Below are 144,179 nucleotides of genomic sequence, written 5' to 3'. Positions count from 1 at the left end.
TTGGGATTCCGGGGTCCCGGAACAAAATTCTCCGGAAATCACATAGAAAGTTCTTCGGTCAGATAAAGCGGCCACGCAAAGTTTGAGCACCAACGGAAGACATTTGGGGTGCGGTGTGCAAAAACCAAAGATTCGCCGAAACTCCTGATTATCGTGAAAATGTGTTAAAGCTCGTTATTTGAGGCTGAAATCGAACAAAGTTAAATCCTCGAAATGAGCTCGGACGCGTGATTGAAAAATAGGAGAAAAAAAACAGTGGTCCCGCATGACCTTCCGAACTACCGATATTGAAAGGTATAATACACGGTTTTTCGGGATTCCGTGGTCCCGGAATAAAATTCTCCTGAAATCACATAGAAAGTTCCTCGGGTCAGATAAAGAGGCCACGCAAAGTTTGAGCACCAACGGAAGATATTTGAGGTGCGGTGTGCGAGTAGAAATCGATTCGCCAAAACTCTGATTATCGTGAAAATGTGTTAAAGCTCGTTATTTGAGGCCGAAATCGAACAAAGTTTATTCCCGAAATGAGCTCGGACGCGTGATTAATAAACAGGAGAAAAAAAAAGTTGTCCCGCACGACCTTCCGAACGGCTGAAATTGAAGTGTATAATACACGGTTTTTCGGGATTTCTGTCCTAACAAAATTCTCTGGAAATCGAATAGAAAGTTCCTCGGGTCAGATAAAGCGGCCACGCAAAATTTGAGCACCAACGGAAGACGTTTGGGGGTGTGCGGTGTGCCGTAAACCAAAGATTCGCCGAAACTCCTGATTATCGTGAAAATGTGTTAAAACTCGTGATTTGAGGCTCAAATCGAACAGTTAATTCTCGAAATGAGCTCGACGCGTGATTGAAAAAAGAAGAAAAAGAAACAGGTCCCGCACGACCTTCCGAACGGCCGATATTGAAGTGTATAATACACGGTTTTTCGGATTCCGTGGTCCCGGAACAAAATTCTCCGGAAATCACATAAAACGTTGCTTGGGTCAGATAAAGCAGCCACGCAAAGTTTGAGCACCAACGGAAGACATTTGGCGGTGCCGTGTGCGTAAAACCAAAGATTCGCCGAAACCCTGATTATCCCGAAAAATGTGTTAAAGCTCGTTATTTGATGTCTGAAATCGGACAGTTAATTCCTCGAAATGAGCTCGGACGCGTGATTGAAAAACAGGAGAAAAAGAAACAGGTCCCACGACCTTCCGAACGATCGAAATTAAAGTGTATAATACACGGTTTTTCGGGATTTCGGGGTCCCGAACAAAATTCTCCGGAAATCACATAGAAAGTTCCTCGGGTCGATAAAGCGGCCACGCAAAGTTTGAGCACCAACGGAAGACATTTGGGGGTGCCTGTGTTTTAAAACCAAAGATTCGCCGAAACTCTGATTATCGTGAAAATGTGTTAAAACTCGTTATTTGAGGTCGAAATCGAACAGGTTGATTCCTGAAATGAGCTCGGACGCGTGATTGAAAAACGGGAGAAAAAGAAACAGTGGTCCCGCACGACCTTCCGAACGGCCGATATTGAAGTGTATAATACACGGTTTTTGCCGGATTCCGTGGTCCCGAACAAAATTCTCCGAAATCACATAAAAAGTTCCGGGTCGATAAAGCGGCCACGCAAAGTTTGAGCACCAACGGAAGACATTTGGGGGTGCCGGTGTGCGTAAAACCAAAGATTCGCCGAAACTCCTGATTATCCCGAAAAATGTGTTAAAGCTCGTTATTTGAGGTCTGAAATCGAAACAGTTAATTCTTGAAATGAGCTCGGACGCGTGATTGAAAAACAGGAAGAAAAATAAACAGAGTCCCAGACGACCTTTTGAACGGTCGAAATTGAAGTGTATAATACACGGTTTTTCGGGATTCCGTGGTCCCGAACAAAATTCTCCTAAATCACATAGAAAGTTATCGGGTCGATAAAGCGGCCACGCACGCTTGAGCACCAACGGAAGACATTTGGGGGTGCGGTGTGCCACAAACCAAGATTCGCCGAAACTCCTGATTATCCCGAAATCGTGTTAAAGCTCGTTATTTGAGGTCGAAATCGAACAGTTAATTCCTGAAATGAGCTCGGACGCGTGATTGAAAAACAGGAGAAAAAGAAACAGTGGTCCCGCACGACCTTCCGAACGGCCGATATTGAAGTATATAATACACGGTTTTTCGGGATTTCGTGGTCCCGGAACAAAATTCTCCGGAAATCACATAAAATGTTCCTCGGGTCAGATAAAGCGGCCACGCAAAGTTTGAGCACCAACGGAAGACATTTGGGGTGCGGTGTGCGAGAAATCGCATTCGTCGAAACTCTGATTATCGTGAAAATGTGTTAAAGCTCGTTATTTGAGGCTGAAATCGAACAGGTTACTTCCTGAAATGAGCTCGGACGCGTGATTGAAAAACAGGGAGAAAAAGAAATAGGGTCCGGTACGACTTTCCGAACGGCTGAAATTGAAGTGTATAATACACGGTTTTTCGGGATTCCGGGGTCACGTAACAAAATTCTCCGGAAATCACATAGAAAGTTCCTCGGGTCAGATAAAGCGGCCACGCAAAGTTTGAGCACCAACGGAAGACATTTGGGGGTGCCGGTGTGCTAGAAACCAGCATTCGCCGAAACTCGATTATCGTGAAAATGTGTTAAAGCTCGTTATTTGAGATCGAAATCGAACAGTTAATTCCTCGAAATGAGCTCGGACGCGTGATTGAAAAACAGGAGAAAAAGAAACAAATTGTCCCACGACCTTCCGAACGGCTCAAATTGAAGTGTATAATACACGGTTTTTCGGGATTTCGGGGTCCCGCAACAAAATTTTCCGGAAATCACATAGAAAGTTCCTCGGGTCAGATAAAGCGGCCACGCAAAGTTTGAGCACCAACGGAAGACGTTTGGGGGTACCTGTGTGCCGTAAACCAAAGATTCGAAACTCTGATTATCGTGAAAATGTGTTAAAACTCGTTATTTGAGGTCAAAATCGAACAGGTTGATTCCTGAAATGAGCTCGGACGCGTGATTGAAAAACAAGGAGAAAAAGATACAAGTCGTCCGCACGACCTTCCGAACTACGATATTGAAGTGTATAATACACGGTTTTGCCAGATTCCGTGGTCCCGAACAAAATTCTCCGGAAATCACATAAAAAGTTCCTCGGGTTAGATAAAGCGGCCACGCAAAGTTTGAGCACCAACGGAAGACATTTGGGGGTGCCTGTGTGTAAACCAAAGATTCGCCGAAACTCCTGATTATCCCGAAAAATGTGTTAAAGCTCGTTATTAGAGGTCGAAATCGAACAGTTAATTTTTGAAATGAGCTCGGACGCGTGATTGAAAAACAGGGAGAAAAGAAACAAAGTTGTCCGCATTTACGACCTTCCGAACTACGAAATCAAGTGTATAATACACGATTTTTCGGGATTTCGGGGTCCCGAACAAAATTCTCCGGAAATCACATAGAAAGTTCTTCTGGGTCGATAAAGCGGCCACGCAAAGTTTCAAAGACCAACGGAAGACATTTGGGGGTGCGGTGTGCAGCGTAAACCAAAGATTCGCCGAAACCCTGATTATCGTGAAAATGTGTTAAAGCTCGTTATTTGAGGCCGAAATCGAACAGGTTAATTCTGAAATGAGCTCGGACGCGTGATTAAAAAAAAAGAGAGAAAAAGAAACAGGTCCCGCACGACCTTCCGAACGGCCGATATTGAAGTGTATAATACACGGTTTTTCGGGATTCCGTGGTCCCGAACAAAATTCTCCGGAAATCACATAAAAAGTTCTCGGGTCTAATAAACCGGCCACGCAAAGTTTGAGCACCAACGGAAGACATTTGGGGGTGCGGTGTGCAAAGAGAAATCGCATTCGCCGAAACTCCTGATTATCGTGAAAATGTGTTAAAGCTCGTTATTTGAGGCTGAAATCGAACAAAGTTAATTTCTCAAATGAGCTCGGACGCGTGATTGAAAAACAGGGAGAAAAAGAAATGGTCCGACGACCTTACCTTCCGAACGGCCGAAATTGAAGTGTATAATACACGGTTTTTTGGGATTTCGGGGTCCGGAACAAAATTCTCCGAAATCACATAGAAAGTTCCTCGGGTCAGATAAAGCGGCCACGCAAAGTTTGAGCACCAACGGAAGACATTTGGGGGTACCGGTGTGCCGTAAACCAAAGATTCGCCGAAACTCCTGATTATCGTGAAAAATGTGTTAAAACTCGTTATTTGAGGTCGAAATCGAACAGGTTGATTCCCGAAATGAGCTCGGACGCGTGATTGAAAAACAAGGAGAAAAAGAAGCGTGGTCCCGCACGACCTTCCGAACGGCCGATATTGAAGTGTATAATACACGGTTTTTCGGGATTCCGTGGTCCCGGAACAAAATTCTCCGGAAATCACATAAAAAGTTCCTCGGGTCAGATAAAGCGGCCACGCAAAGTTTGAGCACCAACGGAAGACATTTGGGGGTGCGGTGTGTGCACAAAACCAAGATTCGCCGAAACCCTGATTATCCCGAAAAATGTGTAAAAGCTCGTTATTTGAGGTCGAAATCGAACAGTTAATTTTTGAAATGAGCTCGGACGCGTGATTGAAAAACAGGGAGAAAAAGAAACAAGTGTCCAGACGACCTTCCGAACGGCCGAAATTGAAGTGTATAATACACGATTTTTCGGGATTTCAGGGTCCCGGACAAAATTCTCCGGAAATCACATAGAAAGTTCCTCGGGTCAGATAAAGCGGCCACGCAAAGTTTGAGCACCACCGAAGACGTTTGGGGTGCCGGTGTGCCGAGACCAAAGATTCGTCGAAACTCTGATTATCGTGAAAAATGTGTTAAAGCTCGTTATTTGAGGTGAAATCGAATGTGTTACTTCCTGAAATGAGCTCGGACGCGTGATTGAAAAAAACAGGGAGAAAAAGAAATAGGTCCAGACGACTTTCCGAACGGCCGAAATTGAAGTGTATAATACACGGTTTTTCGGGATTCCGGTCACGTAACAAAATTCTCCGGAAATCACATAGAAAGTTCTCGGGTCAGATAAAGTGGCCACGCAAAGTTTGAGCACCAACGGAAGACATTTGGGGGTGCGGTGTGCTAGAAACCAAGATTCGCCGAAACTCGATTATCGTGAAAATGTGTTAAAGCTCGTTATTTGAGGCCGAAATCGAACAGTTAATTTTTGAAATGAGCTCGGACGCGTGATTGAAAAACAGGGAGAAAAAGAAAAAAGTGTCCCAGACGACCTTCCGAACTAATTTAAATCAAGTGTATAATACACGATTTTTCGGGATTTCGGGTCCCGGAACAAAATTCTCCTAAATCACATAGAAAGTTCCTCGGTCGATAAAGCGGCCACGCAAAGTTTGAGCACCAACGGAAGACGTTTGGGGTGCCGGTGTGCAGCGTAAAACCAAGATTCGCCGAAACTCTGATTATCGTGAAAATGTGTTAAAGCTCGTTATTTGAGGCTGAAATCGAACAGTTGTTAATTCCCGAAATGAGCTCGGACGCGTGATTGAAAAACAGGAAGAAAAAGAAACAGTGGTCCGGACGACCTTTTGAACGGTCGAAATTGAAGTGTATAATAAATACACGGCTTTTTCGGGATTCCGGTCTCGAACAAAATTCTTAAATCACATAGAAAGTTCTTCCGGTCGATAAAGCGGCCACACAAATTTTCAAAGACCAACGGAAGACATTTGGGGTGCCGGTGCAGCGTAAACCAAAGATTCGCTAACTCCTGATTATCGTGAAAATGTGTTAAAGCTCGTTTTTGAGGTCGAAATCGAACAGTTAATTTCGAAATGAGCTCGGACGCGTGATTGAAAAACAGGAGAAAAAGAAAAAAGTGTCCCACGACCTTCCGAACGGCCGAAATTGAAGTGTATAATACACGGTTTTTTGGGATTTCGGGGTCCCGGAACAAAATTCTCCGAAATCACATAGAAAGTTCCTCGGGTCGATAAAGCGGCCACGCAAAGTTTGAGCACCAACGGAAGACATTTGGGGGTACCGGTGTGCGTAAAACCAAAGATTCGCCGAAACTCTGATTATCGTGAAAAATGTGTTAAAACTCGTTATTTGAGGTCGAAATCGAACAGGTTGATTCCCGAAATGAGCTCGGACGCGTGATTGAAAAACAAGGAGAAAAAGAAGCAGTGGTCCCGCACGACCTTCCGAACGGCCGATATTGAAGTGTATAATACACGGTTTTTCGGGATTCCGTGGTCCCGAACAAAATTCTCCGGAAATCACATAAAAAGTTCCTCGGGTTAGATAAAGCGGCCACGCAAAGTTTGAGCACCAACGGAAGACATTTGGGGGTGCCGGTGTGCGTAAACCAACATTCGCCGAAACTCCTGATTATCCCGAAAACCGTGTTAAAGCTCGTTATTTGAGGTCGAAATCGAACAAAGTTAATTTTTGAAATGAGCTCGGACGCGTGATTGAAAAACAGGGAGAAAAAGAAACAAAGTGTCCAGCATTTACCTTCCGAACTACGAAATTGAAGTGTATAATACACGATTTTTCGATTTCGGGTCCCGAACAAAATTCTCCTGAAATCACATAGAAAGTTCCTCGGGTCGATAAAGCGGCCACGCAAAGTTTGAGCACCAACAGAAGACGTTTGGGGTGTGCCGGTGTGCGTAAACCAAAGATTCGCCGAAACTCCTGATTATCGTGAAAATGTGTTAAAGCTCGTTATTTGAGGCTGAAATCGAACAAAGTTAATTTCTCGAAATGAGCTCTGACGCGTGATTGAAAAATAGGGGAAAAAGAAAGTTGTCCCAGACGACCTTCCGAACGGCCGAAATTGAAGTGTATAATACACGGTTTTTCGGGATTTCGGGTCCCTAACAAAATTCTCCTAAATCACATAGAAAGTTCCTCGGGTCGATAAAGCGGCCACGCAAAGTTTGAGCACCAACGGAAGACATTTGGGGGTACCTGTGTGCGTAAATCAAGATTCGCTAAACTCCTGATTATCGTGAAAATGTGTTAAAGCTCGTTATTTGAGGCTCAAATCGAACAAAGTTAATTCTCGAAATGAGCTCTGACGAGTGATTGAAAAATAGGAGAAAAAGAAATAGTGTCCAGACGACTTTTCGAACTACTGAAATTGAAGTGTATAAAACACGGTTTTTTCGGGATTTTGGGGTCCCGAACCAAATTCTCCGGAAATCACATATCAAGTTCCTCGGGTCAGATAAAGCGGCCACGCAAATTTTGAGCACCAACGGAAGACATTTGGGGTGCTTGGTGAGAAATCAAAGATTCGCCGAAACTCGATTATCGTGAAAATGCGTTAAAACTCGTTATTTGAGGTCGAAATCAAACAGTTAATTCTCGAAATGAGCTCGACGCGTGATTGAAAAACAGGAGAAAAAGTAAATGTTGTCCGACGACCTTCCGAACGGCCGAAATTGAAGTGTATAATACACGGTTTTTCGGGATTTCGGGGTCCCGGAACAAAATTCTCCGGAAATAACATAGAAATTTTTTTTCGGTCGATAAAGCGGCCACGCAAAGTTTGAGCACCAACGGAAGACGTTTGGGGTGCCGGTGTGCGTAAAACCAAAGATTCGCCGAAACTCGATTATCGTGAAAATGTGTTAAAACTCGTTATTTGAGGTTGAAATCGAACAGTTAATTATCGAAATGAGCTCGGACGCGTGATTGAAAAAACAGGAGAAAAAAAAGTGGTCCCATACGACCTTCCGAACGATCAAATTAAAGTGTATAATACACGGTTTTTCGGGATTCCGGGATCCCGAACAAAATTCTCCGGAAATCACATAGAAAGTTCCTCGGGTCGATAAAGCGGCCACGCAAAGTTTGAGCACCAACGGAAGACATTTGGGGGTGCCTGTGTGCGTAAACCAAAGATTCGCCGAAACCTGATTATCGTGAAAATGTGTTAAAACTCGTTATTTGAGGTCGAAATCGAACAGGTTGATTCCTAAATGAGCTCGGACGCGTGATTGAAAAACAGGGAGAAAAAGAAACAGTGGTCCCGCACGACCTTCCGAACGGCCGATATTGAAGTGTATAATACACGGTTTTTCGGGATTCCGTGGTCCCGAACAAAATTCTCCGGAAATCACATAAAAAGTTCCTCGGGTCGATAAAGCGGCCACGCAAAGTTTGAGCACCAACGGAAGACATTTGGCGGTGCCGGTGTGTAAAACCAAAGATTCGCCGAAACCCTGATTATCCTGAAAAATGTGTTAAAGCTCGTTATTTGATGCTGAAATCGGACAGGTTAATTCCTGAAATGAGCTCGGACGCGTGATTGAAAAACAGGGAGAAAAAGAAACAGTGGTCCAGACGACCTTCCGAACGATCGAAATTAAAGTGTATAATACACGTTTTGCCGGGATTTCGGGGTCCCGAACAAAATTCTCCTAAATCACATAGAAAGTTATCGGGTCGATAAAGCGGCCACGCACTGTTTGAGCACCAACGGAAGACATTTGGGGGTGCCGGTGTGCCACAAACCAAAGATTCGCCGAAACCCTGATTATCCCGAAAAATGTGTTAAAGCTCGTTATTTGAGGTGAAATCGAACAGGTTAATTCCCGAAATGAGCTCGGACGAGTGATTGAAAAATAGGGAGAAAAAGAAATAGTGTCCAGACGACTTTCCGAACTAACTGAAATTGAAGTGTATAAAACACGGTTTTCTGGGATTTCGGGGTCCCGGAACCAAATTCTCCGGAAATCACATATCAAGTTCCGGGTCGATAAAGCGGCCACGCAAATTTTGAGCACCAACGGAAGACATTTGGGGGTGCTTGGTAAAAGAGAGAAATCGATTCGCCGAAACTCGATTATCGTGAAAATGCGTTAAAACTCGTTATTTGAGGCTGAAATCAAACAGGTTAATTCTCGAAATGAGCTCGGACGCGTGATTGAAAAACAGGAGAAAAAGTAACAATGTCCTGCACGACCTTCCGAACGGCCGAAATTGAAGTGTATAATACACGGTTTTTCTGGATTTCGGGGTCCCTGAACAAAATTCTCCGGAAATAACATAGAAATTTTTCGGTCGATAAAGCGGCCACGCAAAGTTTGAGCACCAACGGAAGACGTTTGGGGGTGCCGGTGTGCCGTAAAACCAAAGATTCGCCGAAACTCGATTATCGTGAAAATGTGTTAAAACTCGTTATTTGAGGTGAAATCGAACAAAGTTAATTATCGAAATGAGCTCGGACGCGTGATTGAAAAAAACAAGGAGAAAAAAAAAAAGGTCCCATTTACGACCTTCCGAACGATCGAAATTAAAGTGTATAATATACACGCTTTTTCGGGATTTCGGGATCCCTAACAAAATTCTCTCGGAAATCACATAGAAAGTTCCTCGGTCGATAAAGCGGCCACGCAAAGTTTGAGCACCAACGGAAGACGTTTGGGGGTGCCTGTGTGCGTAAACCAAAGATTCGCCGAAACTCCTGATTATCGTGAAAATGTGTTAAAACTCGTTATTTGAGGTGAAATCGAAACAGTTAATTCCTGAAATGAGCTCGGACGCGTGATTGAAAAACAGGGAGAAAAAGAAACAGTGGTCCCGCACGACCTTCCGAACGGCCGATATTGAAGTGTATAATACACGGTTTTTCGGGATTCCGTGGTCCCTGAACAAAATTCTCCGGAAATCACATAGAAAGTTCCTCGGGTCGATAAAGCAGCCACGCAAAGTTTGAGCACCAACGGAAGACATTTGGCGGTGCCGGTGTGCGTAAACCAAAGATTCGCCGAAACTCCTGATTATCCCGAAAAATGTGTTAAAGCTCGTTATTTGATGTCTGAAATCGGACAGTTAATTCCCGAAATGAGGTCGGACGCGTGATTGAAAAACAGGGAGAAAAAGAAACAGTGGTCCGCAGACGACCTTCCGAACGATCGAAATTAAAGTGTATAATACACGTTTTTCGGGATTTCGGGGTCCCGAACAAAATTCTCCGGAAATCACATAGAAAGTTATCGGGTCAGATAAAGCGGCCACGCACTGTTTGAGCACCAACGGAAGACATTTGGGGGTGCCGATGTGCCACAAACCAAAGATTCGCCGAAACCTGATTATCCCGAAAAATGTGTTAAAGCTCGTTATTTGAGGTCGAAATCGAACAGGTTAATTCCCGAAATGAGCTCGGACGCGTGATTGAAAAACAGGAAGAAAAAGAAACAGTGGTCCCGCACGACCTTCCGAACGGCCGATATTGAAGTATATAATACACGGTTTTTCGGGATTTCGGGGTCCTGGAACAAAATTCTCCTAAATCACATAAAATGTTCCTCGGGTCGATAAAGCGCCACGCAAAGTTTGAGCACCAACGGAAGACATTTGGGGGTGCGGTGTGCGAGAAATCGCATTCGTCGAAACCCTGATTATCGTGAAAATGTGTTAAAGCTCGTTATTTGAGGCTGAAATCGAACAGTTACTTCCGAAATGAGCTCGGACGCGTGATTGAAAAACAGGAGAAAAAGAAATAGGGTCCAGACGACTTTCCGAACGGCTGAAATTGAAGTGTATAATACACGGTTTTTCGGGATTCCGGGGTCACGTAACAAAATTCTCCGGAAATCACATAGAAAGTTCCTCGGGTCAGATAAAGCGGCCACGCAAAGTTTGAGCACCAACGGAAGACATTTGGGGGTGCCGGTGTGCTAGAAACCAGCATTCGCCGAAACTCAGATTATCGTGAAAAATGTGTTAAAGCTCGTTATTTGAGACTGAAATCGAACAGGTTAATTCCTGAAATGAGCTCGGACGCGTGATTGAAAAACAGGGAGAAAAAGAAACAGTGTCCGGTACGACCTTCCGAACGGCTCAAATTGAAGTGTATAATACACGGTTTTTCGGGATTTCGGGGTCCCGCAACAAAATTTTCCGGAAATCACATAGAAAGTTCCTCGGGTCAGATAAAGCGGCCACGCAAAGTTTGAGCACCAACGGAAGACGTTTGGGGGTACCGGTGTGCGTACAAAACCAAAGATTCGCCGAAACTCCTGATTATCGTGAAAATGTGTTAAAACTCGTTATTTGAGGTCGAAATTGAACAGTTAATTCCTCGAAATGAGCTCGGACGCGTGATTGAAAAACAAGGAGAAAAAGATACAAAGTGGTCCCGCACGACCTTCCGAACGGCCGATATTAAAGTGTATAATACACGGTTGCCAGATTCCGTGGTCCCGAACAAAATTCTCCGGAAATCACATAAAAAGTTCCTCGGGTTAGATAAAGCGGCCACGCAAAGTTTGAGCACCAACGGAAGACATTTGGGGGTGCGGTGTGTGCCAAAAACCAAAGATTCGCCGAAACTCCTGATTATCCCGAAAAATGTGTTAAAGCTCGTTATTTGAGGTCGAAATCGAACAGGTTAATTCTTGAAATGAGCTCGGACGCGTGATTGAAAAACAGGAGAAAAAGAAAGTTGTCCGGCATTTACCTTCCGAACGGTCAAATCAAGTGTATAATACACGATTTTTCGGGATTTCGGGGTCCCGAACAAAATTCTCCGGAAATCACATAGAAAGTTCCTCGGGTCGATAAAGCGGCCACGCAAAGTTTGAGCACCAACAGAAGACGTTTGGGGGTGCGGTGTGCACAAACCAAAGATTCGCCGAAACCCTGATTATCGTGAAAATGTGTTAAAGCTCGTTTTTTGAGGTCGAAATCGAACAGTGTTAATTCCTCGAAATGAGCTCTGACGCGTGATTGAAACAGGAGAAAAAGAAACAGGTCCGTACGACCTTTTGAACTCTAAATTGAAGTGTATAATAAATACACGGCTTTTTGGATTCCTGAGTCCCGAACAAAATTCTCCTGAAATCACATAGAAAGTTCTTCGGTCGATAAAGCGCCACGCAAAGTTTCAAGACCAACGGAAGACATTTGGGGGTGCTTGTGCTTAAATCAAAGATTCGCCGAAACTCCTGATTATCGTGAAAATGTGTTAAAGCTCGTTATTTGAGGCCGAAATCGAACAGTTAATTCCCGAAATGAGCTCGGGCGCGTGATTAAAAAAAACAGAGAGAAAAAGAAACAGTGGTCCCGCACGACCTTCCGAACGGCCGATATTGAAGTGTATAATACACGGTTTTTCGGGATTCCGGAGTCCCGGAACAAAATTCTCCTGAAATCACATAAAAAGTTCCTCGGGTCGAATAAACCGCCACGCAAAGTTTGAGCACCAACGGAAGACATTTGGGGGTGCGGTGTGCGAGAAATCGCATTCGCCGAAACCCTGATTATCGTGAAAATGTGTTAAAGCTCGTTATTTGAGGCCGAAATCGAACAAGTTGTTAATTTGAAATGAGCTCGGACGCGTGATTGAAAAACAGGAGAAAAAGAAACAGTTGTCCCAGACGACCTTCCGAACGGCCGAAATTGAAGTGTATAATACACGGTTTTCGGGATTCTGGGGTCCCGGAACAAAATTCTCCGGAAATCACATAGAAAGTTCCTCGGGTCGATAAAGCGGCCACGCAAAGTTTGAGCACCAACGGAAGACATTTGGGGGTACCGGTGTGCCAAAACCAAAGATTCGCCGAAACTCCTGATTATCGTGAAAATGTGTTAAAACTCGTTATTTGAGGTCGAAATCGAACAAAGTTAATTCCTGAAATGAGCTCGGACGCGTGATTGAAAAACAAGGAGAAAAAGAAGGTGGTCCCGCACGACCTTCCGAACGGCCGATATTGAAGTGTATAATACACGGTTTTTCGGGATTCCGGGGTCCCGAACAAAATTCTCCGGAAATCACATAAAAAGTTCCTCGGGTTAGATAAAGCGGCCACGCAAAGTTTGAGCACCAACGGAAGACATTTGGGGTGCGGTGTGCTTAAACCAAAGATTCGCCGAAACTCCTGATTATCCCGAAAATGTGTTAAAGCTCGTTATTTGAGGCTGAAATCGAACAGGTTAATTTTTGAAATGAGCTCGGACGCGTGATTGAAAAACAGGGAGAAAAAGAAACAGTGTCCGGTACGACCTTCCGAACGGCTGAAATTGAAGTGTATAATACACGATTTTTCGGGATTTCGGGGTCCCGGAACAAAATTCTCCGGAAATCACATAGAAAGTTCCTCGGGTCAGATAAAGCGGCCACGCAAAGTTTGAGCACCAAACGAAGACGTTTGGGGGTGCCGGTGTGCCGTAAACCAAAGATTCGCCGAAACCTGATTATCGTGAAAATGTGTTAAAGCTCGTTATTTGAGGTCGAAATCAAACAGTTAATTCCTGAAATGAGCTCGGACGCGTGATTGAAAAACAAAGAGAAAAAGAAACAAAGTTGTCCCGCACGACCTTCCGAACGGTCGAAATTGAAGTGTATAATACACTGTTTTTCTGGATTTCGGGTCCCGAACAAAATTCTCCTAAATAACATAGAAATTTTTTCGGGTCGATAAAGCGGCCACGCAAAGTTTGAGCACCAACGGAAGACATTTGGGGTGCCGGTGTGCCAAACCAAGATTCGCCGAAACTCGATTATCGTGAAAATGTGTTAAAACTCGTTATTTGAGGTCGAAATCGAAATGTGTTAATTATTCGAAATGAGCTCGGACGCGTGATTGAAAAAAGGAGAAAAAAAAACAGTGGTCCCCACGACCTTCCGAACGGATGATATGAAGTGTATAATACACGTTTTTCGGGATTCCGTGGTCCCGAACAAAATTATCCGGAAATCACATAAAAAGTTCCTCGGGTCAGATAAAGCGCCCACGCAAAGTTTAAGCACCAACGGAAGATATTTGGGGTGTGTGCCACAAACCAAAGATCCGCCGAAACTCCTGATTATCCGAAAAATGTGTTAAAGCTCGTTATTTGATGTCGAAATCGGATTCCGAAAAAGTTAATTCTGAAATGAGCTCGGACGCGTGATTGAAAAACAGGGAAAAAAGAAACAGTGGTCCGACGACCTTCCGAACGGCCGAAATTAAAGTGTATAATACACGGTTTTCGGATTTCGGGGTCCTGGAACAAAATTCTCCGAAAATCACATAGAAAGTTCCTCGGGTCGATAAAGCGGCCACGCAAAGTTTGAGCACCAACGGAAGACATTTGGGGTGTCTCAGGTGCCACAAACCAAAGATTCGCCGAAACTCCTGATTATCGTGAAAATGTGTTAAAGCTCGTTATTTGAGGCCGAAATCGAACAAGTTGATTCCTGAAATGAGCTCGGACGCGTGATTGAAAAACAGGGAGAAAAATAAACAGGTCCCAGACGACCTTTTGAACTACCAAATTGAAGTGTATAATACACGGTTTGCCGGATTCCGGTCCCGAACAAAATTCTCGGAAATTACATAGAAAGTTATCGGGTCGATAAAGCGGTCACGCAAAGTTTGAGCACCAACGGAAGACATTTGGGGGTGACGGTGTGCCACAAACCAAAGATTCACTAAACTCCTGATTATCCCGAAAAATGTGTTAAAGCTCGTTATTTGAGGTCGAAATCGAAACAAAGTTATTTCCCGAAATGAGCTCGACGCGTGATTGAAAAAAACAGGAGAAAAAGAAACAGTGGTCCCGCACGACCTTCCGAACGGCCGATATTGAAGTATATAATACTGGTTTTTGGATTTCGTGGTCCCTAACAAAATTCTCCGGAAATCACATAAAAGTTCCTCGGGTCGATAAAGCGGCCACGCAAAGTTTGAGCACCAACGGAAGACATTTGGGGGGGTGCCGGTGCGTAGAAATCAAAGCATTCGTCGAAACTTGGATTATCGTGAAAATGTGTTAAAGCTCGTTATTTGAGGTTGAAATCGAACAAAGTTAATTCCGAAATGAGCTCTTGAAATGACGCGTGATTGAAAAACAGGAGAAAAAGAAACAGGTCCGCATTTACCTTCCGAACGGTGAAATTGAAGTGTATAATACACGGCCTTTCGGGATTTGGGGGTCCCTGAACAAAATTATCCTGAAATCACATAGAAAGTTCTTCGGTCGATAAAGCGGCCACGCAAAGTTTGAGCACCAACGGAAGACATTGGGGGTACCGGTGTGCAAACCAAAGATTCGCCGAAACTCCTGATTATCGTGAAAATGTGTTAAAACTCGTTATTTGAGGCTGAAATCGAACAAAGTTAATTCCTCGAAATGAGCTCTGACGCGTGATTGAAAAACAAGGAGAAAAAGAAGGTGGTCCCGCACGACCTTCCGGATGGCAAATTGAAGTCGGGACCCACCTGCACTGAGGGCCTGGACAAAATTCTCCAATCACATAGAAAGGCCGGGTCATGGGTCTCATTTTTGAGCACCCAATGGGTATGGGGGGTATGGGTCTTAAGAAAATATTTTCTGACATAATGAAAAATATTTAAAGTAAAGTTATTCCGGGTCTAAGTTATGAGACCCATTGACCCTTAGACCCTTTATTAAAGAAAAACAAAATCAAAATTACAACTTTTTCAATTCATATCGTCCGATCAGAGAAACCCAACTAAAGTCTCTTTCTCTTCCCTCATCCCATAAAGTGATAAAACCCAACCAAACTCTTCCGACAATACCACCACTCCACCACTGACACAAGAAAACCACCACCACAAAGACGATACGCGATCGACAACCACCTCTCTAATAGCCGAGATCGACAACCACCATTAACGGCAGATTAATAAACTCATAATGTTAAAGTAGTATGAATTTTTTTTTTAATATTATAGACCCCATACGGGATTAATCTTGTTACTAAAATCACATAGAAACTCTGTCAGGCACGCAAAGACAACGGAAGACATTTGGGGTGCACCCAAACCCTTACCCATTATGGTCCGGTACGGGTCCTCAAATTTTAGACCTCGCGGTCTGGGTCGGCACGGTCCAAAGGGAAAATCTCGGTCGGGTCCGGGTCTAGGCGGACCCTACCTGCACCCTACCCATTGCCATCCCTATGCACGACCTTCCGAACTACTGAAATCGAAGTGTATAATACACGGCCGGGATTCCGTGGTCCCGAACAAAATTCTCCTAAATCACTTAAAAAGTTCCTCGGTTAGATAAAGCGGCCACGCAAAGTTTGAGCACCAACGGAAGACATTTGGGGGTGCGGTGTGTTACAAACCAAAGATTCGCCGAAACCCTGATTATCCCGAAAAATGTGTTAAAGCTCGTTATTTGAGGCGAAATCGAACAGGTTGATTTTTGAAATGAGCTCGGACGCGTGATTGAAAAACAGGGAGAAAAAGAAACAGGTCCAGACGACCTTCCGAACTCGAAATTGAAGTGTATAATACACGATTTTTCTGGATTTCGGGTCCCTAACAAAATTCTCCGGAAATCACATAGAAAGTTCCTCGGGTCGATAAAGCGGACACGCAAAGTTTGAGCACCAACAGGAAGACGTTTGGGGGTGCCGTGTGCACAAACCAAGATTCGCCGAAACTCCTGATTATCGTGAAAATGTGTTAAAGCTCGTTATTTGAGGCTGAAATCGAACAGTTGATTCCTGAAATGAGCTCGGACGCGTGATTGAAAAACAGGAGAAAAAGAAACAGGTCCGGCACGACCTTTGAACGGCCGAAATTGAAGTGTATAATAATACACGGCTTTTTGCCGGATTCCGGGTCCCGGAACAAAATTCTCCTAAATCACATAGAAAGTTCTTCTCGGTCGATAAAGCGCCACGCAAAGTTTGAGCACCAACGGAAGACATTTGGGGGTGCCGGTGTGCCACAAACCAAGATTCGCCGAAACTCGGATTATCGTGGAAAATGTGTTAAAGCTCGTTATTTGAGGTTGAAAATCAAACAGTTGATTCTCGAAATGAGCACGGACGCGTGATTGAAAAACAGGGAGAAAAAGAAAAAAGTGGTCCGACGACCTTCCGAACCCAAATTGAAGTGTATAATATAATACACGGTTTGCCGGATTTCGGGTCCCTGAACAAAATTCTCCGGAAATAACATAGAAATTTTTTTCGGTCGATAAAGCGCCACGCAAAGTTTGAGCACCAACGGAAGACATTTGGGGGTGCCGGTGTGCCACAAACCAAAGATTCGTCGAAACTCGATTATCGTGAAAATGTGTTAAAACTCGTTATTTGAGGTTGAAATCGAACAGTTGATTTCAAAAATGAGCTCGACGCGTGATTGAAAAACAGGAAAAAAAAAAAGTGGTCCCGCACGACCTTCCGAACGGATGAAATTGAAGTGTATAATACACTTGCCGGATTCCGTGGTCCCGAACAAAATTCTCCGGAAATCACATAAAAAGTTCCTCGGTCGATAAAGCGCCACGCAAAGTTTGAGCACTAACGGAAGACATTTGGGGGTGCCGGTGTGCCACAAACCAAAGATCCGCCGAAACTGATTATCCCGAAAATGTGTTAAAGCTCGTTATTTGAGGTAAATCGAACAGGTTGATTCTTGAAATGAGCTCGGACGCGTGATTGAAAAACAGGAAGAAAAAGAAAAAGGTGGTCCTGCACGACCTTCCGAACTATTTAAATTGAAGTGTATAATACACGATTTTTTGGGATTTTCGGGGTCCCGAACAAAATTCTCCGGAAATCACATAGAAAGTTTCTCGGTCAGATAAAGCGGCCACGCAAAGTTTGAGCACCAACGAAGACATTTGGGGGTGCCGGTGTGCCAAAACCAAAGATTCGCCGAAACTCCTGATTATCGTGGAAAATGTGTTAAAGCTCGTTATTTGAGGTCAAATCGAACAAAGTTAATTCCCGAAATGAGTTCGGACGCGTGATTGAAAAACAGGGAGAAAAAGAAACAGGTCCATTTACGACCTTTGAACTGAAATTGAAGTGTAATAAATACACTTGCCGGATTCCGTGGTCCCTGAACAAAATTCTCCGGAAATCACATAGAAAGTTCCTCGGGTCGATAAAGCGGCCACGCAAAGTTTGAGCACCAACGGAAGACATTTGGGGTGCCGGTGTGCTTACAAACAAAGATTCGCCGAAACGCTGATTATCGTGAAAATGTGTTAAAGCTCGTTATTTGAGGCCGAAATCGAACAGTTGAAATAATGATTCTTGAAATGAGCTCGACGCGTGATTGAAAAAAGAGAGAAAAAGAAACAGAGTCCTCGCACGACCTTCCGAACGGCCGATATTGAAGTGTATAATACACGATTTTTCGGGATTCCGTGGTCCCGGAACAAAATTCTCCGGAAATCACATAAAAAGTTCCTCGGGTCGAATAAAGCGGCCACGCAAAGTTTGAGCACCAACGGAAGACATTTGGGGGTGCGGTGTGCCTACAAACCAAAGATTCGCCGAAACTCCTGATTATCGTGAAAATGTGTTAAAGCTCGTTATTTGAGGCCGAAATCGAACAGTTTGATTCCTGAAATGAGCTCGGACGCGTGATTGAAAAACAGGGAGAAAAAGAAACAGGTCCGATTTACCTTCCGAACGGCCGAAATTGAAGTGTATAATACGGTTTTTCGGGATTTCGGGGTCCCGGAACAAAATTCTCCTAAAATCACATAGAAAGTTCCTCGGGTCAGATAAAGCGCCACGCAAAGTTTGAGCACCAACGGAAGACATTTGGGGTGCCGTGTGCACACAAATCAAAGATTCGCCGAAACTCCTGATTATCGTGAAAATGTGTTAAAGATCGTTATTTGAGGTCAAATCGAACAAAGTTGATTCCGAAATGAGCTCGACGCGTGATTGAAAAAAATAGGAGAAAAAGAAACAGGTCCCAGACGACCTTCCGAACGGCCGAAATTGAAGTGTATAAAACACTGCTTTTCTGGGATTTCGGGTCCCGAACAAAATTCTCCGGAAATCACATATAGAAAGTTCTTCGGTCGATAAAGCGGCCACGCAAATTTTGAGCACCAACGGAAGACATTTGGGGGTGCCGGTGAGCCACAAACCAAAGATTCGCCGAAACTCTGATTATCGTGAAAATGTGTTAAAGCTCGTTATTTGAGGCTGAAATCAAACAAAGTTGATTCCCGAAATGAAGTTGACGAAATGATTGAACGCGTGATTGAAAAAAGAGAAAAAGAAACAGGTCCGCACGACCTTCCGAACTACCGAAATTGAAGTGTATAATACACTGCCGGATTCTGGTCCCTGAACAAAATTCTCCGGAAATCACATAGAAAGTTTTTCGGTGAGATAAAGCGGCCACGCAAAGTTTGAGCACCAACGGAAGACATTTGGGGTGCCGATGTGCTGCCAAAACCAAAGATTCGCCGAAACTCTGATTATCGTGAAAATGTGTTAAAACTCGTTATTTGAGGCTGAAATCGAACAAATCGTTAATTGATTCGAAATGAGCTCGGACGCGTGATTGAAAAAAAACAGGAAAAAAAAATAGGGTCCCGCACGACCTTCCGAACGGATGAATTGAAGTGTATAATACACTTGGTTTTTCGGATTCCTGGTCCCGAACAAAATTCTCCTAAAAATCATAGAAAGTTCCTGGTCGATAAAGCGGCCACGCAAAGTTTGAGCACCAACGGAAGACATTTGGGGGTGCTACAAAGTGTGCAAACAAAAGATCCGCCGAAACTGATTATCGTGAAAATGTGTTAAAGCGTTATTCGTTATTTGAGGTCGAAATCGAACAAAGTTGATTCTTGAAATGAGCTCGGACGCGTGATTGAAAAAACAGAGAAAAAGAAACAGTGGTCCAGACGACCTTCCGAACGGCCAAATTGAAGTGTATAATACACGGTTTTTCGGGATTCCGGTCCCGGAACAAAATTCTCCGGAAATCACATAGAAAGTTCCTCGGTCAGATAAAGCGGCCACGCAAAGTTTGAGCACCAACGGAAGACATTTGAGGTGCGGTGTGCACAAAGAAAAGATTCGCCTAAACTCCTGATTATCGTGAAAATGTGTTAAAGCTCGTTATTTGAGGCCGAAATCGAACAAAGTTGATTCCTCGAAATGAGCTCGGACGACGCTGTGATTGAAAAACAGGAGAAAAAGAAACAGTGGTCCAGACGACCTTCCGAACGGCCGAAATTGAAGTGTATAATACACTTTTTCTGGATTTCGGGTCCCTGAACAAAATTCTCCGGAAATCACATAGAAAGTTCTCGGGTCAGATAAAGCGGCCACGCAAAGTTTGAGCACCAACGGAAGACATTTGGGGGTGCCGGTGTGCCACAAACCAAAGATTCGCCGAAACCTGATTATCGTGAAAATGTGTTAAAACTCGTTATTTGAGGTTGAAATCGAACAAGTTGATTCCTCGAAATGAGCTCGTGAAAAATGACGCGTGATTGAAAAAATGGAGAAAAAGAAACATGGTCCAGACGACCTTTGAACGGCCGAAATTGAAGTGTATAATACATGGTTTTTGCCGGATTCCGGTCCCTGAACAAAATTCTCCTAAATCACATAGAAAGTTTTCTGGTCGATAAAGCGGCCACGCAAAGTTTGAGCACCAACGGAAGACATTTGGGGTGCCGGTGTGCCACAAACCAAAGATTCGCCGAAACCCTGATTATCGAAAATGTGTTGAAAATGTGTTAAAGCTCGTTATTTGAGGTGAAATCGAACAAGTTGATTCCTCAAATGAGCTCGGACGCGTGATTGAAAAATAGGGAGAAAAAGAAACAGTGGTCCCGCACGACCTTCCGAACTACCAAATTGAAGTGTATAATACACGGTTTTGCTGGGATTCCGTGGTCCCGAACAAAATTCTCCTGGAAATCACATAGAAAGTTCCGGTCGATAAAGCGGCCACGCAAAGTTTGAGCACCAACGGAAGACATTTGGGGTGCCTGTGCAGACAAACCAAAGATTTCAAAACCTGATTATCGTGGAAAATGTGTTAAAGCTCGTTATTTGAGGTCAAATCGAAACAAAGTTGATTCCCGAAATGAGCTGGACGCGTGATTGAAAAACAGGAGAAAAAGAAAAGGTCCTGCACGACCTTCCGAACTACCGAAATTGAAGTGTATAATACACTTTTTCGGATTTCGGGGTCCCGGAACAAAATTCTCCGAAATCACATAGAAAGTTCCTCGGTCGATAAAGCGCCACGCAAAGTTTGAGCACCAACGGAAGACATTTGGGGTGCCGGTGTGCCTACAAACCAAAGATTCGCCGAAACTCCTGATTATCGTGAAAATGTGTTAAAAACTCGTTATTTGAGGCCGAAATCGAACAGTTGATTCTCGAAATGAGCTCGGACGCGTGATTGAAAAACAGGGAGAAAAAAAGAAACAGGTCCGCATTTACCTTCCGAACTACGAAATTGAAGTGTATAATACACGATTTTTCTGGATTTCCGGTCCCGAACAAAATTCTCCGGAAATCACATAGAAAGTTCCTCGGTCAGATAAAGCGCCCACGCAAAGTTTGAGCACCAACGGAAGACATTTGGGGGTGCCTGTGCACAAACCAAAGATTCGCCGAAACTCTGATTATCGTGAAAATGTGTTAAACTCGTTATTTGAGGTCGAAATCGAACAGTTGATATCGAAAATGAAATCGGACGCGTGATTGAAAAACAGGAGAAAAAAACAGGTCCCGCACGACCTTCCGAACGGATGAAATTGAAGTGTATAATACACAGTTTTTCGGGATTCCGTGGTCCCGGAACAAAATTCTCCGAAATCACATAGAAAGTTCCTCGGGTCGATAAAGCGGCCACGCAAAGTTTGAGCACCAACGGAAGACATTTGGGGGTGCCGGTGTGCTACAAACCAAAGATTCGCCGAAACCTGATTATCGTGAAAATGTGTTAAAGCTCGTTATTTGAGGCTGAAATCGAACAAAGTTGAGTTACCTGAAATGAGCTCTGACGCGTGATTGAAAAACAAAGGAGAAAAAGAAACAGTGGTCCCGCACGACCTTCCGAACTACGAAATTGAAGTGTATATAATACACGGTTTTGCCGGGATTCGGGGTCCCGAACAAAATTCTCCGGAAATCACATAGAAAGTTCCTCGGGTCGATAAAGCGCCACGCAAAGTTTGAGCACCAACGGAAGACATTTGGGTGCGCCGGTGTGCCACAAACCAAGATTCGCCTAAACCTGATTATCGTGAAAATGTGTTAAAGCTCGTTATTTGAGGCCGAAAAACAAAGTTATGTTGATTCCTGAAATGAGCTCGGACGAGTGATTGAAAAAAACAGGAGAAAAAGAAACAGTGGTCCCACGACCTTCCGAACGGTCGAAATTGAAGTGTATAATACACGCTTTTTCGGATTCCGGTCCCGAAACAAAATTCTCCCGGAAATCACATAGAAAGTTCCTCGGGTCGATAAAGCGCCACGCAAAGTTTGAGCACCAACGGAAGACATTTGGGGTGCCGTGTGCCACAAACCAAAGATTCACCGAAACCTGATTATCGTGAAAATGTGTTAAAGCTCGTTATTTGAGGCTGAAATCGAACAAGTTGATTCTCGAAATGAGCTCGACGCGTGATTGAAAAACAGGAGAAAAAGAAACAGGTCCAGACGACCTTTGAACGGCCGAAATTGAAGTGTATAATACGGCTTTTCCGGGATTCCGGGTCCCGAACAAAATTTTCCTGAAATCACATAGAAAGTTCCTGGTCGATAAAGCGCCACGCAAAGTTTGAGCACCAACGGAAGACATTTGGGGGTGCCAGTGCTACAAACCAAAGATTCGCCTAAACCTGATTATCGTGAAAATGTGTTAAAGCTCGTTATTTATTTGAGGATTGAAATCGAACAAAGTTGATTCCTGAAATGAGCTCGGACGCGTGATTGAAAAACAGGGAGAAAAAGAAACAGGTCCCAGACGACCTTCCGAACGGCCGAAATTGAAGTGTATAATACACGATTTTTCGGGATTCGGGGTCCCGGAACAAAATTCTCCGGAAATCACATAGAAAGTTTCTGGGTCGATAAAGCGGCCACGCAAAGTTTGAGCACCAACGGAAGACATTTGGGGGTGCCGTGTGTGCCACAAACCAAAGATTCGCCGAAACTCCTGATTATCGTGAAAATGTGTTAAAGCTCGTTATTTGAGGCTGAAATCGAACAAGTTGATCAAACATGTTGATTCCGAAATGAGCTCGGACGCGTGATTGAAAAACAGGGAGAAAAAGAAACATGGTCCCAGACGACCTTCCGAACTACCGAAATTGAAGTGTATAATACACGGTTTTTCTGGGATTCCGGGTCCCGAACAAAATTCTCCGGAAATCACATAGAAAGTTTTCGGGTCAGATAAAGCGGCCACGCAAAGTTTGAGCACCAACGGAAGACATTTGGGGTGCTGTGCAGCACAAACAAAGATTCGCCAAAACCTGATTATCGTGAAAATGTGTTAAAGCTCGTTATTTGAGGTTGAAATCAAACTCAAATCGAACAAAGTTGATTCCCGAAATGAGCTCGGACGCGTGATTGAAAAACAGAGAGAAAAAGAAACAGTGGTCCCGCACGACCTTCCGAACGGCCATCAAATTGAAGTGTATAATACACGATTTTTTCGGGATTCCGTGGTCCTGAACAAAATTCTCCGGAAATCACATAGAAAGTTCCTCGGGTCGATAAAGCGCCACGCAAAGTTTGAGCACCAACGGAAGACATTTGGGGGTGCTGTGTGCTACAAACCAAAGATTCGCCGAAACTCCTGATTATCGTGAAAATGTGTTAAAGCTCGTTATTTGAGGCCGAAATCGAACAAAGTTGTTCCGAAATTTGATTCCTGAAATGAGCTCGGACGCGTGATTGAAAAAAACGGAGAAAAAGAAACAGGTCCTGCACGACCTTCCGAACGGCCGAAATTGAAGTGTATAATACACGGTTTTTGGGATTCCGGGTCCCGGAACAAAATTCTCCGGAAATCACATAGAAAGTTCCTCGGGTCGATAAAGCGGCCACGCAAAGTTTGAGCACCAACGGAAGACATTTGGGGTGCTGTGTGCACAAACCAAAGATTCCGAAACTCCTGATTATCGTGAAAATGTGTTAAAGCTCGTTATTTGAGGCCTGAAATCGAACAGGTTGATTCCTCAAATCAAAAGGTTGATTCCCGAAATGAGCTCGGACGCGTGATTGAAAAACAGGAAGAAAAAGAAACAGGTCCGCATACGACCTTCCGAACGGTCGAAATTGAAGTGTATAATACACGGTTTGCGGGATTCGGGGTCCCGAACAAAATTCTCCGGAAATCACATAGAAAGTTCCTCGGGTCGATAAAGCGGCCACGCAAAGTTTGAGCACCAACGGAAGACATTTGGGGGTGCCTTTGTGCCACAAACCAAAGATTCGCCGAAACTCTGATTATCGTGTGAAAATGTGTTAAAGCTCGTTATTTGAGGTCGAAATCGAAATCAAACGAAGTTGATTCCTGAAATGAGCTCGGACGCGTGATTGAAAAACAGGAGAAAAAGAAACAGGTCCTAGACGACCTTCCGAACGGTCGAAATTGAAGTGTATAATACACTGTTTTTTGGATTCCGGGTCCCGAACAAAATTCTCCGGAAATCACATATAAAGTTCCTCGGGTCGGATAAAGCGGCCACGCAAAGTTTGAGCACCAACGGAAGACATTTGGGGGGTGCCGTGTGCACAAAACCAAAGATTCGCCAAACTCCTGATTATCGTGAAAATGTGTTAAAGCTCGTTATTTGAGGCTGAAATCGAACAGTTGATTCCTGAAATCGAATGATTCCTCGAAATGAGCTCGACGCGTGATTGAAAAAACAGGAGAAAAAGAAACAGGTCCTGACGACCTTCCGAACGGATGAAATTGAAGTGTATAATACACTTGGTTTTTCTGGGATTCCGGTCCCGGAACAAAATTCTCCGGAAATCACATAGAAAGTTCCTCGGGTCGATAAAGCGGCCACGCAAAGTTTGAGCACCAACGGAAGACATTTGGGGTGCCTTGTGCCACAAACCAAAGATTCGCTAAACTCCTGATTATCGTGAAAATGTGTTAAAGCTCGTTATTTGAGGCTGAAATCGAACAAAGTTGATTCCTGAAATGAGTTGATTCCTAAAATGACGCGTGATTGAAAAAAACAGGAGAAAAAGAAACAGTGGTCCAAAGCACGACCTTCCGAACGGTCAAATTGAAGTGTATAATACACGGTTTTTCGGATTCCGGTCCCTAACAAAATTCTCCGGAAATCACATAGAAAGTTCCTCGGTCAGATAAAGCGCCCACGCAAAGTTTGAGCACCAACGGAAGACATTTGGGGTGTGCCAGTGTGCCACAAACCAAAGATTCGCCGAAACCTGATTATCGTGAAAATGTGTTAAAGCTCGTTATTTGAGGCTGAAATCGAACAAATTGATTCCTGAAATCGAACAGGTTGATTCCTGAAATGAGCTCGGACGCGTGATTGAAAAACAGGAGAAAAAGAAACAGTGGTCCGCACGACGACCTTCCGAACGGCCGAAATTGAAGTGTATAATACACGGTTTTTTGGGATTCCGGGTCCCGGAACAAAATTCTCCGGAAATCACATAGAAAGTTCCGGGTCAGATAAAGCGGCCACGCAAAGTTTGAGCACCAACGGAAGACATTTGGGGTGCCGGTGTGCCACAAACCAAAGATTCGCCGAAACCTGATTATCGTGAAAATGTGTTAAAGCTCGTTATTTGAGGCTGAAATCGAACAAAGTTGATTCTCGAAATGAGCTCTGACGCGTGATTGAAAAACAGGAGAAAAAGAAACAGGTCCCAGACGACCTTCCGAACGGCCGAAATTGAAGTGTATAATACACTGTTTTTCGGATTCCGGTCCCGAACAAAATTCTCCGGAAATCACATAGAAAGTTCCTCGGTCAGATAAAGCGGCCACGCAAAGTTTGAGCACCAACGGAAGACATTTGGGGGTGCTTGTGTGCGCCACAAACCAAAGATTCGCCGAAACTCCTGATTATCGTGAAAATGTGTTAAAGCTCGTTATTTGAGGCCGAAATCGAACAGTTGATTCCAAATCGAACAGTTGATTCCTCGAAATGAGCTCGGACGCGATTGAAAAAAAAACAGGAGAAAAAGAAACAGTGGTCCCATTTACGACCTTCCGAACTACGAAATTGAAGTGTATAATACACTGCCGGATTCCGGTCCCCGAACAAAATTCTCCTGAAATCACATAGAAAGTTCCTCGGGTCGATAAAGCGGCCACGCAAAGTTTGAGCACCAACGGAAGACATTTGGGGGTGCCTGTGTGCTACAAACAAAGATTCGCCAAACTCCTGATTATCGTGAAAATGTGTTAAAGCTCGTTATTTGAGGCCGAAATCGAACAAAGTTGATTCTGAAATCGAAAGTTGATTCCTCGAAATGAGCTCGGACGCGTGATTGAAAAACAGGGAGAAAAAGAAACAGGTCCGCTACGACCTTCCGAACGGGTGAAATTGAAGTGTATAATACACGGTTTTTCTGGGATTCCGGTCCGAACAAAATTCTCCGAAATCACATAGAAAGTTCCTGGTCGATAAAGCGGCCACGCAAAGTTTGAGCACCAACGGAAGACATTTGGGGGTGCCTGTGCCACAAACCAAAGATTCGCCGAAACTCCTGATTATCGTGAAAATGTGTTAAAGCTCGTTATTTGAGGTCGAAATCGAAATGTGTTGATTCCGAAATGAGTTGATTCTCAAATGACGACGTGATTGAAAAAAAGGAGAAAAAGAAACAGGTCCAGACGACCTTCCGAACTACCAAATTGAAGTGTATAATACACGGTTTGCGGGATTCCGGTCCCGAACAAAATTCTCCGGAAATCACATAGAAAGTTCTCGGGTCAGATAAAGCGCCACGCAAAGTTTGAGCACCAACGGAAGACATTTGGGGGTGCCGGTGTGCCACAAACCAAAATTCGCCGAAACTCGGATTATCGTGAAAAATATGTTAAAGCTCGTTATTTGAGGTCAAATCGAAAATCGAACAAAGTTGATTCCTCAAATGAGCTCGGACGCGTGATTGAAAAAAAGGGAGAAAAAGAAACAGGTCCGCACGACCTTCCGAACGGATCAAATTGAAGTGTATAATACACTGCCGGATTCCGGTCCCTGAACAAAATTCTCCGGAAATCACATAGAAAGTTCCCGGGTCAGATAAAGCGGCCACGCAAAGTTTGAGCACCAACGGAAGACATTTGGGGTGCCGGTGTGCCACAAACCAAAGATTCGCCGAAACTCCTGATTATCGTGAAAATGTGTTAAAGCTCGTTATTTGAGGCTGAAATCGAACAGTTGATTCTGAAATGAAATGAGAAATGAGCTCGGACGCGTGATTGAAAAACAGAGAGAAAAAAAAGTGGTCCAGACGACCTTCCGAACGGTCAAATTGAAGTGTATAATACACGGTTTGCCGGATTCCGGTCCCGAACAAAATTCTCCGGAAATCACATAGAAAGTTCCTGGTCGATAAAGCGCCACGCAAAGTTTGAGCACCAACGGAAGACATTTGGGGTGCCGGTGTGCAAAGCTACAAACCAAAGATTCGCCGAAACTCCGATTATCGTGAAAATGTGTTAAAGCTCGTTATTTGAGGTCGAAATCGAAATCGAAAAGGTTGATTCCCGAAATGAGCTCGACGCGTGATTGAAAAACAGGAGAAAAAGAAAAAGGTCCAGCATTTACCTTCCGAACGGCTGAAATTGAAGTGTATAATACACGTTTTTCTGGGATTCCGGTCCTGAACAAAATTCTCCTGAAATCACAGAAAGTTCCTCGGTCGATAAAGCGCCACGCAAAGTTTGAGCACCAACGGAAGACATTTGGGGTGCCGTGTGCCACAAACCAAAGATTCACCGAAACTCCTGATTATCGTGAAAAAATGTGTTAAAGCTCGTTATTTGAGGCTGAAATCGAAAGTTGATGAAATCGAAAAGTTGATTCCTGAAATGAGCTCGGACGCGTGATTGAAAAACAGGAGAAAAAGAAACAGGTAAAGACGACCTTCCGAACTCTGAAATTGAAGTGTATAATACACTGTTTTGCCGGATTCCGGTCCCTGAACAAAATTCTCCGGAAATCACATAGAAAGTTCCTCGGGTCGATAAAGCGGCCACGCAAAGTTTGAGCACCAACGGAAGACATTTGGGGGTGCCGGTGTGCCACAAACCAAAATTCGCCGAAACTCCTGATTATCGTGAAAATGTGTTAAAGCTCGTTATTTGAGGCTGAAATGAATTGATCAAATCGAAAGTTGATTCCGAAATGAGCTCGGACGCGTGATTGAAAAAAACAGGAGAAAAAGAAAGTGGTCCGAGACGACCTTCCGAACTACGAAATTGAAGTGTATAATATAATACACGGTTTTTGCCGGATTCCGGTCCCGAACAAAATTCTCCTAAATCACATAGAAAGTTCCTCGGGTCGATAAAGCGGCCACGCAAAGTTTGAGCACCAACGGAAGACATTTGGGGGTGCCTGTGTGCCACAAACCAAAGATTCGCCAAAACCTGATTATCGTGAAAATGTGTTAAAGCTCGTTATTTGAGGTCAAATCAAATCCTGAAATCGAAAAAGTTGATTCCCTGAAATGAGCTGGACGACGATTGATTGAAAAACAGGAGAAAAAAGAAACAGTGGTCCGCACGACCTTCCGAACGGCCGAAATTGAAGTGTATAATACACGGTTTTGCCGGGATTTCGGTCCCGGAACAAAATTCTCCGGAAATCACATAGAAAGTTCCTCGGGTCGATAAAGCGGCCACGCAAAGTTTGAGCACCAACGGAAGACATTTGGGGTGCCGTGTGTGTGCACAAACCAAAGATTCGCCGAAACTCCTGATTATCGTGGAAAATGTGTTAAAGCTCGTTATTATTTGAGTTGATTCGAAATCGAACAATGTGTTGATTCCGAAATGAGCTCGGACGCGTGATTGAAAAAAACAGGAGAAAAAGAAAGTGGTCCAGACATTTACCTTCCGAACGGTTGAAATTGAAGTGTATAATACACGGTTTGCCGGATTCCGGTCCCGAACAAAAATTCTCCGGAAATCACATAGAAAGTTCCTCGGTCGATAAAGCGCCACGCAAAGTTTGAGCACCAACGGAAGACATTTGGGGGTGCCGGTGTGCCACAAACCAAAGATTCGCCGAAAACCTGATTATCGTGGAAAATGTGTTAAAGCTCGTTATTTGAGGTTGAAATCGAACAAAGTTGATTTCGAAATCGAAATGATTCCTGAAATGAGCTCTTGACGCGATTGATTGAAAAAGGAGAAAAAGAAACAGTGGTCCAGACGACCTTCCGAACTACTGAAATTGAAGTGTATAATACACGTTTTTCTGGGATTCCGGGTCCCGAACAAAATTCTCCTGGAAATCACATAGAAAGTTCCGGTCGATAAAGCGCCACGCAAAGTTTGAGCACCAACGGAAGACATTTGGGGGTGTGTGCAGCACAAACCAAAGATTCGCCGAAACTCCTGATTATCGTGAAAATGTGTTAAAGCTCGTTATTTGAGGTCGAAATCGAAAGTTGAACAAAGAACAGTTGATTCCCGAAATGAAAGTTGATTCCGAAATGAGCTCGACGCGTGATTGAAAAACAGGAGAAAAAGAAACAGTGGTCCCCAGACGACCTTCCGAACGGTCGAAATTGAAGTGTATAATACACGGTTTTTCGGATTCCGGTCCCTAACAAAATTCTCCGGAAATCACATAGAAAGTTCCTCGGTCAGATAAAGCGGCCACGCAAAGTTTGAGCACCAACGGAAGACATTTGGGGGTGCCGTGTGCCACAAACCAAAGATTCGCCGAAACTCCTGATTATCGTGAAAATGTGTTAAAGCTCGTTATTTGAGGTCAAATCGAATTGATTTTGAAATCGAAAGTTGATTCCTGAAATGAGCTCGACGCGTGATTGAAAAACAGGGAGAAAAAGAAACAGTGGTCGGACGATTTTCCGAACGGCCAAAATTGAAGTGTATAATACACGCTTTTTTGGGATTCCGGTCCCGAACAAAATTCTCCGAAATCACATAGAAAGTTCCTCGGTCGATAAAGCGGCCACGCAAAGTTTGAGCACCAACGGAAGACATTTGGGGTGCCGTGTGCCACAAACCAAAGATTCGCCGAAACTCCTGATTATCGTGAAAATGTGTTAAAGCTCGTTATTTGAGGGTGAAATCGAAGTTGATTCGAAAAGAAACAGTTGATTCCCGAAATGAGCTCGGACGCGTGATTGAAAAAAAGGGAGAAAAAGAAACAGGTCCGGTCATAGACCTTCCGAACTAACGAAATTGAAGTGTATAATACACGGTTTTTCGGATTCCTGGTCCCTGAACAAAATTCTCCGGAAATCACATAGAAAGTTCCTCGGGTCGATAAAGGCCACGCAAAGTTTGAGCACCAACGGAAGACATTTGGGGTGCCTTGCATGTGCCACAAACCAAAGATTCGCCAAAACCCTGATTATCGTGGAAAATGTGTTAAAGCTCGTTATTTGAGGTCTAAAAAATCGAACAAATGAAAATCGAAAAGTTGATTCCGAAAATGAGCTCGGACGCGTGATTGAAAAACAGGGAGAAAAAGAAACAGTGGTCCGCAGACGACCTTCCGAACGGAAATTGAAGTGTATAATATAATACACGGTTTTTCTGGGATTCCGGTCCCTGAACAAAATTCTCCGGAAATCACATAGAAAGTTCCTCGGGTCAGATAAAGCGCCACGCAAAGTTTGAGCACCAACGGAAGACATTTGGGGTGCCGTGTGCCACAAACCAAAGATTCGCCGAAACTCTGATTATCGTGAAAATGTGTTAAAGCTCGTTATTTGAGGTCGAATCGAACAGTTGTTGAAATCGAACAGTTGATTCTCAAATGAGCTCGGACGCGTGATTGAAAAAAACAGGAGAAAAAGAAACAGTGGTCCAGACGACCTTCCGAACGGCCGAAATTGAAGTGTATAATAATACTGCTTTTTCGGATTCCGGTCCCGAACAAAATTCTCCGGAAATCACATAGAAAGTTCCTCGGGTCGATAAAGCGGCCACGCAAAGTTTGAGCACCAACGGAAGACATTTGGGGTGCTGGTGTGCCACAAACCAAAGATTCGCCGAAACTCCTGATTATCGTGAAAATGTGTTAAAGCTCGTTATTTGAGGCTGAAATCGAAAGTTGATTCTCAAATCGAAACAAAGTTGATTCCCGAAATGAGCGGACGCGTGATTGAAAAACAGGAGAAAAAGAAATTGGTCCCAGACGACCTTCCGAATACAAAACAATCGAAATTGAAGTGTATAATACACGGTTTTTCGGATTCCGGTCCCGAACAAAATTCTCCTGAAATCACATAGAAAGTTCCGGGTCGATAAAGCGGCCACGCAAAGTTTGAGCACCAACGGAAGACATTTGGGGGTGCCTTTGTGCCACAAACCAAAGATTCGCCGAAACTCCTGATTATCGTGAAAATGTGTTAAAGCTCGTTATTTGAGGCCGAAATCGAACAAGTTGATTCCTGAAATCGAACAGTTGATTCCTGAAATGAGCTCGGACGCGTGATTGAAAAAAACGGAGAAAAAGAAACAGTGGTCCCGACGACCTTCCGAACGGCCGAAATTGAAGTGTATAATACACTGCCGGGATTCCGGTCCCTGAACAAAATTCTCCGGAAATCACATAGAAAGTTCCGGGTCAGATAAAGCGGCCACGCAAAGTTTGAGCACCAACGGAAGACATTGGGGGGGTGCTGTGTGCTACAAACCAAAGATTCGCCGAAACCCTGATTATCGTGAAAATGTGTTAAAGCTCGTTATTTGAGGTCGAAATTGAGTTGATTCTCAAATCGAAGGTTGATTCCTGAAATGAGCTCGGACGCGTGATTGAAAAAAAGGGAGAAAAAGAAACAGGTCCGGAGACGACCTTCCGAACGGTTTAAATTGAAGTGTATAATACACACGTTTTTCGGATTCCGGTCCCTGAACAAAATTCTCCGGAAATCACATAGAAAGTTCCTCGGGTCGATAAAGCGGCCACGCAAAGTTTGAGCACCAACGGAAGACATTTGGGGTGCCGTGTGCCACAAACCAAAGATTCGCCGAAACTCCTGATTATCGTGAAAATGTGTTAAAGCTCGTTATTTGAGGTCAAAGTTGATTCGAAATCGAAAAAGTTGATTCCTCGAAATGAGCTCGGACGCGTGATTGAAAAAACAGGAGAAAAAGAAACAGGTCCAGACGACCTTCCGAACGGCCGAAATTGAAGTGTATAATACACGGTTTTTCTGGGATTCCGGTCCCGAACAAAATTCTCCGGAAATCACATAGAAAAGTTCGGGTCGATAAAGCGCCACGCAAAGTTTGAGCACCAACGGAAGACATTTGGGGGTGCCGGTGTGCCACAAACCAAAGATTCGCCAAACTCCTGATTATCGTGAAAATGTGTTAAAGCTCGTTATTTGAGGTGAAATCGAAACAGTTGATTCGAAATCGAACAAAGTTGATTCCCGAAATGAGCTCGGACGCGTGATTGAAAAACAGGAAGAAAAAGAAACAGGTCCCAGACGACCTTCCGAACTACCGAAATTGAAGTGTATAATACACTGTTTTTCGGGATTCCGGTCCCGAACAAAATTCTCCTAAATCACATAGAAAGTTCCTCGGTCGATAAAGCGGCCACGCAAAGTTTGAGCACCAACGGAAGACATTTGGGGGTGCTTGTGTGCCACAAACCAAAGATTCGCCGAAACTCCTGATTATCGTGAAAATTAAAGTGTTATTTAAAGTCGTTATTTGAGTTGTCAAATCGAACAAAGTTGATTCTCGAAATGAGCTCGGACGCGTGATTGAAAAACAGGGAGAAAAAGAAACAGTGGTCCAGACGACCTTCCGAACGGCCTGAAATTGAAGTGTATAATACACTGTTTTTCGGATTCCGGTCCCTGAACAAAATTCTCCTGAAATCACATAGAAAGTTCCTCGGGTCGATAAAGCGGCCACGCAAAGTTTGAGCACCAACGGAAGACATTTGGGGGTGCCGGTGTGCCACAAACCAAAGATTCGCCGAAACCCTGATTATCGTGGAAAATGTGTTAAAGCTCGTTATTTGAGGTTGAAATCGAACAAAGTTGATTCCCGAAATCGAACAAAGTTGATTCCCTCGGACGCGTGATTGAAAAACAGGAGAAAAAGAAACAGTGGTCCGACGACCTTCCGAACGGCCGAAATTGAAGTGTATAATACACTTTTTTCGGATTCCGGTCCTGAACAAAATTCTCCGGAAATCACATAGAAAGTTCCTCGGTCAGATAAAGCGGCCACGCAAAGTTTGAGCACCAACGGAAGACATTTGGGGTGCCGTGTGCCACAAACCAAAGATTCCGAAACTCCTGATTATCGTGAAAATGTGTTAAAGCTCGTTATTTGATTGATTCTGAAATCGAAAAAGTTGATTCTCGAAATGAGCTCTGACGCGTGATTGAAAAACAGGAGAAAAAGAAACAGGTCCAGATTTACCTTCCGAACTACGAAATTGAAGTGTATAATACACTGTTTTTCGGGATTCCGGTCCTGAACAAAATTCTCCGAAATCACATAGAAAGTTCCTCGGGTCGATAAAGCGGCCACGCAAAGTTTGAGCACCAACGGAAGACATTTGGGGGTGCCGGTGTGCCACAAACCAAAATTCGCCGAAACTCCTGATTATCGTGAAAATGTGTTAAAGCTCGTTATTTGAGGTCGAAATCGAAAACAAAGTTGATCGAAATCGAACAGTTGATTCCCGAAATGAGCTCGACGCGTGATTGAAAAACAGGAGAAAAAGAAACAGGTCCAGACGACCTTCCGAACTACTGAAATTGAAGTGTATAATACACTGCTTTGCCTGGGATTCCGGTCCCTGAACAAAATTCTCCGGAAATCACATAGAAAGTTCCGGGTCAGATAAAGCGGCACGCAAAGTTTGAGCACCAACGGAAGACATTTGGGGTGCTGGTGTGCCACAAACCAAAGATTCGCCGAAACTCCTGATTATCGTGAAAATGTGTTAAAGCTCGTTATTTGAGGCTCAAATCGAACAAAGTTGATTCCTGAAATCGAACAAAGTGTTGATTCCTCGAAATGAGCTCGACGCGTGATTGAAAAAACAGGAGAAAAAGAAACAGTGGTCCCAGACGACCTTCCGAACTACCAAATTGAAGTGTATAATACACGGTTTTTGGGATTCCGGTCCCTGAACAAAATTCTCCGAAATCACATAGAAAGTTCCTCGGTCGATAAAGCGGCCACGCAAAGTTTGAGCACCAACGGAAGACATTTGGGGTGCGGTGTGCCACAAACAAAGATTCGCCAAACCCTGATTATCGTGAAAATGTGTTAAAGCTCGTTATTTGAGGTCTGAAGTTGATTCTGAAATCGAACAGGTTGATTCCTGAAATGAGCTCTGACGCGATTGATTGAAAAAACAGGAGAAAAAGAAACAGGTCCCAGACGACCTTCCGAACTACCGAAATTGAAGTGTGTATAATACACTGCCGGATTCCGGTCCCGAACAAAATTCTCCGAAATCACATAGAAAGTTCCTCGGGTCGATAAAGCGGCCACGCAAAGTTTGAGCACCAACGGAAGACATTTGGGGTGCGTGTGCTACAAACCAAAGATTCGCCGAAACCCTGATTATCGTGAAAATGTGTTAAAGCTCGTTATTTTAAATCGAAATCGAAATCGAAGGTTGATTCCTCGAAATGAGCTCGACGCGTGATTGAAAAAACAGGAGAAAAAGAAACAGGTCCCGCATTTACCTTCCGAACTCAAATTGAAGTGTATAATAATACTTTTTTTCGGATTCCGGTCCCGAACAAAATTCTCCGGAAATCACATAGAAAAGTTCCTCGGGTCAGATAAAGCGGCCACGCAAAGTTTGAGCACCAACGGAAGACATTTGGGGGTGCCTGTGTGCACAAACCAAAGATTCGCTAAAACCTGATTATCGTGAAAATGTGTTAAAGCTCGTTATTTGATCGAAATTGAGTTGATTCTGAAATCGAACAGTTGATTCCTGAAATGAGCTCGGACGCGTGATTGAAAAAGTGGGAGAAAAAGAAACAGGTCCAGACGACCTTCCGAACGGCCGAAATTGAAGTGTATAATACACGGTTTGCTGGATTCCGGTCCTGAACAAAATTCTCCGGAAATCACATAGAAAGTTCCTCGGTCGTCGATAAAGCGGCCACGCAAAGTTTGAGCACCAACGGAAGACATTTGGGGGTGCCGGTGTGCCACAAACCAAAGATTCGCCGAAAACCTGATTATCGTGAAAATGTGTTAAAGCTCGTTATTTGAGGCTGAAATCGAACAGTTGATTCCTGAAATCGAAAGTTGATTCTCGAAATGAGCTCGGACGCGTGATTGAAAAACAGGAAGAAAAAGAAACAGGTCCAGACGACCTTCCGAACGGTCAAATTGAAGTGTATAATACACGGTTTTTCGGGATTCCGGTCCCGGAACAAAATTCTCCGGAAATCACATAGAAAGTTCCTCGGGTCGATAAAGCGCCACGCAAAGTTTGAGCACCAACGGAAGACATTTGGGGGTGCCGGTGTGCCACAAACCAAAGATTCGCGAAACTCCTGATTATCGTGAAAATGTGTTAAAGCTCGTTATTTGAGGTCAAATCGAAAGTTGATTCCTCAAATCGAAATGAGATTCCTGAAATGAGCGACGTTGATTGAAAAACAGGAGAAAAAGAAACAGTGGTCCAGACATTTACCTTCCGAACTTGAAATTGAAGTGTATAATACACACGGTTTTGCCGGATTCCGGTCCCGAACAAAATTCTCGGAAATCACATAGAAAGTTCCTCGGTCGATAAAGCGCCACGCAAAGTTTGAGCACCAACCGGAAGACATTTGGGGTGCCGGTGTGCACAAACCAAAGATTCGCCTAAAACTCCTGATTATCGTGAAAATGTGTTAAAGCTCGTTATTTGAGGCTGAAATCGAATTGAAAAGTTGATTCATGGAGAAATCGAAAGTTGATTCCTGAAATGAGCTCGGACGCTGATTGAAAAAAGGAGAAAAAGAAACAGGTCCCGCAAACCAAAACTTCCGAAACGGAAAATTGAAGTGTATAATACACTCAAATGAGTTTTTCCGGATTCCGGTCCCTGAACAAAATTCTCCCGGAAATCACATAGAAAGTTCCTCGGTCGATAAAGCGCCACGCAAAGTTTGAGCACCAACGGAAGACATTTGGGGTGTGCCGGTGTGCCACAAACCAAAGATTCGCCTAAACCCTGATTATCGTGAAAATGTGTTAAAGCTCGTTATTTGAGGCTGAAATCGAAAGTTGATTCTGAAATCGAAAGCTGTTGATTCCTGAAAAATGAGCTCGGACGTGATTGAAAAAAAAGGAGAAAAAGAAAAGGTCCAGATTTACCTTCCGAACGGCCAAATTGAAGTGTATAATACACGGTTTTGCCGGGATTCCGGTCCCGAACAAAATTCTCCGGAAATCACATAGAAAGTTCCTCGGTCGATAAAGCCACGCAAAGTTTGAGCACCAACGGAAGACATTTGGGGGTGCTTGTGTGCCACAAACCAAAGATTCGCCTAAACTCCTGATTATCGTGAAAATGTGTTAAAGCTCGTTATTTGAGGCTGAAATCGAAGTGTTGATTCCTGAAATCGAAAGTTGATTCCTGAAATGAGCTCGGACGCGTGATTGAAAAAAACGGAGAAAAAGAAACAAGGTCCAGACGACCTTCCGAACGAAATTGAAGTGTATAATACACGGCTTTTTGCCGGATTCTGGTCCTGAACAAAATTCTCCGGAAATCACATAGAAAGTTCCGGGTCGATAAAGCGCCACGCAAAGTTTGAGCACCAACGAAGACATTTGGGGGTGCCGGTGTGCACAAAACCAAGAAGATTCGCCGAAACTCCTGATTATCGTGAAAATGTGTTAAAGTCGTTATTTGAGGCAAATGAACAAAGTTGATTCCTGAAATCGAACAAAGTTGATTCCTGAAATGAGCTCGGACGCGTGATTGAAAAACAGGAGAAAAAGAAAGTGGTCCCAGACGACCTTCCGAACTAACTGAAATTGAAGTGTATAATACACACTTTTGCCGGATTCCGGTCCCTGAACAAAATTCTCCTAAATCACATAGAAAGTTCCTCGGGTCGATAAAGCGCCACGCAAAGTTTGAGCACCAACGGAAGACATTTGGGGTGGTTATTTGTGCCACAAACCAAAGATTCGCCTAAACCTGATTATCGTGAAAATGTGTTAAAGCTCGTTATTTGAGGTCAAAATCGAAAAGTTGATTCCTGAAATCGATTGATTGATTCGAAATGAGCTCGACGCGTGATTGAAAAAAGGAGAAAAAGAAACAGGTCCCAGACGACCTTCCGAACGGTCAAATTGAAGTGTATAATAATACACTTGGTTTTTGGGATTCGGTCCCTGAACAAAATTCTCCTAAATCACATAGAAAGTTCCTCGGGTCGATAAAGCGCCACGCAAAGTTTGAGCACCAACGGAAGACATTTGGGGGTGCAAGTGTGCCACAAACCAAAGATTCACTAAACTCCTGATTATCGTGAAAATGTGTTAAAGCTCGTTATTTGAGGTCGAAATATTTGATTTCTGAAATCGAAACAGTTGATTCCTGAAATGAGCTCGACGCGTGATTGAAAAAAAAAGGAGAAAAAGAAACAGGTCCCAGACGACATTTACCTTCCGAACTAACTCAAATTGAAGTGTATAATACACGTTTTTCTGGATTCCGGTCCCGAACAAAATTCTCCGAAATCACATAGAAAGTTCCTGGTCGATAAAGCGGCCACGCAAAGTTTGAGCACCAACGGAAGACATTTGGGGTGCCGTGTGCCACAAACCAAAGATTCGCCGAAACCTGATTATCGTGAAAATGTGTTAAAGCTCGTTATTTGAGGCTGAAATCGAATGAATTGATTCCTGAAATCGAAAAAGTTGATTCCTCGAAATGAGCTCGACGCGATTGATTGAAAAACAGGAGAAAAAGAAACAGGTCCCGCACGACCTTTCCGAATCTGAAATTGAAGTGTATAATACACTGTTTTTCGGGATTCCGGTGTCCCCGAACAAAATTCTCCGGAAATCACATAGAAAGTTCCTGGTCGATAAAGCGCCACGCAAAGTTTGAGCACCAACGGAAGACATTTGGGGGTGCTGTGTGCTACAAACCAAAGATTCGCCGAAACTCCTGATTATCGTGAAAATGTGTTAAAGCTCGTTATTTGAGGCTGAAATCGAAATGTTGATTCGAAATCGAACAAAGGTTGATTCCCGAAATGAGCTCGACGCGTGATTGAAAAAAACAGGAGAAAAAGAAACAGGTCCGCAGACGACCTTCCGAACTACGAAATTGAAGTGTATAATACACTGCTTTTTCGGATTCTGGTCCCGAACAAAATTCTCCCGGAAATCACATAGAAAGTTCCCTCGGGTCGATAAAGCGGCCACGCAAAGTTTGAGCACCAACGGAAGACATTTGGGGTGCCGGTGTGCCACAAACCAAAGATTCGCCGAAACTCCTGATTATCGTGAAAATGTGTTAAAGCTCGTTATTTGAGGCTGAAATCGAAATCGAAAGTTGATTCCTCGAAATGAGCTCGACGCGTGATTGAAAAACAGGAGAAAAAGAAACAGGTCCGCATTTACCTTCCGAACGGCCGAAATTGAAGTGTATAATACACTGTTTTTCTGGGATTCCGGTCCCGAACAAAATTCTCCGGAAATCACATAGAAAGTTCCTCGGGTCGATAAAAAGGCCACGCAAAGTTTGAGCACCAACGGAAGACATTTGGGGTGTGCCGGTGTGCTACAAACCAAAGATTCGCCGAAACCTGATTATCGTGAAAATGTGTTAAAGCTCGTTATTTGAGGTCAAATCGAAAGTTGATTCGAAATCGAAAAGGTTGATTCCTGAAGAATGAGCTCTGACGCGTGATTGAAAAACAGGAGAAAAAGAAACAGGTCCCAGACGACCTTCCGAACGGCCAAATTGAAGTGTATAATACACGCTTTTTCGGATTCCGGTCCCGAACAAAATTCTCCGAAATCACATAGAAAGTTCCTCGGTCGATAAAGCGCCACGCAAAGTTTGAGCACCAACGGAAGACATTTGGGGGTGCCGGTGTGTGCCACAAACCAAAGATTCGCCGAAACTCCTGATTATCGTGAAAATGTGTTAAAGCTCGTTATTTATTTGAGTTGATTCAAATCGAAAAGTTGATTCCTGAAATGAGCTCTGACGCGTGATTGAAAAAACAGGAGAAAAAGAAACAGGTCCGAGACGACCTTCCGAACGGCCGAAATTGAAGTGTATAATACACTTGTTTTTCTGGATTCCGGTCCCGAACAAAATTCTCCTAAATCACATAGAAAGTTCCTCGGTCGATAAAAAGCGCCACGCAAAGTTTGAGCACCAACGGAAGACATTTCGGGGTGCCTGTGCACAAACCAAAGATTCCGAAACTCCTGATTATCGTGAAAATGTGTTAAAGCTCGTTATTTGAGGTCGAAATCGAAACAAAGTTGATTCCTGAAATCCTCAAACAAAGTTGATTCCTGAAATGAGCTCGACGCGTGATTGAAAAAAACAGGAGAAAAAGAAACAGGTCCCATTTACGACCTTCCGAACGGCCGAAATTGAAGTGTATAATACACTGTTTTTCGGGATTCCGGTGTCCCGGAACAAAATTCTCCGGAAATCACATAGAAAGTTCCGGGTCAGATAAAGCGGCCACGCAAAGTTTGAGCACCAACGGAAGACATTTGGGGGGGTGTGTGTGCACAAACCAAAGATTCACTAAACTCCTGATTATCGTGAAAATGTGTTAAAGCTCGTTATTTGATTTGAATCGAAAGTTGATTCCTGAAATCGAAAAAGTTGATTCCCAAAAATGAGCTCGGACGCGTGATTGAAAAAAACAGGAAAAAAGAAGTGGTCCCAGACGACCTTCCGAACGGCCGAAATTGAAGTGTATAATACACTGTTTTTCGGGATTCCGGGTCCCGGACAAAATTCTCCGGAAATCACATAGAAAGTTCCTCGGGTCGATAAAGCGCCACGCAAAGTTTGAGCACCAACGGAAGACATTTGGGGGTGCCGTGTGCACAAACCAAAGATTCGCCGAAACTCCTGATTATCGTGAAAATGTGTTAAAGCTCGTTATTTGAGGCTCAAATCGAACAACAGTTGATTCCTGAAAAATGAAAGTTGATTCCTCGAAATGAGCTCGGACGCGTGATTGAAAACAGGAGAAAAAGAAACAGGTCCCAGACGACCTTCCGAACTACTGAAATTGAAGTGTATATAATACACTGCTTTTTCTGGATTCCGGTCCTGAACAAAATTCTCCGGAAATCACATAGAAAGTTCCTCGGTCAGATAAAGCGCCCACGCAAAGTTTGAGCACCAACGGAAGACATTTGGGGGTGCCCTGTGTGCACAAACCAAAGATTCGCAAAACTCCTGATTATCGTGAAAATGTGTTAAAGCTCGTTATTTGAGGTGAGTTGATTTGAAATCGAACAAAGTTGATTCCTGAAATGAGCCTGACGCGTGATTGAAAAAAGGAGAAAAAGAAACAGGTCCTGACGACCTTCCGAACTCGAAATTGAAGTGTATAATACGGTTTTGCCGGATTCCGGTCCCTGAACAAAATTCTCCTGAAATCACATAGAAAGTTCCTCGGTCGATAAAGCGCCACGCAAAGTTTGAGCACCAACGGAAGACATTTGGGGGTGCCGGTGTGCCACAAACCAAAATTCGCCGAAACTCCTGATTATCGTGAAAATGTGTTAAAGCTCGTTATTTGAGGCTGAAATCGAAAGTTGATTCCTCGAAATCGAAAAAGTTGATTCTCGAAATGAGCTCTGACGCGTGATTGAAAAACAGGAGAAAAAGAAACAGGTCCAGACGACGACCTTCCGAACGTCAAATTGAAGTGTATAATACACACTTTTCGGGATTCCGGTCCCGAACAAAATTCTCCGGAAATCACATAGAAAGTTCCTCGGGTCGATAAAGCGGCCACGCAAAGTTTGAGCACCAACGGAAGACATTTGGGGGTGCCGTGTGCCACAAACCAAAGATTCGCCGAAACTCCTGATTATCGTGAAAATGTGTTAAAGCTCGTTATTTGAGAAATCGAAAAGTTGATTTCGAAATCGAACAAAGTTGATTCCTGAAATGAGCTCGGACGCGTGATTGAAAAACAGGGAGAAAAAGAAACAGTGGTCAGACGACCTTCCGAACGGCCAAAATTGAAGTGTATAATACATTGCCGGATTCCGGTCCCTGAACAAAATTCTCCGGAAATCACATAGAAAGTTCCTCGGGTCAGATAAAGCGCCACGCAAAGTTTGAGCACCAACGGAAGACATTTGGGGGTGCTGTGTGCACAAACCAAAGATTCGCCGAAACTCCTGATTATCGTGAAAATGTGTTAAAGCTCGTTATTTGAGGGCTCGAAATCGAACAAAGTTGATTCCTGAAATCGAACAAAGTTGATTCCTGAAATGAGCTCGGACGCGTGATTGAAAAACAGGGAGAAAAAGAAACAGGTCCGCTACGACCTTCCGAACGACTGAAATTGAAGTGTATAATACACGGTTTTGCCGGATTCCGGTCCCGAACAAAATTCTCGGAAATCACATAGAAAGTTCCTCGGGTCAGATAAAGCGCCACGCAAAGTTTGAGCACCAACGGAAGACATTTGGGGGTGCGTGTGTGTGCCACAAACCAAAGATTCGCCTAAACTCCTGATTATCGTGAAAATGTGTTAAAGCTCGTTATTTGAGGCTCAAATCGAACAAAGTTGATTTCCTGAAATCGAAAATGTTGATTCCTCGAAATGAGCTCGACGTGATTGAAAAACAGGAGAAAAAGAAACAGTGGTCCTGACGACCTTCCGAACTAACGAAATTGAAGTGTATAATACACGGTTTGCTGGGATTCCGGTCCCTGAACAAAATTCTCCGAAATCACATAGAAAGTTCCTCGGTCGATAAAGCGCCACGCAAAGTTTGAGCACCAACGGAAGACATTTGGGGGTGCCGGTGTGCCACAAACCAAAGATTCGCCTAAACTCCTGATTATCGTGAAAATGTGTTAAAGCTCGTTATTTGAGGCCGAAATCGAACAAGTTGATTCCTGAAAATCGAACAAATGATTCCTCGAAATGAGCTCGACGCGTGATTGAAAAAAACAGGAGAAAAAAAAAGTGGTCCGCACGACCTTCCGAACTACCGAAATTGAAGTGTATAATACACGTTTTTCTGGATTCGGTCCCTGAACAAAATTCTCCGAAATCACATAGAAAGTTCCTCGGGTCGATAAAGCGGCCACGCAAAGTTTGAGCACCAACGGAAGACATTTGGGGGTGCCGTGTGCCACAAACCAAAGATTCGCCGAAACTCCTGATTATCGTGAAAATGTGTTAAAGCTCGTTATTTGAGGTTAAATCGTTTGAAAAGTTGATTCCTGAAATCGAAAAGTTGATTCCTCGAAATGAGCTCTGACGCGTGATTGAAAAACAGGAGAAAAAGAAACAGGTCCCAGACGACCTTCCGAACTACGAAATTGAAGTGTATAATACACTGCTTTTTCGGATTCCGGTCCCTGAACAAAATTCCTGAAATCACATAGAAAGTTCCTCGGGTCGATAAAGCGGCCACGCAAAGTTTGAGCACCAACGGAAGACATTTGGGGGTGCCGTGTGCCACAAACCAAAGATTCCGAAACTCCTGATTATCGTGAAAATGTGTTAAAGCTCGTTATTTGAGGCCGAAATCGAACAAGTTGATTCCTGAAATCGAACAAGTTGATTCCTGAAATGAGCTCGGATGCGTGATTGAAAAACAGGAGAAAAAGAAACAGGTCCGCACGACCTTCCGAAACTGAAATTGAAGTGTATAATACACGGTTTTTCCGGATTCCGGGTCCCGAACAAAATTCTCCGAAATCACATAGAAAGTTCCTCGGTCGATAAAGCGGCCACGCAAAGTTTGAGCACCAACGGAAGACATTTGGGGGTGCCGTGTGCCACAAACCAAAGATTTCCTAAACTCCTGATTATCGTGAAAATGTGTTAAAGCTCGTTATTTGAGGTGAAAAATTTGAGTTGATTCCTGAAATCGAAAGTTGATTCCTGAAATGAGCTCGGACGCGAACAAAATTCTAAATTGATTGAAAAACAGGAGAAAAAGAAAGAAAGTGGTCCAGCACGACCTTCCGAACGGCCGAAATTGAAGTGTATAATACATGTTGATTTTTTCGGATTCCGGTCCCTGAACAAAATTCTCCGGAAATCACATAGAAAGTTCCTCGGGTCAGATAAAGCGCCACGCAAAGTTTGAGCACCAACGGAAGACATTTGGGGGTGCCGGTGTGCCACAAACCAAAGATTCGCCAAACTCCTGATTATCGTGAAAATGTGTTAAAGCTCGTTATTTGAGGTCAAATCGAAAAAGTTGATTCCTGAAATGAAAAAGGTTGATTCCTGAAATGAGCTCGACGCGTGATTGAAAAACAGGGAGAAAAAGAAACAGGTCCGCTACGACCTTCCGAACGGCCAAATTGAAGTGTATAATACACTTTGCCGGATTCCGGTCCCTGAACAAAATTTCTCGGAAATCACATAGAAAGTTCCTCGGGTCGATAAAGCGGCCACGCAAAGTTTGAGCACCAACGGAAGACATTTGGGGTGCCGGTGTGCCACAAACCAAAGATTCGCCTAAACTCCTGATTATCGTGGAAAATGTGTTAAAGCTCGTTATTTGAGGTTGAAATCGAACAGTTGATTTCCGAAATCGAAATGTGTTGATTCCCGAAATGAGCTCGACGCGTGATTGAAAAAAACAGGAGAAAAAGAAACAGGTCCCAGCACGACCTTCCGAACGAACCGAAATTGAAGTGTATAATACACTTTTTCGGATTCCGGTCCCGAACAAAATTCTCCTGAAATCACATAGAAAGTTCCTCGGTCGATAAAGCGCCACGCAAAGTTTGAGCACCAACGGAAGACATTTGGGGGTGCCGGTGTGCCACAAACCAAAGATTTCGAAACTCCTGATTATCGTGAAAATGTGTTAAAGCTCGTTATTTGAGGTCAAATCGAAGGTTGATTCCTGAAATCGAACAGGTTGATTCCCGAAATGAGCTCGGACGCGTGATTGAAAAAACAAGGAGAAAAAGAAACAGGTCCGAGAAGACGACCTTCCGAACGGTCAAATTGAAGTGTATAATACACGTTTTTCGGATTCTCGGTCCCTGAACAAAATTCTCCTAAATCACATAGAAAGTTCCTCGGGTCGATAAAGCGGCCACGCAAAGTTTGAGCACCAACGGAAGACATTTGGGGGTGCCGGTGTGCCACAAACCAAAGATTCGCCGAAACCTGATTATCGTGAAAATGTGTTAAAGCTCGTTATTTGAGGCCGAAATCGAACAAGTTGATTCCTGAAATCGAACAGGTTGATTCCTGAAATGAGCTCGACGCGTGATTGAAAAACAGGGAGAAAAAGAAACAGTGGTCCGCAGACGACCTTCCGAACGGCCGAAATTGAAGTGTATAATACACGGCTTTTGCTGGGATTCCGGTCCCGAACAAAATTCTCCGGAAATCACATAGAAAGTTCCTGGTCGATAAAGCGCCACGCAAAGTTTGAGCACCAACGGAAGACATTTGGGGTGCCGGTGTGCCACAAACCAAAGATTCGAAACTCCTGATTATCGTGAAAATGTGTTAAAGCTCGTTATTTGAGGCTGAAATCGAACAAAGTTGATTCCCGAAATCGAACAAAGTTGATTCCTGAAAATGAGCTCTGACGCGTGATTGAAAAAAGGAGAAAAAGAAACAGGTCCAAGATTTACCTTCCGAACTACGAAATTGAAGTGTATAATACACTGTTTTTTCGGGATTCCGGTCCCGAACAAAATTCTCCGGAAATCACATAGAAAGTTCCTCGGTCAGATAAAGCGGCCACGCAAAGTTTGAGCACCAACGAAGACATTTGGGGTGCCGGTGTGCCACAAACCAAAGATTCGCCGAAACTCCTGATTATCGTGAAAATGTGTTAAAGCTCGTTATTTGAGGCTGAAATCGAACAGTTGATTCCTGAAATCGAACAGGTTGATTCCTGAAATGAGCTCGACGCGTGATTGAAAAACAGGGAGAAAAAGAAACAGGTCCGCTACGACCTTCCGAACTACAAATTGAAGTGTATAATACACTTTTCGGGATTCCGGTCCCGAACAAAATTCTCCGGAAATCACATAGAAAGTTCCTCGGGTCGATAAAGCGGCCACGCAAAGTTTGAGCACCAACGGAAGACATTTGGGGGTGCCGGTGTGCCACAAACCAAAATTCGCCGAAACTCCTGATTATCGTGAAAAATGTTAAAGTCGTTATTTGAAGGTGAAATCGTTGATTTTGAGGATCGTGATTGAAAAAAGTGGAGAAAAAGAAACAGTGGTGACCTTCCGAACAAAAATGAAGTGTATAATACACTGCCTGGGATTCCGGTCCCGAACAAAATGAGCTCGAACGTTTCCGTGATTGAAAACAGGGAGCAAAAAGAATTTGGGGGGTCCAGGTGCCACAAACCAAAGATTCTTCGAAACCTGATTATCGTGAAAATGTGTTAAAGCTCGTTATTTGTAAATCTGAAAAAAGGTTGATTCAAATGAGCTCGACGCGATTGATTGAAAAACAGGAGAAAAAGAAACAGGGTCCCGACCTTCCGAAACTACCAAATTGAAGTGTATAAAATTCGGATTCCGGTCCCTGAACAAAATTCTCCTAAATCACATAGAAAGTTCCTCGGGTCGATAAAGCGGCCACGCAAAGTTTGAGCACCAACGGAAGACATTTGGGGGTGCCGGTGTGCCACAAACCAAAGATTCAAAACTCCTGATTATCGTGAAAATGTGTTAAAGCTCGTTATTTGAGGTCAAATCGAAATGAAATCGAAAGTTGATTCCTCGAAATGAGCTCTGACGCGTGATTGAAAAAAAGGAGAAAAAGAAACAGGTCCGCAGACGACCTTCCGAACTAACTAAATTGAAGTGTATAATACACTTTTTTCGGGATTCCGGTCCCGAACAAAATTCTCCGGAAATCACATAGAAAGTTCCTCGGTCAGATAAAGCGGCCACGCAAAGTTTGAGCACCAACGGAAGACATTTGGGGTGCCGGTGTGCCACAAACCAAAGATTCCGAAACTCCTGATTATCGTGAAAAATGTGTTAAAGCTCGTTATTTGAGGTCAAATGAAATCGAACTCGAAATGAGTTGATTGAAAAAAAAAGTTGATTCCTCGAAATGAGCTCGGACGCGTGATTGAAAAACAGGAGAAAAAGAAAAAGGTCCTATCGTGAAAAGACGACCTTCCGAACGGCCGAAATTGAAGTGTATAATACACGGTTTTTCGGATTCCGGTCCCTGAACAAAATTCTCCGAAATCACATAGAAAGTTCCGGTCGATAAAGCGGCCACGCAAAGTTTGAGCACCAACGGAAGACATTTGGGGGTGCTGTTGTGCCACAAACCAAAGATTCGCCCAAACCTGATTATCGTGAAAATGTGTTAAAGCTCGTTATTTGAGGCTGAAATCGAACAAAGTTGATTCCTGAAATCGAAAAGTGTTGATTCCTGAAATGAGCTCTCGACGCGTGATTGAAAAACAGGAGAAAAAGAAACAGTGGTCCCCAGACGACCTTCCGAACGGCCGAAATTGAAGTGTATAATACACGGTTTTTCGGGATTCCGGTCCCGAACAAAATTCTAAAATCACATAGAAAGTTCCTCGGTCGATAAAGCGCCACGCAAAGTTTGAGCACCAACGGAAGACATTTGGGGGTGCTTGTGTGCCACAAACCAAAGATTCGCCAAACTCCTGATTATCGTGAAAATGTGTTAAAGCTCGTTATTTGAGGTCAAAATTGAAATCGAACAAAGTTGATTCAAATCGAAATGAGTTGATTCCTGAAATGAGCTGACGATTGATTGAAAAAACAGGAGAAAAAGAAACAGGTCCGACAGACGACCTTCCGAACTACCGAAATTGAAGTGTATAATACACTGCCGGATTCCGGTCCCGAACAAAATTCTCCGGAAATCACATAGAAAGTTCCTCGGGTCGATAAAGCGGCCACGCAAAGTTTGAGCACCAACGGAAGACATTTGGGGGTGCCTGTGTGCCACAAACCAAAGATTCACTAAACCTGATTATCGTGAAAATGTGTTAAAGCTCGTTATTTGAGGCTGAAATCGAAAGTTGATTCCTAAAAATGAGTTGATTCTGAAATGAGCTCGACGTTGATTGAAAAAACAGGAGAAAAAGAAACAGGTCCGCATTTACCTTCCGAACGGTCAAATTGAAGTGTATAATACACGGTTTTGCTGGGATTCCGGTCCCTGAACAAAATTCTCCTAAAATCACATAGAAAGTTCCTCGGGTCAGATAAAGCGCCACGCAAAGTTTGAGCACCAACGGAAGACATTTGGGGGTGCCGGTGTGCCACAAACCAAAGATTCACTAAACTCCTGATTATCGTGAAAATGTGTTAAAGCTCGTTATTTGAGGTGAAGTTGATTCTGAAATCGAACAGTTGATTCCTGAAATGAGCTCGGACGCGTGATTGAAAAACAGGGAGAAAAAGAAACAGGTCCGCACGATTTACTTCTTCCGAACGTACCGAAATTGAAGTGTATAATACACGGTTTTTCGGATTCCGGTGTCCCGGAACAAAATTCTCCGGAAATCACATAGAAAGTTCCTCGGTCAGATAAAGCGGCCACGCAAAGTTTGAGCACCAACGGAAGACATTTGGGGGTGCCTGTGTGCCACAAACCAAAGATTCGCCGAAACTCCTGATTATCGTGAAAATGTGTTAAAGCTCGTTATTTGAGGTCGAAATTGAGTTGATTCCTGAAATCGAACAGGTTGATTCCGAAAAATGAGCTCGACGCGTGATTGAAAAACAGGAGAAAAAGAAAAAGTGGTCCGACGACCTTCCGAACTACCGAAATTGAAGTGTATAATACACTTTTTGGGATTCCGGTCCCTAACAAAATTCTCCGAAATCACATAGAAAGTTCCTCGGTCGATAAAGCGCCACGCAAAGTTTGAGCACCAACGGAAGACATTTGGGGGTGCCGGTGTGCCACAAACCAAAATTCGCCGAAACTCGGATTATCGTGAAAAATATGTTAAAGCTCGTTATTTGAGGTGAAATCGAAATCGAAAGTTGATTCTGAAATCGAAACAAAGTTGATTCCCGAAATGAGCTCGACGCGTGATTGAAAAACAGGAGAAAAAGAAACAGTGGTCCAGACGACCTTCCGAACTCGAAATTGAAGTGTATAATACACTTTTGCTGGGATTCCGGTCCCTGAACAAAATTCTCCGGAAATCACATAGAAAGTTCCTCGGGTCAGATAAAGCGCCACGCAAAGTTTGAGCACCAACGGAAGACATTTGGGGGTGCCGGTGTGCCACAAACCAAAGATTCGCCTAAACTCCTGATTATCGTGAAAATGTGTTAAAGCTCGTTATTTGAGGTCAAATCGAACGAAGTTGATTCGAAATCGAACAGTTGATTCCTGAAATGAGCTCGGACGCGTGATTGAAAAACAGGGAGAAAAAGAAACAGGTCCTGTACGACCTTCCGAACGGCCGAAATTGAAGTGTATAATACACTTTTCTGGGATTCCGGTCCCGAACAAAATTCTCCGGAAATCACATAGAAAGTTCCTCGGGTCGATAAAGCGGCCACGCAAAGTTTGAGCACCAACGGAAGACATTTGGGGTGCCGGTGTGCCACAAACCAAAGATTCGCCGAAACTCCTGATTATCGTGAAAATGTGTTAAAGTCGTTATTTGAGGTGAAATCAAAGTTGATTCTGAAATCGAACAAAGTTGATTCCGAAATGAGCTCGACGCGTGATTGAAAAAAACAGGAGAAAAAGAAACAGGTCCAGACGACCTTCCGAACTACGAAATTGAAGTGTATAATACACGGTTTTTCTGGGATTCCTGGTCCTGAACAAAATTCTCCGGAAATCACATAGAAAGTTCCGGTCGATAAAGCGCCACGCAAAGTTTGAGCACCAACGGAAGACATTTGGGGGTGCCGGTGTGTGCCACAAACCAAAGATTCGCCGAAACTCCTGATTATCGTGAAAATGTGTTAAAGCTCGTTATTTGATAAAAATCGAAGGTGATTGAAATGAAATCGAAAAAGTTGATTCCCGAAATGAGCTCGACGCGTGATTGAAAAAAACAGGAGAAAAAAAGAAACAGGTCCGAGACGACCTTCCGAACTAACAAATTGAAGTGTATAATACACGGTTTTTCTGGATTCCGGTGTCCCGGAACAAAATTCTCCGGAAATCACATAGAAAGTTCCTCGGTCAGATAAAGCGCCCACGCAAAGTTTGAGCACCAACGGAAGACATTTGGGGGTGCCGGTGTGCCACAAACCAAAATTCGCCGAAACTCCTGATTATCGTGAAAATGTGTTAAAGCTCGTTATTTGAGGTGAAAGAACAAAGTTGATTTCCTGAAATCGAACAAAGTTGATTCCTGAAATGAGCTCGGACGCGTGATTGAAAAACAGGGAGAAAAAGAAACAGGTCCCAGACGACCTTCCGAACTACTGAAATTGAAGTGTATAATACACGTTTTTCGGGATTCCGGGGTCCCGAAATAAAATTCTCCGAAATCACATAGAAAGTTCCTCGGTCGATAAAGCGCCACGCAAAGTTTGAGCACCAACGGAAGACATTTGGGGGTGCCGGTGTGCCACAAACCAAAGATTCGCCGAAACCTGATTATCGTGAAAATGTGTTAAAGCTCGTTATTTGAGGCTGAAATCGAAAAAGTTGATTCCTGAAATCGAACAAGTTGATTCCTGAAATGAGCTCGGACGCTGATTGATTGAAAAACAGGAGAAAAAGAAACAGGTCCTAGACGACCTTCCGAACGGCCGAAATTGAAGTGTATAATACACTGTTTTTCGGGATTCCGGTCCTGAACAAAATTCTCCTGAAATCACATAGAAAGTTCTCGGTCGATAAAGCGGCCACGCAAAGTTTGAGCACCAACGGAAGACATTTGGGGTGCCTGTGTGCCACAAACCAAAGATTCGCCGAAACCTGATTATCGTGAAAATGTGTTAAAGCTCGTTATTTGAGAACAAGTGTTGATTCCAAATGAAATCGCTGATTGAAAAACGAAGGTTGATTCCTCGAAAATGAGCTCGACGACGCGTGATTGAAAAAAACAGGAGAAAAAAAAAATGGTGGTCCCAGACGACCTTCCGAACGGCAAATTGAAATTGAAGTGTATAATACACTCGTTTTTCGGGATTCCGGTCCCTGAACAAAATTCTCCTGGAAATCACATAGAAAGTTCCTCGGGTCGATAAAGCGGCCACGCAAAGTTTGAGCACCAACGGAAGACATTTGGGGGTGCGAGTGTGCCACAAACCAAAGATTCGCCTAAACTCCTGATTATCGTGAAAATGTGTTAAAGCTCGTTATTTGAGGCTGAAATCGAACAAAGTTGATTCCTGAAAAGTTGATTCCTGAAATGAGCTCGGACGCGTGATTGAAAAAAAAACAGGAGAAAAGAAACAGTGGTCCCAGACGACCTTCCGAACTACGAAATTGAAGTGTATAATACACGGTTTTCTCGGGATTCCGGTCCCTGAACAAAATTCTCCGGAAATCACATAGAAAGTTCCTCGGGTCGATAAAGCGCCACAAAGTTTGAGCACCAACGGAAGACATTTGGGTGCTGTGCCACAAACCAAAGATTCGCCAAACTCCTGATTATCGTGAAAATGTGTTAAAGCTCGTTATTTGAGGCTGAAATCGAACAAAGTTGATTTCCTGAAATGAGTTGATTCTGAAATGAGCTCGGACGCGTGATTGAAAAACAGGGAGAAAAAGAAACAGGTCCCAGACGACCTTCCGAACTACCAAATTGAAGTGTATATAATACACGGTTTTGCTGGGATTCCGGTCCCGAACAAAATTCTCCGAAATCACATAGAAAGTTCCTCGGTCGATAAAGGCCACGCAAAGTTTGAGCACCAACGGAAGACATTTGGGGGTGCCGTGTGCTACAAACCAAAGATTCGCCGAAACCTGATTATCGTGAAAATGTGTTAAAGCTCGTTATTTGAGGCTGAAAACGAACAGGTTGATTCCTGAAAAATGATTGATTCGAAATGAGCGACGCGTGATTGAAAAACAGGAGAAAAAGAAACAGGTCCGCAGACGACCTTCCGAACGGTCAAATTGAAGTGTATAATACACGTTTTTCGGATTCCGGTCCCTGAACAAAATTCTCCGGAAATCACATAGAAAGTTCCTCGGGTCAGATAAAGCGCCACGCAAAGTTTGAGCACCAACGGAAGACATTTGGGGTGCCTGTGTGCCACAAACCAAAGATTCGCCTAAACTCCTGATTATCGTGAAAATGTGTTAAAGCTCGTTATTTGAGGTCGAAATCGAAAGTTGATTCAAATCGAACAAAGTTGATTCCTGAAATGAGCTCGGACGCGTGATTGAAAAACAGGGAGAAAAAGAAACAGGTCCAGTACGACCTTCCGAACGGCTGAAATTGAAGTGTATAATACACGGTTTTTGCTGGGATTCCGGGTCCCGAACAAATTCTCCGGAAATCACATAGAAAGTTCCTCGGGTCAGATAAAGCGCCACGCAAAGTTTGAGCACCAACGGAAGACATTTGGGGTGCCGGTGTGCTACAAACCAAAGATTCGCCGAAACCTGATTATCGTGAAAATGTGTTAAAGCTCGTTATTTGAGGCCGAAATCGAACAAAGTTGATTCCCAAATTCTGATTTGAAAATGAACAGTTATTTGATTTCGAAATGAGCTGACGCTTGATTGATTGAAAAACAGGAGAAAAAGAAACAGGTCCCAGACGACCTTCCGAACGGCTGAAATTGAAGTGTATAATACATACACTTTTTCGGATTCCGGTCCCTGAACAAAAATTCTCCGGAAATCACATAGAAAGTTCCGGTCGATAAAGCGGCCACGCAAAGTTTGAGCACCAACGGAAGACATTTGGGGGTGCGGTGTGCCACAAACCAAAGATTCGCCGAAACCCTGATTATCGTGAAAATGTGTTAAAGTCGTTATTTGAGGTTGAAATCGAACAAAGTTGATTCCTCAAAAATCGAAAAGTTGATTCCTGAAATGAGCTCGGACGCGTGATTGAAAAACAGGGAGAAAAAGAAACAGGTCCGCAGACGACCTTCCGAACGGTCGAAATGAAGTGTATAATACACGGTTTTTCGGGATTCCGGGATCCCGAACAAAATTTCCTCCGAAATCACATAGAAAGTTCCGGGTCGATAAAGCGGCCACGCAAAGTTTGAGCACCAACGGAAGACATTTGGGGGTGCCTGTGTGCCACAAACCAAAGATTCGCCGAAACTCCTGATTATCGTGAAAATGTGTTAAAGCTCGTTATTTGAGGCGAAATGAAATCGAAAAAGTTGATTCCTCAAATCGAAAGTTGATTCCTCAAATGAGCTCGACGCGTGATTGAAAAACAGGAGAAAAAGAAACAGGTCCCAGACGATTTACCTTCCGAACGGCCGAAATTGAAGTGTATAATACGGTTTTTCGGATTCCGGTCCGAACAAAATTCTCCTGAAATCACATAGAAAGTTCCTCGGTTCAGATAAAGCGGCCACGCAAAGTTTGAGCACCAACGGAAGACATTTGGGGTGCTGTGTGCACAAACCAAAGATTCGCCGAAACTCCTGATTATCGTGAAAATGTGTTAAAGCTCGTTATTTGAGTCGAAATTTGAGTTGATTCCTCAAATCGAACAAAGGTTGATTCCTTGAAATGAGCTCGGACGCGTGATTGAAAAACAGGGAGAAAAAGAAACAGGTCAGGTACGACCTTCCGAACTAAATTGAAGTGTATAATACACTTTTTCTGGGATTCGGTCCCTGAACAAAATTCTCCGGAAATCACATAGAAAGTTCCGGGTCAGATAAAGCGGCCACGCAAAGTTTGAGCACCAACGGAAGACATTTGGGGGTGCCGTGTGCCACAAACCAAAGATTCGCTAAACCTGATTATCGTGAAAATGTGTTAAAGCTCGTTATTTGAGGTGAAAATTTGAAGTTGATTCTGAAATCGAACAGGTTGATTCCTGAAATGAGCTCGGACGCGTGATTGAAAAACAGGAGAAAAAGAAACAGTGGTCCCACGACCTTCCGAACTACCGAAATTGAAGTGTATAATACACTGTTTTTGCCGGATTCTCGGTCCCTGAACAAAATTCTCCTGAAATCACATAGAAAGTTCCTCGGGTCGATAAAGCGGCCACGCAAAGTTTGAGCACCAACGGAAGACATTTGGGGTGCCGTGTGCCACAAACCAAAGATTCGCCGAAACTCCTGATTATCGTGAAAATGTGTTAAAGTCGTTATTTGAGGTGAAATCGAAAAGTTGATCCTGAAATCGAACAAAGTTGATTCTCGAAATGAGCTCGGACGCGATTGATTGAAAAACAGGAGAAAAAGAAACAGGTCCTGACGACCTTCCGAACGGCCGAAATTGAAGTGTATAATACACTGTTTTTCTGGATTCCGGGGTCCCGAACAAAATTCTCCGGAAATCACATAGAAAGTTCCTCGGGTCGATAAAGCGGCCACGCAAAGTTTGAGCACCAACGGAAGACATTTGGGGTGCCGTGTGCCACAAACCAAAGATTCGCCTAAACTCCTGATTATCGTGAAAATGTGTTAAAGCTCGTTATTTGAGGCTGAAATCGAACAGTTGATTCCTGAAATCGAAATGATTCCTGAAATGAGCTTGATTGAAAAAAAAGAGAGAAAAAGAAACAGTGGTCCAGACGACCTTCCGAACGGCCGAAATTGAAGTGTATAATACACTGCTTTTTCCGGATTCCGGTCCCGAACAAAATTCTCCTAAAATCACATAGAAAGTTCCGGGTCGATAAAGCGCCACGCAAAGTTTGAGCACCAACGGAAGACATTTGGGGGTGCCGGTGTGCCACAAACCAAAGATTCGCCTAAACTCCTGATTATCGTGAAAATGTGTTAAAGCTCGTTATTTGAGGCTGAAATCGAAAAAGTTGAAAATGATTTGACTCCTGAAATTGAAAAAGTTGAAAAGAAATGAGCTCGGACGCTTGATTGAAAAAAACAGGAGAAAAAGAAACAGTGGTCCTGACGTCCTGAACAAAACCTTCCGAAAACATAGAAAGTTCCGGTCGAAATTGAAGTGTATAATACACGGTTTTTCTGGGATTCCGGTCCCGAACAAAATTCTCCTAAATCACATAGAAAGTTCCTGAGGTCGATAAAGCGGCCACGCAAAGTTTGAGCACCAACGGAAGACATTTGGGGGTGTGTGTGCAAACAAACCAAAGATTCGCCAAACCCTGATTATCGTGAAAATGTGTTAAAGCTAAAGTTATTTGAGGTCGCAAAGTTTATTTGAGGTCTGAAATCGATTCAGGTTGATTTCGTGAAAATGAGCTTATTTGACTCAAATGAGCGATTTGATTGAAAAACAGGAGAAAAAGAAACAGGTCCTAAGATTTACCTTCCGAACGGTCAAATTGAAGTGTATAATACACGGTTTTGCCGGATTCCGGTCCCTGAACAAAATTCTCCGGAAATCACATAAAGTTTCCTCGGGTCGATAAAGCGCCACGCAAAGTTTGAGCACCAACGGAAGACATTTGGGGGTGCCGGTGTGTGCCACAAACCAAAGATTCGCCTAAACTCCTGATTATCGTGAAAATGTGTTAAAGTTATTTGAGGCAAATCAATTTGAGTTGTCTGAAATCGAACAAAGTTGATTCCTGAAATGAGCTCTGACGCGTGATTGAAAAACAGGAAGAAAAAGAAACAGGTCCTGATTTACCTTCCGAACGGTCAAATTGAAGTGTATAATACACTTTTTGCCGGATTCCGGTCCCGAACAAAATTCTCCTAAATCACATAGAAAGTTCCTGGTCGATAAAGGCCACGCAAAGTTTGAGCACCAACGGAAGACATTTGGGGTGTGTGTGCCACAAACCAAAGATTCGCCTAAAACCTGATTATCGTGAAAATGTGTTAAAGCTCGTTATTTGAGGTCAAATCAACAGTTGATTCCTCAAATGAATCTGACGTTGATTGAAATGAGCTTGACGCGTGATTGAAAAAAGGAGAAAAAGAAACAGGTCCCAGACGACCTTCCGAACTACCGAAATTGAAGTGTATAATACACTTGCCGGATTCCGGTCCCGAACAAAATTCTCCGAAATCACATAGAAAGTTCCTCGGTCGATAAAGCGCCACGCAAAGTTTGAGCACCAACGGAAGACATTTGGGGTGCCTGTGTGCCACAAACCAAAGATTCGCCAAACTCTGATTATCGTGAAAATGTGTTAAAGCTCGTTATTTGAGGCTGAAATCGAACAATGTTGATTCTGAAATCGAACAAAGTTGATTCTCGAAATGAGCTCGACGCGTGATTGAAAAAAACAGGAGAAAAAGAAACAGGTGGTCCAGACGACCTTCCGAACGGTGAAAATGAAGTGTATAATACACTGTTTTTCTGGGATTCCTGGTCCCGAACAAAATTCCTAAAATCACATAGAAAGTTCCTCGGGTCGATAAAGCGCCACGCAAAGTTTGAGCACCAACGGAAGACATTTGGGGTGCGTGTGCACAAACCAAAGATTCGCCGAAACCTGATTATCGTGAAAATGTGTTAAAGCTCGTTATTTGAGGCTGAAATCGAACAAAGTTGATTCCCGAAATGAGCTTGACGCGTGATTGAAAAATTGAAATTTGACCTTCCGAACGGATTGAAAAATTGAAGTGATAAAATTTGTTTTTCGGGAAAAAAGGTCCTGAACAAAATTTCCTAAAAATAGAAATCACATAGAAAGTTGAAAAGTGTATAAAGCATAATGGCCACGCAAAGTTTGAGCACCAACGGAAGACATTTGGGGTGTTGTCCCACAAACAAAATTCTCCGAAAATCATCGAAAAAATGTGTTTCGTTATTTGAGGTCGATAAACAAAGTTGATTCCACGAAATGATTCCTGGAAATTTGATTGAAAACAGGAGAAAAAGAAATTTGGGGTGACCTTCCGAACTACAAATTGAAGTGTATATTACACGGTTTTTCGGGAAACGGTCCCTGACAAAATCGTGAAAAAATAGAAAGTTAAAGGTCGATATTTGCAAAGTTTGAGCACCAACGGAAGACATTTGGGGGTGTGATTGCCACAAACCAAAGATTCGCCAAACCTGATTATCGTGAAAATGTTAAAGCTCGTTATTTGATAAATCGAAATTGATTGATTTTGAAATGACGGACGCGTGATTGAAAAAAGGAGAAAAAGAAACAGGTCCAGACGACCTTCCGAACGGCCGAAATTGAAGTGTATAATACACTTGTTTTTGGGATTCCGGTCCTGAACAAAATTCTCCGGAAATCACATAGAAAGTTCCTCGGGTCGATAAAGCGGCCACGCAAAGTTTGAGCACCAACGGAAGACATTTGGGGTGCCGTGTGCCACAAACCAAAGATTCGCCTAAACCTGATTATCGTGAAAATGTGTTAAAGCTCGTTATTTGAGGCTGAAATCGAACAAAGTTGATTCCTGAAATCGAACAAATGATTCCTGAAATGAGCTTGACGCGTGATTGAAAACAGGAGAAAAAAACAGTGGTCCAGACGACCTTCCGAACGGTCAAATTGAAGTGTATAATACACGGTTTTTCGGATTCGGTCCCGAACAAAATTTCCTAAATCACATAGAAAGTTCCTCGGTCGATAAAGCGCCACGCAAAGTTTGAGCACCAACGGAAGACATTTGGGGTGTGCCGTGTGCACAAACCAAAGATTCACTAAACCTGATTATCGTGGAAAATGTGTTAAAGCTCGTTATTTGAGGTCAAATCGAACAAAGTTGATTCTGAAATTGAAAATGATTCCCGAAATGAGCTCGGACGCGTGATTGAAAAACAGGAGAAAAAGAAAAGGTCCTGCACGACCTTCCGAACGGCTGAAATTGAAGTGTATAATACACACTTTTTCGGGATTCCGGGGTCCCTGAACAAAATTCTCCGGAAATCACAGAGAAAGTTCCTCGGGTCAGATAAAGCGCCACGCAAAGTTTGAGCACCAACGGAAGACATTTGGGGTGCCGGTGTGCCACAAACCAAAGATTTCAAAACCTGATTATCGTGAAAATGTGTTAAAGCTCGTTATTTGAGGCTCAAATCGAACAAAGTTGATTCCTGAAATCGAAAAGTTGATTCCGAAATGAGCTCTGACGCTGATTGATTGAAAAACAGGAGAAAAAAAAGTGGTCCTGACGACCTTCCGAACTAACGAAATTGAAGTGTATAATACACTGCCTTTCCGGATTCCGGTCCCTGAACAAAATTCTCCGGAAATCACATAGAAAGTTCCTAAGTCGATAAAGCGCCACGCAAAGTTTGAGCACCAACGGAAGACATTTGGGGGTGCCACAAACCAAAGATTCGCCAAACTCCTGATTATCGTGAAAATGTGTTAAAGCTCGTTATTTGAGGTCAAATTCGAAGTTGATTCTCAAATCGAAAGTTGATTCCTGAAAAATGAGCGGACGCGTGATTGAAAAACAGGAGAAAAAGAAATGTGGTCCCACGACCTTCCGAACGGAAATTGAAGTGTATAATACACTTGCCGGATTTCGGTCCCTAACAAAATTCTCCCGAAATCACATAGAAAGTTCCTCGGTCGATAAATGCCACGCAAAGTTTGAGCACCAACGGAAGACATTTGGGGTGCGTGTGCACAAACCAAAGATTCACTAAACTCCTGATTATCGTGAAAATGTGTTAAAGCTCGTTATTTGAGGCCGAAATCGAACAAGTTGATTCCTGAAATCGAATCAAAGGTTGAAATGAGCTCGACGCGTGATTGAAAAACAGGAGAAAAAGAAATGTGGTCCAGACGACCTTCCGAACGGCCGAAATTGAAGTGTATAATACACTGCCGATTCCGGTCCCTGAACAAAATTCTCCGAAATCACATAGAAAGTTCCTCGGGTCAGATAAAGCGCCACGCAAAGTTTGAGCACCAACGGAAGACATTTGGGGTGCTGGTGTGCCACAAACCAAAGATTCGCCAAAACTCCTGATTATCGTGAAAATGTGTTAAAGCTCGTTATTTGAAAGAACAAAGTTGATTCCTGAAATCGAACAAAGTTGATTCCTGAAATGAGCTCGGACGCGTGATTGAAAAAAACGGAGAAAAAGAAACAGTGGTCCTAGACGACCTTCCGAACTACCAAATTGAAGTGTATAATACACGGTTTGCCGGGATTCCGGTCCCTGAACAAAATTCTCCTGAAATCACATAGAAAGTTCCTCGGGTCGATAAAGCGGCCACGCAAAGTTTGAGCACCAACGGAAGACATTTGGGGGTGCCGTGTGCTACAAACCAAAGATTCCGAAACTCCTGATTATCGTGAAAATGTGTTAAAGCTCGTTATTTGAGGCTGAAATCGAACAGTTGATTGATGAAATCGAATTGAGTTGATTCTCAAATGAGCTCGGACGCGTGATTGAAAAAAGGAGAAAAAGAAACAGTGGTCCTGCATTTACCTTCCGAACTACGAAATTGAAGTGTATAATACATGCTTTTCTGGGATTCCGGTCCCTAACAAAATTTCCTAAATCACATAGAAAGTTCCTCGGTCGATAAAGCGGCCACGCAAAGTTTGAGCACCAACGAAGACATTTGGGGGTGCCGATGTGCCACAAACCAAAGATTTAAACCTGATTATCGTGAAAATGTGTTAAAGCTCGTTATTTGAGGCTGAAATCGAACAAAGTTGATTTGAAATCGAAAAGGTTGATTCCTGAAATGAGCTCGGACGCTTGATTGAAAAACAGGAGAAAAAGAAAGTGGTCCAGACGACCTTCCGAACTCAAATTGAAGTGTATAATACACTGCTTTTTCTGGATTCCGGTCCCGGAACAAAATTCTCCTAAATCACATAGAAAGTTCTCGGTCGATAAAGCGGCCACGCAAAGTTTGAGCACCAACGGAAGACATTTGGGGGTGCTGTTGTGCCACAAACCAAAGATTCGCCTAAACTCCTGATTATCGTGAAAATGTGTTAAAGTTATTTGAGGTGAAATCGAACAAAGTTGATTCCTGAAATGAGGTCGGACGAAATGAGCGTGATTGAAAAACAGGAGAAAAAGAAAAGGTCCGCACGACTTCCTTCCGAACTACTGAAATTGAAGTGTATAATACACTTTTTTCGGGATTCCGGAACAAAATTCTCCTGAAATCACATAGAAAGTTCCTCGGTCGATAAAGCGCCACGCAAAGTTTGAGCACCAACGGAAGACATTTGGGGTGCCGGTGTGCCACAAACCAAAGATTCGCCAAAACTCCTGATTATCGTGAAAATGTGTTAAAGCTCGTTATTTGAGGTCGAAATCGAATGGGTTGATTCCTGAAATCGAAATGAGTTGATTCTGAAATGAGCTCGGACGCGTGATTGAAAAAGGAGAAAAAGAAACAGGGTCCAGACGACCTTCCGAACTACGAAATTGAAGTGTATAATACACTTGCCGGATTCGGTCCCTAACAAAATTCTCCGGAAATCACATAGAAAGTTCCTCGGGTCGATAAAGCGCCACGCAAAGTTTGAGCACCAACGGAAGACATTTGGGGGTGTTGATGTGCCACAAACCAAAGATTTCCGAAACCCTGATTATCGTGAAAATGTGTTAAAGCTCGTTATTTGAGGTTAAATTTGAGGCTGAAATCGAACAGGTTGATTCCTGAAATGAGCTCGACGCGTGATTGAAAAAAACAGAGAGAAAAAGAAACAGTGGTCCCAGACGACCTTCCGAACGGCCGAAATTGAAGTGTATAATACACTTGTTTTTCTGGATTCCGGTCCCGAACAAAATTCTCCGGAAATCACATAGAAAGTTCTCGGGTCAGATAAAGCGGCCACGCAAAGTTTGAGCACCAACGGAAGACATTTGGGGTGCTGTGTGCACAAACCAAAGATTCGCCAAACCTGATTATCGTGAAAATGTGTTAAAGCTCGTTATTTGAGGAAATCGAATGTTGAATGAAAATCGAACAGTTGATTCCCGAAATGAGCTCGACGCGTGATTGAAAAAAACAGGAGAAAAAGAAATGTGGTCCCAGACGACCTTCCGAACGGCCGAAATTGAAGTGTATAATACACTTTTTGGGATTCCGGTCCCTGAACAAAATTCTCCTAAATCACATAGAAAGTTCCTCGGTCGATAAAGCGCCACGCAAAGTTTGAGCACCAACGGAAGACATTTGGGGTGCCTGTGCCACAAACCAAAGATTCGCCTAAACTCCTGATTATCGTGAAAATGTGTTAAAGCTCGTTATTTGAGGCAAAATCGAAAGTTGATTCCTCAAAATCGAATGTGTTGATTCTCGAAATGAGCTCGACGCGTGATTGAAAAAAACAGGAGAAAAAGAAACAGTGGTCCGACGACCTTCCGAACTCGAAATTGAAGTGTATAATACACTTGCCTGGGATTCTGGTCCCTGAACAAAATTCTCCTAAATCACATAGAAAGTTCCTGGGTCGATAAAGCGGCCACGCAAAGTTTGAGCACCAACGGAAGACATTTGGGGTGCTGGTGTGCCACAAACCAAAGATTCCAAACTCCTGATTATCGTGAAAATGTGTTAAAGCTCGTTATTTGAGGCTCAAATCGAAAAGTTGATTCCTCAAATGAGCAAATGAGACGCGTGATTGAAAACAGAGAGAAAAAGAAACAGGTCCGCACGACTTTGGGTGAAATTGAAGTGTATAATACACTTGCCGGATTCGGTCCCGAACAAAATTCTAAATCACATAGAAAGTTCCTGGGTCGATAAAGCGGCCACGCAAAGTTTGAGCACCAACGGAAGACATTTGGGGGTGTGGTGCATAAAAAAGATTCGCCAAACCTGATTATCGTGAAAATGTGTTAAAGCTCGTTATTTGAGTCCTGAAATCGAAACAAAGTTGATTCCTGAAATGAGCCGGACGCGTGATTGAAAAAAACAGGAGAAAAAGAAACAGGTCCGCAGACGACCTTCCGAACTACTGAAATTGAAGTGTATAATACACTGCTTTTTCTGGATTCCGGGTCCCGAACAAAATTCTCCTAAATCACATAGAAAGTTCCTCGGTCGATAAAGCTGCCACGCAAAGTTTGAGCACCAACGGAAGACATTTGGGGGTGCTGGTGTGCCACAAACCAAAGATTCGCCGAAACCTGATTATCGGAAAATGTGTTAAAGCTCGTTATTTGAGTTGAAATCGAAATCGAACAGTTGATTCCTGAAATGAGCTCGGACGCTGATTGAAAAACAGGGAGAAAAAGAAACAGGTCCCATTTACGACCTTCCGAACTAACAAATTGAAGTGTATAATACACTGTTTTTCTGGGATTCCGGGTCCCGAACAAAATTCTCCTGAAATCACATAGAAAGTTCCTCGGTTCAGATAAAGCGGCCACGCAAAGTTTGAGCACCAACGGAAGACATTTGGGGTGCCGGTGTGCCACAAACCAAAGATTCGCCAAACTCCTGATTATCGTGAAAATGTGTTAAAGCTCGTTATTTGATTTGAGTTGTCTGAAATCGAAAAGGTTGATTCCTGAAATGAGCTCGACGCGTGATTGAAAAACAGGGAGAAAAAGAAACAGGTCCTGATTTACCTTCCGAACTACTGAAATTGAAGTGTATAATACACTTTTGCCGGGATTCCGGTCCCGAACAAAATTCTCCGGAAATCACATAGAAAGTTCCTCGGTCAGATAAAGCGGCCACGCAAAGTTTGAGCACCAACGGAAGACATTGGGGGTGCCGGTGTGCCACAAACCAAAGACAAACTCCTGATTATCGTGAAAATGTGTTAAAGCTCGTTATTTGAGGCTGAAATCGAATAAAGGTGTTGATTCGAAATGAGCTCGGACGCTGATTGAAAAAAAAAAAAAACAGGAGAAAGAAACAGGTGGTCCTGATTTACCTTCCGAACGGCCTAAATTGAAGTGTATAATAATCGATTCCGGTCCCGAACAAAATTTCCGGAAATCACATTGAAAATCTGATTGATTGAAAAATGGGAGAAAAAGAAAGCGGCCACGCAAAGTTTGAGCACCAACGGAAAGAACATTTGGGGAGCTGGGAACAAAATTTCCTGAAATCACAAGAAAGTTTCGGGTCGATAAACGGCCACGCAAATCGTGAGAAAAGACATGTTAATGCTCGTGCCAAACAAAATCGAACAGGTTGATTCTGAAAAAGCTTGACGCGTGATTGAAAAAGTTTGAGAAAAAGAAAATTTGGAGAAAAAGAAACAAGGTCCCACAAACCTTCCGAACGGTCAAATTGAAGTGTATAATACACTGCTTTTTTTTTGGGATTCCGGTCCCTGAACAAAATTCTCCTAAAATCACATAGAAAGTTCCTCGGGTCGATAAAGCGGCCACGCAAAGTTTGAGCACCAACGGAAGACATTTGGGGGTGAAAAAGACAAACCAAAGATTCGAAACTCCTGATTATCGAAAAATGTGTTAAAGCTCGTTATTTTATCGTGAAAAAATGTTGTTCACATAAAAGCTCGGACGCGTGATTGAAAAAAATTTGAGAAAAAGAATTTGGGGTGGTCCCACAACTTGATTCCCTAAAACTCCTGAAATTGAAAAGTGTATAAAACTTGCTGGGAGTCCCTGAATCCGAAAAATGAGTTTCCTCTGAAATAACAGAAAGGGTCGATAAAGCGCCACGCAAAGTTTGATTTGGGGGTTGATTGAAAAGATTCGCCGAAACCTGATTATCGTGAAAATGTGTTAAAGCTCGTTATTTGAGAAAAAAAAAAAATCCTGACGCGTGATTGAAAAACAGGAGAAAAAGAAACAGTGGTCCTGCATTTACCTTCCGAACGGTCAAATTGAAGTGTATAATACACGGTTTTCCGGATTCCGGTCCCGAACAAAATTCTCCTAAATCACATAGAAAGTTCCTCGGTCGATAAAGCGCCACGCAAAGTTTGAGCACCAACGGAAGACATTTGGGGGTGCCGGTGTGCCACAAACCAAAATTCGCCGAAACTCCTGATTATCGGAAAATGTGTTAAAGCTCGTTATTTGAGGTCGAAATCAAATCGAACAAAGTTGATTCCTGAAATCGAACAGGTTGATTCCTGAAATGAGCTCTGACGCGTGATTGAAAAACAGGAAGAAAAAGAAACAGGTCCGGTACGACCTTCCGAACGGCTCAAATTGAAGTGTATAATACACTTGCCGGGATTCCGGTCCCTGAACAAAATTCTCCGGAAATCACATAGAAAGTTCCTGGTCGATAAAGCGCCACGCAAAGTTTGAGCACCAACGGAAGACATTTGGGGGTGCCGGTGTGCCACAAACCAAAGATTCGCCTAAACTCCTGATTATCGTGAAAATGTGTTAAAGCTCGTTATTTGAGGTCAAATCGAAGGTTGATTCCTCAAAGTTGATTCCTGAAATGAGCTCGGACGCGTGATTGAAAAAAACGGAGAAAAAGAAACAGGTCCAGATTTACCTTCGAACGGTCCCAAATTGAAGTGTATAATACACTGCCGGATTCCTGGTCCCTAACAAAATTCTCCTAAAATCACATAGAAAGTTCCTCGGGTCGATAAAGGCCACGCAAAGTTTGAGCACCAACGGAAGACATTTGGGGTGCTGGTGTGCCACAAACCAAAGATTCGCCGAAACCCTGATTATCGTGAAAATGTGTTAAAGCTCGTTATTTGAGGTCGAAATCGAAATCAAAGTTGATTTGAAATGAGCTCTGACGCGTGATTGAAAAACAGGAGAAAAAAAAAACAGGTCCCAGACGACCTTCCGAACGGCCGAAATTGAAGTGTATAATACACTTGCCGGATTCCGGTCCCTGGGAACAAAATTCTCCGGAAATCACATAGAAAGTTCCTCGGGTCGATAAAGCGGCCACGCAAAGTTTGAGCACCAACGGAAGACATTTGGGGGTGCCGTGTGCCACAAACCAAAGATTCGCCAAACTCCTGATTATCGTGAAAATGTGTTAAAGCTCGTTATTTGAGGCTGAAATCGAACAGTTGATTCCTCAAATCGAAATGAAATGAGCTCGGACGCGTGATTGAAAAACAGGAGAAAAAGAAACAGGTCCGCACGACCTTCCGAATCAAATTGAAGTGTATAATACACGGTTTTTCTGGGATCCCGGTCCCGAACAAAATTCTCCGGAAATCACATAGAAAGTTCCTCGGGTCGATAAAGCGGCCACGCAAAGTTTGAGCACCAACGGAAGACATTTGGGGGTGCCGTGTGCCACAAACCAAAGATTCGCCGAAACCTGATTATCGTGAAAATGTGTTAAAGCTCGTTATTTGAGGCTCAAATCGAACAGTTGATTCCTCGAAATGAGTTGATTTCCGAAATGAGCTCGACGCGTGATTGAAAAACAGGAGAAAAAGAAACAGTGGTCCGCAGACGACCTTCCGAACTTGAAATTGAAGTGTATAATACACGGTTTTCTGGGATTCCGGTCCCGAACAAAATTCTCCTGAAATCACATAGAAAGTTCCTCGGGTCGATAAAGCGGCCACGCAAAGTTTGAGCACCAACGGAAGACATTTGGGGTGCGGTGTGCCACAAACCAAAGATTCATTCGAAACCCTGATTATCGTGAAAATGTGTTAAAGCTCGTTATTTGAGGCCGAAATCGAACAAAGTTGATTCCTCGAAATGAGCTCGACGCGTGATTGAAAAAAAAAACAGGAGAAAAAGAAACAGGTCCCAGCACGACCTTCCGAATTCAATTAAATTGAAGTGTATAATACACTTTTTTCGGGATTCCGGTCCCGAACAAAATTCTCCGAAATCACATAGAAAGTTCCTCGGGTCAGATAAAGCGCCACGCAAAGTTTGAGCACCAACGGAAGACATTTGGGGTGCCTGTGCCACAAACCAAAGATTCCGAAACTCCTGATTATCGTGAAAATGTGTTAAAGCTCGTTATTTGAGGAAATCAAATGGTGTGTTGATTTCAAATCGAACAGTTGATTCCCGAAATGAGCTCTCGGACGCGTGATTGAAAAACAGGAGAAAAAGAAACAGTGGTCCAGACGACCTTCCGAACTACAAATTGAAGTGTATAATACACTGTTTTTCGGGATTCCTGGTCCCTGAACAAAATTCTCCGAAATCACATAGAAAGTTCCTCGGTCGATAAAGCGGCCACGCAAAGTTTGAGCACCAACGGAAGACATTTGGGGGTGCCGTGTGCCACAAACCAAAGATTCGCCGAAACTGTGATTATCGTGAAAATGTGTTAAAGCTCGTTATTTGAGGCTGAAATCGAACAAAGTTGATTCCTAAAAACAAAGTTGATTCCTGAAATGAGCTCGGACGCGTGATTGAAAAACAGGGAGAAAAAGAAACAGTGGTCCGCATTTACCTTCCGAACGGCCTGAAATTGAAGTGTATAATACACACTTTTGCCGGATTCCGGTCCTGAACAAAATTCTCCTGAAATCACATAGAAAGTTCCTCGGTTCAGATAAAGCGGCCACGCAAAGTTTGAGCACCAACGGAAGACATTTGGGGTGTGTGTGCCACAAACCAAAGATTCGCCGAAACCTGATTATCGTGAAAATGTGTTAAAGCTCGTTATTTGAGGCTGAAATCGAAAAGTTGATTCTCGAAATGAGCTCGGACGCGTGATTGAAAAACAGGAAGAAAAAGAAACAGGTCCCAGACGACCTTCCGAACGGCCGAAATTGAAGTGTATAATACACTGCTTGCCGGATTCCGGTCCCTGAACAAAATTCTCCGGAAATCACATAGAAAGTTCCTCGGTCAGATAAAGCGGCCACGCAAAGTTTGAGCACCAACGGAAGACATTTGGGGTGCTGGTGTGCCACAAACCAAAGATTCGCCGAAACTCCTGATTATCGTGAAAATGTGTTAAAGCTCGTTATTTGAGGCCGAAATCGAACAGTTTGATTCCTGAAATGAGATTCCTGAAATGAGCTCGACGCGTGATTGAAAAAACAGGAGAAAAAGAAACAGGTCCAGATTTACCTTCCGAACGGCCGAAATTGAAGTGTATAATACACTTTTTCTGGGATTCCGGTCCCTGAACAAAATTCTCCGAAATCACATAGAAAGTTCCTCGGGTCGATAAAGCGGCCACGCAAAGTTTGAGCACCAACGGAAGACATTTGGGGTGCGGTGTGCCACAAACCAAAGATTCGCCAAACTCCTGATTATCGGAAAATGTGTTAAAGCTCGTTATTTGAGGTCGAAATCGAACAGTTGATTCCGAAATCGAAAGTTGATTCCTGAAATGAGCTCGACGCGTGATTGAAAAACAGGAGAAAAAGAAAATGTGGTCCGCAGACGACCTTCCGAACGGCCAAATTGAAGTGTATAATACACGGCTTTTTCGGATTCCGGTCCCTGAACAAAATTCTCCGGAAATCACATAGAAAGTTCCTCGGGTCAGATAAAGCGCCACGCAAAGTTTGAGCACCAACGGAAGACATTTGGGGTTGCCGGTGTGCCACAAACCAAAGATTCGCCAAACCCTGATTATCGTGAAAATGTGTTAAAGCTCGTTATTTGAGGTCGAAATCAAATTGATTCCTGAAATCGAAACAAAGGTTGATTCCTGAAATGAGCTCGACGCTGATTGAAAAACAGGAGAAAAAGAAACAGTGGTCCAGACGACCTTCCGAACTACCGAAATTGAAGTGTATAATACACGGTTTTTCGGATTCCGGTCCCGAACAAAATTCTCCGAAATCACATAGAAAGTTCCTCGGTCGATAAAGCGGCCACGCAAAGTTTGAGCACCAACGGAAGACATTTGGGGTGCCGTGTGCCACAAACCAAAGATTCACGAAACTCCTGATTATCGTGAAAATGTGTTAAAGCTCGTTATTTGAGGCTGAAATAAATCAAAGTTGATTCAAAAATCGAAAGTTGATTCCCGAAATGAGCTCTGACGCGTGATTGAAAAACAGGGAGAAAAAGAAACAGTGGTCCCAGCACGACCTTCCGAACGGCCGAAATTGAAGTGTATAATACACGGCTTTGCCGGATTCCGGTCCCGAACAAAATTCTCCGGAAATCACATAGAAAGTTCCTGGGTCAGATAAAGCGGCCACGCAAAGTTTGAGCACCAACGGAAGACATTTGGGGGTGCTGTGTGCTACAAACCAAAGATTCGCTAAACTCCTGATTATCGTGAAAATGTGTTAAAGCTCGTTATTTGAGGCCGAAATCGAACAAAGTTGAATTCCTGAAATGAAATGTTGATTCTGAAATGAGCTCTGACGCGTGATTGAAAAACAGGAGAAAAAGAAATGGTCCGCACGACCTTCCGAACTACTAAAATTGAAGTGTATAATACACTTGTTTTTCTGGGATTCCGGTCCCGAACAAAATTCTCCGAAATCACATAGAAAGTTCCTCGGGTCAGATAAAGTGGCCACGCAAAGTTTGAGCACCAACGGAAGACATTTGGGGGTGTCGGTGTGCCACAAACCAAAGATTCGCTAAACTCCTGATTATCGTGAAAATGTGTTAAAGCTCGTTATTTGAGGCGAAATCGAACAAGTTGATTCGAACAGTTGATTCCTCGAAATGAGCTCTGACGCGTGATTGAAAAAAACAGGAGAAAAAGAAACAGGTCCTGCATTTACCTTCCGAACGGTTGAAATTGAAGTGTATAATAATACTTGCCTGGATTCCGGTCCCGAACAAAATTCTCCTAAATCACATAGAAAGTTCTCTGGTCGATAAAGCGGCCACGCAAAGTTTGAGCACCAACGGAAGACATTTGGGGTGCCGTGTGCCACAAACCAAAGATTCGCCTAAACTCCTGATTATCGTGAAAATGTGTTAAAGCTCGTTATTTGAGGTAAAAATCGAAATCGAACAAAGTTGATTTGAAATGAGCTGACGCGTGATGAAAAAAAAAACAGGAGAAAAAGAAACAGGTCCGCACGACCTTCCGAACGGCCGAAATTGAAGTGTATAATACACGGTTTTGCTGGGATTCCGGTCCCGAACAAAATTCTCCTGGAAATCACATAGAAAGTTCCTCGGTCGATAAAGCGCCACGCAAAGTTTGAGCACCAACGAAGACATTTGGGGTGCTGTGTGCCACAAACCAAAGATTCGCCAAAAACCTGATTATCGTGAAAATGTGTTAAAGTCGTTATTTGAGGTAAATCGAAACAAAGTTGATTCCGAAATCGAAGGTTGATTATCGAAAATGTATAAAGCTCGCTATTCCTGAAATGAGCTCGACGCGTGATTGAAAAAACAGGAGAAAAAGAAACAGTGGTCCAGACGACCTTCCGAACGGCCGAAATTGAAGTGTATAATACACGGTTTTTTGGGATTCCGAGGTCCTGAACAAAATTCTCCGAAATCACATAGAAAGTTCCTCGGGTCAGATAAAGCCACGCAAAGTTTGAGCACCAACGGAAGACATTTGGGGTGCCGTGTGCCACAAACCAAAGATTCGCCGAAACTCCTGATTATCGTGGAAAATGTGTTAAAGCTCGTTATTTGAGGTTGAAATCGAACAGTTGAACAAAGTTGATTCTCGAAATGAGCTCGGACGCGTGATTGAAAAACAGGAAGAAAAAGAAACAGGTCCAGATTTACCTTCCGAACGGTCAAATTGAAGTGTATAATACACTGCTGATTCCGGTCCTGAACAAAATTCCTGGAAATCACATAGAAAGTTCCTCGGGTCGATAAAGCGGCCACGCAAAGTTTGAGCACCAACGGAAGACATTTGGGGTGCTTGCGTGTGCCACAAACCAAAGATTCGCCGAAACTCCTGATTATCGTGAAAATGTGTTAAAGCTCGTTATTTGAGGCTGAAATCGAAAATGAAATCGAAAAAGTTGATTCCTCAAATGAGCTCGGACGCTGATTGAAAAACAGGAGAAAAAGAAACAGGTCCAGATTTACCTTCCGAACGGTCAAATTGAAGTGTATAATACACGCTTTTTTTGGATTCCGGGTCCCGAACAAAATTCTCCGAAATCACATAGAAAGTTCCTCGGGTCAGATAAAGCGCCACGCAAAGTTTGAGCACCAACGGAAGACATTTGGGGTGCCGTGTGCCACAAACCAAAGATTCGCCAAACCTGATTATCGTGGAAAATGTGTTAAAGCTCGTTATTTGAGGAAATCGAAAGTTGATTCTGAAATGAAAAAGGTTGATTCCTGAAATGAGCTCGACGCGTGATTGAAAAACAGGGAGAAAAAGAAACAGGTCCTAGACGACCTTCCGAACGCCAAAATTGAAGTGTATAATACACTGCTTTTCTGGGATTCCGGTCCCGAACAAAATTCTCCGGAAATCACATAGAAAGTTCCTCGGGTCGATAAAGCGGCCACGCAAAGTTTGAGCACCAACGGAAGACATTTGGGGTGCTTGTGTGCTACACAAACCAAAGATTCGAAACTCCTGATTATCGTGAAAATGTGTTAAAGCTCGTTATTTGAGGCTCAAATCGAACAAAGTTGATTCCTGAAATGAGCTCGAAATGAGCCTCGACGCGTGATTGAAAAACAGGAGAAAAAGAAACATGGTCCGTGACGACCTTCCGAACGGGTCAAATTGAAGTGTATAATACACTATTTTTGCCGGATTCCGGTCCCGAACAAAATTCTCCTAAATCACATAGAAAGTTCCTCGGTCGATAAAGCGGCCACGCAAAGTTTGAGCACCAACGGAAGACATTTGGGGGTGCGTGTGCTACAAACCAAAGATTCGCCAAACTCCTGATTATCGTGAAAATGTGTTAAAGCTCGTTATTTTTGAGTTGTCTGAAATCGAACAAAGTTGATTCCTCGAAATGAGCTCGGACGCGTGATTGAAAAAACAGGAGAAAAAGAAATGTGGTCCAGACGACCTTCCGAACGGTCGAAATTGAAGTGTATAATACACGGTTTTGCCGGATTCCGGTCCCGAACAAAATTCTCCTGAAATCACATAGAAAGTTCCTCGGTTCAGATAAAGCGGCCACGCAAAGTTTGAGCACCAACGGAAGACATTTGGGGTGCCGTGTGCCACAAACCAAAGATTCGCCGAAACCTGATTATCGTGAAAATGTGTTAAAGCTCGTTATTTGAGGCTCAAATCGAACAAAGTTGATTCCTCGAAATGAGAAATGAGCTCGACGCGTGATTGATTGAAAAACAGGAGAAAAAGAAACAGTGGTCCGATTACCTTCCGAACGGCTGAAATTGAAGTGTATAATACACTGCTTTGCCGGATTCCGGTCCCCGAACAAAATTTCTAAATCACATAGAAAGTTCCTGGTCGATAAAGAGCCACGCAAAGTTTGAGCACCAACGGAAGACATTTGGGGGTGCGTGTGCCACAAACCAAAGATTCGCCGAAAACCTGATTATCGTGAAAATGTGTTAAAGCTCGTTATTTGAGCCGAAATCGAAATCGAACAGTTGATTCCCGAAATGAGCTCGGACGCGTGATTGAAAAAACAAGGAGAAAAAGAAACAGGTCCAGACGACCTTCCGAACTATTGAAATTGAAGTGTATAATACACTTTTGCTGGGATTCCGGGTCCCTGAACAAAATTCTTAAAATCACATAGAAAGTTCCTGGGTCGATAAAGCGGCCACGCAAAGTTTGAGCACCAACGGAAGACATTTGGGGTGCGGTGTGCCACAAACCAAAGATTCGCCGAAACCCTGATTATCGTGAAAATGTGTTAAAGCTCGTTATTTGAGGCTCAAATCGAACAGTTGATTTCAAATCGAACAAAGTTGATTCCTCGAAATGAGCTCGACGCGTGATTGAAAAAAAACAGGAGAAAAAGAAATGTGGTCCTGACGACCTTCCGAACGGCCGAAATTGAAGTGTATAATACACTGCTTTTTCTGGGATTCCGGGTCCCGGAACAAAATTCTCCTGAAATCACATAGAAAGTTCCTGGTCGATAAAGCGGCCACGCAAAGTTTGAGCACCAACGGAAGACATTTGGGGTGCCGTGTGCCACAAACCAAAGATTCGCCAAACTCCTGATTATCGTGAAAATGTGTTAAAGCTCGTTATTTGAGGCTGAAATCGAACAGTTGATTCCCTGAAATCAAAGCTGATTGAAAATGGAGAAATGACGACGCGTGATTGAAAAACAGGAGAAAAAGAAACAGGTCAAAGACGACCTTCCGAACTACAAATTGAAGTGTATAATACACGGTTTTTCTGGGATTCCGGTCCCGAACAAAATTCTCCGGAAATCACATAGAAAGTTCCTCGGGTCGATAAAGCGCCACGCAAAGTTTGAGCACCAACGAAGACATTTGGGGTGCGTGTGCCACAAACCAAAGATTCGCCTAAAACTCCTGATTATCGTGAAAATGTGTTAAAGCTCGTTATTTTCTGAAAGAACAAAGTTGATTCCTGAAATCAAATCGAAAGGTTGATTCCCGAAATGAGCTCGGACGCTGATTGAAAAACAGGAGAAAAAGAAACAGTGGTCCGCATTTACCTTCCGAAAATGAAATTGAAGTGTATAATACACATTTGCCGGATTCCGGGTCCCGAACAAAATTCTCCGAAATCACATAGAAAGTTCCTGGTCGATAAAGCGCCACGCAAAGTTTGAGCACCAACGGAAGACATTTGGGGTGCCGTGTGTGCCACAAACCAAAGATTCGCCAAACTCCTGATTATCGTGAAAATGTGTTAAAGCTCGTTATTTGAGGCTCAAATCGAACAGTTGATTCCAAATGAGATTCCTGAAATGAGCTCGGACGCGTGATTGAAAAAAAAGGAGAAAAAGAAACAGTGGTCCTAGACGACCTTCCGAACTACCGAAATTGAAGTGTATAATACACGCTTTGCGGGATTCCGGTCCCTGAACAAAATTCTCCTGGAAATCACATAGAAAGTTCCTAGGGGTCGATAAAGCGGCCACGCAAAGTTTGAGCACCAACGGAAGACATTTGGGGTGCCGTGTGCCACAAACCAAAGATTCGCCAAACTCCTGATTATCGTGAAAATGTGTTAAAGCTCGTTATTTGAGGTCGAAATCGAAATTCGAAATCGAACAAAGTTGATTCCTGAAATGAGCTCGGACGCGTGATTGAAAAACAGGGAGAAAAAGAAACAGGTCCAGTACGACCTTCCGAACGGCCGAAATTGAAGTGTATAATACACGGTTTTTCGGGATTCCGGTGTCCCGGAACAAAATTCTCCCGAAATCACATAGAAAGTTCCTCGGGTCGATAAAGCGGCCACGCAAAGTTTGAGCACCAACGGAAGACATTTGGGGTGCCTGTGCACAAACCAAAGATTCGCCAAAACTCCTGATTATCGTGAAAATGTGTTAAAGCTCGTTATTTGAGGTCAAATCGAAATTAAAATTAAGTTGATTCCCGAAATGAGCTCTGACGCGTGATTGAAAAACAGGGAGAAAAAGAAACAGTGGTCCTAGCACGACCTTCCGAACGGCTGAAATTGAAGTGTATAATACACTGTTTTTCGGGATTCCGGGGTCCCGAAACAAAATTCTCCTGAAATCACATAGAAAGTTCCTCGGGTCGATAAAGCGGCCACGCAAAGTTTGAGCACCAACGGAAGACATTTGGGGGTGCCGGTGTGCACAAACCAAGATTTGAAAAACTAAACTCCTGATTATCGTGAAAATGTGTTAAAGCTCGTTATTTGAGGCTGAAATCGAACAGTTTGATTCCTGAAATGAGCTCGGACGCGTGATTGAAAAACAGGGAGAAAAAGAAACAGGTTCCGGTACGACCTTCCGAACGGCTGAAATTGAAGTGTATAATACACTTGCTGGGATTCCGGTCCCGAACAAAATTTCCGGAAATCACATAGAAAGTTCCTCGGTCGATAAAGCGGCCACGCAAAGTTTGAGCACCAACGGAAGACATTTGGGGTGCGGTGTGCCACAAACCAAAGATTCACTAAACTCCTGATTATCGTGAAAATGTGTTAAAGCTCGTTATTTATTTGAGTTGATTCGAAATCGAACAAAGTTGATTCTGAAATGAGCTCGACGCGTGATTGAAAAACAGGAGAAAAAGAAACATGGTCCGCACGACCTTCCGAACGGTCAAATTGAAGTGTATAATACACGCTTTTTGGGATTCCGGTCCCGAACAAAATTCTCCGGAAATCACATAGAAAGTTCCTCGGGTCGATAAAGCGGCCACGCAAAGTTTGAGCACCAACGGAAGACATTTGGGGGTGCCGGTGTGTGCCACAAACCAAAGATTCACGAAACTCCTGATTATCGTGAAAATGTGTTAAAGCTCGTTATTTGAGGCTCAAATCGAACAAAGTTGATTCCTCGAAATGAGATTCGAAATGAGCTCGATTGATTGAAAAACAGGAGAAAAAGAAACAGGTGGTCCTGATTTACCTTCCGAACGGCTGAAATTGAAGTGTATAATACATATTTTGCCGGATTCCGGTCCCTGAACAAAATTCTCCGAAATCACATAGAAAGTTCCGGGTCGATAAAGCGCCACGCAAAGTTTGAGCACCAACGGAAGACATTTGGGGTGCTTGCAGCTACAAACCAAAGATTCGCCGAAACTCCTGATTATCGTGAAAATGTGTTAAAGCTCGTTATTTGAGGCTGAAATCGAACAAAGTTGATTCCTCAAATGGTTGATTCCTGAAATGAGCTCGACGCGTGATTGAAAAACAGGGAGAAAAAGAAACAGGTCCCATGATTTACCTTCCGAATTGAAAACAAATTGAAGTGTATAATACATTTGCTGGATTCCGGTCCCTAACAAAATCTCCTGAAATCACATAGAAAGTTCCTGTGTCGATAAAGCGCCACGCAAAGTTTGAGCACCAACGGAAGACATTTGGGGTGCCGTGTGCTACAAACCAAAGATTCGCCAAAACTCCTGATTATCGTGAAAATGTGTTAAAGCTCGTTATTTGAGGCTCAAATCGAACAGTTTGATTCCTGAAATGAGCTCCGACGCGTGATTGAAAAACAACAGGAGAAAAGAAACAGGTCCTGACGACTTCCGAACTAATGAAATTGAAGTGTATAATACATGCTTTTGCTGGGATTCCGGTCCCGAACAAAATTCTCCGAAATCACATAGAAAGTTCCTCGGTCGATAAAGCGCCACGCAAAGTTTGAGCACCAACGGAAGACATTTGGGGGGGTGCCAACAAACCAAAGATTCGCCAAACTCCTGATTATCGTGAAAATGTGTTAAAGCTCGTTATTTGAGGCTCAAATCGAACAAAGTTGATTCCTGAAATGAGGTTGATTCCCGAAATGAGCTCGACGCTGATTGAAAAACAGGAGAAAAAGAAACATGGTCCCGCATTTACCTTCCGAACGGCCGAAATTGAAGTGTATAATACACGCTTTTTGGGATTCCGGTCCCGAACAAAATTCTCCGGAAATCACATAGAAAGTTCCTCGGGTCGATAAAGCGCCACGCAAAGTTTGAGCACCAACGGAAGACATTTGGGGTGCTGTGTGCTACAAACCAAAGATTTCGCCAAACCTGATTATCGTGAAAATGTGTTAAAGTCGTTATTTGAGGTCAAATCGAACAAAGTTGATTCCTGAAATGAGCAAAGTTGACGAAATGCGATTGAAAACAGGAGAAAAAGAAACAGGTCCTAGATTTACCTTCCGAACGGCCGAAATTGAAGTGTATAATACACGGTTTTTCTGGATTCCGGTCCCTAACAAAATTCTCCTGAAATCACATAGAAAGTTCCTCGGGTCGATAAAGCGGCCACGCAAAGTTTGAGCACCAACGGAAGACATTTGGGGGTGCCGGTGTGCCACAAACCAAGATTCGCCTAAACTCCTGATTATCGTGAAAATGTGTTAAAGCTCGTTATTTGATTTGAGTTCAAATCGAACAGTTGATTCCTGAAATGAGCTCGACGCGTGATTGAAAAACAGGGAGAAAAAGAAACAGGGTCTGGTCCGACGACCTTCCGAACGGTCAAATTGAAGTGTATAATACACGGATTTTTGCCGGATTCCGGTCCCGAACAAAATTCTCCGAAATCACATAGAAAGTTCCTGGTCGATAAAGCGCCACGCAAAGTTTGAGCACCAACGGAAGACATTTGGGGGTGCCGGTGTGCCACAAACCAAAGATTCACTAAACCCTGATTATCGTGAAAATGTGTTAAAGCTCGTTATTTGAGGTCAAATTAAAATCGAACAAAGGTTGATTCCAAATGAGCTCGACGCGTGATTGAAAAACAGGAGAAAAAGAAACAGGTCCAGCATTTACCTTCCGAACTACCAAATTGAAGTGTATAATACACGGTTTTGCTGGGATCTGGTCCTGAACAAAATTCTCCGGAAATCACATAGAAAGTTCCTCGGTCAGATAAAGCAGCCACGCAAAGTTTGAGCACCAACGGAAGACATTTGGGGTGCCGTGTGCACAAACCAAAGATTCACTAAACTCCTGATTATCGTGAAAATGTGTTAAAGCTCGTTATTTGGTCAAATCGAAATCGAAAGTTGATTCCTGAAATCGAGTTGATTCCGAAATGACTGACGCGTGATTGAAAAACATGGAGAAAAAGAAATGGTCCGTGACGACCTTCCGAACGGTCAAATTGAAGTGTATAATACACGCATTTTTCTGGATTCCGGTCCCGAACAAAATTTCCTGAAATCACATAGAAAGTTCCTCGGGTCGATAAAGCGGCCACGCAAAGTTTGAGCACCAACGGAAGACATTTGGGGTGCCGCAGCTGCCACAAACCAAAGATTCGCCTAAACTCCTGATTATCGTGAAAATGTGTTAAAGCTCATATTTGAGGTCTAAAATCGAATGAAATCGAACAGTTGATTCCTGAAATGAGCTCTGACGCGTGATTGAAAAACAGGGAGAAAAAGAAACAGTGGTCCCAGATTTACCTTCCGAACTACCGAAATTGAAGTGTATAATACACCTTTTTGCCGGATTCCGGTCCTGAACAAAATTCTCCTAAATCACATAGAAAGTTCCTCGGTCGATAAAGCGGCCACGCAAAGTTTGAGCACCAACGGAAGACATTTGGGGTGTGCTACAAACCAAAGATTCGCCTAAACTCCTGATTATCGTGAAAATGTGTTAAAGCTCGTTATTTGAGGCCGAAATCGAACAAGTTGATTCAAAAACAGGTTGATTCCCCAAATGAGCTCGACGCGTGATTGAAAAAAACAGGAGAAAAGAAACAGGGTCCCAGACGACCTTCCGAACGGCTGAAATTGAAGTGTATAATACACGGTTTTTGCCGGGATTCCGGTCCCTGAACAAAATTCTCCGGAAATCACATAGAAAGTTCCTCGGGTCAGATAAAGCGCCACGCAAAGTTTGAGCACCAACGGAAGACATTTGGGGTTGCCGGTGTGCCACAAACCAAAGATTTCAAAACCTGATTATCGTGAAAATGTGTTAAAGCTCGTTATTTGAGGCTCAAATCGAACAGGTTGATTCCTGAAATGAGCTCGACGCTGATTGAAAAAACAGGAGAAAAAGAAACAGTGTCCCAGACGATTTTCCGAACCGAAATTGAAGTGTATAATACATGTATTTTTGCCGGATTCTCGGTCCCTAACAAAATTCTCCTAAATCACATAGAAAGTTCCTGGGTCGATAAAGCGCCACGCAAAGTTTGAGCACCAACGGAAGACATTTGGGGTGCCGTGTGCCACAAACCAAAGATTCGCCGAAACTCCTGATTATCGTGAAAATGTGTTAAAGCTCGTTATTTTTGAGGATTGAAATCGAACAAAGTTGATTCCTGAAATGAGCTCTGACGCGTGATTGAAAAACAGGAAGAAAAAGAAACAGGTCCGGTACGACCTTCCGAACTACCGAAATTGAAGTGTATAATACACTGCTTTTCGGATTCCGGGTCCCTGAACAAAATTCTCGAAAATCACATAGAAAGTTCCTCGGTCGATAAAGCGGCCACGCAAAGTTTGAGCACCAACGGAAGACATTTGGGGGTGCCGTGTGCCACAAACCAAAGATTCGCCTAAACTCCTGATTATCGTGAAAATGTGTTAAAGCTCGTTATTTGAGGCTCAAATCGAACAAAGTTGATTCCAAATCAAAATGAGCCTGAAATGAGCTCGACGCGTGATTGAAAAACAGGAGAAAAAGAAACAGGTCCAGACGACCTTCCGAACTACAAATTGAAGTGTATAATACACTTGGATTCCGGTCCTTAACAAAATTCTCCGGAAATCACATAGAAAGTTCCTGGTCGATAAAGCGCCACGCAAAGTTTGAGCACCAACGGAAGACATTTGGGGTGCCAGTGCTACAAACCAAGATTCGCCTAAACTCCTGATTATCGTGAAAATGTGTTAAAGTCGTTATTTGAGGTCGAAATCGAACAAAGTTGATTCCGAAATGAGCTTGACGCGTGATTGAAAAACAGGAGAAAAAGAAACAGGTCCAGCATTTACCTTCCGAACGGTCAAATTGAAGTGTATAATACACGGCCGGATTCCGGTCCCGAACAAAATTCTCCGGAAATCACATAGAAAGTTCCTGGTCGATAAAGCGCCACGCAAAGTTTGAGCACCAACGGAAGACATTTGGGGTGCCTTGTGCTACAAACCAAGATTCGCCGAAACTCCTGATTATCGTGAAAATGTGTTAAAGCTCGTTATTTGAGGTGAAAAATCGAAAGTTGATTCCTAAATCGAACAAAGTTGATTCCTGAAATGAGCTCGACGCGTGATTGAAAAACAGGGAGAAAAAGAAACAGGTCCCAGACGACCTTCCGAACGTTGAAATTGAAGTGTATAATACACTTTTTCGGATTCCGGTCCCTGAACAAAATTCTCCGAAATCACATAGAAAGTTCCTGGTCGATAAAGCGGCCACGCAAAGTTTGAGCACCAACGGAAGACATTTGGGGTGCCGGTGTGCCACAAAACAAAGATTCGCCAAACTCCTGATTATCGTGGAAAATGTGTTAAAGCTCGTTATTTGAGGTCAAATCGAACAGTTGATTCTGAAATCCCGAAATGAGCTCGATTTGATTGAAAAACAGGAGAAAAAGAAACAGTGGTCCCAGCATTTACCTTCCGAACTATGAAATTGAAGTGTATAATACACTGGTTTTTCCGGATTCCGGTCCCGAACAAAATTCTCCTAAATCACATAGAAAGTTCCTCGGTCGATAAAGCGCCACGCAAAGTTTGAGCACCAACGGAAGACATTTGGGGGTGCCGGTGTGCCACAAACCAAAGATTCGCCGAAACCTGATTATCGTGAAAATGTGTTAAAGCTCGTTATTTGAGGCAATAAAATCGAACGGTGTTGATTCCTCAAATCGAAATGATTCCTGAAATGAGCTCGGACGCGTTGATTGAAAAACATGGAGAAAAAGAAACAGGTCCTAGACGACCTTCCGAACTGAAATTGAAGTGTATAATACACTTGTTTTTCGGGATTCCGGTCCCGAACAAAAATTCTCCGAAAATCACATAGAAAGTTCCTCGGGTCGATAAAGCGGCCACGCAAGTTTGAGCACCAACGGAAGACATTTGGGGGTGCCGGTGTGCCACAAACCAAAGATTCTAAACTCCTGATTATCGTGGAAAATGTGTTAAAGCTCGTTATTTGAGGTCAAATCGAACAAAGTTGATTCCTCAATCGAATGAGCTCGAAATGACGACGCGTGATTGAAAAACAGGAGAAAAAGAAACAGGTCCGATTTACCTTCCGAACTACCGAAATTGAAGTGTATAATACACGGTTTTTCTGGATTCCGGTGTCCCGGAACAAAATTCTCCGGAAATCACATAGAAAGTTCCTGGTCGATAAAGTGGCCACGCAAAGTTTGAGCACCAACGGAAGACATTTGGGGGTGCTGTTGTGCCACAAACCAAGATTCGCCAAAACCTGATTATCGAAAATGTGTTAAAGCTCGTTATTTGAGTTGAATCTGAAATGAAATCGAAAAGTTGATTCCTGAAATGAGCTCGGACGCTGATTGAAAAAAACAGGAGAAAAAGAAACAGTGGTCCCAGACGACCTTCCGAACTACTGAAATTGAAGTGTATAATACACGCTTTTTGGGATTTCGGTCCTTGGAACAAAATTCTCCTGAAATCACATAGAAAGTTCCTCGGTCGATAAAGCGCCACGCAAAGTTTGAGCACCAACGAAGACATTTGGGGGTGCCGGTGTGCACAAACCAAAGATTCGCCAAAACCTGATTATCGTGAAAATGTGTTAAAGCTCGTTATTTGAGGTCGAAATCGAAATTGATTCCGTGATTGAAAAAACAGGAGAAAAAGAAACAGGTTGATTCGGCCGAAATGAGCTAATACACGCGTGATTGAAAAACAGGAGAAAAAGAAAAATCCACACGAAAGTTCCTTCCGAAGGCCACGCAAAGTTTGAAATTGAATAATACATTTGGGGATTCCGGAATTACAAAAAATTCTAAATCACATAGAAAGTTTAAAGCTCGTCATGATAAAGATTGCCACGCTGATTTTGAGCACCAACGGAAGACATTTAGGGTATAACACACTAATCGGGTGTCCTACAAACCAAAGATTCTCCAAACACCTGATTATCGTGGAAAATGTGTTAAAGCTCGTTTCCCAAAATTTGAGGTTGATTATTTGAAATCAAACAAAGTTGATTCCCGAAATGAGCTCTGACGCGTGATTGAAAAACAGGGAGAAAAAGAAACAGGTCCGCTACGACCTTCCGAACGGCCAAAATTGAAGTGTATAATACACGGTTTTTCGGGATTCCGGGTCCCGAACAAAATTCCGAAATCACATAGAAAGTTCCTCGGGTCGATAAAGCGCCACGCAAAGTTTGAGCACCAACGGAAGACATTTGGGGTGCTGTGTGCACAAACCAAAGATTCGCCGAAACCCTGATTATCGTGAAAATGTGTTAAAGCTCGTTATTTGAGGTCAAATCGAAATTGAACAGGTTGATTCCTCAAATGAGCTCGGACGCGTGATTGAAAAACAGGAAGAAAAAGAAACAGGTCCGCATTTACCTTCCGAACGGCTATTGAAATTGAAGTGTATAATACACGTTTTTGCCGGGATTCCGGTCCCGAACAAAATTCTCCGAAATCACATAGAAAGTTCCTCGGTCAGATAAAGCGCCACGCAAAGTTTGAGCACCAACGGAAGACATTTGGGGTGCTGGTGTGCCACAAACCAAAGATTCGCAAAACTCCTGATTATCGTGAAAATGTGTTAAAGTCGTTATTTGAGGTGAAATCGAAAAGGTTGATTCCTAAATCGAGTTGATTCTCTGACGCTGATTGAAAAACAGGGAGAAAAAGAAACAGTGGTCCCAGACGACCTTCCGAACGGCTTGAAATTGAAGTGTATAATACACTGGTTTTTCTGGTCGGTCCCGAACAAAATTCTCCGGAAATCACATAGAAAGTTCCTGGGTCAGATAAAGCGGCCACGCAAAGTTTGAGCACCAACGAAGACATTTGGGGTGCATGTGTGCCTACAAACCAAAGATTCGCCAAACTCCTGATTATCGTGAAAATGTGTTAAAGCTCGTTATTTGAGGTCGAAATCGAAAGTTGATTCCTAAATCGAACAAGGTTGATTCTGAAATGAGCCTGACGCGTGATTGAAAAACAGGAGAAAAAGAAACAGGTCCTGCACGACCTTCCGAACGGCCGAAATGAAGTGTATAATTTTGCCGGATTTCGGTCCTTAACAAAATTCTCCGGAAATCACATAGAAAGTTCCACGGGTCGGATAAAGCGGCCACGCAAAGTTTGAGCACCAACGGAAGACATTTGGGGTGCCGTGTGCCACAAACCAAAGATTCACGAAACCCTGATTATCGTGAAAATGTGTTAAAGCTCGTTATTTGAGGCCGAAATCGAAATGGTTGATTCTGAAATCGAATGTGTTGATTCCCTAAAATGAGCTCGGACGCTGATTGAAAAACAGGAGAAAAAGAAACAGTGGTTCCAGACGACCTTCCGAACTCGAAATGAAGTGTATAATACACTTTTTTGGGATTCGGTCCTGAACAAAATTCTCCTGAAATCACATAGAAAGTTCCTCGGGTCGATAAAGCGCCACGCAAAGTTTGAGCACCAACGGAAGACATTTGGGGGTGCCGGTGTGCCACAAACCAAAGATTCGCCAAAAACTCCTGATTATCGTGAAAATGTGTTAAAGCTCGTTATTTGAGGCTGAAATCGAACAAAGTTGATTCCTCAAATGAACAGTTGATTCCCTGATTGAAAAAAAATGAGCTCAAATTGGACGCGTGATTGAAAAAACAGGAGAAAAAGAAACAGGTCCCGCAAGACGACCTTCCGCCACAAAACGGATTATCGAAAATGAAGTGTATAATACATTGCCGGGATTCCGGTCCCGAACAAAATTCTCCGGAAATCACATAGAAAGTTCCTCGGGTCGATAAAGCGCCACGCAAAGTTTGAGCACCAACGGAAGACATTTGGGGTGGCGGTGTGCCACAAACCAAAGATTCGCCAAACCCTGATTATCGTGAAAATGTGTTAAAGTCGTTATTTGAGGTAATCAATCGAAAAAAAATTGATTCTAAATCGAAATCAACAGTTGATTCCGAAATGAGCTCGACGCGTTTGATTGAAAAACAGGAGAAAAAGAAACAGGTCCGTTATTTGAGGTCAAACGACCTTCCGAACTCGAAATTGAAGTGTATAATACACTGGTTTTCTGAAGGGATTCCGGTCCTGAACAAAATTCTCCGAAATCACATAGAAAGTTCCTCGGGTCAGATAAAGCGCCACGCAAAGTTTGAGCACCAACGGAAGACATTTGGGGTGCCGTGTGCCACAAACCAAAGATTCGAAACTCCTGATTATCGTGAAAATGTGTTAAAGCTCGTTATTTGAGGCTCAAATCGAACAAAGTTGATTTTTGAAATCAAACAAAGTTGATTCCTGAAATGAGCTCGACGCGTGATTGAAAAACAGGGAGAAAAAGAAACAGGTCCAGACGACCTTCCGAACTATCAAATTGAAGTGTATAATACACTTGTTTTTCTGGATTCCGGTCCCGAACAAAATTCCGGAAATCACATAGAAAGTTCCTGGGTCGATAAAGCGGCCACGCAAAGTTTGAGCACCAACGGAAGACATTTGGGGTGCCGTGTGCCACAAACCAAAGATTCACGAAACCCTGATTATCGTGAAAATGTGTTAAAGCTCGTTATTTGAGGCTCAAATCGAACAAAGTGATGATTCCTCGAAATCGAAGTTGATGAAATGAGCTCTGACGCGTGATTGAAAAACAGGAGAAAAAAAACAGGTCCTGATTTACCTTCCGAACTACGAAATTGAAGTGTATAATACAAGTTTTGCCGGATTCCGGTCCCGAACAAAATTCTCCGGAAATCACATAGAAAGTTCCTCGGTCAGATAAAGCGGCCACGCAAAGTTTGAGCACCAACGGAAGACATTTGGGGGTGTGTGTGCCACAAACCAAAGATTCGCCTAAACCCTGATTATCGTGAAAATGTGTTAAAGCTCGTTATTTGAGGCTGAAATCGAACGGTTGATTTAGTTGATTCCTGAAATGAGCTCGGACGCGTGATTGAAAACAGGAGAAAAGAAACAGGTCCTAAGACGACCTTCCGAACGGCTAAAATTGAAGTGTATAATACACGGTTTTGCCGGATTCCGGTCCCGAACAAAATTCTCCGGAAATCACATAGAAAGTTCCTCGGGTCGATAAAGCGGCCACGCAAAGTTTGAGCACCAACGGAAGACATTTGGGGTGCCGGTGTGCTACAAACCAAAGATTCACGAAACCCTGATTATCGTGGAAAAAATGTGTTAAAGCTCGTTATTTGAGGCTGAAATCGAACAAAGTTGATTCCTAAAATCAATGTGTTGATTCCCGAAATGAGCTCGACGCGTGATTGAAAAAAAGGAGAAAAAGTGGTCCAGACGACCTTCCGAACTCGAAATTGAAGTGTATAATACACTGCCGGATTTCGGTCCCTGAACAAAATTCTCCTAAATCACATAGAAAGTTCCTCTGGTCATATAAAGGCCACGCAAAGTTTGAGCACCAACGGAAGACATTTGGGGTGCCGTGTGCCAAACCAAGATTCTACGAAACTCCTGATTATCGTGAAAATGTGTTAAAGCTCGTTATTTGAGGTCGAAATCTGAAATCGAAAAGGTTGATTCCGAAATGAGCTCGGACGCGTGATTGAAAAACAGGGAGAAAAAGAAACAGTGGTCCTAAAGATTTACCTTCCGAACGGCCGAAATTGAAGTGTATAATACACGCTTTTTCTGGGATTCCTGGTCCCTAACAAAATTCTAAAATCACATAGAAAGTTCCCTCGGTCGATAAAGCGCCACGCAAAGTTTGAGCACCAACGGAAGACATTTGGGGTGCCGTGTGCCACAAACAAAGATTCGAAACCTGATTATCGTGAAAATGTGTTAAAGCTCGTTATTTGAGGCTAAAATAATGTTGATTCTGAAATCAACAGGTTGATTCCTCAAATGAGCTCGGACGCGTGATTGAAAAACAGGAAGAAAAAGAAACAGGTCCCGACGACCTTCCAACTACCAAATTGAAGTGTATAATACACGCTTTTTCGGATTCCGGTCCCTGAACAAAATTCTAAAATCACATAGAAAGTTCCTCGGGTCGATATAAGCTGCCACGCAAAGTTTGAGCACCAACGGAAGACATTTTGGGGTGCTGTGTGTATGCACAAACCAAAGATTCGCCTAAACTCCTGATTATCGGAAAATGTGTTAAAGCTCGTTATTTGAGGGTTGATTCCTGAAATCAAAGGTTGATTCCCGAAATGAGCTTGACGCGTGATTGAAAACAGGTGGAGAAAAAGAAATGTGGTCCGCAGACGACCTTCCGAACGGTCAAATTGAAGTGTATAATACACTTTGCCGGATTTGGTCCCTTAACAAAATTCTCCTAAATCACATAGAAAGTTCTCGGTCGATAAAGCCACGCAAAGTTTGAGCACCAACGGAAGACATTTGGGGTGCCGTGTGCCACAAACCAAAGATTCACGAAACTCCTGATTATCGTGAAAATGTGTTAAAGCTCGTTATTTGAATCAAAATCGAACAAAGTTGATTCCTGAAATCGAACAGTTGATTCCCGAAATGAGCTCGGACGCGTGATTGAAAAACAGGAAGAAAAAGAAACAGGTCCCTGACGACCTTCCGAAAACTGAAATTGAAGTGTATAATACACTTTTTCGGATTTCCGGTCCCGGAACAAAAATTCTCCGGAAATCACATAGAAAGTTCCTCGGTCGATAAAGCGCCACGCAAAGTTTGAGCACCAACGGAAGACATTTGGGGGTGCCGCGTGCTACAAACCAAAGATTCGCCGAAACTCCTGATTATCGTGAAAATGTGTTAAAGCTCGTTATTTGAGGTCAAATCGAAAGTTGATTTCGAAAATCAAATGTGTTGATTCCTCAAATGAGCTCGACGCGTGATTGAAAAACAGGAGAAAAAGAAACAGTGGTCCAGACGACCTTCCGAACTATGAAATTGAAGTGTATAATACATGGTTTTCTGGGATTCCGGTCCTGAACAAAATTCTCCGGAAATCACATAGAAAGTTCCTCGGTCAGATAAAGCGCCCACGCAAAGTTTGAGCACCAACGGAAGACATTTGGGGGTGCCGGTGTGTGCCACAAACCAAAGATTCACTAAACTCCTGATTATCGTGAAAATGTGTTAAAGTCGTTATTTGAGGTCGAAATCGAACAAAGTTGATTGATTCTCGAAATGAGCTCGGATTGATTGAAAACAGGAGAAAAAGAAAACAGGTCCGGCATGACGACCTTCCGAACTACCAAATTGAAGTGTATAATACGATGGTTTTGCTGGGATTCCGGTCCCTGAACAAAATTCTCCTAAATCACATAGAAAGTTCCTCGGGTCGATAAAGCGCCACGCAAAGTTTGAGCACCAACGGAAGACATTTGGGGTGCTTGGTGCCACAAACCAAGATTCGCCTAAACTCCTGATTATCGTGAAAATGTGTTAAAGCTCGTTATTTGAGGCTGAAATCGAACAAAGTTGATTCGAAATCGAATGTTGATTCCTGAAATGAGCTCGACGCGTGATTGAAAAACAGGGAGAAAAAGAAACAGTGGTCCTGACGACCTTCCGAAACGGCCGAAATTGAAGTGTATAATACACGGTTTTTCTGGATTCCGGGTCCCGGAACAAAATTCTCCGGAAATCACATAGAAAGTTCCTCGGGTCGATAAAGCGCCACGCAAAGTTTGAGCACCAACGGAAGACATTTGGGGTGCCGTGTGCCACAAACCAAAGATTCAAACTCCTGATTATCGTGAAAATGTGTTAAAGCTCGTTATTTTTGAGGTTGATTCGAAATCTAAAGAACAGTTGATTCCTAAATGAGCTCGACGCGTGATTGAAAAAAACAGGAGAAAAAGAAACAGGTCCCAGACGACCTTCCGAATCAAATTGAAGTGTATAATACACGGTTTTTCTGGGATTCCGGTCCCCGAACAAAATTCTCCGGAAATCACATAGAAAGTTCCTCGGTCGATAAAGCGCCACGCAAAGTTTGAGCACCAACGAAGACATTTGGGGTGCCGTGTGCTACAAACCAAAGATTCGCCTAAACTCCTGATTATCGTGAAAATGTGTTAAAACTCGTTATTTGAGGTCGAAATCAAATGTTGATTCCTAAATCGAAAAAGTTGATTCCGAAATGAGCTCGGACGGTGATTGAAAAACAGGAGAAAAAGAAACAGTGGTCCCACGACCTTCCGAACGGTGAAATTGAAGTGTATAATACACGGCTTTTTGCCGGATTCCGGTCCCTGAACAAAATTCTCCGAAATCACATAGAAAGTTCCGGTCGATAAAGCGCCACGCAAAGTTTGAGCACCAACGGAAGACATTTGGGGTGCGGTGTGCCACAAACCAAGATTCGCCTAAACTCCTGATTATCGTGAAAATGTGTTAAAGCTCGTTATTTGAGGCTGAAATCAAATCGAACAAGGTTGATTCCGAAATGAGCTCGACGCGTGATTGAAAAAAACAGGAGAAAAAGAAATGTGGTCCGACGACCTTCCGAACTACCAAATTGAAGTGTATAATACACTTGCTGGGATTCCGGTCCCTGAACAAAATTCTCCGGAAATCACATAGAAAGTTCCTCGGGTCGATAAAGCGGCCACGCAAAGTTTGAGCACCAACGGAAGACATTTGGGTGCCGTGTTGCCACAAACCAAAGATTCACAAAACCTGATTATCGTGAAAATGTGTTAAAGCTCGTTATTTGAGGTCGAAATCGAAACAAAGTTGATTCCTTAAAATGGTGTTGATTCTGAAATGAGCTCTGACGCGTGATTGAAAAAACAGGAGAAAAAGAAACAGGTCCCACATTTACCTTCCGAACTGAAATTGAAGTGTATAATACACTTGCCGGGATTCCGGTCCCGAACAAAATTTCCGGAAATCACATAGAAAGTTCCTCGGGTCAGATAAAGCGCCACGCAAAGTTTGAGCACCAACGGAAGACATTTGGGGGTGCTTGCAGTGCCACAAACCAAAGATTCACTAAACTCCTGATTATCGTGAAAATGTGTTAAAGCTCGTTATTTGAGGCTTAAATCGAACAGTTGATTTCAAATCTCAAATGAGAAATCTGACGCGTGATTGAAAACAGGAGAAAAAGAAACAGGTCCGCATTTACCTTCCGAACTGCCGAAATTGAAGTGTATAATACACTTTTTCTGGATTCCGGTCCCTGAACAAAATTCTCCGGAAATCACATAGAAAGTTCCTCGGGTCGATAAAGCGGCCACGCAAAGTTTGAGCACCAACGGAAGACATTTGGGGGTGTGTGTGTGCCACAAACCAAGATTCACAAACTCCTGATTATCGTGAAAATGTGTTAAAGCTCGTTATTTGAGGCTGAAATCGAACAAAGTTGATTCCCAAATCGAAAGTTGAGCTCGACGCGTGATTGAAAAACAGAGAAAAAAAACAGGTCCGCACGACCTTCCGAACGGGTTGAAATTGAAGTGTATAATACACGGTTTTTCGGATTCCGGTCCCTAACAAAATTCTCCGAAATCACATAGAAAGTTCCTCGGTCGATAAAGCGGCCACGCAAAGTTTGAGCACCAACGAAGACATTTGGGGTGCCGTGTGCCACAAACCAAAGATTCGCTAAACCTGATTATCGTGAAAATGTGTTAAAGCTCGTTATTTGAGGTCAAATCGAAACAGTTGATTCCTGAAATCGAACAAAGTTGATTCCTCAAATGAGCCTGACGCGTGATTGAAAAAAAAACAGGAGAAAAAGAAATGTGGTCCTAATGAGATTTAACCTTCCGAACTACTAAAATGAAGTGTATAATACACGCCGCCGGATTCCGGTCCCTAACAAAATTCTCCTGAAATCACATAGAAAGTTCCTGGTCGATAAAGCGCCACGCAAAGTTTGAGCACCAACGGAAGACATTTGGGGTTTGTGTGCTACAAACCAAGATTCGCCGAAACTCCTGATTATCGTGAAAATGTGTTAAAGCTCGTTATTTGAGGTCAAATCGTGTATAAAGTTGATTCCTCGAAATCGAACAGTTGATTCCGAAATGAGCTCTGACGCGTGATTGAAAAACAGAGGAGAAAAAAACAGTGGTCCCAGACGACCTTCCGAACGGCCAAATTGAAGTGTATAATACACGGTTTTTCGGGATTCCGGGGTCCCGAACAAAATTCTCCGGAAATCACATAGAAAGTTCCACGGGTCGATAAAAAGCCACGCAAAGTTTGAGCACCAACGGAAGACATTTGGGTGCCGTGTGCCACAAACCAAAGATTCGCCGAAACTCCTGATTATCGTGAAAATGTGTTAAAGCTCGTTATTGATTTGAGCTACAAAACAGGTTGATTCCGAAATCGAACAAGGTTGATTCCTGAAATGAGCTCGACGCGTGATTGAAAAAAGGAGAGAAAAAGAAACAGGTCCCAGACGACCTTCCGAACTACTGAAATTGAAGTGTATAATACACGGTTTTTCGGGATTCCGGTCCCGGAACAAAATTCTCCTAAATCACATAGAAAGTTCCTCGGTCGATAAAGCGGCCACGCAAAGTTTGAGCACCAACGGAAGACATTTGGGGTGCCTTGCGGTGCCACAAACCAAGATTCACTAAACCTGATTATCGTGAAAATGTGTTAAAGTCGTTATTTGAGGTCAAATCGAACAGTTGATTCCCCAAATCGGTTGATTCCCGAAATGAGCTCGGACGCGTGATTGAAAAAAAGGAGAAAAAGAAACAGTGGTCCTGACGACCTTCCGAACGGCTGAAATTGAAGTGTATAATACACGCTTTTTCGGGATTCCGGTCCCGAACAAAATTCTCCTGGAAATCACATAGAAAGTTCCTCGGTCGATAAAGCGCCACGCAAAGTTTGAGCACCAACGGAAGACATTTGGGGGTGCCGGTGTGCCACAAACCAAAGATTCGCCAAAACCTGATTATCGTGAAAATGTGTTAAAGCTCGTTATTTGAGGCTCAAATCGAACAAAGTTGATTCCCAAATGAGTTGATTCCTAAAATGAGCCTGACGCGTGATTGAAAAAAACAGGAGAAAAAGAAACATGGTCCAGACGACCTTCCGAACGCCGAAATTGAAGTGTATAATACACTGCTTTTTGGGATTCCGAGGTCCGGAACAAAATTCTCCTAAATCACATAGAAAGTTCCTCGGGTCGATAAAGCGCCACGCAAAGTTTGAGCACCAACGGAAGACATTTGGGGGTGCGTGCAGCCACAAACCAAAGATTCGCCGAAACCTGATTATCGTGAAAATGTGTTAAAGCTCGATTTATTTGAGGTGAAAATAAATTTGAGTTGATTCCTGAAATCGAAAAAGTTGATTCCTGAAATGAGCTCGGACGCTGATTGAAAATGGAGAAAAAGAAACAGGGTCCATTTACCTTCCGAACTACTAAAATGAAGTGTATAATACCTGCTTGCCGGGATTCCGGTCCCGAACAAAATTCTCCGAAATCACATAGAAAGTTCCTCGGGTCAGATAAAGTGGCCACGCAAAGTTTGAGCACCAACGGAAGACATTTGGGGTGCCAGTGCCACAAACCAAAGATTCGAAACTCCTGATTATCGTGAAAATGTGTTAAAGTCGTTATTTGAGGTCGAAATCGAACAGTTTGATTCTGAAATTTGATTCCTGAAATGAGCTCGACGCTGATTGAAAAAATGGAGAAAAAGAAACAGGTCCGCACGACCTTCCGAACGAAATTGAAGTGTATAATACACATGCTTTGCTGGGATTCCGGTCCTGAACAAAATTCTCCTAAATCACATAGAAAGTTCCTCGGGTCGATAAAGCGCCACGCAAAGTTTGAGCACCAACGGAAGACATTTGGGGGTGGTGGTGTGCCACAAACCAAAGATTCGCCAAACTCCTGATTATCGTGAAAATGTGTTAAAGCTCGTTATTTGAGGCTGAAATCAACAGTTGATTCCAAATCGAACAAGGTTGATTCCTCAAATGAGCTCGACGATTGATTGAAAAAAAAGGAGAAAAAGAAACAGGTCCAGATTTACCTTCCAAACTACTCAAATTGAAGTGTATAATACACTTGTTTTTCTGGGATTCGGTCCCGAACAAAATTCTCCGGAAATCACATAGAAAGTTCCTCGGGTCGATAAAGCGCCACGCAAAGTTTGAGCACCAACGAAGACATTTGGGGTGCCAGTGTGCCACAAACCAAGATTCGCCGAAACCTGATTATCGTGAAAATGTGTTAAAGCTCGTTATTTTTTGAGTTGTGAAATCGAACAGGTTGATTCCTGAAATGAGCTGACGCGTGATTGAAAAACAGAGAAAAAGAAACAGGTCCCAGACGACCTTCCAACGGCCGAAATTGAAGTGTATAATACATGGCTTTTTCGGATTCCGGTCCTGAACAAAATTCTCCTAAATCACATAGAAAGTTCCTCGGTCGATAAAGCCACGCAAAGTTTGAGCACCAACGGAAGACATTTGGGGGTGCCTGTGCTACAAACCAAAGATTCGCTAAACCTGATTATCGTGGAAAATGTGTTAAAGTCGTTATTTGAGGTCAAATCGAACAAGGTTGATTCCCAAATGAGCTCGACGCTGATTGAAAAACAGGAGAAAAAGAAACAGGTCCTGCACGACCTTCCGAACTAATCAAATTGAAGTGTATAATACACATTTGCCGGATTCTCGGTCCTGAACAAAATTCTCCGGAAATCACATAGAAAGTTCCTCGGGTCGATAAAGCGCCACGCAAAGTTTGAGCACCAACGGAAGACATTTGGGGTGTAAAAGCTACAAACCAAAGATTCGCCAAAACTCCTGATTATCGTGAAAATGTGTTAAAGCTCGTTATTTGAGGCTGAAATCGAACAGTTGATTTCAAATCAAAAAGTTGATTCCTGAAATGAGCTCGACGCTGATTGAAAAAACAGAGAGAAAAAGAAATGGTCCTGACGACCTTCCGAACTACTAAATTGAAGTGTATAATACACTGCCGGATTCCGGTCCCTGAACAAAATTCTCCGGAAATCACATAGAAAGTTCCTCGGGTTAGATAAAGCTGCCACGCAAAGTTTGAGCACCAACGGAAGACATTTGGGGTGCCAAAGTGCCACAAACCAAAGATTCAAAACCTGATTATCGGAAAATGTGTTAAAGCTCGTTATTTGAGCTAAATCGAAAAGTTGATTTTGAAATCAATGTTGATTCCTGAAAAATGAGAAAAAGACGCTGTGATTGAAAAAAAGGAGAAAAAGAAAAGGTCCGAGACGACCTTTCAACGAAACGGTCTGAAATTGAAGTGTATAATACATTTGTTTTTCGATTCCGGTCCTAACAAAATTCTAAATCACATAGAAAGTTCCGTTATTTGAGGTCGAGAAAAGTGGCCACGCAAAGTTTGAGCACCAACGGAAGACATTGGGAAAAAGTGCTGCACGTGCCACAAACCAAAGATTCGCCGAAACTCCCTGATTATCGTGAAAAATGTGTTAAAGCTCGTTATTTGAGGCCGAAATCGAACAATGTGTTGATTCCCGAAATCGAAGTTGATTCCTGAAATGAGCTCGGACGCGTGATTGAAAAACAGGAGAAAAAGAAACAGTTCCAAGACGACCTTCCTAACAATCAAATTGAAGTGTATAATACATGCTTTTCGGATTCCGGGTCCCTGAACAAAAATTCTCCTAAAATCACATAGAAAGTTCCTCGGTCATATAAAGCGGCCACGCAAAGTTTGAGCACCAACGGAAGACATTTGGGGTGCCGGTGCACAAACCAAAGATTCGCCGAAACTCCTGATTATCGTGAAAATGTGTTAAAGTCGTTATTTGAGGTCGAAATCGAACAAGTTGATTCTGAAATCGAAAATGTTGATTCCTCAAAATGAGCTCGACGCGTTGATTGAAAAACAGGAGAAAAAGAAACAGTGGTCCAGCATTTACCTTCCGAACGGCCAAATTGAAGTGTATAATACACGGTTTTTCGGGATTCCGGTCCCGGAACAAAATTCTCCGGAAATCACATAGAAAGTTCCTCGGTCAGATAAAGCGCCCACGCAAAGTTTGAGCACCAACGGAAGACATTTGGGGTGCCGTGTGCCACAAACCAAAGATTCACTAAACTCCTGATTATCGTGAAAATGTGTTAAAGTCGTTATTTGAGGTCTGAAATCATTTGTTGAGTTGATTTGAAATCAGTGAGAAAAAAAAAGGTTGATTCCGAAATGAGCTCGGACGTCCGTGATTGAAAAAAAATCACATAGAAAGTTCCTGGTCGAAAAGAAGAATTTGGGGTCGTGTGCCACAAACCAAAGATTCACGAAACTTCCGAATTATCGTGAAAATGTGTTAAAGCTCGTTATTTGATAATACACAGTTGATTCTCAAATGAGCTTGACGCGTGATTGAAAACAGGAGAAAAAGAAACAGGTCCGGACCTTCCGAATCAAATTGAAGTGTATAAAAATTCGGTCCGAACAAAATCACTGAAAAATCACATAGAAAGTTCCTCTCGTCGATAAAGCGCCACGCAAAGTTTGAGCACCAACGAAGACATTTGGGGGTGCCGTGTGCTACAAACCAAAGATTCGCTAAACTCCTGATTATCGTGAAAATGTGTTAAAGCTCGTTATTTGAGGAAAGTTGATTCCTCAAATCGAATGTGTTGATTCCAAATGAGCTCGACGCGTGATTGAAAAAACAGGAGAAAAAGAAAAATGGTCCCAGACGACCTTCCGAACGGCCAAATTGAAGTGTATAATACACGGTTTTGCCTGGATTCCGAGGTCCCGAACAAAATTCTCCGGAAATCACATAGAAAGTTCCTGGTCGATAAAGCGGCCACGCAAAGTTTGAGCACCAACGGAAGACATTTGGGGGTGCCGTGTGCCACAAACCAAAGATTCGCCAAAACCCTGATTATCGTGAAAATGTGTTAAAGCTCGTTATTTGAGGCTAAAATCGAAAAAGTTGATTCCCAAATCGAACAGTTGATTCTCAAAATGAGCTTGACGCGTGATTGAAAAACAGGAGAAAAAGAAACAGGTCCCAGACGACCTTCCGAACGGGTGAAATTGAAGTGTATAATACACTGCCGGATTCCGGTCCCGAACAAAATTCTAAAATCACATAGAAAGTTCTCGGTCGATAAAGCGGCCACGCAAAGTTTGAGCACCAACGGAAGACATTTGGGGGTGCCGTGTCAAAAGCACAAACCAAAGATTCGCCGAAACCTGATTATCGTGAAAATGTGTTAAAGCTCGTTATTTGAGGCTCAAATCGAACAAAGTTGATTCCTCAAATCAAACAAAGTTGATTCCGAAATGAGCTCGACGCGTGATTGAAAAAAAGGAGAAAAAGAAACAGGGTCCAGCATTTACGACCTTCCGAACTAATAAATTGAAGTGTATATAACATGTTTTTCGGATTCCGGGGTCCCTGAACAAAATTCTCCGGAAATCACATAGAAAGTTCCTCGGGTCGATAAAGCGGCCACGCAAAGTTTGAGCACCAACGGAAGACATTTGGGGGTGCCGGTGTGCTACAAACCAAAGATTCGCCAAAACTCCTGATTATCGTGAAAATGTGTTAAAGCTCGTTATTTGAGTTGATTGAAATCGAACAAAGTTGATTCCTGAAATGAGCTGACGCGTGATTGATTGAAAAACAGGAGAAAAAGAAACAGGTCCTGCATGACGACCTTCCGAACTACTAAAATTGAAGTGTATAATACACTATTTTTTTCGGATTCCGGGTCCCGAACAAAATTCTCCTGAAATCACATAGAAAGTTCCCGTCGGGTCGATAAAGCTGCCACGCAAAGTTTGAGCACCAACGGAAGACATTTGGGGTGCCGTGCACACAAAACCAAAGATTCGCCAAACCCTGATTATCGTGAAAATGTGTTAAAGCTCGTTATTTGAGGCTGAAATCGAACAAAGTTGATTCCCGAAATCAACAGTGTTGATTCCTAAAATGAGCTCTGACGCGTGATTGAAAAACAGGAAGAAAAAGAAACAGTTCCTGCACGACCTTCCGAACAAACCGAAATTGAAGTGTATAATACACTGCTTTTTGGGATTCCGGTCCCTGAACAAAATTCTCCGGAAATCACATAGAAAGTTCCTCGGTCAGATAAAGCGGCCACGCAAAGTTTGAGCACCAACGGAAGACATTTGGGGGTGCCGTGTACACAAACCAAAGATTCCAAACCCTGATTATCGTGAAAATGTGTTAAAGCTCGTTATTTGAGGCTGAAATCAAACAGTTGATTCCTCAAATGAACAACGTTGATTGAAAATGATGACGCGTGAGAAAAAGAAAAGAGAGAAAAAGAAACAGTTCCGAGACTTCCGAACGGTCAAATTGAAGTGTATAATACACGTTTTTCTGGATTCCGGTCCCGAACAAAATTCTCCTGAAATCACATATAGAAAGTTCCCGGGTCGATAAAGCGCCACGCAAAGTTTGAGCACCAACGGAAGACATTTGGGGGTGCCGGTGTGCCACAAACCAAAATTCGCCGAAACTCCTGATTATCGTGAAAATGTGTTAAAGCTCGTTATTTGAGTTGATTCCTGAAATCGAACAGGTTGATTCCTGAAATGAGCTCGGACGCGTGATTGAAAAAAACGGAGAAAAAGAAACAGGTCCCAGACGACCTTCCGAACGGTAAAATTGAAGTGTATAATACATTTGCCGGATTCCGGTCCCTAACAAAATTCTCCGAAATCACATAGAAAGTTCCGGTCGATAAAGCGCCACGCAAAGTTTGAGCACCAACGGAAGACATTTGGGGTGCCTGTGTGCCACAAACCAAAGATTCACTAAACCTGATTATCGTGAAAATGTGTTAAAGCTCGTTATTTGAATTTGAAAGTTGATTCCTGAAATCGAACAAAGTTGATTCTGAAATGAGCTGACGCTGATTGAAAAAAACAGGAGAAAAAGAAACAGGTCCAGACGACCTTCCGAAATGTCAAATTGAAGTGTATAATACACTTGCCGGATTCCGGTCCCGAACAAAATTCTCCTGAAATCACATAGAAAGTTCCTGGTCGATAAAGCGCCACGCAAAGTTTGAGCACCAACGGAAGACATTTGGGGGTGCCGGTGTGTGCCACAAACCAAAGATTCGCCTAAACCTGATTATCGTGGAAAATGTGTTAAAGCTCGTTATTTGAGGTGAAAAATCAAAGTTGATTCTCAAATCGAACAAAGTTGATTCCTGAAATGAGCTCTGACGCGTGATTGAAAACAAGGGAGAAAAAGAAACAGGTCCAGATTTACCTTCCGAACTAATAAAATTGAAGTGTATAATACACTTTTTCTGGGATTCCGGTCCCGAACAAAATTCTCCGGAAATCACATAGAAAGTTCCGGTCGATAAAGCCACGCAAAGTTTGAGCACCAACGAAGACATTTTGGGGTGGTGTGTGCCACAAACCAAGATTCGCCTAAACTCCTGATTATCGTGAAAATGTGTTAAAGCTCGTTATTTGAGGCTGAAATCGAACAGTTGATTCCTGAAATCGAACAGGTTGATTCCTGAAATGAGCTCGGACGCGTGATTGAAAAACAGGAGAAAAAGAAACAGGTCCATTTACCTTCCGAACGGGTCAAATTGAAGTGTATAATACACTTGCCGGATTCCGGTCCCTGAACAAAATTCTCCTAAAACATAGAAAGTTCCTCGGTCGATAAAGTTGCCACGCAAAGTTTGAGCACCAACGGAAGACATTTGGGGGTGTGGGTGTGCCACAAACCAAAGATTCGCCAAACCTGATTATCGTGAAAATGTGTTAAAGCTCGTTATTTGAGGCTGAAATCGAACAAAGTTGATTCCTGAAAAATCGAACAAAGTTGATTCCTAAAATGAGCCGGACGCGTTGATTGAAAAAAGGGAGAAAAAGAAACAGTGGTCCGCATTTACCTTCCGAACGGTAATGAAATTGAAGTGTATAATAATACACTGTTTTTTTCGGGATTCCGGTCCTGAACAAAATTCTCCGAAATCACATAGAAAGTTCCTGGTCGATAAAGCGGCCACGCAAAGTTTGAGCACCAACGGAAGACATTTGGGGGTGCCGTGTGCCACAAAAAAGATTCGCTAAACCTGATTATCGTGAAAATGTGTTAAAGTCGTTATTTGAGGTCTAAATCAAACAACAGTTGATTCCTCAAATCGAAAGAGGTTGATTCCTGAAATGAGCTCTGACGCTGATTGAAAACAGGAGAAAAAGAAATGTGGTCCTGTGACGACCTTCCGAACGGCCAAATTGAAGTGTATAATATACGGTTTTTCTGCCGGATTTCCGGTCCCTTAACAAAATTCTCCGGAAATCACATAGAAAGTTCCTGGTCGATAAAGCGCCACGCAAAGTTTGAGCACCAACGGAAGACATTTGGGGTGTGCCGGTGTGCCACAAACCAAAGATTCGCCTAAACCTGATTATCGTGAAAATGTGTTAAAGCTCGTTATTTGAGGCGAAATCGAACAAGTTGATTCCGAAATCGAAAGTTGATTCCTCGAAATGAGCTCGACGCGTGATTGAAAAACAGGAGAAAAAGAAACAGGTCCTGACGACCTTCCGAACTTGAAATTGAAGTGTATAATACACGTTTTGCCGGATTCCGGTCCCGGAACAAAATTCTCGGAAATCACATAGAAAGTTCCTCGGTCGATAAAAAGGCCACGCAAAGTTTGAGCACCAACGGAAGACATTTGGGGGTGCCGGTTTGCCACAAACCAAAGATTCGCCGAAACTCCTGATTATCGTGAAAATGTGTTAAAGCTCGTTATTTGAGGCTAAAATCGAACAGGTTGATTCCTGAAATCGAAAAAGTTGATTCCTGAAATGAGCTCGGACGCGTGATTGAAAAACAGGGAGAAAAAGAAACAGGTCCCAGACGACCTTCCGAACTACAAATTGAAGTGTATAATACACTGCCGGATTCCGGTCCCGAATAAAATTCTCCTGAAATCACATAGAAAGTTCCTCGGGTCAGATAAAAAGGCCACGCAAAGTTTGAGCACCAACGGAAGACATTTGGGGGTGCCGTGTGCAGCACAAACCAAAGATTCGCCAAACTTGATTATCGTGAAAATGTGTTAAAGCTCGTTATTTGAGGTCGAAATCGAATTTGATTCCTCAAATCGAACAAGGTTGATTCCTGAAATGAGCTCGGACGCGTGATTGAAAAACAGGGAGAAAAAGAAACAGGTCCCAGACGACCTTCCGAACGGCCGAAATTGAAGTGTATAATACACGGTTTTTCTGGATTCCGGTGTCCCGTAATAAAATTCTTCGGAAATCACATAGAAAGTTCCTCGGTCGATAAAGCGCCACGCAAAGTTTGAGCACCAACGGAAGACATTTGGGGTGCCGTGCTGCCACAAACCAAAGATTCACTAAACCTGATTATCGTGAAAATGTGTTAAAGCTCGTTATTTGAGGCTGAAATCGAACAAAGTTGATTCCTGAAATCAAACAGGTTGATTCCTCAAAATGAGCTCGGACGCGTGATTGAAAAACAGGGAGAAAAAGAAACAGGTTCCAGAACGACCTTCCGAACGGCAATAAATTGAAGTGTATAATACACTTGCTTTTTCGGATTCGGTCCCGAACAAAATTCTCCGGAAATCACATAGAAAGTTCCTCGGGTCGATAAAGCGGCCACGCAAAGTTTGAGCACCAACGGAAGACATTTGGGGTGCCGTGTGCCACAAACCAAAGATTCACTAAACCCTGATTATCGTGAAAATGTGTTAAAGCTCGTTATTTGAGGCTGAAATCGAAAGTTGATTCCTGAAATCGAACTAGTTGATTCCTGAAATGAGCTCGGACGCGTGATTGAAAACAGGAAAAAAGAAACAGGTCCGCATTTACCTTTCGAACGAACTAAATTGAAGTGTATATAATACACGCTTTTGCTGGATTCCGGGTCCCTGAACAAAATTCCCGGAAATCACATAGAAAGTTCCTCGGGTCGATAAAGCGCCACGCAAAGTTTGAGCACCAACGGAAGACATTTGGGGTGCCGTGTGCCACAAACAAAGATTCGCCTAAACCTGATTATCGTGAAAATGTGTTAAAGCTCGTTATTTGAGGTCAAATCGAAACAGTTGATTCCTCAAATGAGGTTGATTCCAAAATGAGCTCTGACGCGTGATTGAAAAAAGGAGAAAAAGAAACATGGTCCCAGACGACCTTCCGAACGGCCGAAATTGAAGTGTATAATACACGGTTTTTCGGATTCCGGTCCCGAATAAAATTCTCCGAAATCACATAGAAAGTTCCGGGTCGATAAAGCGCCACGCAAAGTTTGAGCACCAACGGAAGACATTTGGGGGTGTGTTGTTGCCACAAACAAAGATTCACTAAACCTGATTATCGTGAAAATGTGTTAAAGCTCGTTATTTGAGGCTAAAATCGAACATGTTGATTCCTGAAATCGAACAGGTTGATTCCTGAAATGAGCTCGAACGCGTGATTGAAAAACAGGAAGAAAAAGAAACAGGTCCTGAGACGACCTTCGAACTACAAATTGAAGTGTATAATACACTTGGTTTTTCGGATTCCGGTCCCTGAATAAAATTCTCCTAAATCACATAGAAAGTTCCTCGGTCGATAAAGCGCCACGCAAAGTTTGAGCACCAACGGAAGACATTTGGGGTGCCGTGTGCCACAAACCAAAGATTCGCCGAAACCTGATTATCGTGAAAATGTGTTAAAGCTCGTTATTTGAGGCTAAAATCGAACAGTTGATTCTCAAATCGAAACAAAGTTGATTCTGAAATGAGCTCTGACGCGTGATTGAAAAACAGGAGAAAAAGAAACAGGTCCTAGACGACCTTCCGAACGAATCAAATTGAAGTGTATAATACACTTGTTTTTCTGGGATTCCGGTCCCGAACAAAAATTCTCCGAAATCACATAGAAAGTTCCTCGGTCGATAAAGAGGCCACGCAAAGTTTGAGCACCAACGGAAGACATTTGGGGGTGCCGGTGTGCTACAAACCAAAGATTCGCTAAACTCCTGATTATCGGAAAATGTGTTAAAGCTCGTTATTTGAGGTGAAATCGAACAGATTGATTCCTGAAATGAGTTGATTCTGAAATGAGCTCGATTGATTGAAAAAATGGAGAAAAAGAAAAATGTGGTCCTCGCATTTACCTTCCGAACTACCAAATTGAAGTGTATAATACACTTGTTTTTCGGGATTCGGTCCCTAACAAAATTCTCGGAAATCACATAGAAAGTTCCTCGGTCGATAAAGCGCCACGCAAAGTTTGAGCACCAACGAAGACATTTGGGGTGCCAAAGCCACAAACCAAGATTCGCCAAAACTCCTGATTATCGTGGAAAATGTGTTAAAGCTCGTTATTTTCGAACAGAGTTGATTCCTGAAATCGAAAATGTTGATTCCCAAATGAGCTCGGACGCGTGATTGAAAAACAGGAGAAAAAGAAACAGGTTCCTGATTTCCTTCCGAACTACTCAAATTGAAGTGTATAATACACGGTTTTTCGGGATTCCCGAACAAAATTCTCCGGAAATCACATAGAAAGTTCCTGGTCGATAAAGCGCCACGCAAAGTTTGAGCACCAACGAAGACATTTGGGGGTGCCGATGTGCCACAAACCAAAGATTCGCCGAAACCTGATTATCGTGAAAATGTGTTAAAGCTCGTTATTTGAGGCTGAAATCGAACGAAAGTTGATTCCGAAATCGAACAAAGTTGATTCCTGAAATGAGCTCGACGCGTGATTGAAAAACAGGGAGAAAAAGAAACAGGTCCCAGACGACCTTCCGAACTACCAAATTGAAGTGTATAATACACGGTTTTGCTGGGATTCCGGTCCCTGAACAAAATTCTCCGGAAATCACATAGAAAGTTCCTCGGGTCGATAAAGCGGCCACGCAAAGTTTGAGCACCAACGGAAGACATTTGGGGGTGCCGGTGTGTGCCACAAACCAAAGATTCGCCTAAACTCTGATTATCGTGAAAATGTGTTAAAGCTCGTTATTTGAGGCTGAAATCGAAAAGTTGATTCCAAATCGAACAAATGAGCGAAATGAGCTCGGACGCGTGATTGAAAAAACAGGAGAAAAAGAAACAGGTCCAGACGACCTTCCGAACGGTCAAATTGAAGTGTATAATACACGGTTTTGCCGGATTCCGGTCCGGAACAAAATTCTCCGGAAATCACATAGAAAGTTCCTCGGTCAGATAAAGCGCCCACGCAAAGTTTGAGCACCAACGGAAGACATTTGGGGTGCCGTGCTACAAACCAAGATTCGCAAAACCTGATTATCGTGAAAATGTGTTAAAGTCGTTATTTGAGGTCAAAAACAGTTGATTGAAAATGTTGATTGACCTGATTGAAAAAAATGCATTTGATTCCCTGAAATGAGTGACACGTGATTGAAAAAAGGAGAAAAAGAAACAGGTTTGAGCACCAACGGAAGACCTTCCGAACAAACCAAAGATTCGCCGAAACTCCTGATTATCGTGAAAATTGAAGTGTATAATAATGGTTTGATTTTGGGATTCCGAAATGAGTCCCGTGATTGAAAAAAATTTTCCTGAAAAATCACATAGAAAGTTCCTAAATCACATAGAAAGTTCCGATAAAGCGCCACGCAAAGTTTGAGCACCAACGGAAGACATTTGGGGGTGCCGTGTGCTACAAACCAAAGATTCGCTAAAACCCTGATTATCGTGAAAATGTGTTAAAGCTCGTTATTTGAGGTCGAAATCTTTGAAAACAAAGTTGATTCCTGAAATCGAAACAGTTGATTCCTGAAATGAGCTCGGACGCGTGATTGAAAAACAGGAGAAAAAGAAACAGGTGGTCCGCAGACGACCTTCCGAACTACTAAATTGAAGTGTATAATACACTGTTTTTCGGGATTCCGGAACAAAATTCTCCGGAAATCACATAGAAAGTTCCTCGGGTCGATAAAGCGGCCACGCAAAGTTTGAGCACCAACGGAAGACATTTGGGGGTGCCGGTGTGCCACAAACCAAAGATTCGCTAAACTCCTGATTATCGTGAAAATGTGTTAAAGTCGTTATTTCAAATCGAAATTTGATTCCTGAAATCGAACAAAGTTGATTCCGAAATGAGCTCGGACGCGTGATTGAAAAACAGGGAGAAAAAGAAACAGTGGTCCCAGATTTACCTTCCGAACTCAACTGAAATTGAAGTGTATAATACACTGGTTTTTCGGATTCCGGTCCCGGAACAAAATTCTCCGAAATCACATAGAAAGTTCCTCGGTCGATAAAGCGCCACGCAAAGTTTGAGCACCAACGGAAGACATTTGGGGTGCCGGTGTGCCACAAACCAAAGATTCGCCAAACCTGATTATCGTGAAAATGTGTTAAAGCTCGTTATTTGAGGCTGAAATCGAAAAGTTTGATTCCTGAAATCGAACAAAGTTGATTCCTCGAAATGAGCTCGGACGCGTGATTGAAAAACATGGAGAAAAAGAAACAGTGGTCCAGACGACCTTCCGAACTACTCAAATTGAAGTGTATAATACACGGTTTTTCGGGATTCCGGGTCCCTGAATAAAATTCTCCGGAAATCACATAGAAAGTTCCTCGGGTCGATAAAGCGGCCACGCAAAGTTTGAGCACCAACGGAAGACATTTGGGGTGCGGTGTGCCACAAACCAAAGCATTCGCCAAAACTCCTGATTATCGTGGAAAATGTGTTAAAGCTCGTTATTTGAGGTCAAATCGAAAGTTGATTCCGAAATGACAAAGTGTTGATTCCTCAAATGAGCTCTGACGCGTGATTGAAAAACAAAGAGAAAAAGAAACAGGTCCCGCACGATTTACCTTCCGAAACTACCAAATTGAAGTGTATAATACACGCTTTTTGGATTTGGTCCCGAACAAAATTCTCCGGAAATCACATAGAAAGTTCCTCGGGTCGATAAAGCGCCACGCAAAGTTTGAGCACCAACGGAAGACATTTGGGGTGCTGGTGTGCCACAAACCAAAGATTCGCCGAAACCCTGATTATCGTGGAAAATGTGTTAAAGCTCGTTATTTGAGGTTGAAATCGAACAAAGTTGATTCCTGAAATCGAATGAGTTGATTCCCGAAATGAGCTCGACGCTGATTGAAAAACAGGAGAAAAAGAAACAGGTCCAGACGACCTTCCGAACGGCCGAAATTGAAGTGTATAATACACTGGTTTTTCGGATTCCGGGTCCCGGAATAAAATTCTCCGAAATCACATAGAAAGTTCCTCGGGTCAGATAAAGCGGCCACGCAAAGTTTGAGCACCAACGGAAGACATTTGGGGTGCCGTGTGCACAAACCAAAGATTCGCCAAACTCCTGATTATCGTGAAAATGTGTTAAAGCTCGTTATTTGAGGCTGAAATCGAACAAATTGATTCCTGAAATCGAACAAAGTTGATTCCCGAAATGAGCTCTGACGCGTGATTGAAAAACAGGAGAAAAAGAAAATGGTCCAGACGACCTTCCAAACGGTCGAAATTGAAGTGTATAATACACTTGCTTTTTTGGGATTCCGGGGTCCTGAACAAAATTCTCCCGAAATCACATAGAAAGTTCCTCGGTCAGATAAAGCGGCCACGCAAAGTTTGAGCACCAACGGAAGACATTTGGGGGTGCCGTGTGCCACAAACCAAAGATTCGCCGAAACTCCTGATTATCGTGAAAATGTGTTAAAGCTCGTTATTTGAGGTGAAATTTAAAAAGGTTGATTCCTGAAATCGAACAAAGTTGATTCCTGAAATGAGCTCGGACGCGTGATTGAAAAACAGGGAGAAAAAGAAACAGTTCCTAAGCATTTACCTTCCGAACGGTCAAATTGAAGTGTATAATACACTGCCGGATTCCGGGTCCCGAAACAAAATTCTCCGGAAATCACATAGAAAGTTCGGGTCGTCGATAAAGCGCCACGCAAAGTTTGAGCACCAACGGAAGACATTTGGGGTGCCGGTGTGCCACAAACCAAAGATTCGCCTAAACCTGATTATCGAAAAATGTGTTAAAGCTCGTTATTTGAGGTGAAATCGAACAGTTGATTCTAAAAATGAAATCGAAACACGTTGATTTGAAAAAAATGAAAAAGAAACGGTGATTGAAAACAGGAGAAAAAGAAACGTTTTGTGGTCCGGTCCTGAACAAAACCTTCCTAAATCACATAAAAGTTGAAGTGTATAATACACGCAAAGTTTCTGGATTTGGGGGGTCCCGGAAATAAAATTCTTCCGAAATCACATAGAAAAATCCTCGTTATTTGAGGTCGATAAAGAAGGCCACGAAATGAGTTTGAGCATTGAAAAACGAGAAAACATTTGAAGGTATAATACACTGGTTTTGCCGTGGTCCCTGAACAAAATTCACGAAAACATAGAAAGTTTCGGGTCGAAACCACTGATTATTTGAGCACCAACGGAAAATGTTAAAGCTCGTTATTTGCCAAACCCTGAATCGAAAAATGTGTTAAAGTTGATTTGAGGAAATCGAACAGTGTTGATTCCTCGAAATGAGCTCTGACGCGTGATTGAAAAACACAGGAGAAAAAGAAACAGGTCCGACGACCTTCCGAACGGCCTGAAATTGAAGTGTATAATACACTTGTTTTTTCGGATTCCGGTCCCGAACAAAATTCTCCGGAAATCACATAAAGTTTTCCGGTCGATAAAGCGCCACGCAAAGTTTGAGCACCAACGGAAGACATTTGGGGTGCCGTGTGCCACAAACCAAGATTCGATTAAACTCCTGATTATCGTGAAAATGTGTTAAAGCTCGTTATTTGAGGCGAAATCGAACAAGTTGATTCCTGAAATCAAATCGAAAAGGTTGATTCCGAAATGAGCTCGGACGCTGATTGAAAAACAGGAGAAAAAGAAACAGGTCCAGATTTACCTTCCGAACTACTTGAAATTGAAGTGTATAATACACTTTTTGGGATTCCGGTCCCGAACAAAATTCTCCTAAATCACATAGAAAGTTCCTCGGTCGATAAAGCGCCACGCAAAGTTTGAGCACCAACGGAAGACATTTGGGGTGCCGTGTGCCACAAACCAAGATTCGCCAAAACCTGATTATCGTGAAAATGTGTTAAAGCTCGTTATTTTGAGTTGATTCCTGAAATCGAATGTGTTGATTCCTCGAAATGAGCTCGACGCGTGATTGAAAAACAGGAGAAAAAGAAACAGGTCCTGCAGATTTACCTTCGAACGGTCAAATTGAAGTGTATAATACACTTGTTTTTCTGGATTCCGGTCCCGGAACAAAATTCCGAAATCACATAGAAAGTTCCTCGGGTCGATAAAGCGCCACGCAAAGTTTGAGCACCAACGAAGACATTTGGGGTGCCTGTGCCACAAACCAAAGATTCCAAAACCTGATTATCGTGAAAATGTGTTAAAGCTCGTTATTTGAGGCTCAAATCGAACAAAGTTGATTCCTAAAATCTGAAATGAGCTCGGACGCGTGATTGAAAAACAGGGAGAAAAAGAAACAGGTCCCAGACGACCTTCCGAACGGTCAAATTGAAGTGTATAATACACTGCTTTTTCTGGATTCCTCCGGTCCTGAACAAAATTCTCCGGAAATCACATAGAAAGTTCCCGGGTCAGATAAAGCGGCACGCAAAGTTTGAGCACCAACGGAAGACATTTGGGGTGCTGTGTGCACAAACCAAAGATTCGCCTAAACCTGATTATCGTGAAAATGTGTTAAAGCTCGTTATTTGAGGTCAAATCGGAAACGGGTTGATTCCTCAAATCGAACAAAGTTGATTCTCGAAATGAGCTCGACGCGTGATTGAAAAAACAGGAGAAAAAGAAACAGTGGTCCTGACACAACCTTCCGAACGGCTCAAATTGAAGTGTATAATACACAGTTTTTCGGGATTCCGGGTCCCTGAACAAAATTCTCCGGAAATCACATAGAAAGTTCCTGGTCGATAAAGCGCCACGCAAAGTTTGAGCACCAACGGAAGACATTTGGGGTGCCGTGTGCCACAAACCAAAGATTTCGAAACTCCTGATTATCGTGAAAATGTGTTAAAGCTCGTTATTTGAGGCGAAATCGAAAGTTGATTCCAAATCGAACAGGTTGATTCTCGAAATGAGCTCGACGCGTGATTGAAAAACAGGAGAAAAAGAAAAGGTCCTGGACGACCTTCCGAACTACCGAAATTGAAGTGTATAATACATGGTTTTTTTCTGGGATTCCGGTCCCTGAATAAAATTCTCCGAAATCACATAGAAAGTTCCTCGGGTCAGATAAAGCGCCACGCAAAGTTTTGAAGACACCAAACAAAGAAGACTAAATTGATTATCGTGAAAATGTGTTAAAGCTCGTTATTTGAGGCTCAAATCGAACAAAGTTGATTCCTGCAACAAACCTCAAATGAGCTGAGATGATTGAAAAACAGGAGAAAAAGAAAAGGTCCTGACCTTGATCAAAATGAAGTGTATAAAATGTGTTAAATCACATAGAAATTTGATAAAGCGCCACGCAAAGTTTGAGCACCAACGGAAGACATTTGGGGGTGTTGATGTGCCACAAACCAAAGATTCGCCAAACTGAAACTGATTATCGTGAAAATGTGTTAAAGCTTGATTTGAGGTGAAATGAGGTTGATTTGAAATCGAGGTTGATTCCTGAAATGAGCTCGACGCGTGATTGAAAAACAGAGAAAAAGAAAGTGGTCCGTGACGACCTTCCGAACGGCTGAAATTGAAGTGTATAATAACACACTTTTTGGATTCCGGGTCCCGGAACAAAATTCTCCGAAATCACATAGAAAGTTCCTCGGGTCGATAAAGCGGCCACGCAAAGTTTGAGCACCAACGGAAGACATTTGGGGGTGGTGTGCAGCCACAAACCAAAGATTCAAGAAACTCCTGATTATCGGAAAATGTGTTAAAGCTCGTTATTTGAGGTCGAAATCGAACAGTTGATCAAATGAGTTGATTCCTCGAAATGAGCTGGACGCGTGATTGAAAAACAGGAGAAAAAGAAACAGGTCCGGTACGACCTTCCGAACTACGAAATTGAAGTGTATAATACACGGTTTGCCGGATTCGGTCCCGAACAAAATTCTCCGGAAATCACATAGAAAGTTTCCTGGTCGATAAAGCGCCACGCAAAGTTTGAGCACCAACGGAAGACATTTGGGGGTGCCGGTGTGCTACAAACCAAAGATTCGCCGAAACCTGATTATCGTGAAAATGTGTTAAAGCTCGTTATTTGAGGTGAAATTGAGGTTGATTCCTGAAATCGAACAGTTGATTCCTGAAATGAGCTCGGACGCGTGATTGAAAACAGGAGAAAAAGAAAAAGGTCCCACGACCTTCCGAACTACCAAATTGAAGTGTATAATACACTTGCTTTTTTCGGATTCCGGGTCCCTAACAAAATTCTCCGAAATCACATAGAAAGTTCCTCGGGTCGATAAAGCGGCCACGCAAAGTTTGAGCACCAACGGAAGACATTTGGGGGTGCCGTGTGCCACAAACCAAAGATTCGCCTAAACTCCTGATTATCGTGAAAATGTGTTAAAGCTCGTTATTTGAGGTCAAAAATCGAACATGATTTTGAAATCGAAAAGTTGATTCCTGAAATGAGCTCGACGCGTGATTGAAAAACAGGGAGAAAAAGAAACAAGGTCCAGACGACCTTTCCGAACGGCTGAAATTGAAGTGTATAATACAATTGCTTTTTCGGATTCCGGGTCCCGAACAAAATTCTCCGAAATCACATAGAAAGTTCCTCGGGTCGATAAAGCGGCCACGCAAAGTTTGAGCACCAACGGAAGACATTTGGGGTGCTGTGGTGGTGCCACAAACCAAGATTCGCCGAAAACCTGATTATCGTGAAAATGTGTTAAAGCTCGTTATTTTTGAGTTGATTCAAATCGAACAGGTTGATTCCCGAAATGAGCTCTGACGCGTGATTGAAAAACAGGGAGAAAAAGAAACAGGTCCCAGACGACCTTCCGAACTCCGAAACAAATTGAAGTGTATAATACACTTGTTTTTCGGGATTCCGGTCCCTGAACAAAATTCTCCGAAATCACATAGAAAGTTCCTGGTCGATAAAGCGCCACGCAAAGTTTGAGCACCAACGGAAGACATTTGGGGGTGCCGGTGTGCTACAAACCAAAGATTCATTAAACCTGATTATCGGAAAATGTGTTAAAGCTCGTTATTTGAGGTCTGAAATCGAACATGTTGATTCTCAAATCAAAGTTGATTCCTGAAATGAAGCTCGACGCGTGATTGAAAAACAGGAGAAAAAGAAACAGGTCCTGACGACCTTCCGAACGGCTGAAATTGAAGTGTATAATACACGGTTTTTCTGGGATTCCGGTCCCTGAACAAAATTCTCCTGAAATCACATAGAAAGTTCCTCGGTCGATAAATAAAGGCCACGCAAAGTTTGAGCACCAACGGAAGACATTTGGGGGTGCCTGTGTGCCACAAACCAAAGATTCGCCAAACTCCTGATTATCGTGAAAATGTGTTAAAGCTCGTTATTTGAGGCTCAAATCGAACAGGTTGATTCTGAAATCGAACAAAGTTGATTCCTTGAAAAAATGAGCTCGACGCGTGATTGAAAAAAGGGAGAAAAAGAAACAGGTCCCGAACGAAACCTTCCGAACTAAATCACATAAATTGAAGTGTATAATACACTTTTTTTCTAAGGATTCCTGGTCCCTGAACAAAATTCTAAATCACATAGAAAGTTCCTCGGTCGATAAAGCGGCCACAAAGTTTGAGCACCAACGGAAGACATTTGGGGGTGCCTGTGCTACAAACCAAAGATTCGCCTGAACAAAAACCCTGATTATCGGAAAATGTGTTAAAGCTCGTTATTTGAGGTGAAATCGAACAAAGTTGATTCTGAAAATCGAACAGTTGATTCCGAAATGAGCTCGGACGCGTGATTGAAAAACAGGGAGAAAAAGAAACAGGTCCGCAGACGACCTTCCGAACGGCCAAATTGAAGTGTATAATACACGGTTTTTCGGATTCCGGTCCTGAACAAAATTCTCCGAAATCACATAGAAAGTTCCTCGGTCGATAAAGCTGCCACGCAAAGTTTGAGCACCAACGAAGACATTTGGGGTGCCTGTGTGCTACAAACCAAAGATTCACAAACCTGATTATCGGAAAATGTGTTAAAGCTCGTTATTTGAGTTGATTCCTGAAATCGAACAGTTGATTCCGAAATGAGCTGACGCGTGATTGAAAAACAGGAGAAAAAGAAACAGGTCCTAGACGACCTTCCGAACGGTCGAAATTGAAGTGTATAATACACGGTTTTTCGGGATTCCGGTCCCGGAACAAAATTCTCCTAAATCACATAGAAAGTTCCGGGTCGATAAAGCGGCCACGCAAAGTTTGAGCACCAACGGAAGACATTTGGGGTGCCTTGTGTGCCACAAACCAAAGATTCGCCGAAACTCCTGATTATCGTGAAAATGTGTTAAAGCTCGTTATTTGAGGCTCAAATCGAACAAAGTTGATTCCAAAATCGAACAGGTTGATTCCTCAAATGAGCTCGGACGCTGATTGATTGAAAAATTGGAGAAAAAGAAACAAACCTTCCGAAAACAAATTGAAGTGTATAAAAGAAACTGGGATTCCGGTCCGGAACAAAATTCTCCTAAATCACAGAAAGTTTCCTGGTCGATAAAACGCAAAGTTTGAGCACCAACGAAGACATTTGGGGGTCCAGGTACAAACCAAAATTCTAAACCGGAAATCAAATGTGAAAGTTATTTGAGGTGAAATCAAGATAAAGTGCCACAAATGAGTTTGAGCACCAACGGAAGACATTTGAAAAGGTGTGTCCCACAAACCCAAAAGTGTAAACTCCTGATTATCGTGAAAAATGAAAGTTAAAGCTCGTTATTTGAGCACCAACGAAGAAATTAAAGCCACAAACCAAAGATTGCCGAATTCCTGAATTATCGTGTGAAAATGTGTTAAAGCTCGTTATTTGATGAGGTTGATTCCGAAATGAGCTCTGACGCGTGATTGAAAAACAGGAGAAAAAGAAAAACAGTGGTCCAGACGATTTACCTTCCGAACGGCCAAATTGAAGTGTATAATTTGGTTTTTCTTGGGATTCCGGTCCCGGAACAAAAATTCTCCGGAAATCACATAGAAAGTTCCCTCGTCGATAAAGCGCCACGCAAAGTTTGAGCACCAACGGAAGACATTTGGGGTGCCAAAAAACACAAACAAAGATTCGCCAAAACCTGATTATCGTGAAAATGTGTTAAAGCTCGTTATTTGAGGTCAAATCGAAGTTGATTCCTCGAAAAATCGAACAAATTTGAAAAGGTTGATTCCTCAATGAGCTCGACGCGTGATTGAAAAAAACAGGAGAAAAAGAAACAGTGGTCCGCACGACCTTCCGAACTACTTGAAAAAGTATAATAATACACGTTTTTTGGATTCCGGTCCTGAAACAAAATTCTCCTGAAATCACATAGAAAGTTCCGGGTCGATCGATAAAGGCCACGCAAAGTTTGAGCACCAACGGAAGACATTTTGTGCAAAGTTTGACAAACCAAAAATTCGATTCACAAAACTCCTGATTATCGTGAAAATGTGTTAAAGCTCGTTATTTGAGAAATCGAACAAAGTTGATTCCGAAATCGAACAAAGTTGATTCCTCAAATGAGCTCTGACGCGTGATTGAAAAAACAGGAGAAAAAGAAAAAGGTCCGCATTTACGACCTTCCGAACGGCCTGAAATTGAAGTGTATAATACACTTGGTTTTTCTGGGATTCCGGGGTCCCGAACAAAATTCTCCGGAAATCACATAGAAAGTTCCTCGGTCAGATAAAGCGCCCACGCAAAGTTTGAGCACCAACGGAAGACATTTGGGGGTGCCGGTGTGCCACAAACCAAAATTCGCCGAAACTCCTGATTATCGTGAAAATGTGTTAAAGCTCGTTATTTGAGGCTGAAATCGAAAAAGTTGATTCCCAAATGAGTGATTGATTCAAAAATGAGCTCGGACGCGTGATTGAAAAAACAGGAGAAAAAGAAACAGGTCCAAGATTTACCTTCCTAACGGCCGAAATTGAAGTGTATAATACACGGTTTTTCGGATTCCGTGGTCCCGGAACAAAATTCTCCGGAAATCACATAGAAAGTTCCGGTCGATAAAGCGCCACGCAAAGTTTGAGCACCAACGGAAGACATTTGGGGTGCGGTGTGCCACAAACCAAAGATTCGCCAAACTCCTGATTATCGTGAAAATGTGTTAAAGCTCGTTATTTGAGGCTGAAATCGAAAGTTGATTCTGAAATCGAATGTGTTGATTCCTGAAATGAGCCTTGACGCGTGATTGAAAAACAGGAGAAAAAGAAAGTGGTCCGCAGACGACCTTCCGAACGGTCGAAATTGAAGTGTATAATACACGGTTTTTCGGGGTCCCGAACAAAATTCTCCTCCGAAATCACATAGAAAGTTCCTGGTCGATAAAGCGCCACGCAAAGTTTGAGCACCAACGGAAGACATTTGGGGGTGCGTGTGCCACAAACCAAAAGATTCGCCGAAACCTGATTATCGTGAAAATGTGTTAAAGCTCGTTATTTGAGGCTCAAATCGAACAGGTTGATTCCTCGAAATGAGTTGATTCCAAATGAGCTGACGCGTGATTGAAAACAGGAGAAAAAGAAACAGGTCCCAGACGACCTTCCGAACGGCCAAATTGAAGTGTATAATACACGGTTTTTCCGGATTCCTGGTCCCGAATAAAATTCTCCGGAAATCACATAGAAAGTTCCTCGGTCAGATAAAGCAGCCACGCAAAGTTTGAGCACCAACGAAAGACATTTGGGGTGTGTGTGCACAAACCAAAGATTCGCCTAAACTCCTGATTATCGTGAAAAATGTGTTAAAGCTCGTTATTTGAGGCTGAAATGTTATTTGAATGAAATCGAACAATGTTGATTCCTGAAATGAGCTCAAATGACGACGCGTGATTGAAAAAACAGGAGAAAAAGAAACAGGTCCAGACGACCTTCCTTCCGAACGGTCAAATTGAAGTGTATAATACACTTGTTTTTTCGGATTCCGGGTCCCGGAACAAAATTTCCGGAAATCACATAGAAAGTTCCGGTCGAAAGGCCACGCAAAGTTTGAGCACCAACGGAAGACATTTGGGGTGATATGTGCCACAAACCAAGATTCGCCTAAACTCCTGATTATTGAAAATGTGTTAAAGCTCGTTATTTGAGGTGAAATCGAACAGTGTTGACAAATTTTGATTCTCAAATGAGCTCGGACGCGTGATTGAAAAACAGGAGAAAAAGAAACAGTGGTCCGCAAACGACCTTCCGAAACTCAAATTGAAGTGTATAATACATGCCGGATTCGGTCCCTGAACAAAATTCTCCGAAATCACATAGAAAGTTCTCGGGTCGATAAAGCGCCACGCAAAGTTTGAGCACCAACGGAAGACATTTGGGGTGCAAAGTACAAACCAAAGATTTCCCAAACTTGATTATCGTGAAAATGTTGTTAAAGCTAAATCGTTATTTGAGGATCTGAAATCGAAAGTTGATTCCCGAAATGAGCTTGACGTTGATTGAAAAAAGGAGAGAAAAGAAACAGGATTGAAAAAAGGAGAAAAAGACCTTCCGAATCTTAAAAATTGAAGTGTATAATACACGGTTTTTCGGGATTCCGGTCCCGGAACAAAATTCTCCGGAAATCACATAGAAAGTTCCTTGGGTCGATAAAGCGCCACGCAAAGTTTGAGCACCAACGGAAGACATTTGGGGTGCCGGTGTGCACAAACCAAAGATTCGCTAAACCTGATTATCGGAAAATGTGTTAAAGCTCGTTATTTGAGGTCGAAATCGAACAAAGTTGATTCGAAAAATCAAAGGTTGATTCCTCGAAATGAGCTCGACGCTGATTGAAAAACAGGAGAAAAAGAAACAGTGGTCCAGACCTTCCAACCTTCCGAACAAAACCGAAATTGAAGTGTATAATACACAAAGTTTTGAGGATTCCTGAGGTCCCGGAATAAAATTTCCTGAAATCACATAGAAAGTTCTTGAAATGGTCGATAAAGAGGCCACGCAAAGTTTGAGCACCAACGGAAGACATTTGGGGGTGCCAAAGCTACAAACCAAAGATTCCTAAACTCCTGATTATCGTGAAAATGTGTTAAAGCTCGTTATTTGAGGCTGAAATCGAACTAAACCCTGTTGATTGTTAAAATGAGTTGATTCTGAAATGAGCTCGGACGCTGATTGAAAAACAGGAGAAAAAGAAACAGGTCCTAGACGACCTTCCAAACGCCGAAATTGAAGTGTATAATACACTTGTTTTTCGGGATTCCGGTCCTGAACAAAATTCTCCGGAAAATCACATAGAAAGTTCCTCGGGTCGATAAAGCGCCACGCAAAGTTTGAGCACCAACGGAAGACATTTGGGGGTGCCGGTGTGCCACAAACCAAAGATTCGCCAAACCTGATTATCGTGAAAATGTGTTAAAGCTCGTTATTTGAGGTCAAATCGAAAAAGTTGATTCCTGAAATGAGTTGATTCCTGAAATGAGCTCGGACGTTGATTGAAAAACAGGAGAAAAAAAACAGGGTCCGCATTTACCTTCCGAACGGCCGAAATTGAAGTGTATAATACATGTTTTTGCCGGATTCCGGTCCCGAACAAAATTCTCCGGAAATCACATAGAAAGTTCCTCGGGTCGATAAAGCGGCCACGCAAAGTTTGAGCACCAACGGAAGACATTTGGGGGTGCGGTGCAAAGCACAAACCAAAGATTCAAAACTCTGATTATCGTGAAAATGTGTTAAAGCTCGTTATTTGAGGCTGAAATCGAATGGGTTGATTCCTGAAATCAAAAGGTTGAGCTAAAAATGAGCTCGGACGCGATTGATTGAAAAACAGGAGAAAAAGAAACAGGTCCGAGACGACCTTCCGAACTACTGAAATTGAAGTGTATAATACACGCTTTTTTCGGATTCCGGTCCCTGAACAAAATTCTCCGGAAATCACATAGAAAGTTCCTCGGTCAGATAAAGCGCCCACGCAAAGTTTGAGCACCAACGGAAGACATTTGGGGTGCTGTGTGCACAAAACCAAGATTCGCCTAAACCTGATTATCGTGAAAATGTGTTAAACTGATTATCGTGAAAATGTGTTAAAGCTCGTTATTTGAGGGAAGTTGATTCCTCTAAAATCAAATTGATTCCCGAAATGAGCTCGGACGCGATGATTGAAAAACAGGAGAAAAAGAAACAGGTGTGTTAAAGATTTGACCTTCCGAACTACGAAATTGAAGTGTATAATACACGTTTTTCGGATTCCGGTCCTTGAACAAAATCCGGATTCCGAAATCACATAGAAAGTTCCTCGGGTCGATAAAGCGCCACGCAAAGTTTGAGCACCAACGAAGACATTTGGGGGTGCCGATGTGCCACAAACCAAAGATTCGCCAAACCTGATTATCGTGAAAAATGTTAAAGCTCGTTATTTGAGGCTGAAATCGAACAAGTTGATTCAAATCGAAATGAGCTGAAATGAGCGACGCATGATTGAAAAACAGGAGAAAAAGAAACAGGTCCAGACGACCTTCCGAACTCAAATGAAGTGTATAATACACTTTTTTCGGATTCCGAGGTCCCGAACAAAATTCTCCCGAAATCACATAGAAAGTTCCTCGGTCGATAAAGCCACGCAAAGTTTGAGCACCAACGGAAGACATTTGGGGTGTGTGCTACAAACCAAAGATTCGCCTAAACCTGATTATCGTGGAAAATGTGTTAAAGCTCGTTATTTGAGGCTGAAATCGAACAGGTTGATTCCTGAAATCGAAAGTTGATTCCTCGAAATGAGCTCTTGACGCGTGATTGAAAAACAGGAGAAAAAGAAACAGGTCCAGACGACCTTCCGAACTCGAAATTGAAGTGTATAATACACGTTTGCCGGATTCCGGTCCCTGAACAAAATTCTCCTAAATCACATAGAAAGTTCCCTGGTCGATAAAGCGGCCACGCAAAGTTTGAGCACCAACGAAGACATTTGGGGTGGGTGTGTGCCACAAACCAAAGATTCGCCAAACCTGATTATCGTGAAAATGTGTTAAAGCTCGTTATTTGATGAAATCGAACAGGTTGATTCCTGAAATCGAACAGGTTGATTCCTGAAATGAGCTCTGACGCTTGATTGAAAAACAGGGAGAAAAAGAAACAGGTCCAAAGACGACCTTCCGAACTACTGAAATTGAAGTGTATAATACATTTTGCCGGATTCCGGGTCCCGAACAAAATTCTCCTAAAATCACATAGAAAGTTCTCGGTCGATAAAGCGCCACGCAAAGTTTGAGCACCAACGGAAGACATTTGGGGGTGCCGGTGTGCCACAAACCAAAGATTCGCCGAAACCTGATTATCGTGAAAATGTGTTAAAGCTCGTTATCTGAAATCGAACAGTTGATTCAAATCGAACAAAGTTGATTCCTGAAATGAGCTCTCGACGCGTGATTGAAAAACAGGAGAAAAAGAAACAGGTCCGCACGACCTTCCGAACGGCTCGAAATTGAAGTGTATAATACACTTTTTGCCGGATTCGGGGTCCCGAACAAAATTCTCCTGGAAATCACATAGAAAGTTCCTCGGGTCGATAAAGCGCCACGCAAAGTTTGAGCACCAACGGAAGACATTTGGGGGTGCCTGTGTGCACAAACCAAAGATTCACTAAACTCCTGATTATCGTGAAAATGTGTTAAAGCTCGTTATTTGAAAGGTTGATTCAAATCAAAAGGTTGATTCTGAAATGAGCTCTTGACGCGTGATTGAAAAACAGGAGAAAAAGAAACAGGTCCTAGACGACCTTCCGAACTACCTAAATTGAAGTGTATAATACATTTGTTTTTCGGATTCCGGTCCCTGAACAAAATTCTCCGAAATCACATAGAAAGTTCCTCGGTCGAGATAAAGCGCCACGCAAAGTTTGAGCACCAACGGAAGACATTTGGGGGTGCCGGTGTGCCACAAACCAAAGATTCATTCTAAACTCCTGATTATCGTGAAAATGTGTTAAAGCTCGTTATTTGAGTCAAATCGAAATCGAATTGTTGATTCCTGAAATCGAAATGATTGATTCCTGAAATGAGCTCGACGCACGTGATTGAAAAACAGGAGAAAAAGAAACAGGTCCTCAGACGACCTTCCGAACTACTGAAATTGAAGTGTATAATACACACTGTTTTTCGGGATTCCGGTCCCGAACAAAATTCTCCTGAAATCACATAGAAAGTTCCTCGGTCGATAAAGTGGCCACGCAAAGTTTGAGCACCAACGGAAGACATTTGGGGGTGCCGGTGTGCCACAAACCAAAGATTCGCCTAAACTCCTGATTATCGTGAAAATGTGTTAAAGCTCGTTATTTGAGGTCAAATCGAAAGTTGATCAAATCGAACAGGTTGATTCCTCAAAAATGAGCTCGGACGCGTGATTGAAAAACAGGAGAAAAAGAAACAGGTCCAGACGACCTTCCGAACTACTAAATTGAAGTGTATAATACATTTGCCGGATTCCGGGTCCCGAACAAAATTCTCCGGAAATCACATAGAAAGTTCCTCGGTCAGATAAAGCGGCCACGCAAAGTTTGAGCACCAACGGAAGACATTTGGGGTGCCAAAACACAAACCAAAGATTCAAAACCCTGATTATCGTGAAAATGTGTTAAAGCTCGTTATTTGAGGCTGAAATCGAACAAAGTTGATTCCTGAAATCGAAATGATTCCTCGAAATGAGCTCGACGCGTGATTGAAAAACAGGAGAAAAAGAAACAGGTCCAGACGACCTTCCGAACGGCCAAATTGAAGTGTATAATACACTGCTTTTCGGATTCCGGTCCCGGAACAAAATTTTCCGAAATCACATAGAAAGTTCCTCGGGTCAGATAAAGCGCCACGCAAAGTTTGAGCACCAACGGAAGACATTTGGGGTGCTGGTGTGCCACAAACCAAAGATTCGCCAAACCCTGATTATCGTGAAAATGTGTTAAAGCTCGTTATTTGAGGCCGAAATCGAACAGTTTGATTCCTGAAATCGAACAAAGTTGATTCCGAAATGACGCTCGACGCGTGATTGAAAAAACAGGAGAAAAAGAAACAGGTCCAGACGACCTTCCGAACGTCAAATTGAAGTGTATAATACACTTGGTTTTTCTGGATTCCGGGTCCCGGAACAAAATTCTCCGGAAATCACATAGAAAGTTTCGGGTCGATATAAAGCCACGCAAAGTTTGAGCACCAACGGAAGACATTTGGGGGTGCCGGTGTGCACAAACCAAAGATTCGCCAAACCCTGATTATCGGAAAATGTGTTAAAGCTCGTTATTTGAGGTGAAATCGAACAAAGTTGATCCCAAATCGAACAGTTGATTCCTCGAAATGAGCTCGGACGCGTGATTGAAAAACAGGAGAAAAAGAAACAGGTCCTAAGAGACGACCTTCCAACTACTCAAATTGAAGTGTGTATAATACACTTGCCGGATTCCGAGGTCCCTAACAAAATTCTCCGGAAATCACATAGAAAGTTCCTCGTGTCCGATAAAGCGGCCACGCAAAGTTTGAGCACCAACGGAAGACATTTGGGGTGCCGGTGTGCCACAAACCAAAGATTTAAAACCTGATTATCGAAAATGTGTTAAAGCTCGTTATTTGAGGTGAAATCGAATGTGTTGATTCCTGAAATTTGATTCTCGAAATGAGCTCGGACGTTGATTGAAAAACAGGAGAAAAAGAAACAGGTCCCGACGACCTTCCGAACGGCCGAAATTGAAGTGTATAATACACGTTTTTTGCCGGATTCCGGTCCCTAACAAAATTCTCCGGAAATCACATAGAAAGTTCCTCGGGTCGATAAAGCGGCCACGCAAAGTTTGAGCACCAACGGAAGACATTTGGGGGTGCTTGTGTGCGCCACAAACCAAAGATTCGCCGAAACCTGATTATCGTGAAAATGTGTTAAAGCTCGTTATTTGAGGCTGAAATCGAAAGTGTTGATTCTGAAATCGAACAAAGTTGATTCCTGAAATGAGCTCTGACGGATTGAAAAACAGGAGAAAAAGAAACAGGTCCAGACGACCTTCCGAACGGCCGAAATTGAAGTGTATATAATACACTGCCGGGATTCCGGTCCCGAACAAAATTCTCCGGAAATCACATAGAAAGTTCCTCGGTCAGATAAAGCGCCCACGCAAAGTTTGAGCACCAACGGAAGACATTTGGGGTGCCTGCAGTGCACAAACCAAAGATTTCGAAACTCCTGATTATCGTGGAAAATGTGTTAAAGCTCGTTATTTGAGGTCTAAAATCGAACAAAGTTGATTCTGAAATCGAACAGGTTGATTCCTCGAAATGAGCTCGGACGCGTGATTGAAAAAAAACATGGAGAAAAAGAAACAGTGGTCCTGACGACCTTCCGAACTACCAAATTGAAGTGTATAATACACTGTTTTTTGCCGGATTCCGGTCCCTGAACAAAATTCTCCGGAAATCACATAGAAAGTTCCTGGTCGATAAAGCGCCACGCAAAGTTTGAGCACCAACGGAAGACATTTGGGGTGTGTGTGCCACAAACCAAAGATTCGCCTAAACTCCTGATTATCGTGGAAAATGTGTTAAAGCTCGTTATTTGAGGCTGAAATCGAAAGTTGATTCCCAAATCGAACAGGTTGATTCCTGAAATGAGCTCGACGCGTGATTGAAAAAACAGGAGAAAAAGAAACAGTGGTCCTGACGACCTTCCGAACTACCAAATTGAAGTGTATAATACACTGCTTTTTCTGGGATTCCGGTCCCTGAAATAAAATTCTCCGGAAATCACATAGAAAGTTCCGGGTCGATAAAGCGCCACGCAAAGTTTGAGCACCAACGGAAGACATTTGGGGTGCCGGTGTGCCACAAACCAAAGATTCGCCGAAACTCCTGATTATCGTGAAAATGTGTTAAAGCTCGTTATTTGAGGCTCAAATCGAACAGGTTGATTCCTGAAATCAAAAAGGTTGATTCCCAAATGAGCCTGACGCGTGATTGAAAAAACAGGAGAAAAAGAAACAGGTCCTGACGATTCTTCCGAAGGAGAACGGAAATTAAATTGAAGTGTATAATACACTGCCGGATTCCCGGTCCCGAACAAAATTCTCCGGAAATCACATAGAAAGTTCCTCGGTCGATAAAGGCCACGCAAAGTTTGAGCACCAACGGAAGACATTTGGGGGTGCCGTGTGCACAAACCAAAGATTCGCCGAAACTCCTGATTATCGTGAAAATGTGTTAAAGCTCGTTATTTGAGGCTGAAATCGAAAAAGTTGATTCCCTGAAATCGAACAAAGTTGATTCTCGAAATGAGCTCGACGCTGATTGAAAAAACATGGAGAAAAAGAAACAGGTCCGCACGACCTTCCGAACGGCTGAAATTGAAGTGTATAATACACTGGTTTTGCCGGATTTCGGTCCCTAACAAAATTCTCCGGAAATCACATAGAAAGTTCCTCGGTCAGATAAAGCGGCCACGCAAAGTTTGAGCACCAACGGAAGACATTTGGGGTGCCTGTGTGCCACAAACCAAAGATTCACTAAACTCCTGATTATCGTGAAAATGTGTTAAAGTCGTTATTTGAGGTCGAAATCGAAACAGGTTGATTCCTCAAATCGAAAGGTTGATTCCTGAAATGAGCTCGACGCGTGATTGAAAAACAGGGAGAAAAAGAAACAGGTCCTGTACGACCTTCCGAACTGCTGAAATTGAAGTGTATAATACACGGTTTTGCTGGGATTCCGGTCCCTGAACAAAATTCTCCGGAAATCACATAGAAAGTTCCGGTCGATAAAGCGCCACGCAAAGTTTGAGCACCAACGGAAGACATTTGGGGGTGCCTGTGCCACAAACCAAAGATTCGCCAAACTCCTGATTATCGTGAAAATGTGTTAAAGCTCGTTATTTGAGGTCGAAATCGAAAGTTGATTCGAAATCGAACAAAGTTGATTCTCAAATGAGCTCGACGCGTTGATTGAAAAAACAGGAGAAAAAGAAACAGGTCCTGACGACCTTCCGAACTACCGAAATTGAAGTATATAATAACACTGCTTTTCGGGATTTCCGGTCCCGAACAAAATTCTCCGGAAATCACATAGAAAGTTCCTCGGTCAGATAAAGCGGCCACGCAAAGTTTGAGCACCAACGGAAGACATTTGGGGTGCCGGTGTGCCACAAACCAAAGATTCGCCTAAACTCCTGATTATCGTGAAAATGTGTTAAAGCTCGTTATTTGAGGCGAAATCGAACAAGTTGATTCCCGAAATCGAACATGTTGATTCCGAAATGAGCTTGACGCGTGATTGAAAAACAGGAGAAAAAGAAACAGGTCCGTGACGACCTTCCGAACGGCCGAAATTGAAGTGTATAATACACAGTTTTTCGGGATTCCGGTCCCTGAACAAAATTCTCCGAAATCACATAGAAAGTTCCGGGTCGATAAAGCGGCCACGCAAAGTTTGAGCACCAACGGAAGACATTTGGGGTGCCGTGTGCCACAAACCAAAGATTCGCTAAACCTGATTATCGTGAAAATGTGTTAAAGCTCGTTATTTGAGGCTGAAATCGAACAAAGTTGATTCCTCAAAAACAAAGTTGATTCTCGAAATGAGCTCTGACGCGTGATTGAAAAATGGGAGAAAAAGAAACAGGTCCGCATTTACCTTCCGAACGGCTCGAAATTGAAGTGTATAATACACTTGCCGGGATTCCGGTCCCGAACAAAATTCTCCGGAAATCACATAGAAAGTTCCTCGGTCAGATAAAGCGCCCACGCAAAGTTTGAGCACCAACGGAAGACATTTGGGGGTGCCGGTGTGCCACAAACCAAAGATTCGCCTAAACTCCTGATTATCGTGAAAATGTGTTAAAGCTCGTTATTTGAGGCGAAATCGAGTTGATTCAAATCGAAGGTTGATTCTCGAAATGAGCTCGACGATGATTGAAAAAACAGGAGAAAAAGAAACAGGGTCCCAGACGACCTTCCGAACTAACAAATTGAAGTGTATAATACACTTGCCGGGATTCCGGTCCCTGAACAAAATTCTCCGAAATCACATAGAAAGTTCCTCGGTCGATAAAGCGGCCACGCAAAGTTTGAGCACCAACGAAGACATTTGGGGTGCCGTGTGCTACAAACCAAAGATTCACTAAACTGATTATCGTGAAAATGTGTTAAAGCTCGTTATTTGAGGTTGAAATCGAACAGGTTGATTCCTGAAATGAGCTCTGACGCGTGATTGAAAAACAGGGAGAAAAAGAAACAGGTCCTAAGATTTACCTTCCGAACGCTCAAAATGAAGTGTATAATACACTGCCGGGATTCCGGGTCCGGAACAAAATTCTCCGGAAATCACATAGAAAGTTCCTCGGTCGATAAAGCGCCACGCAAAGTTTGAGCACCAACGAAGACATTTGGGGGTGCCGATGTGCCACAAACCAAAGATTCGCCAAAACTCCTGATTATCGTGAAAATGTGTTAAAGCTCGTTATTTGAGGTCAAATGAACAAAGTTGATTCCTGAAATCGAACAGGTTGATTCCCAAATGAGCTCTGACGCGTGATTGAAAAAAAGGGAGAAAAAGAAACAGGTCCCAGACGATTTACTTCCTAACGCTAAAATTGAAGTGTATAATACACGCTTTTTCGGGATTCGGTCCCGAACAAAATTCCCGAAATCACATAGAAAGTTCCTCGGGTCAGATAAAGCGCCACGCAAAGTTTGAGCACCAACGGAAGACATTTGGGGTGTGCCGGTGTGCCACAAACCAAAGATTCGCCGAAACCTGATTATCGTGAAAATGTGTTAAAGCTCGTTATTTGAGGCAGAAATCGAACAGTTGATGATTCCCAAATCGAACAAAGTTGATTCCTCAAATGAGCTCGGACGCGTGATTGAAAAACAGGAAGAAAAAGAAACAGGTCCTGCACGACCTTCCGAACGGTCAAATTGAAGTGTATAATACACGGTTTTTCGGGATTCCGGTCCCTAACAAAATTCTCCGGAAATCACATAGAAAGTTCCTCGGGTCGATAAAGCGCCACGCAAAGTTTGAGCACCAACGGAAGACATTTGGGGGTGCTGTGCCAAACAAACCAAAGATTCGCCAAACTCCTGATTATCGTGAAAATGTGTTAAAGCTCGTTATTTGAGGCTGAAATCGAACAAATTGATTCCTGAAATCGAACAAGGTTGATTCCTGAAATGAGCTCGGACGCGTGATTGAAAAACAGGGAGAAAAAGAAACAGGTCCGCTACGACCTTCCGAACGGTCAAATTGAAGTGTATAATACACTGCCGGATTCCGGGTCCCGAACAAAATTCTCCTGGAAATCACATAGAAAGTTCCTGGGTCGATAAAGCGCCACGCAAAGTTTGAGCACCAACGGAAGACATTTGGGGTGCCGTGCCACAAACCAAAGATTCGCCAAAACCTGATTATCGTGAAAATGTGTTAAAGCTCGTTATTTGAGGCTTAAATCGAAAAAAGAATCAAACGAAAGGTTGATTCCCGAAATGAGCTCTGACGCGTGATTGAAAAACAAGAAAAAAGAAAAGGTCCCAGACGACCTTCCGAACTACTAAAATTGAAGTGTATAATACGGTTTTTCTGGATTCCGGGAACAAAATTCTCCGGAAATCACATAGAAAGTTCCTGTCGATAAAGCTGGCCACGCAAAGTTTGAGCACCAACGGAAGACATTTGGGGGTGCTACAAACCAACAAAAAAAAGATTCGGAAAATGTGTTAAAGTCGTTATTTGATTATCGTGAAAATGTGTTAAAGCTCGTTATTTGAGGAGAAAAAGAAAATAAAACCTTCCAAAGTTGAATTGAAATCGAACAAGTTGATTCCCTGAACAAAATGAAATCACATAGAAAGTTCCCTGATTGAAAACAGTTTGAGAAAAAGAATTTTGGGGTCCTTACAAACCAAACGCCAAACCTGATTATCGAAAATGTGTTAAAGCTCGAAATTGAAGTGTATAATACACGGTTGATTTCGGTTGATTGAGTCCCGTGAACAAAATTCTTCCGGAAATCACATAGAAAGTTCCTCATAGAAAGTTCCTCGGGTCGATAAAGCGGCCACGCAAAGTTTGAGCACCAACGGAAGACATTTGGGGGTCCTGTGTGCACAAACCAAAGATTCCTAAAACCTGATTATCGTGAAAATGTGTTAAAGCTCGTTATTTGAGGCTGATTATGAAAATGTTAATGTTGATTCAAATCGAACAAAGTTGATTCCTGAAATGAGCTTGACGCGTGATTGAAAAACAGGAGAAAAAGAAACAGGGTCCGCAGACGACCTTCCGAACGGCCTGAAATTGAAGTGTATAATACACGGTTTTTCTGGGATTCCGGTCCCTAACAAAATTCTCCGGAAATCACATAGAAAGTTCCTCGGGTCGATAAAGCTGCCACGCAAAGTTTGAGCACCAACGGAAGACATTTGGGGGTGCCGTGTGCCACAAACCAAGATTCGCCAAAACCTGATTATCGTGAAAATGTGTTCAAAAAGCTCGATTATTTGAGGAGAAAAGGTGAAATTCCAAATCGAACAGGTTGATTCCTCAAATGAGCTTGACGCGTGATTGAAAAACAGGAGAAAAAGAAAAAGGTTCCAAGACATTTGGGGGTTACAAACCAAAGATTTCCTGAATCGGAAAATGTGTTAAAATATTTGAAGTGTATAATGTTGACTGGCTAAATGAGCTTTCTGATTGAGGAGAAAAAGAGGTCCCTTAATAAAATGTATAATACACTGCTTTTGGAAATCACATAGAAAGTTCCTGGAATCGAGAAAAAGATAAAGCGCCACGCAAAGTTTGAGCACCAACGGAAGACATTTGGGGTGTGCCGGTGTGCCACAAACCAAAGATTCGCCAAACCCTGATTATCGTGAAAATGTGTTAAAGCTCGTTATTTGAGGCCGAAATCGAACAAGTTGATTCCTGAAATCGAACAAAGTTGATTCCTCGAAATGAGCTCTGACGCGTGATTGAAAAACAGGGAGAAAAAGAAACAGGTCCAGACGACCTTCCGAACGGCCAAATTGAAGTGTATAATACATTTTTCTGGATTCCGGTCCCGGAAACAAAATTCTCCGGAAATCACATAGAAAGTTCCTCGGGTCAGATAAAGCCTCCACGCAAAGTTTGAGCACCAACGGAAGACATTTGGGGGTGCCGGTGCTACAAACCAAAGATTCGCCAAACTCCTGATTATCGTGAAAATGTGTTAAAACTCGTTATTTGAGGTCGAAATCGAACAAAGTTGATTCCCGAAATCGAACATGTGTTGATTGAAAAATGAGCTCTGACGCGTGATTGAAAAACAGGAGAAAAAGAAACAGGTCCGAACAAAACTTAAATTTGAACCTTCCGAACGATGAAATTGAAGTGTATAATGAGCACAACGAAGACATTTTTGGGATTCCGGTCCTGAATAAAATTCTCCTGAAATCACATAGAAAGTTCCTCGGTCGATAAAGCGCCACGCAAAGTTTGAGCACCAACGGAAGACATTTGGGGGTGCCGGTGTGCCACAAACCAAAGATTCTAAACCCTGATTATCGTTTGAAAATGTGTTAAAGCTCGTTATTTGAGGCTGAATCAAAATTCTGATTTCCTGAAATCGAATGTTGATTCTGAAATGAGCTCGACGCGTGATTGAAAAAAAGGAGAAAAAGAAACAGTGGTCCGACGATTTACCTTCCGAACGGCTAAAATTGAAGTGTATAATACATTTTGCCGGATTCCGGGTCCCTGAACAAAATTCTCCGGAAATCACATAGAAAGTTCCTCGGTCAGATAAAGCGGCCACGCAAAGTTTGAGCACCAACGAAGACATTTGGGGTGCCGTGTGCTACAAACCAAAGATTCGCCGAAACCTGATTATCGTGAAAATGTGTTAAAGCTCGTTATTTGAGATTGAAATCGAACAGGTTGATTCCTGAAATCGAAAAAGTTGATTCCTGAAATGAGCTCGGACGCGTGATTGAAAAACAGTGGAGAAAAAGAAACATGGTCCCAGACGATTTACCTTCTTAACTACCAAAAATTGAAGTGTATAATACACTGAAATCACATAGAGTTCCGGTCCCACGCAAAGTTTGAGCACCAATAAATTTTCTCCAAAATCACATAGAAAGTTCCTCGAAAATCAAAGAAAGCCACGCAAAGTTTGAGCACCAACGGAAGACATTTGGGGGTGCATTTACAAACCAAAGATTTGAGCAAACTCTGAATCGTGAAAATGTGTTAAAGCTCGTTATTTGAGGTCAAATCGAACAAAGTTGATTCCAAATCAAGGTTGATTCCCTGAAATGAACGCTGATTGAAAAAAAACAGAAAAAAAGAAACAGGTCCTGATTATCGAACGGTGAAATTGAAGTGTATAAAACTCGATTTGAGGTCCGAACAAAATTTCCTAAATCACATAGAAAGTTCCTCTGGGTCGATAAATCGCCACGCAAAGTTTGAGCACCAACGAAGACATTTGGGGGTGCAAATGAGCTACAAACCAAAGATTTCCTAAATTGATTATCGTGAAAATGTGTTAAAGAAAAATTCTAAAAACAGTTGATTCCTAAAATGATTGATTGAAAAAGGGAGAAAAGAAACATGGTCCGTAGAACTTCCGAAACTGAAATTGAAGTGTATAATACACGTTTTGCCGGATTCCGGTCCCTGAACAAAATTCTCCGAAATCACATAGAAAGTTCCTCGGGTCAGATAAAGCGCCACGCAAAGTTTGAGCACCAACGGAAGACATTTGGGGTGCCGTGTGCCACAAACCAAAGATTCGCCTAAACTCCTGATTATCGTGAAAATGTGTTAAAGCTCGTTATTTGAGGCTGAAATCGAAATTCTAAATCGAAAGTTGATTCCTCGAAATGAGCTCTGACGCGTGATTGAAAAACAGGAGAAAAAGAAACAGGTCCGGTACGACCTTCCGAACTACTCAAATTGAAGTGTATAATACACGCTTTTTGGGATTCCGGTCCCGAACAAAATTCTCCGGAAATCACATAGAAAGTTCCTCGGGTCGATAAAGCGCCACGCAAAGTTTGAGCACCAACGGAAGACATTTGGGGGTGCCGGTGTGCCACAAACCAAAGATTCGCCAAACTCCTGATTATCGTGAAAATGTGTTAAAGCTCGTTATTTGAGGCTGAAATGAAGTTGATCGAAATCGAACAGTTGATTCCTGAAATGAGCTCGGACGCGTGATTGAAAAACAGGGAGAAAAAGAAACAGTGGTCCAGACGACCTTCCGAACGCCTGAAATTGAAGTGTATAATACACGGTTTTTCGGGATTCCGGTGTCCCGGAACAAAATTCTCCGAAATCACATAGAAAGTTCCTCGGTCGATAAAGCGCCACGCAAAGTTTGAGCACCAACGGAAGACATTTGGGGTGCCGTGTTACACAAACCAAAGATTCGCCGAAACCTGATTATCGTGAAAATGTGTTAAAGCTCGTTATTTGAGGCTCAAATCGAAAAGGTTGATTCTGAAATCAAAAAGTTGATTCTCAAATGAGCTCGACGCGTGATTGAAAAAAACAGGAGAAAAAGAAACAGGTCCTGACGACCTTCCGAACTACTAAATTGAAGTGTATAATACACTACATTTTTCTGGATTCCGGGTCCTGAACAAAATTCTCCTGAAATCACATAGAAAGTTCCTCGGTCGATAAAGCGCCACGCAAAGTTTGAGCACCAACGGAAGACATTTGGGGTGCTGTGCTGCCACAAACCAAAGATTCTGATTATCGTGAAAAATGTGTTAAAGCTCGTTATTTGAATCTGAAATCGAACAAAGTTGATTCCTAAAAATCGGACGTGATTGAAAAAGTCCTGACACCTTCCGAACTTATTTGAAATGTATAATACACGTTTTTTCCGGATTCCTGGTCCCTTTAACAAAATTCCTCCGTAAATCACAAGAACAGTTCCTGAAATCGCCACGCAAAGTTTGAGCACCAACGGAAGACATTTGGGGTAAGACATTTGATTCACAAACCAAAGAACGAAAGCCTGATTATCGTGAAAATGAAAAAATGTGTTAAAATCGTTATTTGATTCCAAAAACAGGTTGATTCCTAAATGATTCTGACGATGATTGAAAAAGAGAAAAAAACAGTGGTCCAGATTTACCTTCCGAACTTGAAATTGAAGTGTATAATACATTTGTTTTTCGGATTCCGGTCCCGAACAAAATTCTCCGGAAATCACATAGAAAGTTCCTAGGGTCGGATAAAGCGGCCACGCAAAGTTTGAGCACCAACGGAAGACATTTGGGGTGCCGTGTGCCACAAACCAAAGATTCGCCAAAACCTGATTATCGTGAAAATGTGTTAAAGCTCGTTATTTGAGGCTCAAATCGAACAAGTTGATTCCTGAAATCGAAAATGATTCCTCAAATGAGCTCGGACGCGTGATTGAAAAAAACAGGAGAAAAAGAAAGGTCCCAGATTTACCTTCCGAACGGCGAAATTGAAGTGTATAATACACTTTTTGGGATTCCGGGGTCCCGGAACAAAATTCTCCGGAAATCACATAGAAAGTTCCTCGGGTCGATAAAGCGCCACGCAAAGTTTGAGCACCAACGGAAGACATTTGGGGGTGCCGGTGTGCCACAAACCAAAGATTCAAAAAAACCTGATTATCGTGAAAATGTGTTAAAGCTCGTTATTTGAGGTATTTGAACAGTTGATTCCTGAAATCGAACAGTTGATTTCCCAAATGAGCTTGACGCGTGATTGAAAAAAATGGAGAAAAAGAAACAGGTCCTGACGACAAACCTTCCGAACTATCGTGAAAATTGAAGTGTATAATACACGGTTTTTCTGCTGATTCCTGATTGTCCCGAGAACAAAATTCTCCTGAAATCACATAGAAAGTTCCTCCGGTCGATAAAGCGCCACGCAAAGTTTGAGCACCAACGGAAGACATTTGGGGTGCGGTGTGCACAAACCAAAGATTCACAAACTCCTGATTATCGTGAAAATGTGTTAAAGCTCGTTATTTGAGGCTGAAATCGAACAAAGTTGATTCCTGAAATCGAACAAAGTTGAGAAATGAGCTCGGACGCGTGATTGAAAAAAACAGGAGAAAAAGAAACAGTGGTCCGACGACCTTCCGAACTACTCAAATTGAAGTGTATAATACACTTGCCGGGATTCCGGTCCCTTAACAAAATTCTCCGGAAATCACATAGAAAGTTCCTCGGTCGATAAAGCGCCACGCAAAGTTTGAGCACCAACGAAGACATTTGGGGTGCCGTGCCACAAACCAAAGATTCGCCAAACTCCTGATTATCGTGAAAATGTGTTAAAGCTCGTTATTTGAGAAATCGAACAAAGTTGATTCTCGAAAACGGGTGTTGATTCCGAAATGAGCTCGGACGCGTGATTGAAAACAGGAGAAAAAGAAACAGGTCCTGCATTTACCTTCCGAACTAATCAAATTGAAGTGTATAATACATGGCTTTTTTTTGGGATTCCGGTCCCGAACAAAATTCTCCGGAAATCACATAGAAAGTTCCTCGGTCAGATAAAGCGGCCACGCAAAGTTTGAGCACCAACGGAAGACATTTGGGGTGCCGTGTGTGCACAAACCAAAGATTCGCCAAACCTGATTATCGTGAAAATGTGTTAAAGCTCGTTATTTGAGGTCAAATCGAAATCGAACAAAGTTGATTCCGAAATGAGCTCGGACGCGTGATTGAAAAAATGGAGAAAAAGAAACAGTGGTCCGCATACGACCTTCCGAACTACCAAATTGAAGTGTATAATACACTTTTTTGGATTCCGGGTCCTGAACAAAATTCTCCGGAAATCACATAGAAAGTTCCTCGGGTCGATAAAGAGCCACGCAAAGTTTGAGCACCAACGGAAGACATTTGGGGGTGCCGTGTGCCACAAACCAAAGATTCGCCGAAAACCTGATTATCGTGAAAATGTGTTAAAGTCGTTATTTGAGGTCGAAATCGAACAGTTTGAGTTGATTCCTTGATTCGAAATTATCGTGAAAATTGATTCCTGAAATGAGATTCGACGCGTGATTGAAAAAAACAGGAGAAAAAGAAAAGGTCCGCATTTACCTTCCGAACGGCTGAAATTGAAGTGTATAATACACGGTTTTTTGGGATTCCGGGTCCCGTAACAAAATTCTCCGAAAATCACATAGAAAGTTCCTCGGTCGATAAAGCGCCACGCAAAGTTTGAGCACCAACGGAAGACATTTTGGGGTGCCGGTGTGCCACAAACCAAAGATTCTAAACTCCTGATTATCGTGAAAATGTGTTAAAGTCGTTATTTGAGGTGAAATGAACAAAGTTGATTCCTGAAATCGAACAGGTTGATTCCTGAAATGAGCTCGACGCGTGATTGAAAAACAGGGAGAAAAAGAAACAGGTCCCAGACGACCTTCCGAACTATGAAATTGAAGTGTATAATACACGCTTTTTCTGGGATTCCGGTCCTGAACAAAATTCTCCGGAAATCACATAGAAAGTTCCTCGGGTCGAGATAAAGGCCACGCAAAGTTTGAGCACCAACGGAAGACATTTGGGGGTGCCGTGTGCCAACAAACCAAAGATTCGCCAAAACTCCTGATTATCGTGAAAATGTGTTAAAGCTCGTTATTTGAGGCTAAAATCGAAAGTTGATTCCCGAAATCGAACAGTTGATTCCTCGAAATGAGCTCTGACGCGTGATTGAAAAACAGGAGAAAAAGAAACAGTGGTCCGGCACGACCTTCCGAACGGCCGAAATTGAAGTGTATAATACACGGTTTTTCGGATTCCGGGTCCCGAACAAAATTCTCCGAAATCACATAGAAAGTTCCGGTCATATAAAGCGCCACGCAAAGTTTGAGCACCAACGGAAGACATTTGGGGTGCCGGTGTGCTACAAACCAAAGATTCGCCGAAACTCCTGATTATCGTGAAAATGTGTTAAAGCTCGTTATTTGAGGCTGAAATCGAACAAGTTGATTCCTCAAATCTAAAGTTGATTCCCGAAATGAGCTTGACGCTGATTGAAAAACAGGAGAAAAAGAAACAGGTCCGCACGACCTTCCGAACGGCCGAAATTGAAGTGTATAATACACGGTTTGCCGATTCCGGGGTCCCTGAATAAAATTCTCCTGGAAATCACATAGAAAGTTCCTCGGTCGATAAAGCGCCACGCAAAGTTTGAGCACCAACGGAAGACATTTGGGGGTGCCGTGTGCTACAAACCAAGATTCGCCTAAACCTGATTATCGTGAAAATGTGTTAAAGCTCGTTATTTGAGGCTGAAATCGAACAAGGTTGATTCCCAAATCGAACAGTTGATTCCGAAATGAGCTCGACGCGTGATTGAAAAAAAACAGGAGAAAAAGAAAAGTGGTCCGACGACCTTCCGAACTACCGAAATTGAAGTGTATAATACATGGTTTTTTGGGATTCCGGGTCCCGAACAAAATTCTCCGGAAATCACATATAAAGTTCCTCGGGTCGATAAAGCGCCACGCAAAGTTTGAGCACCAACGGAAGACATTTGGGGTGCGGTGTGCCACAAACCAAGATTCGCCGAAACCTGATTATCGTGAAAATGTGTTAAAGCTCGTTATTTGAGGCTGAAATCGAACAAAGTTGATTTCTCAAATCGAACAGGTTGATTCCTGAAATGAGCTCGAACGCGTGATTGAAAAAAGGGAGAAAAAGAAACAGGTCCGTGACGACCTTCCGAACTACTGAAATTGAAGTGTATAATACATTTGCCGGATTCCGGTCCCGAACAAAATTCTCCGGAAATCACATAGAAAGTTCCTGGTCGATAAAGCGGCCACGCAAAGTTTGAGCACCAACGAAGACATTTGGGGTGCCGGGTGTGCCACAAACCAAAGATTCGCCGAAACTCCTGATTATCGTGAAAATGTGTTAAAGCTCGTTATTTGAGGCTGAAATCGAACAAAGTTGATTCCGAAATCGAACAGTTGATTCCGAAATGAGCTCGACGCGTGATTGAAAACAGGAGAAAAAGAAACAGGTCCAGACGACCTTCCGAACGGTTGAAATTGAAGTGTATAATACACGGCTTTTCGGGATTCCGAGGTCCCTGAATAAAATTCTCCGGAAATCACATAGAAAGTTCCTCGGGTCGATAAAGCGGCCACGCAAAGTTTGAGCACCAACGGAAGACATTTGGGGTGCGGTGTGCCACAAACCAAAGATTCGCCAAACTCCTGATTATCGTGAAAATGTGTTAAAGCTCGTTATTTGAATCGAACAAGTTGATTCCTGAAATCGAACAGTTGATTCCTGAAATGAGCTCGGACGCGTGATTGAAAAACAGGGAGAAAAAGAAACAGTGGTCCGGACGACCTTTCCGAACGGTTAAAATTGAAGTGTATAATACACGGTTTTTCGGGATTCCGGTCCCGGAACAAAATTCTCCGGAAATCACATAGAAAGTTCCTCGGGTCGATAAAGCGGCCACGCAAAGTTTGAGCACCAACGGAAGACATTTGGGGTGCCTGTGCCACAAACCAAAGATTCGCCTAAACTCCTGATTATCGTGAAAATGTGTTAAAGCTCGTTATTTGAGGCTGAAATCGAAAGTTGATTCCTCAAATGAGTTGATTCCTGAAATGAGCTCTGACGCGTGATTGAAAAAAAGGGAGAAAAAGAAACAGGTCCCACGATTTACCTTCCGAACGGTTGAAATTGAAGTGTATAATACACGGTTTTTCGGATTCCGGTCCCTAACAAAATTCTCCGGAAATCACATAGAAAGTTCCTCGGTTAGATAAAGCGGCCACGCAAAGTTTGAGCACCAACGAAAGACATTTGGGGGTGCGTGTGCCACAAACCAAAGATTCGCCAAACTCCTGATTATCGTGAAAATGTGTTAAAGTCGTTATTTGAGGTGAAATCGAACAGTTGATTCCTGAAATCGAAATGTTGATTCCTGAAATGAGCTCGGATTGATTGAAAAAACAGGAGAAAAAGAAACAGGTCCCATTTACGACCTTCCGAACTACTTCAAATTGAAGTGTATAATACACTGGTTTTTCGGATTCCGGTCCCGAACAAAATTCTCCGGAAATCACATAGAAAGTTCCTCGGTCAGATAAAGCGCCCACGCAAAGTTTGAGCACCAACGGAAGACATTTGGGGGTGCCGGTGTGCCACAAACCAAAATTCGCCGAAACTCCTGATTATCGTGAAAATGTGTTAAAGCTCGTTATTTTGAAATGTTGATTCCTGAAATCGAACAAAGTTGATTCCTCGAAATGAGCTCGGACGCGTGATTGAAAAACAGGAGAAAAAGAAATGGTCCAGACGACCTTCCGAACTACGAAATTGAAGTGTATAATACACTGTTTTTCGGGATTCCTGGTCCCGAACAAAATTCTCCGAAATCACATAGAAAGTTCCTCGGGTCAGATAAAGCGGCCACGCAAAGTTTGAGCACCAACGAAGACATTTGGGGGTGTGTGCCACAAACCAAAGATTCGCCTAAACTGATTATCGTGAAAATGTGTTAAAGCTCGTTATTTGAGGCCGAAATCGAACAAAGTTGATTCTGAAATCGAACAAAGTTGATTCCTGAAATGAGCTCGACGCGTGATTGAAAAAACAGGAGAAAAAGAAACAGGTGGTCCGCACGACCTTCCGAACTAAAAATTGAAGTGTATAATACACGGCTTTTTCGGATTCCGGTCCCGAACAAAATTCTCCGGAAATCACATAGAAAGTTCCCGGTCGATAAAGCGCCACGCAAAGTTTGAGCACCAACGGAAGACATTTGGGGGTGCTTGTGTGCCACAAACCAAAGATTCGCCAAACTCCTGATTATCGTGAAAATGTGTTAAAGCTCGTTATTTGAGGCTCAAATCGAACAGGTTGATTCCAGAAATGAGCTCGGACGCGTGATTGAAAAACAGGAGAAAAAGAAACAGGTCCAGAGACGACCTTCCGAACTACCGAAATTGAAGTGTATAATACACTTTTTTCTGGGATTCCGGGTCCCTAACAAAATTCTCCGAAATCACATAGAAAGTTCCTCGGTCGATAAAGTTTGGCCACGCAAAGTTTGAGCACCAACGGAAGACATTTGGGGTGCCGTGTGCTACAAACCAAAGATTCGCCGAAACTCCTGATTATCGTGGAAAATGTGTTAAAGCTCGTTATTTGAGGTAAAATCGAAAGTTGATTCCGAAATCGAAAGTTGATTCTCAAATGAGCTCGACGCGTGATTGAAAAAACAGGAGAAAAAGAAATGTGGTCCTGCAGACGACCTTCCGAACTAATAAAATTGAAGTGTATAATACACGCTTTTTGCCGGGATTCCGGTCCCGAACAAAATTCTCCGAAATCACATAGAAAGTTCCTCGGTCGATAAAGCGCCACGCAAAGTTTGAGCACCAACGGAAGACATTTGGGGTGCCGGTGTGCCACAAACCAAAGATTCGCCAAACTCCTGATTATCGTGAAAATGTGTTAAAGCTCGTTATTTGAGGTTGATTTCCTGAAAATCGAACAGTTGATTCCGAAATGAGCTCTGACGCGTGATTGAAAAACAGGAGAAAAAAACAAGGTCCAGACGACCTTCCGAACTACTAAATTGAAGTGTATAATACACTTTTTCGGGATTCCTGGTCCCGAACAAAATTTCCTAAAATCACATAGAAAGTTCCTGGGTCGATAAAGCGGCCACGCAAAGTTTGAGCACCAACGGAAGACATTTGGGGGTGCCGGTGTGCCACAAACCAAAGATTCGAAACCTGATTATCGTGAAAATGTGTTAAAGCTCGTTATTTGAGGCTCAAATCGAACAGTTTGATTCCTGAAATCGAACAGTTGATTCCGAAATGAGCTCGGACGCGTGATTGAAAAACAGGGAGAAAAAGAAACAGTGGTCCGCATTTACCTTCCGAACTTGAAATTGAAGTGTATAATACACGGTTTTTCGGATTCCGGTGTCCCGGAACAAAATTCTCCGGAAATCACATAGAAAGTTCCTCGGTCAGATAAAGCGCCCACGCAAAGTTTGAGCACCAACGGAAGACATTTGGGGGTGCCGGTGTGCTACAAACCAAAGATTCACTAAACTCCTGATTATCGTGAAAATGTGTTAAAGCTCGTTATTTGAGGCTCAAATCGAACAAAGTTGATTCCCAAATCGAAATGAGCTGAAATGACGCGTGATTGAAAAACAGGAGAAAAAGAAACAGTGGTCCCAGATTTACCTTCCGAACTACTCAAATTGAAGTGTATAATACACTGTTTTTCTGGATTCCGGTCCCGAACAAAATTCTCCGAAATCACATAGAAAGTTCCTCGGTCGATAAAGCGCCACGCAAAGTTTGAGCACCAACGAAGACATTTGGGGGTGCCGGTGTGTGCACAAACCAAAGATTCGCCAAACTCCTGATTATCGTGAAAATGTGTTAAAGCTCGTTATTTGAGGCTGAAATGAAGTTGATTCCTGAAATCGAACAGGTTGATTCCTCGAAATGAGCTCGACGCGTGATTGAAAAACAGGAGAAAAAGAAACAGGTCCCATTTACCTTCCGAACGGTCAAATTGAAGTGTATAATACACTTTTTTGGATTCCGGTCCCGAACAAAATTCTGAAATCACATAGAAAGTTCCTCGGTCGATAAAGCGCCACGCAAAGTTTGAGCACCAACGGAAGACATTTGGGGGTGCCGGTGTGCCACAAACCAAAATTCGCCGAAACTCCTGATTATCGTGGAAAATGTGTTAAAGCTCGTTATTTGAGGTCAAATCGAACAAAGTTGATTCCTGAAATCGAAAAAGGTTGATTCCCGAAATGAGCTTAAATGACGCGTGATTGAAAAACAGGAGAAAAAGAAACAGTGGTCCCTGCAGACGACCTTCCGAACTCAAAATTGAAGTGTATAATACACGGTTTTGCTGGGATTCCGGTCCCGAACAAAATTCTCCCGGAAATCACATAGAAAGTTCCTCGGGTCGATAAAGCGGCCACGCAAAGTTTGAGCACCAACGGAAGACATTTGGGGTGCCGTGTGCACAAACCAAAGATTCGCCAAACTCCTGATTATCGTGAAAATGTGTTAAAGCTCGTTATTTGAGGCCGAAATCGAACAAAGTTGATTCCGAAATCGAACAAGTTGATTCCTGAAATGAGCTCTGACGCGTGATTGAAAAACAGGGAGAAAAAGAAACAGGTCCTGTACGACCTTCCGAACGGTACCGAAATTGAAGTGTATAATACACTTGTTTTTCGGGATTCCGGTCCCTGAACAAAATTCTCCGGAAATCACATAGAAAGTTCCTCGGTCAGATAAAGCGCCCACGCAAAGTTTGAGCACCAACGGAAGACATTTGGGGTGCCAGTGTGCCACAAACCAAGATTCGCCGAAACCTGATTATCGTGAAAATGTGTTAAAGCTCGTTATTTGAGGCTGAAATCGAACAGGTTGATTCCTGAAATCGAACAGTTGATTCCTGAAATGAGCTCGGACGCGTGATTGAAAAACAGGAGAAAAAGAAACAGGTCCAGCACGACCTTCCGAACGGTCAAATTGAAGTGTATAATACACTGGTTTTTTGGATTCCGGTCCCGAACAAAATTCTCCGGAAATCACATAGAAAGTTCCTCGGGTCGATAAAGCGCCACGCAAAGTTTGAGCACCAACGGAAGACATTTGGGGTGCCGGTGTGCCACAAACCAAAGATTCGCCAAACTCCTGATTATCGTGAAAATGTGTTAAAGTCGTTATTTGAGGTCGAAATCGAACAAAGTTGATTCCTGAAATCAAAAGGTTGATTCTCAAATGAGCTCTGACGCGTGATTGAAAAACAGGAGAAAAAGAAACAGTGGTCCGCACGACCTTCCGAACCAATAAAATTGAAGTGTATAATACAAGGTTTTTCTGGGATTCGGTCCCGAACAAAATTCTCCGGAAATCACATAGAAAGTTCCTGGGTCAGATAAAGCGGCCACGCAAAGTTTGAGCACCAACGGAAGACATTTGGGGGTGCCGTGTGCCACAAACCAAAGATTCACTAAACTCCTGATTATCGTGAAAATGTGTTAAAGCTCGTTATTTGAGGCTAAAATCGAACAAAGTTGATTCCGAAATCGAACATGTTGATTCCTGAAATGAGCTCGGACGCGTGATTGAAAAACAGGGAGAAAAAGAAACAGGTCCCAGACGACCTTCCGAACGGCCAAATTGAAGTGTATAATACACTGTTTTTCTGGGATTCGGGTCCCTAACAAAATTCTCCGGAAATCACATAGAAAGTTCCTCGGTCAGATAAAGCGCCCACGCAAAGTTTGAGCACCAACGGAAGACATTTGGGGGTGCCGGTGTGCACAAACCAAGATTCGCCTAAACTCCTGATTATCGTGAAAATGTGTTAAAGCTCGTTATTTGAGGTTGAAATCGAACAGGTTGATTCCTGAAATCGAACAGTTGATTCCTGAAATGAGCTCGACGCATGATTGAAAAACAGGAGAAAAAGAAACAGTGGTCCATACGACCTTCCGAACGGCCGAAATTGAAGTGTATAATACACTTGCCGGGATTCCGGTCCCGGAACAAAATTCTCCGGAAATCACATAGAAGTTCCTCGGGTCGATAAAGCGGCCACGCAAAGTTTGAGCACCAACGGAAGACATTTGGGGGTGCCGTGTGCCACAAACCAAAGATTCGCTAAACTCCTGATTATCGTGAAAATGTGTTAAAGCTCGTTATTTGAGGCTGAAATCGAACAAAGTTGATTCCCCTCAAATCGAAATGTGTTGATTCCTGAAATGAGCTCGACGCGTGATTGAAAAACAGGGAGAAAAAGAAACAGGTCCCAGACGACCTTCCGAACGGCTTAAAATTGAAGTGTATAATACACTTGCCGGATTCCGGTCCCTAACAAAATTCTCCGAAATCACATAGAAAGTTCCTCGGTCGATAAAGCGGCCACGCAAAGTTTGAGCACCAACGGAAGACATTTGGGGGTGCGTGTGCCACAAACCAAAGATTCGCCGAAACCTGATTATCGTGAAAATGTGTTAAAGCTCGTTATTTGAGGCTCAAATCGAACAAAGTTGATTCCTTAAAATCGAAATGTTGATTCCTGAAATGAGCTCGACGCGTGATTGAAAAACAGGGAGAAAAAGAAACAGGTTCCGAGACGACCTTCCGAACGGCTGAAATTGAAGTGTATAATACACACTTTTGCCGGATTCCGGGTCCCTGAACAAAATTCTCCGGAAATCACATAGAAAGTTCCTCGGGTCGATAAAGCGGCCACGCAAAGTTTGAGCACCAACGGAAGACATTTGGGGGTGCCGTTGTGTGCCACAAACCAAAGATTCGCCAAACCCTGATTATCGTGGAAAATGTGTTAAAGCTCGTTATTTGAGGTCGAATCGAACAAAGTGGGTTGATTCCTGAAATCGAACAAGTTGATTCCTGAAATGAGCTCGAACGCGTGATTGAAAAACAGTGAGAAAAAGAAACAGTGGTCCCAGATTTACCTTCCGAACGGCCGAAATGAAGTGTATAATACACTTGCCGGATTCCGGGTCCCGAACAAAATTCTCCGGAAATCACATATAAAGTTCCTCGGGTCGATAAAGCGCCACGCAAAGTTTGAGCACCAACGGAAGACATTTGGGGGTGCCGGTGTGCCACAAACCAAAGATTCGCCAAACCTGATTATCGTGAAAATGTGTTAAAGCTCGTTATTTGAGGCTAAAATCGAACAAGTTGATTCCTGAAATCGAACAGGTTGATTCTGGAAATGAGCTCGGACGCGTGATTGAAAAACAGGGAGAAAAAGAAACAGTGGTCCGCATTTACCTTCCGAACGGCCGAAATTGAAGTGTATAATACACATTTGCCGGGATTCCGGGTCCCTAACAAAATTCTCCGGAAATCACATAGAAAGTTCCTGGTCGATAAAGCTGCCACGCAAAGTTTGAGCACCAACGGAAGACATTTGGGGTGCCGTGTGCTACAAACCAAAGATTCGCCAAACCTGATTATCGTGAAAATGTGTTAAAGCTCGTTATTTGAGGCTGAAATCGAACAAAGTTGATTCCCGAAATCGAAAGTTGATTCTCGAAATGAGCTCGACGTGATTGAAAAACAGGAGAAAAAGAAATGTGGTCCTGACGACCTTCCGAACCAACAAATTGAAGTGTATAATACACGGTTTTGCCGGATTCCGGTCCTAACAAAATTCTCCGAAATCACATAGAAAGTTCTCGGGTCGATAAAGCGCCACGCAAAGTTTGAGCACCAACGAAGACATTTGGGGTGCCGTGTGCCACAAAACCAAGATTCGCCTAAACCTGATTATCGTGAAAATGTGTTAAAGCTCGTTATTTGAGGATGAAATCGAACATGTTGATTCCTGAAATCGAACAGGTTGATTCCCGAAATGAGCTCGACGCGTGATTGAAAAAAACAGGAGAAAAAGAAATGTGGTCCGCACGACCTTCCGAACGGCCGAAATTGAAGTGTATAATACACTGCTTTTTGGATTCCGGGTCCCGAACAAAATTCTCCGGAAATCACATAGAAAGTTCCTCGGTCAGATAAAGCGCCCACGCAAAGTTTGAGCACCAACGGAAGACATTTGGGGTGCCGTGTGCACAAACCAAAGATTCACGAAACTCCTGATTATCGTGAAAATGTGTTAAAGCTCGTTATTTGAGGCTGAAATCGAACAGTTGATTCCTCAAAATGAGTTGATTCCTCAAATGAGCCGACGCGTGATTGAAAAACAGGAGAAAAAGAAACAGTGGTCCGCACGACCTTCCGAACGGCTGAAATTGAAGTGTATAATACACTGCCGGATTCCGGTCCCGAACAAAATTCTCCGGAAATCACATAGAAAGTTCCTCGGGTCGATAAAGCGGCCACGCAAAGTTTGAGCACCAACGGAAGACATTTGGGGTGTGTGTGCCACAAACCAAAGATTCGCCGAAACCCTGATTATCGTGAAAATGTGTTAAAGCTCGTTATTTGAGGCTGAAATCGAACAGTTGATTCCTGAAATCGAACAAGTTGATTCCCGAAATGAGCTCGGACGCGTGATTGAAAAACAGGAAGAAAAAGAAACAGGTCCGGTACGACCTTCCGAACGGTTGAAATTTAAGTGTATAATACACTTTTTGCCGGATTCCGGTCCCTGGAACAAAATTCTCCGGAAATCACATAGAAAGTTCCTCGGTCGATAAAGGCCACGCAAAGTTTGAGCACCAACGGAAGACATTTGGGGTGCCGGTGTGCCACAAACCAAAGATTCCGAAACTCCTGATTATCGTGAAAATGTGTTAAAGCTCGTTATTTGAGGTCGAAATTGAACAAAGTTGATTCCCGAAATCGAACAAAGTTGATTCCTAAAATGAGCTCGGACGCGTGATTGAAAAACAGGAAGAAAAAGAAACAGTGGTCCGCACGACCTTCCGAACTCGAAATTGAAGTGTATAATACACTGTTTTTCGGGATTCCGGTGTCCCCGAACAAAATTCTCCGGAAATCACATAGAAAGTTCCTGGTCGATAAAGCGCCACGCAAAGTTTGAGCACCAACGGAAGACATTTGGGGGTGCCGGTGTGCCACAAACCAAGATTCACAAACCTGATTATCGTGAAAATGTGTTAAAGCTCGTTATTTGAGGCTCAAATCGAACAAAGTTGATTCTCGAAAACAGTTGATTCTAAAATGAGCTCGGACGCTGATTGAAAAAAGGAGAAAAAGAAACAGGTCCGTGACGACCTTCCGAACTATCAAATTGAAGTGTATAATACACTTGCGGATTCCGGTCCCGAACAAAATTCTCCGAAATCACATAGAAAGTTCCTGGTCGATAAAGCGCCACGCAAAGTTTGAGCACCAACGGAAGACATTTGGGGTGCCGTGTGTGCCACAAACAACCATTCGCCGAAACTCCTGATTATCGTGAAAATGTGTTAAAGCTCGTTATTTGAGGCTGAAATCGAACAGTGTTGATTCCTGAAATCGAACAAAGGTTGATTCCCGAAATGAGCTCGGACGCGTGATTGAAAAAACAAGGAGAAAAAGAAACAGTGGTCCCACGACCTTCCGAACTACTAAAATTGAAGTGTATAATACACTGGTTTTTCTGGATTCCGGTCCCGAATAAAATTCTCCGGAAATCACATAGAAAGTTTTCGGTCGATAAAGCGGCCACGCAAAGTTTGAGCACCAACGGAAGACATTTGGGGTGCCGGTGTGCCACAAACCAAAGATTCGCCGAAACCTGATTATCGTGAAAATGTGTTAAAGTCGTTATTTGAGGCGAAATTATTTGATTGCTCAAATCGAAAGGTTGATTCCCGAAATGAGCTCGACGCGTGATTGAAAAACAGGAGAAAAAGAAACAGGTCCTGACGACCTTCCGAACGGCCGAAATTGAAGTGTATAATACACGGTTTTTCGGGATTCCGGGTCCCGGAACAAAATTCTCCGAAAATCACATAGAAAGTTCCTCGGTCGATAAAAGGCCACGCAAAGTTTGAGCACCAACGGAAGACATTTGGGGTGCTGGTGTGCCACAAACCAAAGATTCCGAAACCCTGATTATCGTGAAAATGTGTTAAAGCTCGTTATTTGAGGCTGAAATCGAACAAAGTTGATTCCCGAAATGAGTTGATTCCTGAAATGAGCTCGGACGCGTGATTGAAAACATGGAGAAAAAGAAACAGGTCCGCAGACGACCTTCCGAACGGCCGAAATTGAAGTGTATAATACACACTCGGTTTTTGGGATTCCGGTCCCGAACAAAATTCTCCTGAAATCACATAGAAAGTTCCTCGGTCGATAAAGCGCCACGCAAAGTTTGAGCACCAACGGAAGACATTTGGGGGTGCCGGTGTGCCACAAACCAAAGATTCGCCAAACCCTGATTATCGTGAAAATGTGTTAAAGCTCGTTATTTGAGGCTGAAATCGAAAAGTTGATTCCGAAATCGAAAAAGTTGATTCCTCGAAATGAGCTCGACGCTGATTGAAAAACAGGAGAAAAAGAAACAGGTCCGCATTTACCTTCCGAACTACAAATTGAAGTGTATAATACACTTAAGCCTGGATTCCGAGGTCCCGGAACAAAATTCTCCGGAAATCACATAGAAAGTTCCTCGGTCAGATAAAGCGCCCACGCAAAGTTTGAGCACCAACGGAAGACATTTGGGGGTGCCGGTGTGCCACAAACCAAAGATTCGCCGAAACCTGATTATCGTGAAAATGTGTTAAAGCTCGTTATTTGAGGCTGAAATCGAACAAAGTTGATTCCTGAAATCAAATCAAAGTTGATTCCGAAATGAGCTCGACGCGTGATTGAAAAAAACAGGAGAAAAAGAAACAGGTCCCAGACGACCTTCCGAACGGCCGAAATTGAAGTGTATAATACACGGTTTTTCGGATTCCGGGTCCCGAACAAAATTCTCCGGAAATCACATATAAAGTTCCTCGGGTCGATAAAGCGCCACGCAAAGTTTGAGCACCAACGAAGACATTTGGGGTGCCGGTGTGCCACAAACCAAAGATTCGCCAAACCTGATTATCGTGAAAATGTGTTAAAGCTCGTTATTTGAGGCCGAAATCGAACAGTTGATTCCCGAAATCGAACAAAGTTGATTCCGAAATGAGCTCGACGCGTGATTGAAAAAAACAGGGAGAAAAAGAAACAGTGGTCCCAGACGACCTTCCGAACTACAAATTGAAGTGTATAATACACTGGTTTTTCGGATTCCGGGTCCCGGAACAAAATTCTCCGGAAATCACATAGAAAGTTCCTCGGGTCGATAAAGTTTTGGCCACGCAAAGTTTGAGCACCAACGGAAGACATTTGGGGTGCCTGTGTGCTACAAACCAAAGATTCGCCGAAACCTGATTATCGTGAAAATGTGTTAAAGCTCGTTATTTGAGGCTCGAAATCGAACAAAGTTGATTCCTCAAAATCGAACAAGGTTGATTCCTGAAATGAGCTCGGACGCGTGATTGAAAAAATAGGGAGAAAAGAAACAGGTCCGCACGACCTTCCGAACGGGCCGAAATTGAAGTGTATATAATACACTGTTTTTCGGATTCCGGTCCCGAACAAAATTCTCGGAAATCACATAGAAAGTTCCTCGGGTCAGATAAAGCGCCACGCAAAGTTTGAGCACCAACGGAAGACATTTGGGGTGCCGGTGTGCCACAAACCAAAGATTCGCCTAAACTCCTGATTATCGTGAAAATGTGTTAAAGTCGTTATTTGAGGCTGAAATCGAACAAGTTGATTCCTGAAATGAGTTGATTCCTGAAATGAGCTCGACGCGTGATTGAAAAACAGGGAAAAAAAACAAGGTCCCAGACGACCTTCCGAACTCAAATTGAAGTGTATAATACACGGTTTTTCGATTCCGGTCCCTAATAAAATTCTCCGGAAATCACATAGAAAGTTCCTCGTGTCGATAAAGCGCCACGCAAAGTTTGAGCACCAACGGAAGACATTTGGGGTGGTGCCGAAAGCCACAAACCAAAGATTCGCGAAACCTGATTATCGTGAAAATGTGTTAAAGCTCGTTATTTGAGGCTGAAATCGAACAAAGTTGATTCCCGAAATGAAAGCTCGACGCGTGATTGAAAAAAAAAACAGGAGAAAAAGAAACAGGTCTCCAGACGACCTTCCGAACGGCCGAAATTGAAGTGTATAATACACTTGCCGGATTCCGGGTCCCGAACAAAATTCTCCGGAAATCACATAGAAAGTTCCTCGGTCAGATAAAGCGGCCACGCAAAGTTTGAGCACCAACGGAAGACATTTGGGGGTGCCGTGTGCCACAAACCAAAGATTCACGAAACCTGATTATCGGAAAATGTGTTAAAGCTCGTTATTTGAGGCTAAAATCGAGCAGGTTGATTCCTTAAATCGAACAAAGTTGATTCCTGAAATGAGCTCGACGCGTGATTGAAAAACAGGGAGAAAAAGAAACAGGGTCCGGACGACCTTCCGAACGGCTGAAATTGAAGTGTATAATACACTTTTTTTCGGGATTCCGGGTCCCGAACAAAATTCTCCTAAATCACATAGAAAGTTCCTCGGGTCGATAAAGCGGCCACGCAAAGTTTGAGCACCAACGGAAGACATTTGGGGGTGCGGTGTGCTACAAACCAAACATTCGCCAAACCCTGATTATCGTGAAAATGTGTTAAAGCTCGTTATTTGAGGCTGAAATCGAACAGTTGTTGATTCCTGAAATCAAAGTTGATTCTGAAATGAGCTCGGACGCGTGATTGAAAAAATAGGAGAAAAAGAAACAGGTCCTAAAGACGACCTTCCGAACGGCCGAAATTGAAGTGTATAATACACTGGTTTTTCTGGGATTTCGGGTCCCTGAACAAAATTCTCCGGAAATCACATAGAAAGTTCCTCGGTCAGATAAAGCGCCCACGCAAAGTTTGAGCACCAACGGAAGACATTTGGGGGTGCCGGTGTGCCACAAACCAAGATTCAATAAACCTGATTATCGTGAAAATGTGTTAAAGCTCGTTATTTGAGGCTGAAATCGAACAAAGTTGATTCCCAAATGAGGTTGCCTCTGAAATGAGCTCGGACGCGTGATTGAAAAAACAGGAGAAAAAGAAACAGGTCCCATTTACCTTCCGAACGGCCGAAATTGAAGTGTATAATACACGCTTTTTCGGATTCCGGTCCCTGAACAAAATTCTCCGAAATCACATAGAAAGTTCCTCGGTCGATAAAGCGCCACGCAAAGTTTGAGCACCAACGGAAGACATTTGGGGTGCCGTGTGCCACAAACCAAAGATTCGCCAAACTCCTGATTATCGTGAAAATGTGTTAAAGTCGTTATTTGAGGTCGAAATCGAACAGTTGATTCCCGAAATCGAACAAAGTTGATTCCCTGAAATGAGCTCGGACGCGTGATTGAAAAACAGAGAGAAAAAGAAACAGGGTGGTCCAGACGACCTTCCGAACTACCGAAATTGAAGTGTATAATACACGGTTTTTGGATTCGAGGTCCCTGAACAAAATTCTCCGGAAATCACATAGAAAGTTCCTCTCGGGTCGATAAAGCGGCCACGCAAAGTTTGAGCACCAACGGAAGACATTTGGGGTGCGGTGTGCCACAAACCAAAGATTCGCCGAAACTCCTGATTATCGTGAAAATGTGTTAAAGCTCGTTATTTGAGGCTGAAATCGAAAAGGTTGATTCCTGAAATCGAACAAAGTTGATTCTCGAAATGAGCTCGGACGCGTGATTGAAAAACAGGAAGAAAAAGAAACAGGTCCAGACGACCTTCCGAACGGTCGAAATTGAAGTGTATAATACACGGCTTTTTCTGATTCCGGTCCTGAACAAAATTCTCCTGAAATCACATAGAAAGTTCCTCCGTCGATAAAGCGCCACGCAAAGTTTGAGCACCAACGGAAGACATTTGGGGTGCCGTGTGCCACAAACCAAAGATTCGCCTAAACCTGATTATCGTGAAAATGTGTTAAAGCTCGTTATTTGAGGCTGAAATCGAACAAGTTGATTCCTGAAATCGAAATGAGCAAATGACGACGCGTTGATTGAAAAAAAACAGGAGAAAAAGAAACAGGGTCCTAGACGACCTTCCGAACTACCGAAATTGAAGTGTATAATACACGGTTTTTCGGATTCCGGGTTCCCGGAACAAAATTCTCCGGAAATCGCATAGAAAGTTCCTGGTCGATAAAGCGGCCACGCAAAGTTTGAGCACCAACGGAAGACATTTGGGGGTGCCGGTGTGCCACAAACCAAAGATTCGCCGAAACCTGATTATCGTGAAAATGTGTTAAAGCTCGTTATTTGAGGCTGAAATCGAACAAAGTTGATTCCTGAAATCGAACAGGTTGATTCCTGAAATGAGCTCTGACGCGTGATTGAAAAACAGGAAGAAAAAGAAACAGGTCCGGTACGACCTTCCGAACGGCGGAAATTGAAGTGTATAATACACGGTTTTTGGATTCCGAGGTCTGAACAAAATTCTCCTAAATCACATAGAAAGTTCCTGGTCGATAAAGCGGCCACGCAAAGTTTGAGCACCAACGGAAGACATTTGGGGGTGTTTGTGTACAAACCAAAGATTCGCCACAAACTCCTGATTATCGTGAAAAATGTGTTAAAGCTCGTTATTTGAGGTGAAATCGAACAGGTTGATTCCTGAAATCGAACAGGTTGATTCCTGAAATGAGCTCGGACGCGTGATTGAAAAACAGGAGAAAAAGAAACAGGGTCCCACGACCTTCCGAACTACCAAATTGAAGTGTATAATACACTGTTTTTCTGGGATTCCGGGTCCCGGAACAAAATTCTCCGGAAATCACATAGAAAGTTCCTCGGGTCGGATAAAGCGGCCACGCAAAGTTTGAGCACCAACGGAAGACATTTGGGGTGCCGTGTGCTACAAACCAAAGATTCGCCGAAACTC

The sequence above is a fragment of the Silene latifolia genome, chromosome 3, assembly GCF_048544455.1.
Source record: "Silene latifolia isolate original U9 population chromosome 3, ASM4854445v1, whole genome shotgun sequence".
In the NCBI taxonomy this organism is placed as follows: domain Eukaryota; kingdom Viridiplantae; phylum Streptophyta; class Magnoliopsida; order Caryophyllales; family Caryophyllaceae; genus Silene; species Silene latifolia.
This window is presented reverse-complemented; position numbering follows the sequence as displayed.